Source organism: Thermobia domestica, chromosome 14 (genome assembly GCF_964235325.1).
Source record: "Thermobia domestica chromosome 14, izTheDome1.hap1.1, whole genome shotgun sequence".
Taxonomy (NCBI): Eukaryota; Metazoa; Arthropoda; class Insecta; order Zygentoma; family Lepismatidae; genus Thermobia; species Thermobia domestica.
The window spans coordinates 85371034-85511011 of record NC_137467.1 but is presented as its reverse complement, the minus strand read 5'-3'; the positions used below and the strand labels follow the sequence as shown (position 1 = coordinate 85511011).

The 139978-nt window shown below is 35.5% G+C and overlaps 3 protein-coding genes across 3 annotated transcripts; all 3 read right to left on the bottom strand.

Moving 5' to 3' along the window:
- Positions 1–58254: 58254 nt before the first annotated feature.
- Positions 58255–59802, bottom strand: LOC145669898 (uncharacterized). Its single transcript, XM_081738246.1, has one exon. The coding sequence runs from the start codon at positions 59800–59802 to the stop codon at positions 58255–58257; it is 1548 nt and encodes a 515-aa protein (XP_081594372.1).
- Positions 59803–60191: 389 nt separating this feature from the next.
- On the bottom strand, positions 60192–61019 carry LOC145669897 (uncharacterized). Its single transcript, XM_081738245.1, has one exon. The coding sequence runs from the start codon at positions 61017–61019 to the stop codon at positions 60192–60194; it is 828 nt and encodes a 275-aa protein (XP_081594371.1).
- Positions 61020–68181: 7162 nt separating this feature from the next.
- On the bottom strand, positions 68182–110070 carry LOC145670246 (uncharacterized). The gene is made up of 2 exons (XM_081738658.1): positions 109296–110070; positions 68182–73739 (listed from the first exon to the last, which is right to left on the bottom strand). The coding sequence occupies exons 1-2, from the start codon at positions 109652–109654 to the stop codon at positions 72140–72142; spliced, it is 1959 nt and encodes a 652-aa protein (XP_081594784.1). The 5' UTR covers positions 109655–110070; the 3' UTR covers positions 68182–72139.
- Between the last annotated feature and the right edge of the window lie 29908 nt (positions 110071–139978).

The following is a 139978-nucleotide window of genomic DNA, read 5'->3' as shown; positions in this document are numbered from 1 at the left end:
TGGCTCGTTCTCTGTTTTCACTTCATCTTGAATAGGAACGTTTTCTATTTTCATGCCAATTTTTGAAGCAAAGTTCAAGTAATGAAAAGCCATATCGCCAGCACAAAAACTGTCCATGTTGGAGATTTGCAACCTTTAGCACTCAATGTTAAAGGAAAACAATACAATCTGAAAACAATAAGAAAAAAATTCGTTTTAAGGTGAAATTGACTTAGCGGGTAAAATGTTTTGGGATTTTGGGTTCAGATTAGGGATGTAAAAGGTACCAGAAACCCGTATTTTAAAGTATCCGAAATTTTTCTAGAACTCATACCAAAGTGCCGATATATCTAAAAACCGAAAATACAGAACCATACCGAAATACTGAACAAAATCCGATATCTCCTTCTCTCCCTTCTTAAAACAAAACCTAGAATCTACTTTACGTACAAGTGTCTTATATGCTTATATTTATGTTTCATGCGCATCATTATATTTGTTTTTGTTATACATGAGTGTATTTTATCGAAGTACTATTCTTGCTTTTATGCTTTCGCTTTTAAAGAAAGATAGGAACTCTCAACCTACGATCAGTGTTACATGAGGACAGAAAACGTCAAAACTAAAATTTCCTCTGCTACATGGCTAGCTTATGCATGTAAAACTTAATATGAAGAACAATGATATGCAAACTTTGGACTTAATATTTTCAACACCTACTGCAATATTTGAGAGTCAAATTTTCTTGTTCCCTCCAGAATTTCGACTTTACTTAAATAGTATAGCGCCTGCAATTTCTAGTTAAATTTAATTTGTCCTCTTTGTTGTATGTTTTAGTTTACAGGTATTTTATGTTTTCCAGTATTTAATTCTCACTGGATATTTTTTCTAGTAACTTATGGTATTTCTTGGCTGTATTGAGGTATAGCGTCCATTTTAGTAGCAATGTTATATGAGACATGGATTTACTAGTTAATATTGAATCATAACATTACGAGTTCTAACGAGAAATGATAGAATATATCACAGAAGGTGCTCAGGCGAAACAAAGCGTATCTAGAGAGCTCTTATGTAGGATGTAATAGAGCATATACCTACTTCCTCTTTTAATAATCTATCGCAAAGCTACTTTAAATTAACGAAAGAACGAACGTATTACAAGCATAGGTATAAGATACATTTTACTGAATTGAAGCATTTTCTTTAAAACGATATCCGGTCTCACAGTTATTTTTGTTTTGCGTTTTAATATTTTCGATATTTAAAACATCAAAATAAATTCACGAAATCTTAACACCGAAATGTGCTATCGGCATATATAAGAACGAAAAATTCCATTTCTTTTCAAGCTATAGGAAAGAAAAGTTAAGAGATCCTGGTTACCTTTATACTTAATCAAATTTTTAAGAGTTTTACTAAAACCAAAAAAAAAAAAAAAAAAAAAAAATACCTATTCATATCAATAGTTATATATATATATATATTTACGATTTGAACGTTTAAATTTTCTACCTTACAAATTAACAATATTACATTATTTTCTTTCTGTTTTATAAATATTGGTTTGAATTACGAAGTAAATTTTGGTGTTTTATATAACAGTTACCAGACAAACTCGTCCCAAAATCGTCAGAGAATTTCCTTTCCCTCCGACAGTGAATGTCACCTCTCGGAGCTACGAACTTTCCACAGAGGATATATTTTCTTTTCTATAGTACCCAACTAGTTACACCAGTATTTTCGCAGCATTTTGTTCAATCTCAGAGAGAAATATTTTGAATTCATCATAGCTACAGGAAATTACTCGAATGACATTGGCACTGTCTGTGCTAGTCATGTGTATATACCTAATGGCCGAACATGCGGAGACTTCAATCACGCATAAAAAAAGTCTTCCAAATAAAAATTAACGTTTTCTTTCATATTTGGCAAGAGTTAGCGTTCTTACATTTTACATTATATTTCATATACTGTAATTAGTTACTGTGTGATGTGCAAATAATATTTACTGTTGTGTTGTATCAGATAAGTACGTAGACGTTATCTTACGGGAAAAATAGCGAGGAAATATTTCTTACCTCTAATTTTGAAGTAGGAAGTAGACGAAAATGCCAGAGGTCTTTTTCATGTAGAGTTATTTCACAAATTTCAATGGTCAGGGTCAAATTTACATAGTGAGCAACAGAAATTCCAGCAGCAAAATATTCGTCTTGAATTTTTGGAAATTATATGCGAGGGACTGACTGTACAGAAAAGGGACAGATGCGAGGATTTTTTTTTTTTTTTACAAAATTTATTGTTCGCCGTTGATTCCATATGGCAACATCTTATTGCATGAAGTAAAGTAATTTCTCCAGTGTTATTTTAACAACCAACCTATAATTTCTAAAGTCTAGATAAAATCTAAAAATAATAAGCCACAACGTAGTTATATAATGTAAGATTGCTTTCCTTTGCGATCTTGATGATGTATTGTTTTGGATTTTCCTCGTCTTCAAGATATGTTAGTGTTATGAATTGCACCGTAAACTGAGGCAAAGCTCTTAATCAACATCATCTTTGAAAGAAATAATTATGATCATCTACGCCCAGGACAATGTTTAACTGCAAAGAAATTCTCATCACACGTTAATCTTCCGAATATACCACATGCGTCTCTCTGCTGTTCCCCGCGTTAGTAACTTTTACGAGAACCAAAAACAGAATTACAATAATTAACAAATATTTGAAATAGTGTAGTGTTTCTTTGGTGCTCGTAAAAATAAAATCTCAATAAGTATAAAATAAATTTGTTTATTTAAAAACCAAATACAATTAAGTTAGTATCGATTAAATTGCAGGTTTCATTGATGTAAACTATTTGCGTTATTTATTTATTTATTGTGAAGTGAGTATACGTAAAACATATATATTTTGAAATTTCTATTTACGAGTTGGGTTGAGAATATTTTTATGTTTATCTCGCTCGACCTTGTCACTAAAACATAATTTTTTGTCCAACATTGGGGGCTAACTTTCTGAATTTAATATGAAATTCAAATTTCTGATTTCCCGAGGTTATGAGGGAAATTACTAAAATTGGATCCGGTGACTTACCAAAGTACTTCTTTTGTTTTCCTTCTCTGGCTGACACTAACTAAAGTTAGTTATACTTTTCGGACAGATAATTATTGGTTTCTCTTTGGTTTTGCATTACCCGAAGTCTAACAGGGTTGTCTTCGCTACATGGTAACGTTCACTTCGTGCATTTTCGTACTTCATAGGAAACGGGTACTAACCGTGGATACGTTGTACACAATGATGCCTATCTGAAACATTATGAAATCCCATGTCGAGAGGCAAAAAAATCCCATTTTATATATGAATTTTCCGTTATACTAATTAAAAGTACGCTATAATATTAAAAGTTAAATTTCTCTGTGTTAGCTACTTTTTACAATATCTAAATGAATAAGCTGTAAATTTCGATCTTCTCGAAAAATCCCATACATGCTGCTTTTTATCCCTTTCCAAGAAAATAAGGTCATAAATTCCCATGATATGGTATTTTTCTCACACGTTGGCATTAGTGGTAGTATACTTAGTAAGGAAGGAAAATACCTTGAACCTTGAAGATAGTGAAGGAAGAGGAACGCTGGAGTGGTCGTACCGTCACTTCCAGAAAAAAACTCGAGGCGCCTCTGCACCTATTGAGGAAACACAATTGACAAACATGTACGCACGTGTTTCGCATTGTAGCACTCAAAACGTGAAAGAAATTAATATTTAATGATTACTTCTGATGGCTACCGTGAATTTCTACTCGTGCAGTCTTACTATACGGATCCATAGTATAAGTAGTAGTAACGGGAGTAGGAATACGCGTTGGAAACCCCGGAGGGGTTGGTTGGGTCCTGTTCTGACCTAAAATGGGCATATTAAAGACACAAAATTTTCTGAACATTTTACAATCTGTGGATCCGTATAGTAGAATTGTATCTTTCTGTTTAGCTAAGTAGGATTTTTCCATGTGGCCCAGCGATATTAGGATATAGTATACATGAAGCTGCATCAGTTCCCGAAGGAGCAGGACGCTCATACTTTTAGGGACTATTCATTGAGTATGTACGAAGTTACAAAGGGGGTAACAAAGTGACTTTTATTTACTTATCGACTGATACGAAAATAAAAAAGAACATATCTGTATTTTATATCTGCATGTATAGTGCCCTTGTACTTTATCTAAGACTATGTGTTTGGAGGGGGGGGGGATTTAACGCATATCGCATGTCTTGTGCACATGGATACTTCTTACTATTGCACTACGTAGAAAATTTATGGTATTTCATGTAGAAGTGGTAATAAAACACAGAAGAAACGCAGATCAGAGGGTTCTCATGTATACTATTACCGAAAATTATTCTAGAGGGCAATGAGAAAAAAACCTTTGCGTGAAACACTAACCTGAATTATGAATACATATAAATTCATGTCAGCATATTTTCTCTTCTTCTCCAAAAACACTCTTAGCTAATTAACGAAATAAGAACTTTAGACGTAATTCTGTAAGCAACAAATGTAAGATTGTTTTATGTATATTCTACAAGGAAGATTGCTAAAATTAAAACTAAAATGTCCATGTGTTAATGGTTCATATGGCTGCGTATCATGAACCTAACATGCAACCCTTCATCTTCGCCATATATTTTTCTTTGATATCTTATGATAGTTCAATCACAATGTTGCCAGTAGGTGTTTCAGATAGTACCAGTGTTGCCAACAAGTTGGTATAAAAAGTCGCTAAATAGGAGATGAAATCACTCCAATTTTGGGTGAAAAGTTGCTAAAAAAATTTCGTGGAATTTTCCATCTTTTATGTATGTATATATATATATATATATATATATATATATATATATATATCAGTGGCGTATTTAAGGGGGTGGCTTCCGGGCTTAATCCCCCCGAAATCTTACTTAGTATAGTAAAGTAAATGAAATATCTTGCACAATTTTCACATTTCCAGGCAAAGCCCCCCCGAAAGTTCGCAAAGCCCCTCCCGAAACAAAATCGTAAATACGCCACTGATATATATATATATATATATATATATATATATATATATATATATATATATATATATATATATATATATATATATATATATATATATATATATATATATATATATATGTGTGTGGTTTGTGTAAGATACCTGATCAATTCAAGCCATAATACTATCTACGCTGCTAGAATGTATATGAAAGTCTCATATATAACTAATATTAATTTCACTTCTATATATTTTTAACTTTATGATCAATTTTGCTTGAACGAAATCAAAAATGAGTTTAGAAAAACGAGCAAAATTAAACGTCTAGAAAAAAATCTTACATATTTCACTTCTACTCAGCTCCCTACAGATAATCTGTTTGCTGTTGGTAATGTATTATTTGTGCCTCTAAATGGAAGCTCTGTAAACTAAAGGACATTAAAAGTTGGAGTTGGTCCCCGTTAGAAGGTAAGAGATAACAGTAATCAAAGTTGAAATATAGATGTAAGCGTTATGTACTTTCCCAGCTCGTCAACACCTGCACTGATTCAAATAAGCCTATATCTGAACTGATTCCAGCTAATAGTACTTATTTTAGGACAAATTGTTCTCAGCACAAGAGTCGCTGGATTTGTAAGTAAGTCGCCAAATCGTTATTCCAAAATCACCAAAAGAGTCGCTAATCGGAAAAATTATTTTTTGTCGCTATCCTGGAAGACGAATCCCCTATATTTAGCGACTTTTCCCCAAAATTGGCAACATTGGATAGTACGTATAATAATATAAATGGTAACACACAAAAGTTTAAATCCGTACCATGCATAAGAAGAATCTGAGAAGGCAAGGCAAATCCTGGAATGTATCAATGATGGGAAGATTAAGAAACTAAAACGTAAATTTTATGTTGCGTTGAAGCCCACTGTTACGGAACATGAATAGAATAGAAAAGAATCTTTATTGTCATTGAGCTTTACAAACAATAGATAACGTCGAAATGAGCTATACATATATAGGTCTATACAAAACAAAAGAGAAGAAAATATGTTCATAATATACAAACAATCAGTTACTGGTTAATGGTATAATAAATAACCTTATAATATTTGAAATAGAATGACTTTGGGAATTACGACACAATTTCTACACATTCACTGAACGCTGCAATCGAATAAAATATATTTATTAACCAAACATACAACCAGTGGCGTATTTACGATTTTGTTTCGGGAGGGTCTTTGCTAACTTTCGGGGGGCTTTGGTGAAAATGTGAAAATTCTACACGGTATTTCATATAGTTTACTATAGTAAGTAAGATTTCGGGGGGCATAAGCCTGGAAGCCCCCCCTAAATACGCCACTGCATACAACCATAGAGTAAAAATATAGTATAAAAGGTTTCAGCTGCTCTTCCCGCTGAAACTGTCCAGACCGTGGCGCCACCAATCAAGGAAGTTGGGTACTACGAACTACTAAAAGCAGGAACGAATCAAATCATTCAGAGTCGTGAATTTAGCCAATCATAGACTTAGCTACTGCCAGTAGCAGACGATGCAGTTAGTTACAACTCTAGCCGGTACTGTCACAGAATCACTTCCGTTGCATTGTGGTAAAAAAATTAATTTCAATTTGATATATAGGAAGTGGTTAATCAGTGCATACAACTTTCTTTTAAATATCTTTAATGGTTTATAGCATTTTTATTATGCGTTCCAACAATAATCCTGATAGCTTTCTTTTGCAAAACTAGGACACCATGTGATTGACTACTGTTATCCCAAACCAAAATACCATATCCGATTATACTATGAAAAAATACCAAATATGAGTTTGTTATATATATATATATATATATATATATATATATATATATATATATATATATATCTGAATTTCTTATAGATATGTAAAGGCCAAATAGCTACTCTAATATTTATTTCTAATAAAAAAATAATTAATTTCACTATATTGTGCCACTCAAATTTTTGTTTGTGCTGTTAATCGGAATAAAATAAGAATCACAGTAAAGTTCAATCAAGCTCTTCTTCCATTTAAGTTATTTTAAAACTACTTTACACTTCGTAAATATTTTGTTACATTCATTCTGGGGGACGTTGCATAACATAATTAACAAAAGCCTGCGTAAAATAAGGCCCGTAATTTCATGACAGATTCTGTCAATGAATCTAAAAGATTTCGATAATCTACAAATCAGTTATTATGACATTTCCGATTTCCATGATATCTGTTGCGCAACTCTTCACTCTATATTTTAGGCAACACTAGGTTCAGTTAGGTTAGGTTAGGATATGCAACACCTGTCCTTAACAGCAGAAACCTAAACGACATACTCAAACAAGGATGCAGGAAAGTACGGTGTAGGAAAACTTGGTTTAAGAAAATTCGGTACACGGAATATTTGGTGTACAGAAAATCCAGTGTGGGGAATGCTAGTTGTAAAGGAAGATTCGTTGTAATAGACCGTAGGTTCTAAGAAACTTAAGTTTCATGATATATAATTTCAAACTTTGTGTAGAACATACTTTTACTGTCTACTATAGATAAAAATGGTTACCATGTTTTTTTTTCAATGAGAATACGGGACACCTTCTATCTCTTCTCCCCACCCCCAACCACAAACTTTTCCACATTATCCAATGAACTTTTGTTCTGGTCATGAACTATTTTATAATAGACGAAAATTCCCTAAGCAACAGATACTTTTCCCTCGCCATTCTCTACAATTAATTATACGGAATGAGATATTTACAGTACAATCCAACTACAAAAGAATTTCTTTAAAAACTCAAGATCACGTCTTATTAAAATGCTTTACGGGAAAACAATCTAAAGCAGTGATACAATCTACTTTCAATATTCTTCGTGCACTAAGCAATAATTATTGTCATGGCTATATTTGTCAAAATTGCGTTTGTCAATTTAATCTGATCAAAACTAACCTAATTTTTCTCCTTGCGTCGTGTGTAATTGTCAGTGTCTGATTTACATATTTCTAAATCCTAGACTAAAGCACAATTCTGTAACTCTAGTCTGTGAAAAATATTATGTATAACTCTTGTTAACTTATCTAATGTCTTGCTGCAAAAAGTTACTCATCTTCCCTGTGCTTATAGATGTAGAAGCACTCGAAGCCATTGTTGGAGAGTGTCCGAATTTCCACCAGGTGCAATGGTAAAAGTTCCATTGCACATTTTGCATTTAACTTCATAGTTCAACTTCGTTGCTCTCAGAAACGGGTACTTCTTCAAATTGTAAGAAAACGTGTACGTCAGTTTAGACATTGTTGTTGGTACTAAATTGAAATACTTCACTTGTAATTTGTAATTACAGTATTATCAACGACAGCTCAACTCGTGCACTTTATCAAGGATTGTAGGTCGTCTTGACTGCTGACGGACTACTACAACTACGCTGTGAGTGTATTGGCTTGCTGTCTATTAAATCGGAGAGGTGATGTAATAACTAGCTCGAAGCTATTACATGTTACAGTTTATTGTTCATTCACTAATTACAGGATTCCCAAAAAACGTCAGATTTTTTTTTTAATTTTCACTTTTGAATAAGCTGATAAGTGGGACGGGATTAAAATACGGGAGATTTCCATGTCCGGACTAAATTATGGGGACGCGGGACACTCGGGCACAAAATCGGGACTGTCCCGTTTTTAAAGCGGCGTATGGCAGGCTTAACTATAGGGTCAGTCCGTTCTAAGTGATCAAGCATGTGCCGCTCAACCATCTCCAAAAATCTAATTTTTCATGAATGTTTATACTATATTAGGGTACTTCAAAACCACAATTAATTATTTTTTAAAATATCTCGTAGCGACGCAGCTTCTGCCGCCATTTTGCGTTTCTCGATTTCAGACGTTTACGTTGTGTTGAATATCAGCTTGTATTTGTCCTAGCAAATTGAAAATTACTGGCCGTATGGTGTGTCCAACTTGTGTAGAGCTAAAACTATGTCCTCTTAACATTTTTGTCTGAAACAAATTGAAAGGGATGAAATCAGGCCTACAATAGTAACATTTTTGGACGTTGAAGACATGTTTGGAAAGACGAAGCAACTGACGTAGAAGGCTGAATTTTTGTGTGCATGTAATCCGGAGTCATAAGTTTATACTAAAAATTCTGCAGACCTGTAGCTGCTCCTAAAGGCCTGAAAAATATCGTAAAGTTGGAGAATTGTGCCAATTTGACATATTTCACTGTCCAATATCTCCAATGGTCCTGGATTAAAAAAAAATCTGAAATTTAGGGAATAGTTACTCCTTTGGCGTACCATAACATACAACAAAGCGCGTTTTGTGCTTTTGAGTAGAAGGAGATCAAAGAATTAAGTAATGACGCCATACTCTAGGAGGCGTTTTGTTAACAAGTTCAACTGAAAATTTGTTGTTGCGTAGTAAAATAAAGCAGGATGAATGGTTAGTCGAGTCATAGCTCTCAAGCTAGTTTTTGTCCTCTAGTTGTGGCTCACTGTTTCATCACCCGCAGCAGCACTGGTGAAGACAGCAGAATGCAAGAAAAGTCAGAATGCATGTTTCGCAAAAAAAAAAAAAAAAAAAAAAAAAAAGTCGGTAGATACTGATTTCAATTGCTGCTTGCTATTTCAATGATATTCAATTTTGTTTATTGTTGTTTTAACTGTCAAATCATGCAGGAGACTGTTGTCCTATCGTTAAATGTACATTTCCCCAATCAGTGTTTACAGTGAGTGAGTGTTCACTGACTGGGGAGTGTAGTTTAAACGAAAGGACAACATACTCCTGCATGAGTTGACAGTTAAAACAAGTATAAAAATATTTGAATATCATTGATATAGCAAACAACAATGAGTACCGTCCAATGGGGTGAATAGAAACACATTTTTGGCTATATGAGTGTATATGTCTAGTGATAATTAAGATTTCGCGTATTGGATTATTCCAAAAAACCGGTCTTAATTTGCTGATGAAATTCAGTAAACGTCATATTAATTTATCAACACCACTTTTTCACTTTGATTTTTCTTTATGTTTCTATTCATCCCATGGGTAGGGGTGAATATAAACAATGACGTTATTTTCATTGTTGTTTCTTTTATACTATCGGAAAGGCAAAAAGAAACAGCAAATTTGTTGAAACGAACAATTTATTTGATACCTGCAAGATATAAGTTCAACAAGACCAGTATTACATAAGCTACAAACTTATAAAACAATATAATGCACAAAGTAGGTACAAACGACCATACAGTTTTGATGATATTTGAAAAAGACTTAAAAACACTGAAATCACCAGAGAAACTTATTATATACTTAAAGCGTGCTGACGAACTCCTAATAGGAGCCGACAGTTTTGTCACAATATTCTCATGTAGTAAGAACGATTCTTCAGAAATTTCTGAAAATGTCATTGTTTTTAATGCTCTTATAAAATAGTCCCATATATCAACCATGTTCACATTTTCGCACTTGGGTAGTGAATGGTCTTACCGAGTATTTTAGCTTCCCATAAACCTTTACCACAGCAAATCACCAGCTTTTAGAAAACCATAATCTAGTTTGTCATCATCTGGAATGTCTTCTGGAGTGTTGTCTTTCTCCTTTTCCGATTATACGGGCTAAACTTAAATCTTTGTCACTATTGTGAAGAGAATAATCGTCTAAGCTCTCTGATGACGAGTTGCACGTGTAGCAACTTTCTTGTTCGTAAGAGATCCGTTACGTTGCTGTCGGGATAAGAGGGTACAGGTTGAGTTTCGTTGTGATTTGATGAAGATGTATCATTTTCAGAAAACAAACCGAACCTCTTACCAGAAACAACATCTATTCGTATTTTCTTCTTCTGTAGTTTAATTTTTTTTATCTTCTCTCATGCTCTTGAAAAGATCCATAAAAGAACGGTCTAGAATCTACACTGCCTTTTGCTGTTCTGTTCCTTCTCGTTCAGTGTCTCTTTTTTGGCAGTATCCTCAGTACTTGGTCTCGACAAAGGGGAAAGATTCCACACTTTTTAAATCCAGCCCTGATGTTTTACTCCTTCAGTTTGTCACATTTTTTCTAGAAGAATTGGAAATTTGTCTTTAAAGATGGTTGATTCATTCTTATCAGGTCCTTTTTTTCCGCTCCTCAAGAATTTTCCACTTCTCAAGAAATGTTTCTATTCATCCCACTAATTAAAAATCATAAGAATAACCCAGTAAAGTTAAATTGTAATTAGAAATCATTTTAAAAAGTTAAACTTTTATTATGAATCTCGTTACATAAAGAAACGAACTACAAAATAGGCATATGTTCAAATGCAACAAATATGAAAATTTCATACTTACGAAGAAAGTTTGAGGAGCGCCAAATTACTGTAATACATTAACGCTGCTGCCGTCTACCCCAGTGTTGCCAACTCAGTAAACATTTTGTCTCTGCTCTGAACACTTTAGCCGTATAAAACTATGCTAAGAAATTTCAGTTTTGTTGATTAATTTATCGTACAAATAAATTCAAAACTAATCTGGAAGTTTTGTTTCTATTCACCCCCATGTTTCTATTCACCTCATTTGACGGACTTTCCGACTTTTTGCCAAGTGTGCATTTTGACTTTTCTCGTCTTCTGCTGATAGCGGCATTCTTCACCAGTGCTGCTGTGGGTGATAAGACAGTGAGTCACAACTAGAGGATAGAAACGAGGTAGAGCCTTAACTGGACTAGCCATTCATTCTACGTTATTTTACTTTACAAGAACGAACGTCCAGTTGAATTTAACAAAACACCTGCTATAGTATGACGTCATTACTTAATACTTTGACCCCCTTCTGCTCAAAAATTCAAAACTCGCTTTGTTGTGTGTTATGGTATGCCAAAGGAGTAACTATTCTCAAAATTTCAGATCTTTTGTTATACAAGCCCATTGGAGATATTGGACAGTGAAATATGTCAAATTGGCATAATTCCCCAACTTTACGATATCTTTTGAGGCCTTTAGAAGGAGCTAGAGGTCTGCAAATTTTTTAGTATAAACTTATGACCACGGACTACATGCACACAAAAATTCAGTCCTCTACGTCAGTTGCTTCTTCTTTCTAAATACGTATTCAATGTCCAAAAATGTCACTACTGTAGGCCTTGATTTCAACACTTTCAAGTGGTTTCAGGCAAAAATGTTAAGAGGACAAAGTTTTAGCTCTGCACAAGTTGGACAGGCCCAACAAGTTTCAATTTGCTAGGACAAATACATGCTGAGATATTCAAAACAACGTAAACGCCTGAAATCCAGAAACGCAAAATGGCGGCAGAATCTGCGTCGCTACGAGTTGTTTTAAAAATAATTATTTGCGGTTTTGAAGTACTCTGATATAGTATAAACATTGATGAAAAAATTAGATTTTTTTGAAAAGGTTGAGCGGGAATTTTTCCTTTTTCTTGATCACTTGGTATGGTTTGACCCTATAAGGAATTAAAAAACTGTGTTCGTGAAATAATTTGAATTTTACATTTCGACGGATTTTAATATTTAATGACCCTTACATGACGAGAAATTTGTCTTTCGATATCTGTTCGTGGATTTAGCAAAACGACTATCGCTACCAATCGACATTTAAATTTAAGTGTTTATGCTCTTTTAGAGGATGTCTCTTAGAATTTTGTAATTCAAAAAATAAATGTAAGTTACTGGACGAGTAAAGTTTGTAACTGTACAGCTTATCTCTTTGAATATTAATTTAAAAAAATAACTTTTTAAGTGAACCTCATACAAACGAATTCTAAGAACTTTTCTCTTCACCAGCAAACGAATATGTGTATCTCTGTGTGTGAATTCTACGGAGGCTGGACCCTCTCGCTTTTCCAAAAAAAGGTGTCGAAATATAATGTAGAGAGCGAATTTCCTGTCGGAAAATTCTTATCTATGGCCTGTCATGGTTATTTTTAGTTCTGACATCAATGGGTTGCGTTGCGAGCCTCTCTGCTTGGTAGAAACAGAGGAGAGAAAGCAAGTTAGTCGGATATGAACGGTCAGACGAACAACAGACCAGTTTATGTTTGAAACGCAGTAAAGTATTGTTTGCAGTGCGACGAACGACAGATGCAACAATTAGTACAAAATGTGATCAGTTACGTTAACCACTTGCCTTACATATTTTAGTCACAAAGATTTTACCTATTTTATACATTTTTTATTTGCTTTGGAATATACACTTGATGCCACTAACAACGGTTGAAACAAAATATGTGCTATGACGTAATAAATTCTTTAACAAAAATCTTAACATTATTTTCTCGAGTTAACTCTTTACCAAGTATACTCGGGTTCGCAGAAAAATGCAAACTTTTATTACAGATCCTACAAGTAAACTCATGTTAATAATATATTATACATAACAGGATTCCGAGTATACTCGGGTTAATAAGGCAAGTGGTTAAAGATTAATGAATATACGTAGTGAAAGTTAAAATATAATGACTGATCTTAAAGCGTTATTTGTAAAGTCTTCATACCTTGAAGGAACTAAGAGCGCAATAGAGAATATTCTGCAGATCCAGTACAAAAAGGAAAAATTTAACATCGCATTAAATCGAATATCATAAACAAGGATTTCTGCAAGTAACCACCACACATCATGGACTTGTCAAGAAACCTTCTCTTCCTCTCCCAAATAGTCCAAGAAGTCAACAAATGTGAAACGATTGTAAAGTGACAAAGATGTTCAACCGGTAACTCGCCACTCCGCATCTTCCACAATTGTAATGAAGATTATTGGATCTAGTGTAAAATTGTATTATCATATTAAATACCTGGTATATTAAATCAAAGTGGCAAAGTGTTTGTGAAGGTTCAGTGTTATTAATTAAAATTAAGAAATTACAATAGCACGTATCCTTTCACAATAATTTATAAAAATAATCACCATGATCTAAATTTATGTTTTAGAGAATTTAATTTACTTTTTCTTTCCAGCATAAATAATTAATGCCTATACAACATGATAATATTCATATTATTAAATTGTGTTGGCATTAGAGATGTGATTAGAATCAGTCCTTACGTCAATTTCCCAGAATGTTCTGACCCGAACCTTGTGTTCTGACCTGTACTGTCCAGTGGCAATATGGTCAGCTTTGGCAGAAGCACCGAACCAAAGTAAAGCCTAAAGGGGACGTCCAGGATTCGAACCCAATAACCTTATAAGTTGAAATTGCAGATTTTTGAAATATATTCTTACGATTTTATATAAATATTTAAATCTAAATTCTTCAAAAACGACATAGTTGCTTTATTTATCATATGTTATTCAAAAATGTAAAAATAAATGCCTCAACTAAAGTATCTACGCCTGATTGGAAAAGTCAATAAGGAGCCAATAGGATTGCAGTACTTTTTTACCTTAAGGCAAACAAACTGAAGTGTCTGATTGGAGGAGAAATCAACTACTTGTACCACTAGCCTATTATGTGATAAAACCATCCTGCTCTGTATTGCCCGTCCCACTAAGACTTTTTTGATCAATATAGTTCTGCATCTTATATATGTTCTCTGATGTACTGTGTGGAAGGTGGTTTCAGTTGTTTCTATCACTATTCTTTGAACTTATAGTTGCAATTGTTTTATTTCTGACAAAAAGTGATTGATTCACTGTGTGATAAAAACTAATTATAGTAATACCTCACCAAAGACATGCCAGAGATATCGAACTCAAATACATTTGCTTTTCTTGAAATAGAACATTTTATTCGTTGCATTTTATGGTGTTTTCGTTTTCACAATATGAAGTTTCGTAAGTAATCGTAAGTGGTAATATACAATATGTATTACATCGAATCTAGCTTACACGTAACTTTTCCCACACCGAATTTTCATAGACCCACTTAAACAGCAAAGCCCTACCACAGCCTCCATGCGAAGGATACAGTAGAAGCAGTAGGAATGGATACCGTAAGACGGGGCTATTTTGCACACCTTTGGTAACTTTGCACAAAATATGAAAGATTTGCACAGTCCTCTGTCTTTAAAACGACGAACTGTAAAGAGAAAGTTTGAAATGCCACCATAAGATAGAACATCTGACTATATTTTGGCCATAATGTTGGTGTCTAACATCAGTTCTAATTGCCCTGAGGGTTTGTTGTTGCATAGGTATGGAAAGCAGTCACTCTAAAGGCCGACAAAATTTGAATGATATCACCTACAAGCATATATATTACTGTGGATATGTTTATGGGTGCCATAATTAGCGATATTTTCAGTAAGGGGTCAACATGAATAAACTGACTCATGAGCAGGCCTACTTTATTACTAAAAAATAAATTTGTTGTTGATATGTGATATTGGAGTTCTTTCAGATCAGTTTGCGTATCCTAGAGTTCCGTTGATTATAGAGTTCAGATCAACTAGCTTTAAAAGCATCTATCGATTTTAGTGGCCTTATGCAAAACTTCAGGTTAGGATCAGAACGGGAGTGACGACAGGTAGCAGAGTTGCCAGTACGTCAGGTAGAAAATGTTGTTTATTCTAGTGTGTATGAGCGTGTTCAAACCTTTAGAGCAGGAAGAACAAGCTAGGCGTAAGCAGAAATGAAATGTGGCGGATGGCAAACATTTCATATGCATATTTTTTTGTGTACAGTAGTATAATTTTATATTAGTTCTACATAACATCTTTACTATTTTTTTTTCAATTTCGTCACAATGATCTTTAGATATGTCAAATTATGCTCAAACATTTGAAAGAAGAATAAACAAGACAACTACAACGCCAGTTTTCTTTGTACCAAGTATGAAGTAGCAACGTCACTTTAAGCTTTGAACGACGTCAGTGATTACAAGTTTGAACATTATTTTATATCTGGGATTATGCTTTGTCGACATATCTACAACTTATTTAAGATTATTCCTTATATTTAATTTACGTAGAAGTATTTCTCAACTCCATGTCCTGACATTTGCCAATATGCCGTGCGACCCCAGAGGAACTTGGTTCACATACATCTACTATAGAAACAGAGATAATCTCTGCACCACTTTGACATTTAATTCATAGACAATATACGAGTTATTACGTTGAAAGGAATTCTTCAAGATGTAACTAAAAATAACTATCACAGAAAAACTGATCATGTGATTTGCACTCCACCTTTAATTTTGTCCCAGATAAAATGGAATTGGTTTGAATTACAACCAAATTCCTTAGCCCTGGGATAGCAGATCAAGAAAAGTTTCCTTCTTCCCAAATATATCAACGTGAAGTTTGAATTACGACTAACAAAAAAAAAAAAAATAAATAAAATAAAATAAAATAAAATAAAAATAAAATAAAATAATAAAATAAAATAAAATAAAATATTTTTTTTGTCCGCTAGCAAAAGCTAGCTACTGCCCGAAGAGGGTTATGCCCTCTGTAGGGGAAGAGATTCAGAAATATTATGGCAGTCAGAACAAACATACAGATGGGATATGGGTGGTTAAAGGAAATACTTTATTGATAATCAATTAATAGGTCATTATGGCCTTTAACCATAATCACTGTTAAGGTGCAATAGGTACAGATAGAGGAGAAGCATCAAGTTTGGATGAAAGATGAAATGAAGTGCAGATCACATCACAACACAGAGGTTCGGTTAGTAAGACGAATGTGTGTTATCTTCTCGCCTAGGGGCGACGCTAGGCATTAATGAAGACAGGGGTGCCCTGTTAAAACAGTAGGTGCTACGGTGCATATGATGGCCAGATATGAGGGAGATGAGCATCTGAAGAGTATGGTGCGTAATATCGGCTGTCAGGATGGTCAGGAGGAATGGTGTAACGGTACAGAGTAAGCAGTAATGAAAGCGGAGGAATGAGAGTAGCAGAAGGGGAGAGCTTACGGGCGTGTTCTTCAAATGTTTGCTGGAGAAGTGGATGATTCGATTGCAGACGGCGGGTAATATATTTGGTGCGAAGTGTTTCCAGATGGTATAAGATATGCGGAAATGTGAGTCGAGCATAGAGGTCCCGGGTTGGACTGGGCAGCTTAATGCGAAAAACTATACGCAAGGAATGTCGTTCAAGAACGCGTAGTTTCTCATAATATGATAGTGGTGCAGATAACCAGGCTGTTAGACCGTAGACAAGTATAGGGCGCAGAAAAACTTTATAGGTATTCAGGATAGTAGTCGCAGAGAGTCCCCAGGTTGTTCCAGCAAGACTTTTCAACAGATTTAGACGACCATACGCCTTTTCTGAAATATCTTGTAGATGTGCCGACCAGTTAAGGCGGTGATCGAAAGTAAGGCCAAGATATTTAACAGTACGAGAAGGCTTGAGTGGTACATCTTGAACAGTGAGATTTAAGAGCCTGGGGTTACGGTGTATACGGGAACGACACGTTGGAGATTGGAATACAATAGCTTGAGTTTTCGTCGGATTTATTTTCAAGCGCCAGTGAGAGCACCAATCGACAAAAGTATTGATTGCTTCTTGTAAAGCCAAATTGAGTTGGTGGATAGTGTTACCAGTGGCGAATAAAGCAGTGTCGTCTGCATATTGAAATAGCTGTACTGTGGCTGGAACAGCAGGAAAGTCGGCAACATATAGAATGTACAGTAATGGTGACAAAGCCGATCCTTGTGGAACCCCAGAATGTAGAAAAATTGGAAATTAGGAGTTGCAATTTATGTAGACGTAAGTCAGGCGACAGGTGAGAAAATTGAAAATGGAGCGAAGATATGGAAGAGGTAATCTGAGCTGTTTGAGTTTATATAGAAGAGCAGGATGCCAAACCTTGTCAAATGCCTTTTCTAAATCAAACAGAACCAAGCAAGAGGGATATCCTGTATTAAAATGATTGTAGATGGAATTTGTAATGCGTAATAATTGGTCGTTGATGCTGAAGGAGGGTCTGAAACCAGCTTGTGCGAGAGGAAGGCTGTTGTGAAGTGCCAGATAGCAATGAAGACGCTTGACAAGGATACGCTCCAAAATTTTGCAGAAAGTTGATGTTAGCTGAATAGGCCGGTAAGAGCTGACATTGTGGGCCGGTTTGCCTGGTTTGAGAAACATAAGGGTTTTGGACGTCTTCCAGTCAGCTGGGATATAGCCGGTGCGAAGAATAAATATATAGATGAGAGAGAGCAAATATAAAACAGTGTAGGGACTTTCTTGAACGTGCCTATATGTGATAGAGTCCTTACCTGGAGCAGTGTTGCGCCTATGAGAAACGACAGAAGTGATGTCAGAAATTTGAACTGGCTCAGTAAGAGGATTGTTCTCAGGAAGAGTGTGTTGAATATTTGGTTGTAAATGCGGAGATTCAAGGTTTAGTTTGTCGACGGGATGACGACAAGGAGGCAAATCAGGTGTGAGTGGTGTAAATATGCCTTCAAGATAGTGTGCAAAAGCATTTGCCTTATCAGTATCGGTATGAAGAGGCGTATTGTTGTCTATCAGAGGGTAAGTTGTTCGTGTAGTTTAACCAGTGAGTTGCCGGAAACGCTTCCAATACTGCGTTGGATGAGAAAGAGAACCAAGATTGTTGCAAGTTTTTATCCAGCATCGTAGTTTGTAAGCTCTAAGGTAGTTATGAATGGTACGTTGTAGTTGTCGGTGATGATGCAAGGAGTCTAGGTTGCTAGTAGCAACGAAATCCCTATAAAACTGACGAGAACGTCTAATCAGCGGGAGATATTGAGGAGGCAAGGATGGCCGAAGTATAGAAGCAGTAGATTTAGGAACATATTTGTCGGTAGCGTTTTGCATGACAGTAACCAGAGAGTCGAGAGAATGGTAACGTTCTGACTCAGCAGTAGGTGGCGATAGATCAGAAAGATGGTTCGTGAGATGCGATCTATATGCAGTCCAATTTGCTTTATCATAGCGATAGCGGTAAGTAGGTCGGTTATGTGTATCCTGAGAATTATTGGCTGAGCGAGTTGTAATAAGTAGTTTGATGGGAGCATGATCACTACCAATGAGATCAAGAACCTCAACACTGCTACGATGATATATGTTATTCGACACAATAACGATATCCGGGGTAGTCTAACTAGAAAGCCTGGTATGTTTTGGTAGTGGCAGAGTCACGCCAGTAGTATGGCTAGTAATGTAATTAAGGAACTGATCTCGCTGATTGACTGGTCGGCTATGTAAATTCACGTCTGCCATGATTATGTATGTGCGAAAGTTATCCGAGATGTATTGGAAGAAATTTAGAGGGATATCATGGCCAGGACGGATATACACAGTAGCAACGGTCACGTAAAGTTCCTTATAGTATAAAGATGTGACAAGATGTTCAGGAAGATTTGGAAAAGCTGGAGAATGACTGCGAAATGGAATGGAAGGTGAAAATCCAATCGCTACTCCCCCGTTAGCTCGCCTAGCTGCTATAGTGCTATCCTGTCGCAGCAATTGAAATCGAGGTATGCGGCATGTCAGTTTGTGTGTGAGATGAGTCTGTTTTAGAAGAAATGCATGGATCTTTTCTTCAAGCAGAAGCGCTTCAAAAAGCGGCTTGTGTTGTGGTAGAGAACGTATGTTCAAAAACAAGAAAGAGAGCGCCATAGTGCAATGAAGAAAGATAAGATGGCTTTCAAACTTCGGTTTCCAATACATTTGAATGATAGTAGACATTATTACCAGAATATGTAGGACAGATGTTGGCGTGGAAAATTGCCTTGGCTGCATACTGAATTTGTTGAGCGATGTGGTTACGTAAGAACGGATGAATATTTTGTAAAGATAGAGTGAGAAATGTTAAGAGCTGATGAATAGTTACAGGCTGTTGAAGTGCTGGATTTGTTCAGGTATGCGCAGTGGCACTACTGTTTCTGGTTTTGATGGCTCAGGAGCTGGTTTGGATCGGCATTTGTAACTATATGTCGGATGTGAATTTTCTTGACATATGGAACACGTCGGAGGTGATTTTAAATTTGTACAACTGCGTGTAGGGTGTGGACCTGAACAGTAGCCACACTTAAATGGGTTTTTGCACTGAGAAGTAGAATGCTGACCATAAACCTGACAGCGCTCACAGCGAAGAGGTAATGGGGAAGAGGTGCGAGACGGTTCTACACGATGGCGCTGTTTGTAGATATAGGCACCGCGAGTAAGCAAGTCATCAATAGTCTGCTGTGAATTAGTAAGGACGCGCACCATGTATGTCGGACCATGATCGCCTCTGATCCTGATACATTTGATGATAGTGTAGCCTTCTAACTTGAGTTCTTCAAGGACCTCATCGTCAGTATAACTCGGATCTACACCACGAATAACAAAGATAGAGTGGGCGATTTTTTCGGTGGTGGTGGCTGTTTGGTGCGTTGGTCACTCAGCTTGGTCATGGTAGATTTTACTCCGAAAATTTCGAAACTGAATTTGTTCCGGATTGTACGGAGAAATTCCGGATCCGGTGTTTTGATTATCATCCCGTTCCTGGTCTTTATAATCTGATTGATATTGGCACGAGGCATGTACTTAGTGATCTGAAAAAAAAAGAAGTTTCGTATTAAGGAATTTCGGATCAAAGTTTTGAAGTAAATATGAATAAAGAGCTGGTCGACCCGGTGGAGGTAAATTGGGAAATTGGTTATTGTCGTGAATGTCAATATTCATTGAAGATTCGGAACTAGCGTCACTGATCTTATGTTGTCTTTTAGCAGGCGGAAGTTTTGTTGATGCCACTGGGGACGGGAGCGTGCTGAAGAACCCTGGTTGGCAGAAATCCGCTCCAATGAATGACATCTCCGTCTTACCGATGTCCCGGAAGAGCAGGAGGGTAGCTGTACAACTGGTGGTAAACCAGAGTGTTGGCCACTCACGGCCAGAGTGTTGAGATGCCATAAGGCACGTCTGAGCTCGTGATAATCTCCGTCCTGTACTAAGTTGAAGTGAAAATGATGATGATGAAGAAGAAGAAATGATGTATGAATGATGAACTATGCTATGCAATTAGATGTGTAAGAGATAAGATTAATGTAAAAACAGCTAAGTGTATATATTACTCAAATTTTCATTCTACAATAAAATATGGCTTGATGTTCTTGGGAAATTCACCTAAAAGTATTGCTATCTTTAGGCTACAGAAGAAAGTAGTAAGAATACTTGCAGGAGTAAAATGGAACTCTTCTTGCAGAAATATTTTTAAGGAACTTGGAATAATGACTCTTCCCTCAATGTATTTGTTCGAAATATTAATGTATTTGAAAAAACATAGTAGTGAATTTATTGTTAACAAAGACATTCACAGTTATAACACAAGAAGTAAAGACGACATTCACTTGCATGCACATAGGACAAATATATACAATAAATCAGTTACGCACAAAGGTACTCTATTATACAATCTACTTCCATCATGTATAAAAAATCAGGTCTCGGTCAATAGCTTTAGATCCAAACTTAAAAGGTACTTGATAGAACATTGCTTTTACTCGGTTGAAGAATATGTAGAAAATAATTCGTATACGTAAAATTAAATGTATAGTAAGTAAATTAGTAAAACCATAAGAATCTATATGTAATAATAGTATGTATGTTTATGTATACTGGTATATATATAAATGACATGTCCAATTTCGTTGTATGACGATGAACGGATGCAATAAATTATGATTATGATTATGAAGCTAAGCTTCCAAAAATCTTGTACACTGGTGTGCACGGTAAGGTAGTCTCCACTTGGGTGAAACCCTTAGTCTCTCTCACTCTCTCGTCCGTAACTAAGACTTGCCGTGCTTGCGTCCACAAGCACGTAATAATCCTAGCCTAGACTTGACACTGCAAGCAATGCCTCCAGTGAGAAAGCTGGATACTAGAGATGAAAATAGAAAAAAAAGAAAGAAAGAAAAAATAAAGAAAAGAAACCTCACAAACAACCGTGAGAGTTTCAATTTTATGGATATTATTATTATTATTATTATTATTATTATTATTATTATTATTATTATTATTATTATTATTATTATTATTATTATAGAGCTTCTATAGCATTGGCTGTTGGGCAATTAAGTTCGTGCGGCACAAATACTTTTGATAAATGTATAGTAAATAATGGGAACGTTTCCGGTGTAAATGGATTTCATATGGTACCATGGACGCAGATATGTTTATCAACATTGGTGAGACGGGCAAGGGCGTTCGCATAATCTACTTTTTTCTTTAAAAAAGCGGTGTTAAGATATTTATAAAGTTGAAAAACAATGTTTTGGAGGATCAGAGGAGCAGGACTGTCTTCAACATTTGTATTTCATTTTCTGAAATATGTGGAATAAAAAGAAATATTTGGTGTTTAGCTCTTAAATAACATATACAAATACATGGTGTGAAATATATGTCTTTTTAGTGGTATATATATATTTCACAAACGAAAGAAAGCAACCCCATACCCAGTACTAGACAATGCTAAGCACAAGTTCTCGAAAAATATTAGTGCATGAATATGAGATGTACAATTTTCACATTTCAAGGAATAAAGTTAGCGAAGACCCCTGAAACAAAACCGTAAATATTCCAGTGTCCTAGTAAGGCAATCTCTGATGAATCCCAGAACACCATTTTGGCCGAATTCTAAGGAGAATAGTCACGCACTGGCAACCGTTCATTGAACGAAGGGTAGGCATGGTAGGGGTGGGTGTCAGTGTTGTCGGATTTCGCGTGTTGCTGTGTGTGATGTATGGCTTTTGAACATTAACCTTAATGCATGCACGCACCCTTTGCGGAAATACAACAATGACCGGAGACGTTGCCACGGGTTGTCAATGCACTTTGACATTTTCGTGTCTTTGTAATTATCGAGCGGTGGTATAACATGTATAGAAAAGACGAACTCTCTACTTTAGTAAAAATTCAGCGCGCTATAAATAAAGATAGTGACCTAAAGAAGATTTGTATTTCTACTCTTCGAAGATTTATCATTGATATGGGGTTTAAATTTATAAAACGTGGCCGCAAATCGTTGTTGGTTGATAAAGAAGACATAATAGCATGGAGGCATAGGTATCTGAGACAAATAAAAAAGCTATAGAGCTGACGGAAGAACTATTGTTAATACAGATGAATCGTAGGCGAATTCCGGAATAACCAATCAAAAGCTTGGAAAGACACATCAATTAAAACGGCAGAACAAACGTAGAAGAAGGCGCTTACTTCAGGTCTCAAACCGCCGTCGGGGAAGGGAGGAAGTGTGATCATAATGAATGCAATGTCGGAAAATGGCCTAATTTCTGGCGCTGCCAAATTGTTCCACGGCAAAAAAAAAAAAAAAAAAAAATCAGGCGACTACCACGGCGAATTGGATGCTGCTGCGTACAAAAAGTAATTCAAAGAAAAGTTATTGCCTAAATTGTCCCTAATTCTGTTATTGTAATGGATAATGCACCAACGCATTCCGTAAAAGTTGAAAAAGTTCCTACAAAAACATTTTCAAAAAAAGTAATCGTCCAGTGGTTAGAAAGTAGAGGAATTGTGTGTGATGCGACCTGGAACAAATTTCAAATAATTGAAGAACTAAATATGACATTGTAAAACATAGAGGTACCGTATAAAATTGACACTTTAGAAAAGGAAGCTGGTCACGAAGTGCTACGGCTGCCCTCTTATCACTGCGATCTTTCCGCCATAGAGATGGTTTGTAGCAAAATTAAAGGATACGTAGCAGGGGAAAATCAAAATCATGGTAGTGTAAGTGTTATAGAGACATTACTCAGGGAGGGAATAAAAAGGGTTACAGCTGAAGATTGCAGAAATTACGTAAAACACATAAAAAATGTCGAAAAGGAAATGTGGGAATCAGACGGTCTTATCAAAATAATTACACGACAAGATATTAATAAATCTCGAGAGTGTCACGTCTACTAGTTTTGAAGAGGAGGATGAAGCGATTTAAAACGTGCAATATTGCGTTTATAAAGTTAGCGAAGCACATAGATTTTCCAATAAAGTAACTGTCCGCATGAACGGATACAGCAGCGCTACTATTATCATCCTACAGATCTAAACATTTACGACGACTGGGGAAAATCGGAAGGTGGAATAATAACAATAATAATAATAATAATAATAATAATAATAATAATAATAATAATAATAATAATAATAATAATAATAATAACTTTATTTTCAGTGCTGTGAACAGCTCATTGGCAAAAATACAGCACTATGTTAGAACTATTATACAATCATTTAAAACAGACCAGAAAATTTGTGATATAGAATGAATATTAGTAGGTTAAGACCCTTGTCAGAAGTTTAATATATTCACATTACAAGATTAAAGCTGATTATAAAATAAGATTAAAATAGATACAGTCAATATCATAAAATACTATTAACAGAACTATGGAAATTAAAGTTTCATTTAACTATCGTTAAAATAATGAGTCAACTTTGCTTAAAATTTCGTATCTTCTATGTAAAAGATCCTGGTTACCTATTGTCACATTTCCACATAAAATATTGGTTATTTGAATAAAATGTTATAAATAAAGAATCTAAAGATATATAATAATAATAAAATGAAGGCCCTTGTCGTGAAGTTAAAACAAATTAATCTTTGGAAAAAATATAATAAAATAAAATAATTGCTCTATTGTTTCTCCCAATAAATGTTCATTTTAAACTGTTATAAGACACTGTCATTCTTCTCAATATTTCGAGTTTTGAATTTAGTGCTACCAATGTTGACTGACTTCTTACACTATAACACGGCACTCTTATTCCTATATTTTCCAAGCAGTAATCGCTACTATATTTATTATCCAATACCATTTGAATAAAGTATTTATCCATAAAATTTCTTCTTTCTGCTAGAGATTGAAGTCCCCAAAAAGTTAACCAATATTCATACTCGTTTGAATAGTAGTCCTTTTTCATTTTATAACATAGTAGTCGTATAAAACATTTCTGTACTGCTTCAAGTTTGTTAATAAGTATATTAGACAAGCTGTTCCAAACGACTGAACCAAATTCAAGTTTGGATCTAACAAGTGTCTTATATAAGTACACATAAGAACTACCATTTAAAAAATCAGGCCATTGATTAAAGATAAAACCTATGGTTTTTCTCGTTGATTGTACTAAATCATTTATGTGATTACTAAATTTCAATTGTCTGTCATAAGTAATACCAAGATCTTTAATTTGCTCTACTTTGTTTATTCTTACTCCATGAATATTATATTTACTGACAAAGTATTGAGTTTTATTAGTAAATGCCATATATCTAGTTTTTCCAGAGTTAATAGTTAATAAATTATTCTCGCGCCAATGGTTTACTGCATCTAAGTCTTTCTGCAGGAGATAATTATCATACTCATTATTAACTATTCTAAAGAGCTTTATGTCGTCTGCGTATAATAGTATTTTTGAATACCTTACTTTTCCTGGTAGGTCATTGATGAATAGAGAAAAAAGAAGCGGACCCAGGGGAGACCCTTGAGGTATTCCCTTCCCTATATGACCTTGAGTAGATGTTACCTTGCCAATTTTTACCTTAAAAGTTCTATTTGATAAGTAACTTTCAAACCATTTAATATAAGACGGAGATAGGCCAATGTTTGATAATTTATTCAGAAGTAATTTATGATCAATAGAGTCAAAGGCCTTTGACATATCAATATATATAACATCAACCTGTAAATTACTTTTTAGTGCAAAGTACGTAAAATCTGTAAAATGAATGAGATTCGTTGCAATCGATCTACCTTTATAAAAACCATGTTGCGTATCACTTAAAACATTCTTTACATTAAAATATAAATGTTGGTGTACGATTAATTCAAAAATCTTAGAGAATGCACTTACCAAACTAATAGGCCTATAATTTTTAACATCATATCTATCACCAGACTTGTATATTGGCACAACATATATTTGCTTCCATTTTGAAGGAAATACTCCAGTCTTTAACGATGTGTTACATATAATAGCTAAATTTGACGCTCTGCTTTTTTCTTAGCATAAAAATTGCTAGCAGTTACAGTCCCTGTTTTCCAGTCAATTCCTCCAGCATTAAAATCACCTAATATTATAAAATTACTTTTTATTGTCAATAAGTAGGAACACAACCAATCACAGTAGTCTATAAAATTCTTTAACGGTAGTGTAGGTGGAAAATAGTGCAAACATAGTAAAAGTGGTTTATTGTCAGGGATTAAAATTTTTAATACTATTACGTCCAACCTATCGTCAGGAACTTGTATCATTGTATACGAGTATTTATTGTTTATTAAAATCATACACCCACCTCCCTTAGATTTAATATATAATAATAATAGTAATAGATAATAATAATAATAATAATAGTGGTAGTCTTAGTAGCAGTAGTGGGGAAAATTAAAATAATAACATGTTTTACATGTTTAAAATTTAAGACCTAAAAGTAACGCGCTACTTGCGTTACTTTCAAAGTAGGGTAACAGTTACTTTTCTAGAGCAAATAACGCGTTAGTAACACGTTACAGTTTAAAGGAAAGTAAAGTAACTTGTAACGTGTTACATTTTCACAAGTAACTTCCCAACATTGCCTTGTGGTTAGAAAGTACGGAATCTACTATTAACGCCAACTCCAGGCCATTGTGTCAAAGTAATTACGGTATACTTTGGAGTGAACATATGCGAAATCAACTTTAACAGTGTAGATTGTTTTACACTTTACCTCACTTACAAGTGAATTAGATCATACTAAAATGATACCCGTCAAAGCAGCAATACTTCCAAAAGAAAAAGTAAACGTTTAAAAGATAAAGATACCATATTGCAGGAAATTGAAAGTAATGATAGTTTTCAATATTTTTAATCGAGAGAATGAGTTAAACCACTTTTTTATAATTGACTGAATTTAATTCCCTGTTAGGGGATTGGAGGTAAGCTTGAAATATAATGTACACCATGTATAAAATTTAATAAGATCTACGAAAATTGTAGTGACTAAAATTGTAGTGACGAAGGCCGTGTCTAAAAGATACGAGTGCGCACACGAAGTACGTTTATTTCCGGAACTGACGTCACTTAGTGTGCGTCAAAAGGTCCAAGTTCACAAGTTGTTAGTGCATTGCATAGTGCGTAGTGTGGGAGGATGTACACTACGTTAGTATACTTGTGTGCTTAGCATGGCGATATCTCGTAAAATGACTTTAAAAAATTAAAAGCAATATTCTTAATATTTTTGTTGAGGTGAATATATTTGCGGGCTCATCTAATAATAATTTCTTTCATAAATATACAAATTAATGATTTTACAAGTGAAATGTGAAAATTTTATGCAAATAACAATCGTATTTACTTTATGCTCTTTAAGTATGCGATGGAATTTAAAATAGTGTAGAAAAAGCAACCAAATAGTTTCTTTAATAATGCTATAATGATATTTGTGCTTAAATATTACATGGTTTATGTACTGTAGCTTAATTGAAAATATTACACAATGGGTAATGCAGTTGTTAGCACGTAAATGACAAATTTAAATAGCGTATTAATTAAAATATTAAGCTCTAGCATAGAATAATGAATACCTACATTATTCATTTCTACATAGCTACAGCTACAGTTGCAGCTGAAAATGTTAATTCGTAGCTAGATAGGCCTAATTTTCTAGTTTTGATTCTGAACGAATTCCTTTCAAAGCTACCAAATTTCCTTGCACTTGAGAGAGACCAGTGGCGGAGCCAAGGGTGGGCCTGGAGGGGCCAGGCCCCTTTGCTCAAAATCTTGGTCCCCTAGCGCCCCCCCCCCCACACAGAGTGATACTGCTATAGGTCGACAAACGGTGAGTTCGTAGTGGACACAAGTAAAACTACTACAGAAACATATCTCGATAACAAAGTTACCAACTGCAGAATATTGTATGTTGCAATAGTCCGCGTTGCGAGCAAAAATCTTCAGGCTCCTTTTTGTTTGTAGTACAGCAAGATCTAATTCATCGAAATCTGTAAGGTGCATGCATTGACCTCAGCATCTGAACGTTTCTTTTAACTTCTGTCTCTTATCTGGTTGTATTGTTTGTTTTCGACAAAGAACAAAAAAGAAAAGAAGAAGAAGAAGAAGCAAAATCAGTCTGCATTCTGATTTGCTTCAATGTTGAAAGTCATACTAAAATTTGTTGAAAGTCATACAAATAGCATCATGCACTGCAGTAAAACTTTACACTCGTGTTGGACGAAAGAAGTCTTCGTACACTAAGTAATTAATTTCCATCGATTATGGCGACATAGAACAAATGCATAGCATCCATTAAATAATTTGGTATTATTATTATCATCAAATAATATCGAGAGGTCTTGTTTAATATACAGTAAAAGAAGAGAGCAGAAGTTTTTTTTTTTTTATTAATTCTGTCATTCTCTCTGTTGTTCGTATCCCAATCGTTCGAGAAAATTAAGATACTAAATACTGTCAACACCTACTATTTGCTACTGGTACTGGTTCTCCTTCTCGACTACCTCCTGGTCTTGTCTCTAGTACGTCTAATTTCCTAACGCTCTTGGCCGTGGCAACTAAGTACAAACCTTCTGCTGCGATGTTAATAAGCGATACTCAATGTATATAGAGTATTACAGGTAGCACATTTTCTGCTATCGAGAGAAAAAAATACCCAGAATTCTTGCGCGACATGACGTCACGTGGAAGAGAGCACGAAACAAACACATTGTAGGGAATACAGTAAGCGGTGTCGATGAGTGAAATTTATAAGAATGGGTAATTATTGAGACAAAAATGAATAAAAATAACTTTGTTGTTGCTCAATGTCCGAATTGAGAAAGGAAGACTCTATGTATAACATAGCACCCCTTTGTTAAAATGTTGTTGGTCCAACGACAGTAAGTTTCTCGGTCTAAACGCGCAGACAGAATCGATGTAAACAATGGTTATATTTATTCTATTCATTTCTTACCGAAAGATTATGAGACAGACTTACAACACGAACTTCATAAGCTACATGTAAGAAAAAAAAAGTTCCGCCCTCATGCAATTTCTTCTCTGCATATATCGAATTGGCATGGAATTGTTAAGAACGAACAGAAGTAAAAGGTTGAGAAAATAATTTATTTTTCAAACATATGAAGTTGAAGAACTTGAAAGAAATTTAAATAACTAGAGTCATGGATGCAGATCCTGTAGGACGAGCAAAACTGTTAGAAAAGAGGATTTTCCCATTTTGTCCCCATAACTCGGTGAAGCAAAAAAAAAAAAAAAAAAAAAAAAAAATCGAGACAAACCTGATTGGCTGCTCTCTTTTCCGCCAGTAATGCTCGCTCAAAACTAGGTTTTCCGTATGCCAACATGTAGTGTTCAATGCGTTTATTCTTATTTAAATATTCACTTTAACGTTTAAAATGGTTACATGTGCAGCTTATGGATTCGTGTTCGTTACCTTCAATGGGGCTCGCGTTCTTATTGCCGTTGAGGCTCGTGCTCACTTGGGCTAGGACTCATCCTCCAATAAGGATCACACTCAGGGTAGGATCCAGGATTTTCTGAGCGGGGGTGCACCAATAATTACCAAACTAACCAATCACACTGAAACTCTTCAAAGTGACATGTGACAATATTCTTTACCCTTGACAACGCTGACACATAGAACGAGGAGGGGGAGAGCGGTTATTTTAAAGAAGGTCGCATGTTTTTTGTCCTACTTGACAAATGTTATATTGTTTTACTTGGTGAATCCTTTCCCTTCAACCTTCAGAAAATCGACTTAATGTATTTCTTTTGCAAAGCTCTGCTTTCTCTTAAGCCCCAAACGGAAAAATAATGCCAGAAAGTTTTAGTAAGTGTTGCTATTTTTACTGCTAACTTCTCATTTTAGATAGTGTATATTACAACGAAGGGGTGAACATGCACCGGTGCCCCGCTCTAAATCCGGCCCTGATCACACATTAGACTGCTGGGACTGGGAGCTCGTGCTCACTAATTTCATTTAGCGCGGAGGCGCGGTGGCTCAGTGATAGAGCGTTCACCTCCGGTTCGATCCCAGCTCGCGCCGTGCTCGTGGGTTTCTCGGGGTTCTCCCGGTTATCCCACTTTCTTCATTCCACCATTTCATTCATTTCTTATAATCACGTCTCCTTTAGCCTAACCGGCATAACCGTGGGACGTAAAATTTAAAGATTTCAGTTCATTTCATTTTCATTTTAATTTCATTGGGGTACACGTTTATTGGGTTTGGGCTCACTACACTCAATAAAGCTCGGGCTTACTAATCTGAACTAGAGTAAGGGTCACTACCATTAATGACCTCGTGCTCAATGACGTCAATGGGGCTTGCAATGAGTTTATTACTTTCAGTGGGGAAAGCGTTCACTATTCTCGTTAAGGCTCGCTCTTACCCAAGCTCGGGCTCATATCCTTGAATGAGGCTCGCGTTTACTCGGTCTCGGTCTCACATCTTCCAGTGAGGCTCACTCTCACTAGGCTCCTTGTAGATCGCGCACCCTGATTATTTCGAGCGAGCACGCGATTAGTTAGGTTCGGAGTCACTAATCTTAATTAGACTCTTGCTCACTCGCGCGTGCTATCTTCCGTGAACTGGGCTCGAGCTCACTCATCAATGGGGCTCAAACTCACTGACACCAGTGTGTATTAATGTGGGCTCGGGTTCCATATTTTCAGTGGGGTTCGCGTTATTTATTCTCGTTGAGACTTGAACTTTCTTGGTCTAGGACTACATTCTTTAATGAGGTTCGAACACATTAGGCTCCTTGGAACTCGCGCTCTCTAGTCTCCTTCGGTCACGCACTTGCTTGGATTCGGGTACACTAATCTGGATTGGACTCGTGCTCACTTTTGTTGGCTCACTTCCGTCAGCTGGGCTCGATCTCAGTACCATCAATATAACTCGAGCTCACTGATACCAGCGCGGTTTTCACTAATGTGGGCTCGGGTTCATTACCTTTAGTGTGCTTGTGCTCATTATTCTCGTTGAAGCTCGTGCTTATTTGGCCCCGGGCTAATATCTTTCAATGAGGCTTGCACTAACTATAAGAGATTTCAGATGATAAGCGGCATGGCCTTGAGTTGGCTTCACGCGGCGTCCAATTGGCTTTGAGCGGTGTTGACAATTCGCGACAAGCAGTCCGGACGCTGACTTCTCGCGCTACTGCGAATCTTGACAATACCAGAGGCGCTTATTAGAAATATTGTATTAGCACATCAGCTGCTCACTTTACGAAGTAGAGAAAAGAATTACGAACACATACGTGAAAACTACATCTTTTTATGTCAACTGGTTGTTATGATACACGCTTTTAAAGGTTTCCATATAAAACAATTAGTAAAACGAGCGATGAGTCCCGCGTCTAATTTCCAGTGGATTTTTCTTCAATTTGGAAATAGAACTCAACTTTTATTACAGAATAATCATGGGTGTAACCTGCAGGTTGTTCTAGGGGAACATTACTTTCAGGGGGAGGAAAGCTTTTTACACATTTAAAAGAGAACAAATGATCTCTTTCAGAATATGAAAGCATTTTAACTCACCATACATACTATACACATGTTATATTTTCACGATGCTACCTTATCAAAAGACGGATGTTGACAGTACTGAGTTGAAAACCGGATTGTAGATGAATCAATAACCTATTCATAAGAAAACAAATGCTGTTTATAGCAGTCTGTTTATCTGACTTTGTATTTATATGGGTTAAAACAGTAAAGGAAAAAAAAAAACTCAAAAAAATATCAACTCAGATATTATTATGCAATAATCTAATAGAGAGTTCATACGGTGTGCTCCCAGTTAGGGAAATGAGAATATAAAGCATATGGTTAATTTTAGTTGTTTTAATTAGGTACAGAAACCGCATTGATGATGTTTGATTTTTTTTTTAAAAAATTCATATTTTATTATAAACGTCCCTCATTTGCATTAACTATTAAATAAGTTTATTAAACATACCACGAACCTCATTTTGGAGTTGGAAATAGTTTGGAATGACAGGGCCCACTTTTCCCCCGTGGCTACACGCCTTTGGAATCTGATTCGTTTATATATATATATAATATGCCTAACATCGTAAGAACAAAGTATGGGAAGTTCGTAATATTGTTTTGAAATTTACTTCGGGATACATTCTTCTTTACTCGACAGAAAAAACGCAGTATGTTTTTTTTTGTTCACGTTTCACTACCTTACATATATGCGACCACTTACTCCCTCTTTCCTCCTCCAGCAGGGATTCAAAAGCACCAGGCGTCTGAGTGGTGTCGTAAATTATCGTAACCCAAAACAAACTCGATCATTAAGGAATCAGACGGATTGTTTTTGTGTGACTTAGACCAAGTCCAAGAAAGTTATTTGTTATGAAAACTGAGAAGGAAACAAAGGTGTTAGTTGTGTTGGAACGTAAGTTCTCTTCTAGCATAAACAGATTTCATCAGTGTCTGGGTTACTTTCTTTCGTGGTAGTTCGTTTCTTCTCCAAAATTATAGTTGTCAATGTCTTTAAGCAAACCGAGTACAAGTGCTGAGCCTTCTTAAAAATAAATAAATAAATAAATAAATAAATAAAAATAAAAAATAAAGTGCTACGAAATCAGTCTCGAAGAATTATTTTTTGTGTTTACATTTTTTTAGCCCATGATAATAAATTTACAAGACTCAGATTCAGACAATGACGAAATATTAACTGACATAGACGATAGTGAAAGTAGTGTTGAAGACGAGTGTTTAGCATATCCACTGGAAAAGTTAATAGGTAAGTAATTTAATTGCTATATATACTTCTAGGATGCACAGTCAAAATTCTTGAGTTTGCTGAAATAGTATATTTACATTGCGAATAATGTTGCAAATGTATGTGTCATAACCTCAACTGGAGGAAGAGCGAGAAGGGAAAGGGAAGTCCATGATCCGGCAACACCGCGCGGAATATCGCGCACCATTGGCTATTGCCCGTGATGCTTTACATCTGAAATACACTATAGAACAATTTCGAGAAACATCAAATTTTTTTCTAAATAAGAATCAGCTTGAATTAGTTCGTACTAAAGGTAATTATTCCTTTGATCTTGTTGATTCTAAGGAAAAGTTAGAAGAGCCTGTTCCATTAGCTCCAGACAAATTTACAAACAGATTAACAGGAGAAAAAATGAGTCCTGAGCGTCATAAGCATCATGTACGAGTTTGTAAAGAGTTTGATTTAAAAACAATAAAAGAATATACTCATTTTTATAATAAGACAGATGTTTTTCAACTAACAGATATTATTGAAAATTTCAGAGATACAGCTCTTAAAACATATAAATTAGATCCAGCATGGTATCTTACTGGTCCTGGGTTTTTCTGGGATGTAATGTTAAAGATGACGAAACAAAAATTAGAATTATTGACTGACTATGACAAATTACTATTTATAGAGAAACGTATAAGAGGTGGATTTTCTCAATGTTCAAACTGATATGCAGTTGCTAATAATAAATACTTTGATAAGAAGAAAATAAGCTCTTATATAACCTACATGGATGCAAATAACGAGTATGGTTGGACGATGAATCATCACATGCCGTATGGAGATTTTCAATGGATATACGTTAATAAGTATAATGAGAAACACTTAGCAAAAACAATACTAAAAACAAAAGATGATTCTGAAAATGGTTACATTTTAGAAGTCGACTTAGAATACCCAAAGAAACTCCATAATAAACATTCAGATTTTCCCTTAGCTCCAGAAAAATATATTAATAACAAAAAGTTTTCAAAGTTATTGACAACTCTATATGATAAAGAGCATTATATACTACACTATCAAAATCTTAAATTCTATTTGTCACAAGGAATGAAACTTAAAAACATACATAAGATAATAACATTTAAACAATCAGCCTGGTTAAAGAAATATATAGATCTAAATACTAATATACGATCACAAGCAAAGAATGAATTTGAGAAGGATTTTTATAAGTTGGCTAATAATGCTGTCTTTGGTAAAACCATGGAAAATATAAGAAAAAGAATAAATGTAAGATTAGTACATAATGAAAATTTATTAGAGGATTTAGTAGCTAAACTAGTTTCAAAGATAGAACGATATTCTCTGAGAATTTAGCTGCTATTCATATGTATAAATCTAAAATTATATTTAACAAGCCTATGTATGTAGGAATGGCAGTACTAGATATTTCTAAAATATGTTTCTATGATTTTTACTACAATGTTTTGAAAAAGAGATATGGAGACAATGTAAAATTGTTAATGACTGATACTGATTCTGTTATAGCACATATAGAAACAGAAGACTTCTACAAAGATATGAGAGATATGTATAAATATTTGGATGCCTCTGATTATAAAGAAAACAATGAATATGGATTGAAATTAGTTAAGAAAATGGTATTAGGAAAATTTAAAGATGAATTGAAAGGTGTTGTAATAGAGAAGTTTGTAGGTCTAAAATCAAAAATGTATGCTATTAAAAAGAAAGGGGTAGATCAGGATGAACCGATTAGAAAAACAAAGGGTATAAAGAAGAGTGTAGTTATAAAAGATATATCATTTTAGGATTTGAAAACTGTGTTTTAGAAAAGAAAGAGATATATAAAATACAAAATCATATTCGTAGTAAAAAGCATAATGTATACTCAGTAGAAGAAAACAAGTTAGCTTTAAGTGTTTATGACGATAAGAGATATATATTGAATGATGGTATACATACTCTAGCTTGGGGTGATTATAAGATAGAATTAAGGAAAGAAGATTTGATTCCCAAGTTAAAAGAGTTATATGATCAATGTACTAAGAGTAGACGAGAAAGAGAATAGAAGAGCTAAAATAGATTTAAGTAGTTTTATGATTTTAAATGTCATAAAACATTAATTTAATTATCTTTACTCCCAATTTGAATAAGGCATCATCATTACCCTCCATTTCAAAAATGCATTTATAGTCACTCCACTTGTTATTATTAATATGATTGATAAAGATATGATAGTTCTTAAAATTGAAATAGTAGTCTAAATTCTTGTAGGGCAAAGCATTATTCCACAGCTCATTTATTTTATTAAGATGATATTTTGCTCTTTCATCAAGTTGAACTTTTCCATTCTTATAGTCGATGTAAAATTCTAAAAACATTAGTTTGATATAATTCAGTTCGTTTTGTAAGTCTATAAATTCTTTTTCAGATAATTGTTCAGGATTTACAACATTATAAGTAAACGCATCCATTTTTTCTGTTTCATCATTTTGTTTGCTCATTTTATTCCGGCATGCTTTACACTCATCATGTCTTGTATTTCCATTTCAAGCAAATTCTTGGTATTGCTTTAATTCTCCACAAATCACACAATTTTTCATTATTTATTAAATATAAAATATCCAAAATAGTTATTTAATTTTTTGTTATAACTAGATAGATTTCACGATTCGATTTGCATGTGATAAAAGCCAATGCGCAGAGACACTACCCGATCTACTTTGGAGTTGCAATTATGTAATTATTTTGGGCTATTTTTCTGTTCTAGTCAAAAATATGGAGATAGGGGTGCGCTAGGACTGGTATCAATGACACTACTTTTATAACATTCAACAAATTAATATGTTTATAATATCAGTCGTAGAGTCAAGCTTAGAAAATCCACTTACATATAAATTTCAACTTTTTAGCGGTGTAAAAGTATATGGACTTACTATATGATTTTTTCATATATTTACTCCATAGAACATATTGTAAATAAATATTCATTTATGCAAGCTCTCTAAGTATAATAAAATTTTAATAAAATAACATAACACCGTTCAGAATATTGTAAAATTTCTTGGGTAGAGCAATGAAATGTACTCGGGATTTGGATTTTTCCCTTCACCTTTTTATTATAAAAAGTTTATGTACACAACTTATAATAAGAAATTCCACTAATGTTTATGTAAGATTAGATAGGAGCCCGGTGACCAAGCGTCGTGGGCTTTGAGGTGAGGTACTCTCGGTGACCAAGCGTCGTGAGAAGGGTGTAGATTAGGTATCTCTCTCTCGGTGACCGTGCGCCGTGAGAAAGAGGATAGGAACCCGGTGACCAAGCGTCGTGGGTATAAGGATGGGTACTTCTCGTTGACCAAGCGTTGTGAGAGGGGTTTTAGGTGTTTCGATCAATCCGGGAAGATGGATGTTGGTCGAGGCGTGCAGGTCGTTTTTTATCTTGTATTGTCGGCTTCCTTCGTTGATTCTCGTCCTTCCGACTGTTGGCGATGGTGATAGACTCCTCTTTGGGACCGTCGTCTGTTTGTTTTTATTTATTACTAACACATGTAGTTCACACGTGGTTATTGCATGACGTGTAGACATCCGGAACTTTACACCCCCGGGGCGTAGGAAAAAATAAGTCACTGGATTATTTTTTTGTGTTTGTGCCAGCATGTGGAATATGCATATTGGGCACAGTATACACTGGAAATCACTATAACAGTGAAACACAAAATCAAATTTAAAAGCACTGGTCACTGGTATCACTGTGTGAGAAACTATCACATAAGGAAAGTTTAAAATGAAAGTGGAAGTTGGAGCACTGACAGTTTGTCCTCTTAATCTAAGCAGGATCAATATAATGCGTCATCTCCCTCAAAGGAGAGGCTGTCGAAGCTCTGGTGAGTACAGTTAATAGTTATAACTACGTCACTGATGATAATGTCCGTAGTATATGTTATGAAATTCGCACGTCATATGGTGCTATTTTATAAAGAGTTTCTAATAGTGGGCTAGGTCTTACTAGGCACAGCAAATGGATGACAGAACACAGTTAAAGAACGGTTATAGTCCTTACTTGGATAAATGTAGTCACGCCGGAAAAAAGTTTGCCAATCAAAAGTCCTGATTTTCCTAACTCTCTGTATATGTAGGTCAATATGTTAGTGACAGTTATTTGATACGCAGCAGGAAAGCGAAAATAAAAATGTTGTAGCTGGCCTTTTGAAGTTTGTTCGCTCGAAGTCGAAAGAAAATGCTGGCTTGCAATTTTGTTCGCTGAAGGAAATTGTATGTATGGATGCTTATGGCAGAATGCAGGTTGGTTAGGAATTATAAGAGTAAAAAAAAGACAAGGGATTGCTAGCGATTTGAATATTAAGGTAGATACTAGATTTGGTCACTTCAAATAGTTAGCTGTATCACATGGTTTATCTTGTTCTTGTTTCTATTCCATGTTTTATGTCTTGCCTCACCTTTTTTTGTCTGCCGCTGAAACATGAAGAGTGCGCTTCGCATGTCGCCCCTTTATATGTATTGGGATTATGTTAGTCTTGGTTTTCTCTCTTCTTATCTTCTCTTTCCATCTTCCTAGCTGGTGCGTGTGTCATCATTATCATTGTATATATATTCTTCGGCGGCGCAAAATGGCTTAATCCTGTCGATGGAGATATTCTGTTCTCTGTCCCTGAAATTATGGGGCATACGAACGCGATAAAGATTATTGTTTAGTTTTGAGATTATTGTAGCCGGTCCACAGTATTTATCGGTCCATTGTGATGATTCTCCAATTCTTCGAAAGGGAAAGAAAATGAGTACTTTATCTTCTGTGTAAAGTTTGTTGTTTATGTATTTTATCAGAATACTTCTTTCGTTGTTCGTAAGCCTACAGTAAGTTATGTCGTGTCTTTTCTCGAAGTTTTACGAGCTGGTCCCGTTCAAGCTATAGCTGAGGGGTAATCTGTAGTTTGCAATCGCTGATTGCCCTGGGTTCGTATCCAAACATGAGAAAGAAGCTGGATTTCTTCGTCCCTAATTGAGCGAAACTATTTAAACCAAAAGTAATATGAAGTAATAATTTTGGCCATGTTTCGTGATTTTGCTGGATGAAAAATTTTAAGGAATTCTGCAGTGTTTTGTTCATGACTTCGACTAATCCTATGTCTTGATGGTTGAAAACAGGGCAGAACTTAAATTCAAAGATATATATCTCTGCTAATTTTTGAAGTTTCTTTGCTCTGTGCACAGGATGTCTGTCCAGATGAAGGAAACGAAAGGCGCCGAATTTTAGAATTATTTCTTCCAATAAGAACTGTTCAATTGTGTGTGCTGTAATTCCATTAACAGCCTTTGTCACTTTATAAAGTGTACTTGTTTCGATGGCGACTAAAACATATTTTGGTTTCCCTTCTTCGTGAGGATAGGGTCCTAAACCGCCAAACATCCATCGTTCTCCTATATGGCCTATCGGGTTGTGAAGGAGTTCTCCCTGTGGTTTTTCTGGGTAGTTTTTTCAAGAGTTGGCACTCATTACAGTTTTTGATTCTGAATGCCAAGTATAATTTCATGTTTGGCATGTAGTATTTGTTAAGGACAGTTTTATATGTCTTTGAAAACCCAAAATGGGGCGCTGATGGGTCTTTATGAATAGACTTGAACCAATGCACTGCCAAGCTTTTCGGGATGCACAAAAGATGAAGTAGCCCAAGTTCTGGATGTTTTTGTGTACGATACAATATGTTGTCTTTTAATCGAAAATACTTAGCTGCTCTCATGGTAGAATATTTTGCTTGTTTTCCCCCTTCTAAAACTGTTATAATATCAGCGTATGCGTCATCCTCACGCTGCTCTTCTTGTAAGTTCTTCAAAGATCCTAAGTATTTTATTTGGAGAATGGGTTCCTCTAGAGAATTGGATCTGTATGCCTGTAGATCTTCGATTGCCTGTTGTGGGTCCATGGGTTCTGAAATATCACTGCTATTCTGCTCTAAGCGGCTGATGATATCAGCCGGATGTTTCTTCGATGTGGCAGATATCGAAATTATAGTCAGCTAAGAAAAGTCTATAGCGAGTGTATTTTCCTACCCTGTCCGGGTGAGTACGTAAAGAAGTTAGACATTTTGCGTCTGTAAACAATTTAAATTTACGGTTAAGTAAGAAATATCTAAATTTGCGTAAAGCATATACAGTAGCGTATAGTTCTTTTTGCCAGACTGAGCTCTTGGTCTCAGTTTTTTGTGATACCTCTGCTACAATAGGAAACAATTCTTTCTTCGTTAGTTTTGGGGTCATAACAGGCTAATAGCACTCCGATCTGGTGAGAGGATGCATCTGTGTACACCCTTATCTCTAGCTTTTCGTCGAAATGATAGAGAGAAGGGGCATTCAAAATGTCTTCTTTCAACTTCTCAAATAATTCGTCATGTTTTTCGGTCCATTTAAATTTGGCATTTTTAGTAAAAAGCTGCTGAAAAGGTTCTATCTTGGTCGTGAAGTCCTTGATAAGACTTCGTAAATAAGAACATAGGCCAATAAAGCTTTTAAGTATGCGTTTGGTAGTCGGCTTTTTAAAATTCTTGATCTTCTTTTTCTATTTTTGGTGAGATGCTTATCTTCTCTCCTGATACAAGGAATCCTAGTACTGGGAGTTCTCTATATAACAGTTGCGTCTTCTTGGGGTTGACTCGGAAGTCGTGTTTCTTTAATTTTTGGAATAAAAGCTCCAAATCTGAGAGTTGTTGTTTCCATGTATAAGAACCCATCACGATGTCATCTGCAAAATTGGTTATGGGTTTTGGTAAGCCGTCTAATAGCATTTCTATGACTTTGGTTAAAGATTGGGAAGAGGAACAATGGCTCATTACGCATCGAAGAAATTTATAGCTTTTGCGTGTATGATTTACCTCACAAGTCATGTATGCTTTTTGGATGCAATTTTATCTGAAAATACGATTGCGAAATGTCCAAGGTTGAAATTAGCTTTCTCCCTTTTAAAACCTGCAAAACGTCCTCTGTATTTTGAAATGGCATGGTTAAATATTTAGTATAGCTATTAAATGCCTGTAGATTCAGCACAAGCCTGAAATCTGAACTGTTTGGCTTTTTGATCGCAATTACAGGCGAGGAGAAATTACTAGTCTGTGTCTCCGTTATGATTTTGGCATCTAAAGCTGTTGTATCTACTTATCAATTTGATCTCTCATCCCTAATGGAATTGCTGGGGAACGGTGATGGAATGACGCACTTTTATCTATACGTATTTTGTGTTCATATCCTCTAAAATAGCCTATGTCCTCTGGGCTGTATGAAAACACATCCCTGTATTTGTACAATAAGTTGGTTACAGCTATTTGCTGGTATTCCGGTAAATCCGGATTTATATCAAAAATGTCAATGTTAAAGGTTTTAGCGGTTTGTCTTAATCTTTCCTTTATCTCTTCTTGAGTACGAAATTGATGCGCTTTCTTTTCCTCTTGTTCTATTCTAAATGAAAATTCTTCCACGCCCTCATCTGTATACGCCACTGGTGTACCTTTATTTAGCGTTTTTATTCGTGCCGTAGGATTAGAAATTAGTAACGTAAGGTCGTTACTCAGTACTCTCAGGTCATTGCCTGTAAGCCGTATCGGTCTAATAATGATTGTAGTGGAGTAATATAAAATGCAGCGTCATGAATTGTTTCTCTTTAAATCGATACAGGGAAGTAGAAATGTGACTTCGCCGGAATCGTAATTTTACTGGCTGTGATGACGTTTGCATTTCTTTGCAAGTGCAAAGAGTGAGTAGTTTCTTGTGACATTTCTTCCGATTCTTGTTTTTCCATTGGAAACGTAGGTTTCCTAGGTTTTCTATATAATGAAATGGATTTATTCTCCAAACCTATTTGAGAGAAAAGTCTTGTGAGAATGTCATTCCCAAAAATCGGATTAAAGTCAGCATCTATGATGCGGAAGTAATGTGAGAAGGTAGTGGTGCCAATTTTAAATTTAATTAAAGCTATTTCTTTTAAAGTTAGAACTTTGTTGGCAATGCCATTGATACGAGTTTGAAATGGTATTAGCGTACATTTTGGGGGTACGTCCCGCCTTGACCATAGACTAAGACTAGAACCCGCATCTATTATAGCTGGTAGATTGCTTGCATTTACAGTAGTATTGAGTAATAGTTTATTATTTTCTATCTCCAGTTTAACATGTTCTCGGTGTTCATTATAGGTCGTCTGGGTGAGAAAATTGGCGTTCGTATCCTTAATAGTTTCCGCTGTTGCCTGCTCTTCTTGAATGTCATTACATTTTAATTGTGATGGTGTCTGTGTGGTTCGCACCGACTTTTCTGTAATGGCCCGCGAGACTTGACTTTGGCCTGCGAGCCCATTTATGCGTTTTCCTGGTTGGAACTTTTGGATTATTCCAACACGTGGATGCTCCGTGGTTCTTGTAACAAATTGAGCATACTGATATCGCCTTTTACAAAATTGTTCTTTTTTCTACCACCGTTATTTCCTTTATTGGTGTTCTTCGTATCCACTTTTTGCCCGTTTCCTTTACGATTTTTTTCTCCGTTGTTGCGAATATAATTGGTCTTCATGGCATTCTGTGCCACCATTAATGATAACTCGGCCATTTGATTAGCTAATTTAGTGAGGTCCGTGTGAGGACGTTGTGAGGGCGGGTTTTGACTTTGGTGGGGGTGCAGATTCGAAACTTCACGTGCAGATGAAGTTGTCTGTGGAGGGGAAATATTCTGTAATGGAGATGCGGGAGGCAACGATTGGGAAGTTGGTTGTTGCATATAGGTTGGCAAGTATGAATTAGGATTCGTTTGGCTATAATGGTCGTACAAAGGGAGTGATGAGGGGCGGTTAGGAGGAGGAGTGACTGTAACAATTCTACCTAATTCCTCTTCTGTGTGAGAACTTGAGCTTTTTCCAATTCATGGAGTCGATCCTGCAGCCGCTGGATTGTTGGAAAGGATTCTAACGCTATCTTTTGCAGCAAATTTCTTTGTAGTCGTAATGAAAGAAAATGAATTTTCTATTCCTCTGAAGCTTCTGGCATTAGCTGTCTGATGGCCCTTAATTTCCTTAAGAAATATGAATTGGCCGATTGATTTTCGTTCTGTTGTATTTGAAAAATTTCTAATTCCGCCTTATACGCTGGTAAATTTGGGCGGACAGAGAAATTAATTTGGTCTTCAGTTATTCGTAACTTAGTGTGTCGAATTGGTTCTGATTTTGCAATTGTAAGACAAAGTCGAGAGCCGTCCTGCAGATAAATTGGAAGAATTTCTTTCTTCCTTTCGGGGATCCAAGCCTGAAGTAAAGCCAAATGATAGTACACCATAAAAAATCGATCGGGGTCGTCTGTACTGTGACCAGAATATCTAGTTAAGTGATGGATATTAACAGATATACGGGATCCTGATTCTGCCATGTTGTTATCATCATCTATATATGTATTTTTCCCAGATCTACTTGTCGGCATAAATACCTGCCCGCCTGTAACGAATCAATTTATCGTTAAGAGTAATGAGAGTATTTATGACAATACGGATACTATTATTTATATGTTCCTGCTTTTAGTAACACTTACACTGTATTGTTAAAAAGTTTCTAAGTACGTTCTTTCGTTAATAAAAAGAGCGTCCCATAGAAAAGTCCTTTTAATGTCTGTAATAGACGCCGACGCATCTACCATGTAAAATTTCTTGGGTAGAGCAATGAAATGTACTCGGGATTTGGACTTTTCCCTTCACCTTTTTATTATAAAAAGTTTATGTACACAAATTATAATAACAAATTCCACTAATATTTAGGTAAGATTAGATAGGAGCCCGGTGACCAAGCATCGTGCGCTTTGAGGTGAAGAACTCTCGGTGACCAAGCGTCGTGAGAGGGGTATAGATTAGGTGACCGTGCGTCGTGATAAAGAGGATAGGAACCCGGTGACCAAGCGTCGTGGGTATAAGAATGGGTACCTCTCGTTGACCAAGCGTCGTGAGAGGGGTTTTAGGTGTTTCGATCAATCCGGGAAGATTGATGTTGGTCGAGGCGTGTAGGTCGTTTTTTATCTTGTATTGTCGGCTTCCTTCGTTGATTCTCGTCCTTCCGACTGTTGGCGATGGTGATCGACTCCTCTTCGGGACCGTCGTCTGTTTGTTTTTATTTATTACTAACACATGTAGTTCACACGTGGTTATTGCATGACGTGTAGACATGCGGAACCTTACAGTATACATTTTAAAGAATCCTCTGGACATAACAGTAATAATATACAGTGATAAGAAACGAACTTACCTTTGACATGATAATATAGTAGTAGAATTCAATTTTCTTTTGTTTGTATATAAATTCCCGGAATATTCCCTTTTTGGGAATCTTCCCTGGAATTTTCCCGAAAAATATCTTCCCGAGAATTTACCTATCACTAACAGAAATCCAAAATTCCATATCTATAATAATCTTTATATTTATGACGTCATCAAAAATATAATTCCTTATAGCTCCGTTAATTTTTTAGATGTTGGCATGTAGTTTTCAGTATTCGACAGCTGATTGTATTGTTTAAGGTTAATGAATGAAATTGAGAAAATAAGTAATATTTTCTTAGAAACTGTAGTGGGGTTCTCACTTAATCCTGAGGGGTACCAGCATATTTTGCTACATAACACCAATTAGACTGTCTATTAAGTGCCATATATCAATTTTATGTGAAATTTCTCATTCTTTTAGCAGAAACCAAAAAGTCCATATCCATAACAATTTCTATATTTATAACGTCATCGAAAATATAATTCCTTATAGCTCGCTTCCTTTGGTAGGTGTTGACATATAGTTTTCAGCACTCGACACAACTGATTGTATTGTTTAAGGCCATTGGATGAAATTGAGGAAGATAGTAATATTTTTGTATAAACTATTGTGCGGTTCTCACTTAACCCTAAGGGATACCATCATATTTTACTACAGAACGTCCAGTAGATTGTCTATTAAGGTATATATAAATTATTTCTGTAAAATTTCACCTCCTTCTAGCAGAAACCCAAAAATCTATCTCCATTACAATCTATATATTTATGAAGTCAACAAAAATATAATTCGTAATAGCTCCATTACGTTTTTAGACGTTGACATGTAGTTTTCAGCTTTCGACACAGAAAGGAATATTGTTTTAGGAGCCTGAGTGAAATTGAGAAAGGAGGTAATATTTTTGTACGATCTATAGTGGGTTTTTCACTTAACACTGGTAGGTACCATCATATTTTGCTACAAAACGTTCATTAAACTCTCCAGTACTGAACATCTATTACTTTTGTGAAATTTCTCCTTCTTCTATGAGAAACCCAAAAATCCATATCCATACAATCTCTATATTTATGACGTTATCAAAAATGTAATTCCTAAGCAGGGGCGTCATTTCAGACTTCGCTTGGGGGGGGGGGGCAAGAGCACTACCGACATAAGACTTTCACGTTTTGTACTAGTATATTAGTAGACAATCGATTAAAGTAAAGAGATTCCTCAAACTCTTGGGGGGGCAATTGCCCCCTCCTGCTCTCCTTAGATGACGCCCCTGTTCCTAAGAGCTCCGTTACTTTTTAGTTTGGTATGTAGTTTTCAGTATACGACACAGCTGATTGTATTATTTAAGGTGCATGGATGAAATTGAAAAAATCTTTAGGATTTACGTCCCACGGTTATGCCGGTTAGGCTAAAGGAGACGGTAATAATGAGTAATGAATGAAATGGTGGAATGAAGAAAGTGGGAGGAAACGGAAGAACCCCAAGAAAACCCACGCACACGGTGTTTGTCCACCATAAAGTTCACTTGGCGGGGGCTGGGATCGAACCCGGGACCCCAAGCACCAGAGGTGAACGCTCTACCACTGAGCCACCGCGGCCCCCCTGGATGAAATTGAGAAAGGAAGTAATATTTTTGTATAAGCTATAGTGGAGTTCTCACTTAACCCTAAGGGGTACCATCATATTTTACTAAAGAACGTCCATTTGACTGTCTATTAAGGAACATATATATTAGTTTTGTGAAATTTCTCCTACTTCAAGCAGAAACCCAAAAGTCCATATCCGTAGTAATTTGTATATTTATGACGTCATCAAAAATATGTCCTTGTAGTTCCTTTACTTTTTTAGTTGTTGACATCCAGTTTTGAGCGTTCGACACAGTTGATTCTATTGTTTAAGGTGCCTAAATGGAATTTCGAAACGGAGTAATATTTTTGTAGAAACTAGGGTCTATAGGGAAGATGGCGTCAGTGGAAGTTGGTCAGTGTACTTCGTCTCGTAATGATTGTGCTAAAGTCAATGGTAAATGCTCTGTGATAATAAACCCACAAGCAAAGAGTGTAGGATCAATAATAATCTCACCATGTGTAACCTGGCTAAAGAAAATAGTTCGAATGGAAAACAACAAGTATTTAGTAAAAGTGCAGCGGAAGAAACAAATGAGCATCGAGAACTACCAAGACAAGTTACAAATAATTGTGAATATTCTCTAGTAGATTCCATGTTGCAAGAAATTGGAAACCCTCGTAATGAAGTCGAAAATCTTCACAGAATCATTGAAGTTCTGCATGAAGACGTGCGCTCTTTTGAGAACAGTGATATTAATAGTAAGCTGACACTTTCCAGTGCGGGGGGCGCGGTGGCTCAGTGGTAGAGCGTTCACCTCTGGTGCTTGGGGTCCCGGGTTCGATCCCAGCCCCCGCCAAGTGAACTTTGTGGTGGACAAACACCGTGCTCGTGGGTTTTCTCGGGGTTCTCCCGTTTCCTCCCACATTCTTCATTCCACCATTTCACTCATCTCTCATCATCACCGTCTCCTTTAGCCTAACCGGCATAACCGTGGGACGTAAAACTCAAAGATTTCATTTCATTTTTTTTTACTTTCCAGTGCTCAAAATGCAATTAAACAACAGTGTGCATGGAGTGAAATTGTCAAGTGCAACAGTGGTCCAGTAAACAATTATACTACAAATCAATCCAGTGATTATTGTGTACCATCACGAACCGCGTTACCAAGAAATCAAAGCAGAGTAAAAAATAGCCGTGCACTACCTTAGTACAAGGCAGATCACATGTTAATAGACAGACTGGTAAAACTAACACTAATGGGAACGAGATGTGCGATGTGAAAGTAACGAGAAATCCTAAGAACAGAAAACATAATCTACCTCCAAAAAAACAGGATATTGAAATCTCGAATAGGTATTTGCCATTAGCAACAAACGAGACGGATAAAGCGGTAGTTGAAAGCGAACGTACGAAATGTGACCATAAACTTGTTCAGCAAAAACCTACAATTAAGATCGAGGCAGACAGCAACATTTTAATAGTGGCAGACAGCCACGGTCGTGGTATTGCGAAAGAATAAAAGAAAGAAAGAAAAACCAAAATGTGTTTGGTATTGTGAAGCCTGGTGCCAGTGTCAGTGAAGTAATAAAACCAGCCCTTGTAAATGCTCTGCTTAATAAAGACACTGATAGTATAATTGGGGAATCAAATGACGTCGCGAGAAACGAGGGGAGGAACTTAACGTTCGCAGTAAGAACCACCTTACCAACTCTCACACATACAAATGTAGTAGTTGCCACGTTGCCGCATCGCCATGATCTCATAGACGCTTCCATAGTAAACAGAGAAGTACGTGAAACTAACATTAAAATTTAGATTATCTGCAAACGATTTAGAAATGTGAAGATTTTCGATATAAGTAGATACCTAAGACAGTATCACACGAGACAGGGTCTGCATCTAAATGGTAGCGGCACAAACTTCCTCGCCGACGACCTGACCGAACCCCTGTCAACACTGGAACCCATGAATGCTGCTCCTATAGCATTACCGTTTAGTAAACATACTTTTGAAAGGAATCAAGTGGGTGAAATCACTCTCAGGAACGATAATTGTAGGTATGTAGCAGCAGCGTAGCGTAAGGGAACGCCGGTATGCCCGGCATCCCCTGTTAATAAGAAAAAAATACGTATTTCATAATATATAAATTGTTTGCTTGTTATTATCACAATTATTCCCACTGCAATCTTCTGGAAGCGCTCTCTCACCGTCTCGCCTTACTGTGACAAGCGGAATCTACGCATGTGCGTCACTCAGATGCACATTTTCTATTTTTCCTCTTGTCGGATGCTATGTTCCTTGGGCTTCCAGGCCTACTGCAAGCAACGGGGTTTTCGTCTGCTTTCTGTCGAATGCGCATGTCCACCTACTTCCTTTCACATCCCTGCAACTCTACATTTTGCTTCAGATATACGCTGGCATATTCAAGTATTTCCAACTCTATCTATTTTGAACTAAGCTATAGTTTCTGTACAGAATTTACGAGCGCTATCAAGGAGATAGAACAAAAAAAGATATGGTTAGTTCAATGTCTTTTTGAAGCATGCCGGTTATGTAAATAATAGTATAAGAATAGTTATGCTTTAATCGTAATTAAATGCATCGTAATTGTAATCGTAATTAAATACAAACTATTAATTTTCATCATAAATATACAGTATGTCCACTGGCGTTACCAGAAACTCTTTGAGGCAGCTCACACACACAAGCATAAACATAAAGCATTCTGTAGAATCAATGTCACCGATCTGATAGGTCAAGAGAGCCAGCACTCCCCGCCTCTCCCAAAGATTGCTTGGGCCCTTCAGTCACTGGCACATATCCCGGGGAAATAAGGGGGGCATGTCCCTTCCAATCTTGGAACAGGGGGATCACAAATAATCCGACTTCAAATTGTGACATTTGTATCCGACTGCCACAAAGGAAAGTGAGATGAAATTGATGTACCTTGACTTGTTTGATTTTTTAAAAATCATATTCTTTAATATTTCATTGTCATTAATTATTGTTAGTCTTTTTGTAACTATTTGTCTAATTCCTGTATTGTGATCATCATAATTTTGCTCAAATAAGGGTATTGTTGCGCCGTACATAGTTTATTTTCTTCCATACTTTTGGGGAAGTCGTAGATGCATAAGCAGAAACTATCAATTATACATATGCATGTATTCAGATTACAGAATGTGTTCACTGCACTGATTTGTAATACTGATATGTACTACAATTTCATCTACATCGCCTGTTATATAATATACAACAGGTTCACCTCAGAAATCATATTCATCTACCGTAATTTGAGTCTCATCTCTCCTCCCCCCAGAATAAGCCTCAGATATGCCCTCCTCCCTCAAATTTACCCTTCTCCCAATGTCGAAGACAACTCTGCTCCCCTGACCCTCCACAGCATTGCTTTTCAACTTCATAAATAGTTTGAACATCGCTTTTAAAAATATATATGGGAACGGTCTTACCCGTCCCCGAACGTTGAAGACATATTTGCTCCCCTGCCTTCAGTAGGGCCTATCTGGATACCTGACAACGAAATACATAGGCAGAAACAGGCCCCCAGAGTTGTTTTAAGTACGTTATATTTGCATCTTCAAATGATATACGTATACACTCAGGCCCATATTCACGAATGGGGACCTGAGTTCCGGACCCAAGATGACAAATTTTAGGGGCGACTTTTTCAAGAACGAGATTGAAGTATGGTATGGGGAGAAAGAAGCTGCCCAAGGGAACTATGCTGGAAACAGTATTTATACAACAGTGGGGTCGAGTTTTCTCGTCACAGCGGTAGTGGCAAGAAGAAGCTGAGACAATTGCTTATTGGCTTCTAACGTAATCCACGCATTTGCTTTTGTATGTCCCACTAGGTCACCAATTAAGCGGGCCTCCCTTCTAAATTTTTTATAACCCTATATTTCCCCTCGAACAGCTATGTATTACTGATTGCAATAGTATTGTATCGCGGAAGTGACTAACTTTGGCATCCCCACTTCGGAATACCACGCTACGTTAATGGTATGTAGTAAGTAACAGTAACAGTAATGACAGTGATAATCAAACAATACTTCGAAGTGAACGTAGTGTTTTACCTGCTAAAAACGCAGTACGCAAAGAGTACAAGGATGAAATAATAGTTCCAATAGACAAGGAAAACCCCAAGATCACCGGCTTAGAAACAAGTGACCACACTCAAAAGGGTGTCATTGTTTATGGTAAGGTCTCGGGGTTGAAACGAGTGCTGTGGAAAATCAAAAAACGACAAACGTTGAGAATGAAATTAAAAAAAATGTTTAAGTGATAATGATGAATTAAATTTAAAAACTAGAAAATAGTCTAGGTGTAAGAAGCCAAATATCTTTAACGACGATTTTTTTATGGTAAATAAAAAACCGGGTGAGTTAGTGATATTCCACCAGAATGTTCAAGGGCTCACAATTGATAAAAGAAATATGTGAGAAGTGTTAATAAGTGATACAGATGATAATGTAAATTAAATATGTTTAACTGAGCACTTGTTGAACACAGATGAGCTGGGTTCCCGGTTTTAACCTAATTGCTAGTTATACTAGATCTGTTAACAATAGAGGGGGTCATGTATTTATGTCGAAACAGATTTAGAGAGTAAGGCCGTAACTAATTTTAACAATCTAAATATCGAAAAGCATTTTGGATCATATGTAGTAGAAGTACCAGGTATGAAGCTAATTATTTTGTGTGTATATAGGACCCCAGACAGTGAGATTAATATTTTCGTGCAAAATGTAGAAATTATCCTTGACTTTTATATAAAAACGGGTAAGCAGGTTGTAATAGTAGGTGACATAAATGCCGCCTTTTTAGAACCCAAAATAAATAACCAACTTGAGATTTTGATGCAAGCATATAATTTAACTGCAGCAGTCAGAGAGCCAAGTAAGTTCTCAACGAATAAAAACAGTGCATTAGATCAAATTTTGCTTAATATCGATCGTCTTACTTGTAATGTTCAAGTACTAAACAGTGGATTCTCAGATCACGAGGCACAGATTTTTAGAGTAATGTTAAAAGGTAACGAGATTACAAACGGTAATGTACATAATCCAGGTACTAGATTAGTAGCGAATAGGTATTTTAATGATTCTGGCATAGAACACCCAAATTTTCGTTTGCTCAACGAAGCTTGGGAGCAGATATATACGGCTAACAACCTGAACAATGCATGGGATGGGTTTCACAATGTATTTGTCTATTATTTCAACGAAGCATTTCCAAAAAAAAAAAAGAAAAGAAAAAAAGAAAAAGAAAAAAAAGAAAAAGAAAAGAAAAAAGTACACCGTTCCTACTTCTACGTGTAATAAGAAAACATGGGTAACAACCGGTATTAAAACATCAAGACACTAAGGTCTCTAAATGTGGCGTATAAAAACGGGAAGTTATCTCAAGAAATGCAAGAATATTATCAACACTACAAAAGCATTTATAGAAAGCTATTAAATTTGCCAAGAAATCTCATTACTCAAATTTTATAGACAATAGGGAAAACAAACCCTCAGCTAAGTGGAAAGTAATAAACTTAGAGTTAAAACATAACACCAAAACGAAAAATGAAATTACTGAAGTAAATGTTAACGGGGAAAAATCCCAAACCCAGACCATATTTTAAACGCCTTCAATAACTATTACACAGGTTCACATAACAAGCATTTTCCTAATGATATATCACATTCAAACATTTGCAAATTTAATACAACTATCACTACCATGTTTTTACAGCCCACTTCGGCAAGTGAAGAATATAATATAATAATGGCTATGAAATCAATATGATCTTCCGGTCTGGATGAAATACCAATGGCCATTATCAAAAAATGCAGCATTCATATCTCGGAACTTTTGTCCTACCTCATTAATATGTCCTTTCAGATATGCACATTTCCTGAGAAGTTAAAATACTCCAAAGTCAAACTGTTATATAAAAAAAGGGGCCAAAACAAAAAATCGAAAATTACAGAGCTATTTCCTTGTTGTCCTCCTTTTCAAAAATCATAGAGATAGCTATTCTCAATCAAATTGTACCATTCTTATCTAAGCACAACGTAATTTCGCCGACACAGTTTGGTTTTCAAAGACAAAAATCAACTGAAATTGCTTTATATAATTACGTGAATGAGGTTACAGAAGCTCTGGACAAAAGCAAAAAATGCGTGGGAATGTTTCTAGATTTATCTAAAGCGTATGGCTCTGTCCCTCATAACATTCTTATCCATAAACTTAACAGTTTCGGTTTAAGAGAAGTTGTTAACTCGTGGATTAAATCTTATTTGCAGAATCGTGCTCAAGCTGTTGAACTATCATTTATGTCCAATACAGCTGAATCAGCAACTCTTAAATCTAAATTTAAAACCATTTCTACCGGTGTTCCTCAGGGATCGATATTAGGACCCATATTATTTCTACTATATGTAAATGATTTGCCAAATGACGTAATATTAGCTAATACAACTATGTACGCTGATGACACGAGTCTAACTATAACAGGTACAAGTCATGATATTATCTGTGATAAAATTGCCAAGACAACCCGTAGTGTAGAAAACTGGTTTGCCCAAAACAAACTAAAATTAAACACAGACAAATCTATAGCACTAAATTTTCATCACATTCAAAATAAGCATTGTCTATAAACTGATATAATGTTAAATAATCAAAAAATAATGTGTTCAAACTCAAATAAATTTCTGGGTCTTTGGCTAAACCACAATCTTTCCTGGGAAGCACACATACTTTCAGTAGCACAAAAGCTCACTAAATGCTCTATGCATTAAAAATTAATCAAACATGTATTAACACGAGATACGATTCGTAACTTGTATTTCGGACTCTTTCAGTCTTTACTTTCATATGGTATAATCTTCTGGGGAAACTTCCAAAAAAGTAATATGTTGTTCGTTATTCAAATAATGGTTATAAGAACTATGGCTGGGGCCAAACTAAAAGACTCATATAGACCAATATTTAAGAAACTTGCAATATTGCATTCACCCTCGCTATACGTATTTCGTATGTTACTGTTTGTTAAAAACAACATTGAGGTATTTAACGCACCAGCAACCCATAAATACGATACCAGGCGTAAGGATAAAATCCCTAGCAAACAGAACTGCACTAAATTGTACGAAAGAAATCCAATGTATATGGGTACCATACTATATAAGAAGCTGCCTCTATATCTTCGAAAGACAGAACAAAGAGGAGAATTTAAGCGATTATTGAAAACCTACCTATTACAGCACTGCTTTTATTCCGTTAATGATTTCCTAGGTGTGTAAATGAATTTGATTATTGGTAGTATTTAAAATGTATATTTTTTGTTTCATTTATATAGCAGACGTAGCGTAGTATTTTAATTAATTCGTATGTATATGCTAGAACTATGTATATTTATGTATTTTTGTACCCTGACGAGTCTTATTCATACGCACGAATTCGTGCAATATGTATGGTCATAAAGACGAAATAAAATGAATATGAATGTAAATATAGTGTGGTTCTGACTTAAACCAGAGGGGTACTATAATATTTTACTACAGAACGGGCATTAGAGTGTCTATTAGGGTATATATGTATATTAGTTTTGTGAGATTCTCCGCCTTCTAAAAGAAACCCAAAAGTCCGTGTCCATAATAATCTCTATATTTGTGACGTTATCAAAAATATAACTCCTTATAGCTCGGTTGTGTTTTTAAATATTCACATGAAGATTTCAGCATTCGACACAGATGATTGTGTTGTCTAAGCTCCCTGAATCAAATTGAGAAAGTAGGTAACATTTTTGTAGAAACTATAGCGGAGTTCTTACTTAACCCTGAGGGATACAATCATATTTTACTACAGAACGTCCATTAAGGTACATATTTTAATTTTTGTGAAATTTCTCCTCCTTCTAGTAGAAACCCAAAAGTCAATATCCATTACAATATCTATATTTATGATGTCATCGAAAATATAATTCCTTATAGCTCGGTTACGTATCTAGATGTTGACATGCAGTTTCAGTGTTCGACACACATAAGTGTATTGTTTAAGGTGCCTGAATGTAATTGGGAAAGGAAGTAATAGTTTTGTAGAAACTATAGTGGGGTTCTCACGTAACCCAAAAGGGTACCATCATATTTTACTAGAGAAAGTCCAGTAGACTGTCTGTTAAGGTACATATGTGTAGTTTTGTGTAATTTTTCCTCCTACCAGAAACACGAAAGTCCGTATTCATAACAATCTCAATATTTATGATGTCATCAAAAATATAATTCGTAATAGATTGGTTACTTTTTTAGATGTTGACATCCAGATTTAAGCGTTCGACACAGCTAAGTGTATTGTTTAAGGTACCTGAATGAAATTGAAAAAGGAAGTAATATTTTTTTAGAAACTATAGTGGGGTTCTCCCGTAACCAGAAGGGTTCCATCATATTTTACTACGGAATGTCCATCAGTCTCTCTATTAGGGTACATATATATCAGTTTTGTGAAATTTCTCCTCCTTCTAGCAGAAACGGAAAAGTCCAAATCCATGAGAATCTCTATATTTAAGACTGCTATACTGCTGAAACTTATACACGCTATACTGCTATTACTTTTACTATTAAAACAACTACTTCCAAACTAAGGCACTCTTTATTTACGGACACGGGTACATGCACACAAACTTCAAAAGTACTTTACTAAATTTTATCCCCATGCTACTAAATAATATTCTTCACGGTACTTCTAACAAGCCCACTTGCATACTCCAACTTCATTCTTGCTCCCACGAACTCTTTGACTCATGCCAAAGCCGGCCATCCTCATACTCATCACAGACTATTGACAGTAGTGTCACACTCTTCACAGACTACTTGCTATACCACATTCTCCACAGATTACTCACTATTTAACTCTTCCACATTCTTCACAGATTATTTCCTATTACACTCTTCCACATTCTTCACAGACTATTCACTATTACACTCTCACATTCTTCACAGATTATTCACTATTACACTCTTCCCCCGTTGTTTTTTTTTTTTTTTACAATGACAATCTATTAGGTGGTCTCCTGATCCTTCCGGATCTTCTTGGTAGCTGCCAATCTTGCTGCTCTGCTGATGTTCTGCCATCTTCTGGGTGTTGTCTTGGTAGGTGTTGATCTTGCTCTCTGACTGATGTTCTGTCACTTTCTGAGTTTATGTTTGGACTTCTAGGTAGTTGTACGTGTTGTATATCTTCCACTGCTGCGTTTGTGAGCGGGTTTTTCCAGCAAAGAAACCATATATCCTCCTGACATTTTCTTGGCATGTTATCTTCTTGGTCTCCCTTTGCTTGCGGAAAAATTATTTGATGTCGATGGCACTTCCGTATTTTTCCTTGTATTCTTACCAAAAACACGACTGGGCTCATCTGCCTGACCAGTTCACCTTTGATAAACTTAGGAAAACGATCGCGATAGTTCTTCACCCAGACCACTTCATTCTTTGCTTATTGCTCCACTTCTTTCCTGTCTTCCTTGCCGCGTTCAAACACTCCCTTCTGTACAACATTAAACATTGTGCGTGGTTAAAAATTTAACATCAATTCCGCTGGTGGTTTCCCTGTTGCCTTACTCGGTGTGAAACGAAGCATGTATAATATTTCTTTCAGCTTATGCTCTCCTAATCTACGGTTCCATGTATATTTATTGTCTAAAAACTGTTTTCTTAAAAGCTGCTTTACTGTCTGCACGGCTTTTTCAGCGATTCCATTGCTTTCTGGTTTGTATGGTGGGGTTAGCACTGCCTTGATATCTCTTTCCTTTAGGTATGTCGTGAACTCAAATGATGTGAAAGGAGGTCCGTTATCTGTTACTAAAGTCTTTGGATACCCGAAAATTTGAAAAAACTCGTCTAACTTTTGTTTAGTTTCAGATGCTGTCGTTGAATTTACATTCCACACTTGGATCCATTTTGAATAACTGTCCACTAACAGCAAAAATTTAGATCCCACACAATCAAAGTGATCTACATGCACTCTTCCCATCGGTTGTGCTTCTGCTTTCCAACTACTATATTGCTTTTTCGAGTTATTCCTATGCATGCTATTACACGTTTCACAAAATTCGCTCATTTTTTTGATATCACGGTCTAAACCTGGCCACCAAACTGCTTCCTTAGCTACAGCCAGCATTCTCCAAGCACCTAGGTGATTCCTGTGTAGCTGTTCCAGATATTTCTTCCTTAGCTTATGTGGGAGTACAATTTTGCCTTCCATAATCACACATTTGTTCACAACTGAAAGTCTTTGCTTGTTGTTAAAGAATGTTCTTAATTCTGTAGTATTATGTTCTTCCTTCAACTTCCTGGGCCAGCCTTTTATTATCCATTCTCTCACCTGACATAATAGTCGGTCTTCTTCCGATGCCTCCATGACTTCTTGGAACGTTAATGGTGCCAACATTATTTGACTTATGAACTCTTTTTCGTCTATTTTTACATCCACTGGTGCCTCATTAATCGGTAGTCTGGATAGGAAATCTGCTACTTCCACTTGCTTACTATAAAGGATTTTGAAGTCGTACGAAGACAAGAACAGCATCCATCGTTGGAGTCTTGGTGAAGCTGCGTCTGGAATAGCCTTTTCTCCGAATATGATCTTGACTGGCATAGAATCTGTAATAATTGTAAAACGTCTACCGAACAAATATTTATGAAATTTCTTTACTCCGTGTATTATCGCTAATGCTTCTCTTTCGAACTGGGCATAGTTACGTTCTGCATTGCTCAATGTTGCTGACGTACACGCTACCGTCTTCAACTTGTTATTCACTTTGTTACACAGCATAGCGCCGATTCCGTCCTGTGATGCATCCGTAACGAGTACTACCTCTTCCTTCTCATCAAATGGGTGTAGTATTTCCGCCTTCTTCAGCAGTTCTTTTGCTTGTATAAATTCTTGTGCATGTCGTTCATCCCAACACCATATGGCTCCTTTTCTTAGTAATGTATACAACGACGGAATTTTTGACGCTAAGCCAGGTAGTTGTCTATGGTAAAATGAAAGCATGCCTAGGAAGGCCTTCAGTTGCGTTACATTCGTCGGTTCGGGACATTTCATGATCGCTTCCACCTTATCTTCCATTGGTTTAATTCCTTCTGGACTAATATGATGTCCCAAATACTCTATTTCCTGTTTGAAGAAAACACACTTGTCTCCCCGCAGTCTGATATTCAGATCCTTGAATTTTTGTAGGAGTATCCGTGTCTTTTCGTAACAATCATACGTATCTTTTCCCCATATTATCACATCATCCAAGAAACAAGCAGCCCACGGCAAATCTTGCAACACTGACTCCATAAACTTTTGAAAAATTTGTGCTGCACAGCTCAACCCAAATGCTAGTCTTTTGTGTTGGTATAAGCCCCAAGGTGTGTTCAGCGTCATGTATTTTAATGAATTTTCATGGATCAACAATTGTTGGTACGCCTGCTTTAAATCACACAATACGAAACAATTGGCACCCTTCAACTTGTTCATTAAGTCTTCAATGCGTGGTAGTGGGTACGATACTTTTTCCAGAACTTTGTTTACCGTCACGCGAAAGTCCCAGCATAACCTGATGCTTCCATTTTTTTTCTCGCTAATACCAGTGGCGTTGCCCAATCAGAATAATCCACTTGCGTCAAAATTCCTTGTTGCACTAACTTGTCTAACTCATCTTTCACTTGTGGTTTCAAACTTACCGGTATTTCGTATGCCTTCTTGAAAATTGGTACCGCTTCTTCTTTCACTGGTAATACCACTTTGTACCCTTTAACTGGTGTGTTTAAGTCTCCCTCAAACGCTTCTTTGAACTCATCTTTGATTTTACTTGCTAAGTTATCAGCTACAGTTGCGTCATCTGTTCCTATCGAAGCAATATTACTACTAAACTGTTCTTTCCAACAAGGCCAAAGTATATTGATCCATGAACGTCCCACAATTGGTTGGTTTAGTTTAGCATCCAGTACATATAATGGTGACTGCCACTTACTACTTTTCCACTGCACTTCCACCATTATTTTACCTTTAGTGTCTAACGGTCTACCATCGGCATTGCATAATTTAATGGTATCCGATACCACTTGTTTGTTGGGGAAATGTTCGTTGCATGCATCTCTACTGATTACTGACACTGCGGTACCGGTATCTAGTTCAAAAAACACTGTCTTACCGTCACATTTTAGCGGTATGTTACATAAGTCCTTGCGTTTACCGTCTGGTACGTCCATTGCCAATAATTCAACGATCTTATCTAAGTTTTCTTCCTGCATTACTGACGTTTCTGGGGTGGTCACTTTAATTTCTTTCACTTTTTCTGTTACGTCCTCTGCGTCAATAGTCCCTTGTACTTCATGTCTTTTAAAACACATTTTCTGAAAATGGCCTTGCACACCACAAAAATTACACTTCACATATTTCGCAGGACAGGAGTATTTGTTATGTTGTTTCCCGCACTTACCACACAAAAATTTACCCTTGTGCCGTTCTACTTTATTACTATTTCCACTGTTACTGCTTTACCTTACCTGTGTTTGATTTTGCTTATTTGGCTTACCTTGACAATGACTCAACACATTCACCTGACCAACCTCTTCGAATTCTTTCTTTCTCATGATTGCCATGTCGTTACCAATAGTTTCCGCTTGCACTGCCATTTGAACAGCTACTGTGAAGGTCATATTGTCTTCTGCTAACAATCTCTTACGCACATTATCGTCGTTGATGCTATATATAAACTGATCCCGTAATGCTTCTTCTAAAAATGTGCCGAATTTACACAATGCTGCTTGCTGTCTCAACGTGGCTACAAATTCGGTAACGGACTGACCTTGTGACTGTTGAATAAATCTGAATTTGTACCGTTCTGAAATTGTGTTGAGTTTTGGTCGGAAGTGTAACACTAACTTGTCTTTGATTTTTGCGTAGGTCAGATCTTGAATCTTTTCCGGTTCACAAATGTCTCTCAATAGCTTATGTTCTTAAATGTGCGCCATTTACTTTACTGGTAACGGACTGTCTTCTAAAAATGGAAACTTCCAATATTTGCGTTAGTTTTTATTGTACCTTACTAATCGCTGGTTTTCAACTAACACTTAAAATAAACCACAAAGTACATATAATAACTTCACTGTGTTCATTGCACTTAAATAACAAACTTAACTTTAAAATTCTGGAAGAAATGTTCGTGCCTCGTGCCTTATGCACCGTCTCTCTTCAACACTTTCCATCTTGAATAACAAATGAAATCTAAATTTCGTAGAAACATTGTTTCCAGTTCTTAAAAATTATTAAAACATAATATAAGACTTAACATGCCGCCCGCCAAAAAAGGGCTAGTGACCTTTTTTTTTTAAAGAAAAGAAAACAAACTTTACATAACAACAAATAAAATAGACTAAAACAGGAAATAAATATACTTTAACATGAATGACATTACGATTCATCATTATTTGGTCAAACACAAAGTCCTCTAATTGAGCGTTTATATAAACCATTGGAAGTTTTAACAGTAGCCACTCGAACCAAACCGTCAGGTCCAGAATGCACTTCAGTGATGACTCCCAATTTCCACGATAGAGGAGGTTGCTTATCTTCTTTGAGAACCACCAATTGACCTGGCTGTATGTTGGCACAGCTTCTCTTCCACTTATTTCTTCCTTGTAGTTGTGACAAATATTCTATATACCATCTTCTCCAAAACTATTGAAATTGTTGTTGGATCCTTTGCCATCTTTGAATTGAACTAATCCTCTCCTGATGTAAGTCACGTTCTGGTAGCGCTGTCAATGGTTGACCAATAAGAAAATGACCAGGAGTTAGTGCTACTGGATCATTAGGATCATTGGATAATGCTACAAGAGGTCTCGAATTTAAGCAAGCTTCTATTTGTGTGATTAATGTTGTTAATTCTTCAAACGTGAGATATGACATTCCCATGACTCTTCTTAAGTGGTATTTAAAGGACTTAACTGCAGCCTCCCAAAGACCACCAAAGTTGGGCGAATATGGCGGAATAAAATGCCATTGGATTCCTTCAGAAGTTGCAAAATTCTTAATCCTTTCTTGATGGTCAGCTGTATGCAATAACTTTGCGACTTCTTGAAGTTCCTTGTTGGCACCAATGAACGTAGTTCCATTGTCGCTATAGATATGCTTGCATCTACCTCGACGAGATATGAATCTTCTCAAAGCAGCTAAAAATGCCTGACTAGTAAGATCACTCACAACTTCGAGATGGATAGCCTTTGTTGCTAAACACACAAACACTGCAATGTAGCACTTCACCTTTGTTTTTGATCTTCTGGTACCAGTTTTAATGTAAATAGGACCGGCAAAGTCAATTCCAGAATTTGTGAAAGGTCTTGTTAGTTCTACTCTATGTTTTGGTAGTTGTCCCATTAATTGTTCTGGTCCAGACGCCTTTAATCTTTGACATGTAATACACCTTCTAATAACTTTCTTGATGGCATTTTTACCATTAGGTATCCAATACCTTTGCCTTAGTGATGCTAACATTAACTGACATCCAGAATGTAGCAATCGCCTGTGTTCATGTTCTATAATTAGACTTGTTAGGTGATGATCTGGTGGTAGAATAATTTGATGTTTAGCGTCAAATTCAAGTTCAGACATTTTTAATCTTCCACCAACTCTTAGTAATTGTTGATCACATATGAAAGGATTGAGAGACAAGAGTTTGCTCTTATTGCTAACTCTTCCACTTTCTTTAAGATCAGCTATTTCCTTAGCATAAACTGAACTTTGAACTTCTCGTATTAGTCTGATTAAAACTTCTTCAATTTCTTCCAAAATAAGAGCGTCTACATTTCTTCTCGATGCTTCTACTTTAGCATTCTTGTAAAACCGCATGCAATAAGCCAAGACTCTCTGAAGTTTGTTCAAAGTAGAGAATCTTTCGATCATACTATTGTCTTGAGTTGTCACTAAGTAACTTGATTTTAATTTCTTCTGTTCAGGAATCTCTCTGAGTGGGGCAGGATCCGTCTTAGGCCAATCAATTGAAGAACACTGTAACCACTGAGGACCGTTCCACCACAAATTATTATGTATTAACTTGTCAGGACTTGTTCCCCTTGATATAATATCTGCAGGAATGTCACTTGAAGCGACGTGTCTCCATTCTCCTTCCACTTCTTGTACCTCAGCAACTCGATTGCCAACAAATGTTTTCCATCTATTTGGACTTGCTCTTAACCATGCTAAGACCACCATAGAATCTGTCCACATATACCTGGGATATTCGTTGTTTTAATGCCTTAGTTACTTTCTTGACAAGTTTTGCTGATAACACTGCTGCACATAACTCTAAGCGAGGCAGGGAAATCTTCTTTATGGGCGCCACTTTGGACTTAGCACATAATAACTTCGAAGTAACTTGACCATCCTTGCTGACGGATCTTAAATACACACATGTCCCATAAGCCTTTTCTGAAGCGTCTGAGAAAGCGTGAACTTGAATGTCTATCAAGGTACCCGACTGAAGAACCATTCTGTCTACACTGATATCTGATAATGAAGGAATGAATTCAAGTACTGTCTTGCATCTTTGCTGTAGTTCATTAGAAAGTGTTTCATCCCACTCCAATCCTGCTTGCCACAAATCTTGAAGAATTATCTTACAATACGATTGTTATTGGACTAACAATTCCCAAAGGATCAAAGATTGAAGCAATAATACCCAACATCTTGCGTTTTGTTAAATTATTATTCGACCTTTGATTTAGAGTGAATCCATTCATCACTTGAAGTTGATCAGTTGCTGGATGCCAAAGTAATCCTAATGTTTTGACTTGACCCTTATCATCTAAGCGTAATGGAAGTTGTGTTTCTCTCAATTCTTCAGAGATGGATTCCAATAACTCAGTACTGTTGGAACACCACTTTCTTAGCAAAAAACCACCCTTTTGTAGCATTTGTATTAATTCGTTCTTTATCTTTAAAGCTTCCTCCACACTTTCAGCCCCTGAAATACAATCGTCAATATAGAAGTCATTCTTGAGAATTTGAGCTGCCTTCGGATATTCACAAGCTTCTTCTGCACTTAATTGCTGGAGACACCGAGTAGCAAGGAAAGGCGCTGATGCTGTTCCGTATGTGACAGTCTTTAATTCATATACCTTAATGGGTTCTTCTTCTGATCTTCTCCACAAGATCTTCTGGAATTTACAGTCACGCTCATCCATCAAAATCTGTCGATACATCTTCTCTATATCTGCAGTAAAAGCTATAGGGTAGGTGCGAAACCTTAATATAATTGACTGTAAATCGTCTTGCACAGTTGGACCAACTTTGAGAATATCGTTCAGTGAAATGCCACTAGTTGAGCATGCGGATGCATCAAATACTACTCTAGTCTTCGTCGTAGTACTAGCTTCCTTAATAACTGGATGATGAGGCAAGTAATATCCTTGAGTAATATTAGAGTTGCCTTCCACTTCCTTCATATGTTCCAAAGCTTCATACTCTTCAAGGAATGCCACATAATCTGTGCGTAACTTGGGGCATCTATTTAACCTTTATTCTAGTTGTTGTAAACGCTGAACAGCTGTCTTATAAGAATCACCTAACTGGGTCACTTCTTGTTTGAATGGCAATCTCACTATAAAGCGTCCTGTTGAATGTCTTCTAGTGTTTGCGATAAAATGTTTTTCGCACTCCCTTTCTTCTTTGGATAGAGGAGTTTCTTGAATATCTTCTATTTTCCAAAACTTCTGCAGCTGATGGCTTAAATCATCGTTGTTGTGCAAAAAGAATGTTCGATGTTCTGGCGTGAAGTTGTTGTGCTTAGGCATCTGATATTGTCCTGAAACTATCCATCCTAACTCTGTATTTTGGAGAACTGGAAATGCTCCTGGACGCACCTGTTGTCCTGCTTTGAGTAGACTAAAGAAAATTCCAGCACCTAACAACAAATCAATCTTACCAGACTTGTTGAAATTAGGATCCGCTAACTGTAAATTCGGTGGAAAGTTCCATTCTTTAATGTCAATATCAGCATCAGGTAAATTTCCCGCTATTTTGGGCAATACAAATCACTCAACATCTACACTAAAATCACTTACAGCAGAGAATACTTGTAACTTACTTCCGTATTTAACGTTGCAACTTACATTATTAATACCTTGTACAGGAACATTGATAGGATATTTCTTTAATTTTAACCTCTGAATGAGAGGTTCTGTTGCAAAATGAGATTGGGAACAACTATCAAGCAAAGCCCTAACCATATGTAATTTACCATTGCAATCTTTAACTTGAACAACTGCAGTTGAAAGTAAAACACGCACATTACTTTTAGGCTTCACAGAGCAATAAGTACTAGTATTAACAACTTCCTGCCCTTGAGACATTGACTTTTCCCCTATAGGTTCCGTAACAGAATCATTTTCAACACTGGCAGCATGATTAGGCTGTGATTTCTTAAAATCACTATGCAATAACGTGTGATGCTTGAGATTACATATTTTGCATGCACTTAGCGAACAATCTTTCGCTATATGGTTGACAACTTTCAAACAATCAAAACAAAGTTTGTTTTGTTTCGCAAAACTTAATCTTTTGGATACACTTAATTTCTGAAACTCATTACACTTGTGTAACGCATGACTTTGTTGACAAAACGAACACAAAACATTAGTACTCACATAAGATTGTCTAGCATTTTTTACATCCTTAACAACATTAGATTTACTGAGATGCGACTTTGATTGCGTAGACTTTATCAATTCTAAGGCCTGGCATTTATTTTCTAAAAAGACATGAAGTTCTTCTAAACTAGCAAACTGTTCCCTATTTGTTTGATTTTCAAAGTCTACGTGTTTGTTCATCTAGCTTTTCCAAAACTAGGTGCGATAACAATATATCCTCCAAAGGAGTATCTAACAGTAACGCCTTAAGTGCATTTACGTTACTTATAGTTTGATTTAATAATGTCCTTAAGTCCGCCACTGAATCTTTACTGACAGTCGGTAATGAAAACAATGCCTTTACATGAGCAGTTGCTATTAGCTTTGGATTATTATACCTTTTGCATATCATTTCCCAAGCAAGTTTGAAATTTTCACCTGTTACTGGTATATTCTCAACTAATTTGCTTGCTTCACCTGATAATGAGGACAACAAATAATGAAATCTTTGAATATAATCTAAACTCTGATTGTTTACAACCAAACTACTGAAAGTATCATGAAAATGTCTGAAATCTGTAACTTGACCTTTAAATGTTGGTAGTTTTATGACTGGTAATTTTAGACACCCTGTATTCGCGGTTGAATCACCTGACGAACTTCTATTGCTACTACTAGCCTTCTCAGCTGTTTCAACAATTGACGTCATTTTTGCAAGAGTATCGTAGTAAGTAGCTTCAAACAGCTCTCTATCCTGTGTATATTCATCGTTTCCGTCCTTTAATTCAAGCTGTTTTTGCACTTCATCATATTCTTTGAATATATTGGGTAAACGTGCACACCTAACTTTAATTTGCATTACATCACCGTCTGCTCCAAATTGTTCAACAAATGTTTTCATTCTTGTAAGGGAAGCTTTTACTAGGCCTCTTGCCTTTATAAGAGAATTTGTATTTGCATCCATTGCTTGTGATATTTCTAACTGAAGTCCTTATAACAACAGACCTTTACACAAGTAAAAGAAACAAAAAAATATACTTAGCTACGTGACTGCTACATTGCGCCTTTGTTTTTCTTCAGATTGCAATGCACAGCTGAATGCGTAGGCGCGTACGTGATAAGTCCACTAGGTCAATTTTGCTACTGATTCGTAACACTCACTGTCTTTACACACACATAGTCAATATGAATGTTTGAATGATTCACTTATTCTTTTTCTTGGCACAACACTTCCTCCATTCGGCACTGGAGGTCCAAAAAAACTGTTTATGCTTATGTTCTTAAATGTGCGCCATTTACTTTACTGGTAATGGACTGTCTTCTAAAAATGGAAACTTCCAATATTTGCTTTAGTTTTTATTGTACCTTACTAATCGCTGGTTTTCAACTAACACTTAAAATAAACCACAAAGTACTTCACTGTGTTCATTGCACTTAAATAACAAACTTTAAAATTCTGGAAGAAATGTTCGTGCCTCGTGCCTTATGCACCGTCTCTCTTCAACACTTTCCATCTTGAATAACAAATGAAATCTAAATTTCGTAGAAACAGTGTTTCCAGTTCTTAAAAATTATTAATACAAAAGATAATTCCTTATAATTCGGTTACGTTTTAAGATGTTGACATCTAGTTTTCTTCCATGTTAACTTCCATTAATAAGACAGTCACGAAAGAGATAGAGAATTTAAGTTCTGATTTGGAGGAAAAATTGCAAATTGAATTAGGTATGGTGAAACGTTTATGCGAAGAGAATGTTGCAAAGTACACAGAACAAGTAGAATTTGAAATCAATAGATGTAATGAAGAATTAGAGTCTGTTGTCGAAAAGTTCAATGTTACGAAAAGCAAGACGAAGAGTTTTCAAAATGGATGAATACTTTTGAGGGCACTTTACTCGCGTTTAATCAGAGGCAAAATAAGTGTGAAATAAGAAGAGGTACGCTCAATAGTCAGGTAGAATCCTTAGAAAGTCATGTAGATCGTGTGCATAGTGAATTAGTAGAAAGAACGGATAAATGTGAAAATTGGATGTCAAAATTGCAGGATGTATTTGAGTCTAGTATCACTGCATGTGAAACTACTATCATGTCACAAAAATCAGTGGAAGGAACACAGGTCGATAGTAATAGCAAAGTTGAAACTATAGTTAACGATGTAGAACAAATAAAACAATTCAATGCAGACAGCCAGGTATTAAAAAAACTTCCCACATTCTAATTACATTTCTTCGAATATTCAGGTCTAAAAAGAAGAGATAGACGATCACCCTATCCAAGATATGAATAGAAATATTTCAGTGTATTCTGATTCTAGTAGTAGTACTCTTGAATCTATTAGTTTCAAGGTAAATCACGTTCTTTCCAAAACCGTCGTAAAAGAAAAAATAGTATCGGATAGGAAAGTTTCTGTGAATCTTAGAAATTTAGAAGAATTGGAAAAATTTTCAGGGCATGAGAATGAACTTACCGCAACTACATTCTTGAAAAATTCAAAGATCAGGCTTCAATCATGAATATTCAAAGTAGCAATTAAACTTACGGGAAGTTTTTACTCACGGGTTGCGCGTACAATTGGTACATTAATAATTGCTCTTTTTTTAATACATTCAAACAGTTCGAGAAGAAATTTAAGGCTCAATTCGAAAATGAACAGGTGCAAGCAAGTAGGTTAATGGTACTTCAAAATAAACCGTATGACCCCAAAACAGGTGAAAGCGTGTACAATTTTGTCTCCTATAGATGTAACAAAATACTGGAAATCAATCATGATATTAGAAAACCACTTGCTATCAGTATGGTGTTGAATTTAATTCCGCCTTATTTCAGACGTCGACTTACTACTACTCTTACCAATTTGACTTTGTCGACTGTGTTACAAGTCATTCAGAAACTAGAAGCCATTCCTAGGCAAAATCAGAGGCAGTCTGATTGTTTAGTCTTTCTTTCTTCCTTAAGCTCAAGATGTAGAAATCCATTGGTATCAGTTCTGGAGATATCAAAAAGTGAAAACAGCCATTACGGAGAATTAATCTCTAATGAGGAGGGGCTTTGTTCTTTTGAAGCAACGTGGAGAAATTGTCAATTTTATTTATCATGCTTTGGAATATGTCAAGATATGTATTTTTTTTTTACTGCAATTTAGTTAAGTATTCGTGTATATTCAGATAAAACGTCCAATGGATATAAATCATAACGGCTGAAGATAAAATGACGACACAAATAATGAAATGAAATGTAATCTTTCAGTTTAACGATAATAACTTTAATTATTACATCACAGTCTCATTCTTTTTAAATCCTCATATGTCGTTATAAATAATAATTAAATAAGACGCGTATACTTTTCACAGGCAAGTGAATGATTATGGAACAATCAGTGGAATGAGAACGTAGGAGTAAACGAAAGTACCTTGAGAAAATCTATTGACAGGATGTTATCCACCACGGACTTATTTACGGGATCGAACCACAGACCTCATGTACTAGAAGTAAGCACTCCATCACTTTTTTAAAATTCACCCGAAGTGGGGTATTATTCACCAGTGGCACCTCACGACCTTTCGACGTATTCCAAACACGACAGACACATGAACACATATATTGAGGACAGTTAAAATTCCGACCTTGTTTTTCAGAGAGATTCGAACTCGGAATAGGCTTCATATCATAATCATCAGCCTAATGCCTCGTACCGCTCGACTATACTCGCCGGCTTCAAATGAAATGACATCTTTGAGTTCAACGTCCCACGATTATGCCTTTTAGGCAAAAAGAGATGAGGATTACAGCAAGTGATGGAAGAATTGATTGAATGAGAAAATGGGAGGGAATGGAAATATTTCGACAAAACCTACGGCCACGATGATGTCCACAACAAACACTTGGCCGGGTATCGAACCCAGTAACCGTGCTATCACTGAGCTACCGCGAACGCCGTATGACAGAAAGCGAGATAGGAAATTGTCAGACGAGTCTTTCGAGTTGAATTCTCTGCTTATCCCTCACCTGTCACCTGAAAATTTAAATATAGTAAGGCATGACACTTTTTTCTCTTTGAGATGAGCAGAAAAAATCAGGCAGTTCCAGGCTGTGACGACATCTTTGTGGGTCAAGTGCAAGATAATTTATATTAAAATGCTATAAAAATCGAATTTATTTATTGATACAGAATTTTGTTTTATTTATTATCTTTTTATACGAACAAAAAATCCTAGTCTGAATCTTGATAAAGACAACGTAAACAAGAGATGAAACATTAATTAACTATAATGTTTGACATCAACTATGAAGTCTGATCATGACAGGTTCATTTTAACACAACTTCACTTCCATATATAGTTATATTTTCAATTCAATAACTTACCAAAACTAAACCTGCAACAATTAAATAAAAATTTAGCCTTCAAATAGGAAAGGTGTAGTTAGTTTATTAATTATTTTGAATTTCACTTATCAGCAATTTTTTTTCTTTAGTTTACAGGATCATAGGCACCAGTACAGGACGAATTCCAATTATGCTTTGTATAAAAGAGCCATCGAACTTATTTCAAAAGATTCTGTCATACAAGAGGAACATTGTAATATCAATAAAAGTTTTCAGTGAGAATAAAAATAAAGAGCGCAGCGTTTATTTCTGAAAACATCGAGTTATGTGTGCATAAGTATATTATTGAAAAAAAAATCATTTTTTATATACTTCGGTACTTATGTGATATGAAAATGCGCTGTTGATGTTTAAGTATGAATCTTTGAGGAAAGAGGAAGTTCCCATTGAAAGTTTTGGTAATTTCTATGTGATACATGTTTATTACTTCAAGTGGTATAGTGTTGTTTTTTAAGAACTATGCCCATATTGCGTTTTCATATATGCATTCTCATCTAAAGAAACGAGGAAAAGAAAATGGTCAGGAGAATATGCAGAAACACAGAAGCGATAGCGATCTCCGCCTGCATAGCAATAAATAATGGAATAGGAAGTGAAGTATTCATTATCTAGTTAAATTTACACTCATTGGCTCATTCAGACTTCTGGAACAGAGTACAAACTTGTCATAGAAATAAATAAATAAAAATAAGTTGCCACTTAAATTCTTTACATGCTTGCCTATATACAATTTTTTGGGTTGATATGGAGTGTATTGTTGTTTTCAATGGTGAGGCTATATGAGACCTAGACCTACAAGCTAACGTGAGATCCGAACCACATAAGCTTCCAGAAAGTGGCCATTCTTTCTGAACAATGATGAAAACGGGCGCACATTAAACTGTGTGATGCATACTCGGTTTCCACTGCCCTTATTTCTTGCTTTGTATACTGGTGTTCATCTTCTCAAAAATAAGTTCTTAATTGGGTGACACTTTCCATTCATTATTTGAGTGACGAAATAAGAACGGATTGTGCGAGGAAATGTCGACATTGGTGGTATTCTGTTTCGAGTTTGTTAGTGTATTTGTGTTTAGTAGGCTAGCTCTGTGCATTCTTGAATTGAGAAGGGAAACATATCGAAATGATACTAAAAAAGTTTTGCATATATGATACGGAAAACAATGAGGCAAAATATATTCCATATATATTTAACAAATGTTTTCTAATATGTTATTTGCAATATTTTCTATTTTTACGAGAAAACATATTAAATATTATAAAAACAGGTAAAAGAAAACATATTAAAAATGAACAGAAAATGTTTTCCGTTGTCTTTTGGAAAATATTTTGTTTTTAGTGAACATTTACTGATATATTACAAAAATATTTCTACATTATTTTCAGTACATAGGCTACTCTTTCCTTACTGGAGAAAATATATTCCTTCTTATATCTGAGAAGTATCCCAAATATTCATCGGAAATATTTTTTTAGAAAATGTTTCAAAAATATTTTATGAAGTACAGGAAGTATGTTTTTTAGAACGTTAGAAGGAAAACAATGTAATGAAGATTTTCACAAATTGTACTAGAAATATTGTGTTGAATGTAATGTAATACGTATGTTTTCAATGTTGAGATACAAAATGTTTTCGTAGTAATACTAAAAATGTTTTACATACATGATATAGAAAACAGAATAGGAAATGTATTCCATATACTTTACAAATATTTCCCAACGTATTACTTGCTATATTTACTATTGTTACGAGAAAACGTATGAAATATAATTTTTAAAATGTTTCGAATATTTTAAAAATAAATTCGTTCGTAATATAAGAAATATTTTCCAGAAACATTTTTAAAAAACCTATTAATTTTGCATGGAAATGTTTTTGTTACCTTCTTCTGCAAGTTAAATGAAATACTTTCATACAATATTTTAGAATTATTTTCAAAATATTTTAAGTAATGTTTAATTTTAAAAGAATAAAAGCGGTATTAAAAATGAATAGAAACTTTTTACCATCGTGTTTATGAAATATATTTTGTGTTTTTAGCTACTAACATTTTCTGATATATCAAAGAAATACCTTTACATTATTCGCATATTATATGCTTCAGTTGCAATAAAAGTACATATTCCTTGTTATATCTAAAATTAATTTTACCGGAAATATTTCTAAAACATTATTCTAATTTAAATTGCATGTCCTTAGATAATATTTTGGAGATTATATATATATTAGTGCACTGCACGGGTCGAATTTGGCGGTCAAGCTCTGCTGTTTCCTTAGCAGAGGCCGGGATTGGGCTGCCCGGCGCTTCAGGTAGGGCCGTGTTCGAGTCGATGTTTTGCAGCTCTTTATTAGTTATTGAATTTAGTGAAATGATTATTGCAATAAAACCATTGTGGAGTGAATGGAATTCAAGGCAATGCAGTGTTTACAGTTAGTGTTTCTTAGCGCCTCCACTTTTGCTATATTGAGAATGAATTGTTTTACCCGAGTGACCGGCACGAGCCAGGCTTGTGCGAATTGGCTCCTTTATTAATTTGGGTCGGGCCGGATTTGGGACAAAAACCTCGAGAATTTCTGGTCCTGGGTTGGGCTGGGACGGGCCTAGCTGCATTCGGGCCGTCGTAGGCTCGAGCCGAAAAATTTGGCCCTTGCAGTTCTCTAATGTATATTATATATATATATATATATATATATATATATATATATATATATATCTATATAGGGTGTTGGAGACCACTGTTTACAGTGTTTCAGGTGAATCTACTCATCGAAACATGAAAAGAAATTTATGAACATATGGTCAAAAGCAGGGATGCCACACTTAGTAATTTCGTACTAGATTTAGTGATTTTACTATTGAACTATTGCGTACTTCATGTAAATCTGAACATTCTAGTGATTTTTGGCGTTTCCGTTCTGATGCAGACAAATGCAAAATGGTTCTCAAGATAAGAAATATATTGGAGTTCGAACGAATATAGAAACTTCCAATTATTCTTTTCTTTTCCTCTGAATGAATGAAACCTGTGCTGTTTAAATACCTTTGGTAAACAGCCCCTATCTTTCTTCAAGTACCTCATTTTGTTAGCAAATATTAGATAGAGTAAAATTGTAGCTTTTCTTTCTTTATTTTTTTTAAGGAAGTGAAGAAATAATTATTCGGTACATTTGTATTTTGTCACACATACAGGCACAGTCTTTACTTGATTCCCAATGAATTTGAGGAAGATGAAATAAATAAAACATAAATACCAGAAAATAAAGCAACACAAAGATTTTCATCTGTGACACATTTGTTGATAACTATAGTTAGGTGTGACATGCAATCAATCTAAAGATGTTAAATCCTTTAATTTTAACCGTGTAACGATTTCTGATTTCAGGAGAAAATTTCCATTAGTTACGGCATATGAAATTCTATACTCCTGTACTTCGTTTATGTAGGTGAGAGCAGCTGAGAAACCAAGAAAACATACTTATAGGTTTTCTTCCAGATAATTTTTTACAGGGGCACAATCTAAATATGAAGGTGTTGGACTGGGACTTTAGTTGCGTCCCTTCTACAAAACTACCAATGGCAATTTTTATTTATCTTAGTTCTTGGGGGATGGAAGCGAACCCTCGGAAGGATCTCTGAGAAAAAAAGGCAACTGAATTTTAACCGCCACTGTTTGTTATATTACACAAAATAAGGTTGTAGTTATATATAATAATATTACGTTTTCATCAGGGCTTTCATTCCGCAGGAGAGGGGAATGGTAATGCCTTGAGAATATTTTCTATTATCAGAATATTACAGGTGATTGCATTTCCTCCATTGTATCTTGGCCAAGCTAGTTGCATTATATGTAAGGATTTACATAGCCTAAAAGGCTTAAATTTTTTATGGCTGTTTTACTCGTTTTACTCTGTACCCATGTTTCTCAGTTTTCGGTCTACCAAACTCTGTATTCGAAATCTTCGACGGCTCCCAAGTAAGAACATAAGTGCACTAAAGGCATATACATTATATATGTGCTTATTTGAGACATGGATCTACAGTTGAAACAGGTATAACAACTTCATGAGCTCCCAGCGGAAATTGAATAATGGTCTCTCGCGCTCAAGAAGTGTGCTAACCATACAGACGCGACGAAATTCACTAAGGCAGACACACACATACATATATCGTCATGTTGATTTTAACGCCCCTTTCAGCAGCGAGGTGTGGACCTACTGATTTATGTGGAATCCGAACTAAATGAGCGGGTAGAATAACTGAAAAATTAATATATATATATATTAAAGGCATCGAGTGGGTTCGAACCCGGTTCCAAATTTTGCACCAACACAAAAAATAGACTACTTAACGCGCATAGCTATCGGAATTAGAGAACGCTCCATGGGTTGCATTGATAGAGAATCAACTCTACTTGCTTTTATGATCTTTCTTTTTCTTCGAGAAGTGTGTGTTTTCTTTTAAAAAAGGAAAAAAATGTTTGCTGCATTAGTGCTAAGGTACTGCTTAAATGAGAAGTATCGTTATTTGAAGTAACAATGGAGAAACTGAGGATTTCAAACAGCATACTCTGTTGAGAAGTCTTGTTTCTTTTTTCGTTCCTTTTCTTCCTCTAGCTCAGAATACTTTGTTGGCAAACTTACAATATTAAAAGAGTTTAAAAAAATCAGGCGTGCAATTATATTTTGGAGGTGTACATAAATTCCCGGAAAATTTTACTTTTTGGTGACCTTCTCGAAAAATATCTTCCCGGGAATTTACCCCTCACTAATGTTAACATGTTTGTTGTAAGGTGTGAACGTTGACTAAATCCTATTCCGTATTCTTGGCACGTATGAGGATTTTCTCTTGTATGGATAGCGACATATGTGTAGCGAAACCTGAAAGTAGACTAAGTCCCTTTCAACATCCACCGTATCCGTGGTTTTCGTGCAGCGAGTAGTAACATGTCTGCAGCCAAATTTGACTATACACTAAATTCCTTTCCACACTGTTGGCATGTGTGAGAATTTTCTCCTGTGTAGACTAACATGTGTGTATTAAAGTTTGAGCGTATACAAAACCGCTTAAAACATTCTTAGATTTTGTGAGCATTTTCTCCTGTGTGGATAAGCGTGTGTGTGTTCAAGTTTGAACTTACACTAAACCCTTTCCCACACTCACCACAATGTTGAATTTCTCAGCTTTCTTAGTCAACATGTGTCTTCCTCTGGATGAACGTCTAGTAAATATGTTTTTACATTCTCGGCATGCGTGCATGGATTAACATGTGCGTAGCTAATTTGGAACATTTATTACTCCATTTTCCATACTCTCTGCAGAAGTGTTTTTTTACGTGTATCACCGTATGTTTTGCAACGTCATGACAATGACTAAATCCCCTTCCACATTCTTGGCACGTATGTTTTTCTTGTATGAATTAACATATGTTTAGCCAAAGTTAAGCGTCGACTAAATCCCTTTCCATACTCTTGGCACGTGTGACATCTTTCCCCTGTGTGGATTAACATGTGTGCAGCGAAATGAGGACGTTGATTAAAGCCCTTTCCAGACTGCTAGCATGTGTGAAGTTTTTCCCCTGCGTGTATTAACATATGTGTAGCCAAAGTTGAACGTCGACTAAATCCCTTTCCACACTCTTGGCATGTGTTCGGTTTATCTCCTGTATGGATTAACATGTGTCTAGCCAAACTTGGACGTTGATTAAATGCCTTTCCACACGTTTCGCATGTGTGAGGTTTATCTCCTGTATGGATTAGCATGTGTCTAGCCAAATGAGAACGTTGATTAAATCTCTTTCCACACTCATCGCATATGTTTGGTTTTTCCCCTGTGTGGATTAACGTGTGTGCAATCAAATTTGAACGTTGTCGAAATGCCTTACCACACTCTTCACATGTGTGAGATTTTTCTCCTGTGTGGATTGACATATGTTTAGTCAAATATGAACGTACACTGAACCCTTTACCACACTCTCTGCAAATGTGTGTTTTTTTACATGTATGTATCATCGTGTGGTTTCGAAGGACAGAACGATGACTAAATCCCTTTCCACATTCTTGGCACGTATGAGGCATTTCCCGTGTGTGGATTAACATGTGTGAAGCCAAATGAGAACGTTGATTAAATCCCTTTCCACACTCGTCGCATGTATGAGGTTTTTCCCCTGTGTGGATTAACATATGTGCAACCAAATGAGAACGTTGATTAAATCCCTTTCCACATTCTTCGCATGTGTGAGATTTTTTTCCTGTATGGATTGATATATGTGTAGCCAAAGTTGAACGTTGACGAAATGCCCTACCACACTCTTCACATGTATGAGATTTTTCTCCTGTGTGAATTAACGTGTGTTTAGCCAAATTTGAACGTTGTCGAAATGCCTTACCACACTCTTCACATGTGTGAGATTTTTCTCCTGTATGGATTAACATGTGTGTAGCCAAACTTGGACGTTGATTAAATGCCTTTCCACACGTTTCGCATGTGTGAGGTTTATCTCCTGTATGGATTAGCATGTGTCTATCCAAATGAGAACGATGAATAAACCCCTTTCCACATTCATGGCATATGTTTGGTTTTTCTCCTGTGTGGATGAACGTGTGGGCAATCAAATTTGAACGTTGTCGAAATGCCTTACCACACTCTTCACATATGTGAGATTTTTCTCCTGTGTGGATTGACATGTGTGTAGCCAAATGAGATCGTCGACTAAATCCCTTTCCACACTCTTGGCATTTATGATTTTTTTCTCCTGTATGGATTAACATGTGTCTAGCCAAACTTAAACGTTGATGAAATGCCCGACCACACTCTTCACAGGTGAGAGGTTTTTCTTTTGTGTGGGTTAACATGTGTGTAACAAAACTTGAACGTACACTAAATAACATTCCACACTCTCCGCAGATGTGGGACTCCTCACCTGTATGTATTAACTTTTCGCTTGACATTGTTGATCGTTTACTATATCGTTTAACACTCTTTCGGTACGTGAGATGACTTTCACTTTTATGTGTTAGCATATGTCTTGACAAAGGTGATCGATTAAATCCATTGCGAGACAGCCTTGGAGATTTCTCATCGGAATAAGAAAAGATTTCCCTTAACCCAATAAAGGTATTCGCTTCTCTGTGAAGAGCAAATTCGTTATAGCGCCTGTAACAAATTCAATAAACAAGGAAGTGTAAATGACGGTAATTAATAAGTAACAACAAAGAAATGAAATCATTCTTTGAATTTTGTATTTCTGTTCCATTAACATGAAATTTTGTAGGAATATGTAACCGACAACTCTCGAGGAGATTCCATATGTATCCATTCAAAAAATAAGAACACATAGTTTGCTTTTAATATGTCAATTTGTACAATTATTTGTCTATACGATATCAGAGCTAACTCAAGTAACTACAAACATACCTATTTTGTGCTATGTTGAATAAACATTTTATTGTTATAAATAAAAATAATAACAGTGGAGTAATAACAGTTTAGTAACAATGGAGATCCGTTTTACTAAAATTATTTATATGTCATCAAATTTTGTCAGATATTTAACAATCGCAGGAACTTGTCTCAGTAGCAGCTACAAAAAACTGTTACTATGACGACAAAGAAACAAAGGAAGAGTATAACCATTTAAATTTTTCAAAAAAAAAAAAAAAAAGTCATTATAATCCGTATAAAATCTCTAGCTGTGTTTCTATTATAGTCTGATACTCTAACAAAGTAAATTTTAATAGATACCACAATCTTTGCGTCTATTGATATACAGCTGCGTGGTTACATCTGATACATATTTAAGCCCAATTATGAAATAAATACATTTGAGAAGCAGAGACTTTTCAATTATTTGTAATCTTTATTTATTTTTTTGAAATACATGATAGCATGACTCCTGAATTTCACGTTAAGGATTGTGGACAAATATTTGCATCTTCGTCACCGTTAGATTATTACTAGTGCCTGTACGTTTCTGCTCAAAACAAAGAATTTAAATTTCTTATAACCTGGTGCAATGCTAATCGGAGAAATCAAAATTCTCTAGTGGGTTTGGAATCTAGCTGTTACAGGATTTTTTCTAAACAGTGTTCCTCGAGTATTATTAGCAATGTGAAACACTTTAGTCATTATTGTTTTCTTACGTTAAAAGCAAAAAGGGGCGTGTGAAGATAAATGCTAAAATCTGAATACCGAAAAATGGAAGAAATATGATATCCATCACATTATAAGAGACAGGAAGCTGAACTGTTTGAAATATTTTTTTTAATATGTTGAGTGTCTAGAATTAAGTGGCATTTTAACATGGTAAATTCATTGTAATGGGTATCATAAGGGCGGATAAAGGATTAAATTTGTACGTCAAAAATTTTAATCTGACGAATCTTTCTCGTTAGAGAGAGTACAGTTGCACACTAGCGCTTTACTTTTAAAAAACTGTTGCGTGCATCAGTGTTTTGGGAAATACAACATTCACGAGGGAAAATATGAACAATCTGCATATTATATCTCAGTACACAAACTTGACATCCAGCTAATCTGGTATTAGCTAAGGAAATGGGTGAACTGAGTGAAGTTACATTTTACAGTGAAACTAGCACCTGTATCTCAGCCAGAAAACTTCTTTCCTTCTTTTTTACGTTACTGTCAATAGAATGAAGATCCTACGAGTAAGAGAAAAGATTTAAATTTTACGGGAAAATCAGAGTATCTGACGAGTGGATTATGTAAGGGAGGTGAAATTTGTCCTATAAAATCTTTACTCTATACCAGCGAGTAAGTAACCTACCCCTTACGAGATCAAAACGGGCAATTTCCGTAAATTTCTGAATATATAAATTTACCATAATATAAAGTTAATATATAATATATAGATCTCCATCACGCATTGTCTGATGCAGTTAAGTGATCACATTTTTGCTAGCATATTTTAAGAAAACTACGTTTCAAGCGGATGTTGTGAAATAAGCTGTAAACCCAATAACTTCAAATCCACTTATATACTTCTTTAGATGTTTTAACACGTGCAACGTCAAAAAGAGTAAGAAAGCTTGTAGTGTACGACTTGAGAATTATTTACTGGGAAACAAATTATTTTCCTAATTTCTCTTTCAAATAACGCCTTTATCCTTTCCAAACGTGCTTCCTTACTGATATGGAGCATTATACACCTTGGAAAAAAACATCGAAGAATCGCTATTTCTTCCTCAATAATTCATATTTATATTACCCGTTTCATTCAAGCGTTACTACAATACAATACTCACGGACAAAACTTATGGATACTCTTCACTAAGTATGTTTACGTAGATTGAGGGCGTTATACATATTATCACTTTTTTAAACACAAATTTGACGGAATCAATATTACGTAAGACTATATGCCTAATGTTGTCAAGAACACTGGACATTTATAAACCCTTACAACGTAAAAACTGCAAGAAGATAATTTACAATTAAAATAAAGTTTTTAAGAAAAACTTTTCCCGACTTCAAAAACACTTTCCGAAGAAAGTATACATTTTATTTACATTGTCTGTGAAAGTGCAATTTTATATGCAGAAATGCGTCTTGAAACCGGTTCACATCTCATTAAAGTAAGAATTAAAATCACGATCCTGCACAAATTTTGAACCAGGGACAATAAGCATAAGTTTGCTCAGGGTTTTATTTACTGTGTGATCTGTGAAATTTCAAAATTGAACCTGAAGCCATAAATTTAAATTTTCAACAGGAGATCATCCTGCATTAAACCATGTTAACTTGGATTATCATCACCTATTCTTAGAGTATCTTACTCTAAAATATTATCTTATCGTTTTTGACATAACAACGTTTCACAAGAATTTTACAGTTCCCATTCGTATTACTAACGCAAGCGACGTGACCCTCCTATCGTAGAAATATCGGTTTCATTCTCTAAAAATATATGATGTCTTACTATTGTTAATGTTAACTATACATATAAGGACGTAAACTTTTTTTTCTTCCTCTCTCGATAAGTAAGTTATTAAAAATTTAGCAGTCCTTTTCCTGCGTGTTAGTAACATTCTTTAACCCTTTCAGCCCTCACCTACACAAATGTGCAGGTAGATAAAATCACTAATATATGCAATATCGGCCGAACATGCACAATTGTGCAGGTTAATTTTTCCGAAAGCTACTATTTAAAAAAACCTAGATCATATTTATGAGGATTGGTAGATCATAATAGATTAGAAAAACACGCTTATTGTTTGTTTCCTTTTGAATATTTTTAAAGAAATAGTCCGGGTGGAAAGGGATATAAATCGATACCCTGGACTTGTAACAATTAACTTTAATTGAAGGTGAGATAGACAAGAAAATTTTCCTTTTCTCAATTTGTTCTTTCTTGAAAATTATTTACATTTGAGATGACATTTTTAAATCTGGTCAACTGATATTTTCTCCCTCCTGATCGATTGCAAGTAAAACTGTAGCTGCGTGATAGGTCTATTCTTAAAACAACATTTATTCTATTGATTACAGCAACAACTAATAATTGCACAATTATTATACATCCAAACAAATTTCTCCTATAACGTGATATTACTAGTATTGACCTTCAGAATTTTACAAACTAGTAAACTTCGGAGACACACATATCAATTAAAGTTAAATCTACAGGATGAAACTTTATTGACATACTTATTCATGCAATAAGAAATATATCATTATATACCAAAAAGCTGACACAAACGGGAATAAAACTCATGAACTTACGCTTTTGTTGTAGGTCCTGGGCTTTACCAGAGAACTAATATCTTCAGCTTTCCTTTATAAGCAGTTAGTACAGGGAAAGAAGCGGGCAAAGTATTGCACACAAATGGAAATAAGGAAATAAGAAAGTGTTCAAAAATCTCACAGAAACATTTTGCTTACACTAAGACAGCTATCATCATCAAATTCAAAATGTTACAAAATTTCTAAAATATTTTTGATTATGAACAAATGTTACGGTCTTACCGGAATGTGTGAAATAACCAACGTAAATGTCGGAATGGTAAAAATTGTCATGGCTAAAACATACATCATTGGCTGAAAGACGAACAAAATAACAGCATCCCTGTGTACTAGGATAGTATTTCAAATCAGGACAAAGGTTTAAAATGATGGCAGTGAAAGACAAAGTCTGAAGACTGCATATTTTCTTTAACCATTCACATAACTTATGCCAAATATCTGTTACATAGTTACTACTCTTTTATGTATGACTAACAGTATGAACCTGATGAGGTGTATTAAACGTGTTATACAATACCAAAGTTTAAAAAAAGTTATATCGTTTCACAGTGTGAAACTAAGACTTCCAAAATATGCGAATTCAATGCTCAAACTTGAAGTAGTACATCTGTAACAACGGGTTTCAATAGAGTAACAAAATCAAAGATAGAATCTGTTCCTTGTACACTGGACCCATCTCTCAAAAAGCTATTACTAGTTATCCATTTCTCTCTGAAGTCTATAGAGATAAATGTTGAGAAAGTAGTTAATGTGCAGCACTTCCAATTTGAACAGAATGTTAAGGTAGGAGATAGCACGTATTGTTGGGACGCTGATCACAGAAGAGCTTATAAATATCGTATACAGTTTTTCTTTATGAAAATCAGATAACAGATGGACTAATCATTTCCGAAACAACATCCCCTCGATACTACGGTTTCGCTCATCTTAGACACACCAATTTCTTCATTCAGTAACCCCCACAGGACCTGCTCAGTTCCTCACCACGGTCAACACAGCCTTGCACTGTATTAGCTACAGGATCGGAACATACAATACCTCTCTTCGGGTATTACATACAATACCACTCAAATGAATCTGCTCAATGCAGTCAACCTAACCGTCTATTATGCAGTTTCGGGAGGTAGTATCTGTTAGACAATCTAAAATGTAATATGGAGATCAGGTGAAATTAACATCTAGTCCCTTATACTGGTCACAATGAATGTCATGCACTTACATCACGTTAACATGATTTTCTGAAAATGCACTAATGGTTTGCACTAACACATAGACAACTTTCGTGAACATTCCATATTCTTCAGTTTTCCTTTTCTTTCTTTTCTTCTACCAATGTTTCCTTTCGTACCAATAGGTGGCAGCATAATCGGAGAACGGCACACACAGGGCGAACGAAATGAATTTGGAATATCACCACTAATGAGCACCAAGCGCAAAATATGCGTTTGAGTAAAAAATGAAATTAGGCGTTAATTTGGATGTTACATTGGCGATCGAAAGAAATGTACGTGCACCATTAAAGAATTGTAGAGGTTCAAGATCCCTATACCGTGATTTCTCTTCAACTGAAAGCATCATTTCAAAGCCAATTCACCAGTTCACTGGGAATTTTGTAAGTATTTTGCTGGGCGACCACTTCATCAGATGAAAGTGTCTTATTTCAATGTAGAAAAATAACGAATTACGGGACACTTATATACATATAAAACGAACTCATGGGAAATTTATATGTAAAGTCTTTCTTCACTTGCAGTTCATTCTTTTAGGTACTGTTACTAGGATAAACAATATCATGTGCATGACTTATATTTTGATACATAAATGAATATCATGATATGTTTTTATGATATGCGATTTTACTACCAACAATAATACCAGTAAATTATGAAAAGCTTAATATATATTAGATGAAAAACATATTAATATTACATATTTTATATTAACATTATCACGTTTATAATTTCTTTTTTTTTCGCATTTCTAGAAAATTTTTCAGAGTTACATTCATTGAATCATCGTAAATTCATGTTAACTTTACAAAAGAACAAAACATTTATCTATTACTTTGCATCAAAACATAGTTTACGGAAATGAAATATAGTTATAATAACTTTTTCTACAAGTAAATGCAACTTCTTGAAAATACAGATATAAAATTCACATGATATTACGAATCGTTGGTTTTATCACGCAAATAGATGAAACATACATTAATTAAAACAATGGTAATTTAATATTCAACAAAAGAAACTAAGTGAACATACTATATATATATACACTACACTTAAAATTGTATATACATAAGAAAATATTTACAACCTACTTATACCGTTCTAACGCAAAAAAATAATTATAAATGAGTACTATAGGTTACACATTATTATCATACAATACACATATAAAATAAATTACTTACCACTCTTTCGTACTGTTACGATAAGAATGAGGCCGCATAGAAGTAAGTCTGCTATACTTTTACATTATTCACCGTCTATTCACTTAAATTTACAAGTCTACCTTCCCCCACCATACATTTAAAGTATCGTCTCAACCCTTTGGAATGGCAAGAAGACCTTCTAGTGAGGTAGGAATAAAAAAAAAAAAAAAACAATACGGAAAATGAGCCCTAAGGTTAAAATCAAAATAGAAGGGAGTTGCCATTCATAACAGAATACTCGTCTAATAGTATTTTCAGTAACACAGAAAAACTTTTTTCATTCTAGTAAACTCAGAGTGTACATTAGTTTACACCAACAATATTACATAAACGCTAGGCGACTCACCTCGTACTGAGGTAGTTTAAGATCTTACTACCAGTTACAATAACTTGTCGCATAAGCATCAACGAGGAAATATGGCCACTCAGATAAATGAGAGTTTTCAGCTCATATCTCTTTTATGTAATATAACATTACTAGACAATTATTTGACATAGAATGTTCTTTAACATATAAGCCGCGTTCGTGACTTTTCTTACATGTCACGTCTATTCAACTTTGGATTTAGCAAATGATTTAAAGTCAATATGAAAGTGAGTCTTTGACACTCGAACTTAACATTCAACTATTGTAAATACAAGTCACATTTCAATAGCTCTTTCAGCAGTAGCTGGACATTAAACTTGTTACTTTCGCTTGCATTAAATACAAACTAACTTTAGTCACATTCGAAAAATTTATATTTACCGGAGTTTCAGGATCACAAGAATCTACTTTTTTTTTTTCCAGAATCAAATTATTTTTCACGAAGGTGCTTCTTAGCTAATTTTAAAAATGTTTTTATTTTTTTGAGTGCATCTCCACACTCTCATACGATCAACAGAATGTACGCTACAAGATTTCCCACTGAAAGGATCTTAAAATTCAAAAACTTTATCTGAGATCCGAATTTTCTATAACAAGGACCTTCATAGAGCATGAAGAATTTACTTATCTTTTTATTTACAGCTGAGCTCAAACGTGATTGCAACAAAAACACTAAATCATTTTCGTTTATTTTATATTTTCCTTCCTGAGTTGCGTTGTATTTTTTATTTCTTTTTCTCACCTCATTCCTACCGTAGGCAGCTATTATGAGTTTATTCTCCCAATATACAGGTTTGTTTTCGTCAACTTTCATTTGTTACAATGGCAAAATGCTTCAATAGAGAATAATTAGGTTTTGCGTTCAAGTGAATACTTGCAGGGCTGACACCTAAACTACTACATACAGAATAATTCAGCAAAACTACAATTTGGGGTATGTACCTATCCCAAGAAGTATGGTCAAAATTACACAACAGTTCAAACATTTTTGTTCCTCTATGAATTCGCTCCACACTAGAGCTCTTCGGATGGTAAGGAGTTTTGAATTGTAATACCATATTCTTCAATTTTAGACTTAAATTTAGCTGATATAAAATATGCACCATTGTTTACCAACATAGATTTCGGAATTTTCATGGTTACAAAGTAGTGATATTCTAAGCATCTTAAAATACAAATGGTGGTGGCATTTCTAATGGGAAACATCGTATCATATCTACCAAATACATCTAAAATTGACAACGCAAATTTATTTCTATTATGAGAAGATGGGTAAGGGCCTAATAAAAAAATGAAACCATTCAATTACTGTACATTCTTTACGGCAACAGTTTGCAGAGGTGTGGCTGGTAGTGAAGTTTCAAACTTCGTAGGTTTACAAATAGTACAATCACGTAAATAGTTGCTAATATCTGTGCGCGTAGATTTCAATTACAGGAGTCACTTATGAAACCTAAAATCTTATCAAAACCACAATGCCCTTGTTCAAGATAATTTCGAATTACATCACTCACAAGTGATGTAAGGATAAAAGTTTTCCAATAGTCAGGAAAATGGTAACTACGATTTAACAAAATATCATTTTCAATTTTGTAAAATTCAGCAATGCTGCGATTTTTAACTTTAACATAAGAATCGTTGGGGTATCTAAATATTGCATGGTATTTTCGTACTGTGGGTGTCTTTTTCTTAACTTGGTTATCTTTCAGTTTCTGGAGACAAAATGATACGTGGTAATGCGTGGCTAGCTTGATTATCATGGACCTTGATATACAGAATTTGTATGTCAAATTTCTGAATTTGTATACTCCAACGAGCAAGTCTAGAAATCCACTGTCTCGTTTTATGCAAATATACCAAAAAGCTATGATCTGTATATGGTGCCTTCCATTTTAATTCAGGCAGAGCATGGACCATCACCGTCTCAGATATTGTTGAAACTTTTTTATAGCAACTAGACTTGCCTTTAAGAGACCCATATTTTTTTTTGTCGAAAAAAATTTTCCCGCCAAGTTATGGGCCATCAAAGACGGGGAGTACAATTTATGAATTGTAGAAGACATGGAAAATGGTCAACTTCGGAGCCTCACCATTCGGCTATGGAGTCAGGTAGAGTTATAATTCTTGTTGTGGTAAGTACATAGGGATATAAATAAACTATATTTTATTATAGTTTGGTTTGCGCATGTGTATCTTTTTGTACATAAATTAACAAATGAACGTAAATTTATCTGAAAAGTCGAAGTTTGCGAATTTTTTTCGAGCACTTTCGGTTCGAATTTTAAAATTCTGTTTTCACGGTTAGTAAGATCTGGTTACCCGCTTTCCGAAAAATTTTTTGTATCGCTTCTGTGTGCAACCGTTTTGTCGCAAAAAATTCTAGAAATTGTAAAATTTTCAAAAATTGCCATTTTTGGGCGCCATTTTCTCGAAAACACCATCTTTTAAAATTATGAAATTTTGTCAGATGGTTCAACTGTACATGAATAATAAACACGCTAAATACCATTCTCGACCAATGCTTCATGAATTAACTGCATCCTTTTAAATTTAGCGAAGTCTCGTTAACATTGATGTCACAGTTAGCAACACTGGGAACAATAAAAAGTGCAATGATTTGATTATGTTTGTGGTTCACATTCATTAAATGAAGAATAAAAGGTTTTCTTGACTCTTTTTTTCATTATTTTGATCAAGAAGGCTCCCTGAAATAGTAAAATGAGCCTCCCAATCTCCTCCGTTTTCTTAAACCAAAATAATCTGAGACGGAAATTACGATTACGAAACACACAAATTTAAAGTTTACTTGAAATGGCCATCAAATAAATTCTGATGATCTACAAAAAGCCTGAAGTATTACCTCAGTGATGATTTGGAATGCTCCAGACAAAGTCTCAATTAAGTGCGATGTCATTACAGTGATCGAAAACGGATAAAAAGTTAAAAAAAATCCAAACATTTTCTTACGCGTTCCATCAAATAAATTTACGGACTTTCTTTTAAACAGAACAATCTCAGCATAAGAATGGGTCACTCGGAATTTTATAGTATTCGACTAAAGTGGGTCAGTCCGCAATCTGCGAGGGAAGTGTGTGTGTGTGTGTGTATTGTGTAAATTTTAACCCACAAACGCCCCTTGTGCCACCAGTGATCCACTTTATTTTTCACTACGTTACACGGACTATATCATTCATTTAGCCAAACCACCGTTGTTCCACTTCAGGCACACTACCCGTTCTCTTGTTGTACGAATTTCGTTCAGTTTTCTTCTCAGGTTTTCGATGTAACACGGTATTGTTCAAGGCAGTTGCTAACGAATAAAACTGGTCTTGGGCGTTTGTGGAAGATCTGCTACTGCGATGCTACAAATCAAAGGTGCAGCCTGTATTGAAGCTGTCATGAGTGACGTATTTCCTTTAGTAGTATGATCCGTAGAAAATGGCTACTGTCTTCTTCAAGAATGTGGTGAATGTCCTGGAGTGGAAGTAATAAGTGTGAAATCTTTAATTATTGATCCTGATGAAAATGAAAGTGTTATGTATGCCATATGGGAAAACAATAATCTCGTTAAAAAACTGTGCCACTTTCTGTTTTCGTATCGTACATTGCTGGTTTAACTGTAAGAATTGTAACTCATGCCTACATCAAGAAAATCCAAAGATAATTAATTGCTACCGAAAAGCACCGTATAAAATTTCAAGATACAAATTCTATTTTACTTCATGTGGACTTCGCTGAAAACTGGACTGTTATTCTGCAAAGTGAAATTCAGAGTTATCACCGGAATATGAAATAACTGACAGTTTTGTTGTAATAAACGACGATAAAACACACGATTTCGCTCATGGACTCATAGCCATAGACAAGAATCTAAAAATACTCGAAGAAAAGCGAAAATATATTTTATAGAAAAAGGTTTGAATACGAGATTATAAGTGTCTACAATTTCCCAAACCGTGTCAGTGATTTCTGATGGTGCTGCATCCCACTTTAAAAATCGCTTTTAGATGTTCGAGATGCAGACAGGTCCGATAAAGCAGTGAAACCGGCCATGCAAGGGTTTCTGCGACGGTATTGAGGGAGGAGGTGTAAAGAATGTGGCAACGCGGCATAACCTTAAGCAAAAACAGACACACAGTATTAAAACCACCGAAGAAAAAAATGAAATGAAATCTTTAAGTTTTACGTCCTACGCATATGCCAGTTAGGCTAAAGAAGACGGTGATTATGAGAAATGAATGAAATGGTGGAATGCAGAAAGTGGGAGGAAACGGGATAACCCTGAGAAAACCCACGAGCACGGTGTTTGTCCACTACAAAGCCCACACGGCGCGAGCTAGGATCGAACCAGGGACCCCAAGCACCGGAGGTGAACGCTCTACCACTGAGCCACCGCGCCCCCACTAAAACTGCAGAAGAATTCGTGAGTATAGTGCAAGTACAAACTCCGGGTAATACTCTCGTTTTGTTGCCTGGAACTGAATTCGACGACTTCCGGAATAAAAAAAGGGAAAGTATGCGACCGGTAACTGGTATTCAACGAAGTCATCTTTAGCTTTCGGAAAATGGCGAAGTTTTTATGGCAGTAACGGGTCACCATGAACTAACTTCATGCTTCCCGCAAAATCGAACTTCTGCAATTCAAAGAGTAGATTTAAGAAATCTGTAAAAAGGAACTTTTGTTACATACATATATGTATGATAACCAGTGGTGCGTAGCAGAAATATTATGAATAAATCATGAATTACGTGAAGTTGAAGTGCTGTTTATGCTTCCACATGGACCTTCAGCATTTGTGACTATCGATGTGCTACGCAGAGGCGGAACCAGGACGGACTTCTGGAAGGGGGAGGGGTAATACTGCTACTTAGAGCTACTTTTAAGAGCTCCAAACTCTAAGATCGGTTTTATTTATATATAAAATAAAAAAGTTTCTTCCCCCTAGATACACTCCTGGACGAATTGTGAGTGAGCCAACACCTATTGGAGCACCTGCACGGTTACATGCTATTAGCGAAGACGACACCAACCAAGCAAATGATTGGTCCATGTAAAAAAAATAAAATAAAATAAAATAAAATAAAAAAATAAATAAAAATAGATCAGTGAAATTTGTTTCCGAAGACCATTTTAAGTAAGTGAACTTGAAATTTGTGCGTTTCGTAATCGTAATTTCCATCTCAGATTATTTCGGTTTAAGAAAACGGAGGAGTAGGGGGAGGCTTATTTTACTATTTTAGAGAGCCTTCTTGATCAAAATAATGAAAAAAAGAGTCAAGAAAACCTTTTATTCTTCATTTAATGAATGTGAACCACAAACATAATCAAATCATTGCACTTTTATTGTTCCCAGTGTTGCTAACTGTCACATCAATATTAACGAAACTTCGTTAATTTTAAAAGGCTGCAGATAATTCGTGAAGCATTGGTCGAGAATGGTATTTGGTGTGTTTATTACTCATGTACAGTTGAACCATCTGACAAAATTTCAAAATTTTAAAAGATGGTGTTTCTAAGAAAATGGCGCCCAAAAATGGCGATTTTTGAAAATTTTACAATTTCTAGAATTTTTTGCGACAAAACGGTTGCACACAGAAGCGATACAAAAAATTTTTCGGAAAGCGGGTAACCAGGTCTTACCAACCGTGAAAACAGAATTTTAAAATTCGAACCGAAAGTGCTCGAAAAAAATTCGCAAACTTCGACTTTTCAGATAAATTTACGTTCATTTGTTAATTTATGTACAAAAAGATACACATGCGCACACCAAACTATAATAAAATATAGTTTATATCCCTATGTACATACCACAACAAGAATTATAACTCTACCTGTCTCCATAGCCGAATGGTGAGGCTCCGAAGTTGACCATTTTCCATGTCTTCTACAATTCATAAATTGTACTCCCCGTCTTTGATGGCCCACAACTTGGCGGGAAAATTTTTTTCGACAGAACAAAAAAATATTGGTCTCTTAAAAACATGTCTAGTTGCTATAAAAAAGTTTCAACAATATCTGAGATGGTGATGGTACAATTTTATATTTTTTTGCCTGAGTTGAAATGGAAGGCACCATATACTTTTACAAGTCTTCCGTACAACAATTGAGTCAACGTTCAAGAGCAACTACAATTAAAAGGATTCATAGTCAATAATGGTGTAATTTGAGCATCAAGTGCAAAATATGCGTTTTAGTGAAAAATGAAATTAGGCGTAAATTTGGAGCATTTACAATATAAGTTATCATCTTCGTTTTATAGCGATAAATGTTGAAGCCGGAGACGGATAATTTTAACCACTTCCGACTTGAACAGAGCTTCAACGTGAAAGATAGATCGTTTCCTAAGCAAGCTGACTCGATTGTAGAAACACAGATTTCAATATCTCTTACCATTTTCGCTTTACGGAAATCAGTACTGAAATCGGTAGTAATAGTAAATTTGAAGCACTTGCGGTTCTGATGTAGTGCTGTGAACAGTAGAGATATGTTAAAACGTTTAAGATGCTAGAACGTTTGCACAAAATGCTTCTCACTATCTATGGCCGTTTTGTTTTGTAATGGTTCATCTTTGAATTGAATTTGAATGCAGAATCGATTACACGAAACTGCATCCTGATAGATTTTATCATTCTTCTTCTAATAAGTGCTGAAATTGGATGTAATAGTAAACTTAAACTACTTCCGTATTTGACACTGTCAAGAATAGTCATTATATATTGTATTGAGACGCTCATTTGATTGCAGAAAACTGATTCCGGTTATATGATATCTTTCTTATTCTATGGCAATAAAAGTTAAAAAAATATATTGAAAGCGGATGTAATAGTAAATTTGAACCATGTTCGTTTCTGGTAGAGTTCTGTGGGTAATCACGATATGAACAATTTAAACATTGAATTGGTTACATAAATCCACCTTTAGCTATCTGTTACCTTTTCCGTTCTATATGGATAATTGTTGAAACCGGAAATGGCTAAGGAGAAATGCTTACAGTTTTAATCGAGGGTGACGGAAAAGATGGTCCTATTCTTGAGAAGCTGAATCAATTGTACGAAGCCGTATCTCGATATCTCTTACTGTCCTCACTCTACACAAATCAGTATTGAAATTAAATGTTTAGAAAATTTCAACAACTTCCGATTTTGGTAAAGTGCTGTGGCTTGTGATATATTCACTCCAGACCCTCAATCGATTGTACAAACTGTTTGTTAATGTCTGTTACGGTTTCCGTCCTATGATAACAAATATTAACACCAGAAATGGTTAATTTTAATCGATCTGCTTTGAATACGGGTTAGCAGAAAATGTGCAACCTTATCTTGGAATGCTCAGTTGATTGTAAAAACGCACCTCTATGACTCTTACCACGATTGCCATATAGAAATAGGTATTGAAATCTAAGTTTATATTAAATTTAAGCCACTTGCAGTTTTGGTAGAGCCTTGCCAAGAGTTGTTTGTTGAAAGAAGTCTTCTTCCTGTTTTCGTTCTCTGGTGATAAAAGTTCAAACCGAAGTGGCTAGTATTAACCAGGTATGGTTAAACAAGATTCTGATACAGAAGATGGAGTCTATGCTTGAGATGCTTCATCCAATGCAAAAAGTAGCTTCATGATACCTTTTAGTGTTCATTCTATGGAAATAAATTTTGAAACCGGAAGTACTAGTAATATGCAGCATAGTAATGGTATGTTGTTTTGAGACGCTCAATTCTTGGCAGCAAACCGCTTCTCCTTCTCTGTCTCCGTTATCGTTCTACAGTAATAAACGTCGAAACTGGTATTCAAAATGGCAATAGTAGAGAATTTGAAAACAGCCCATTTTGGCAGAACGTTTCGGACAGTGATTACGTCTTGTGTATTGCCAGAGGATCATTTTCAAATAATCACTTCTCGTTATCCGTTAACGTTTCGTTCTCTGGTTTTGTTAGTTAAGTCTGAAACTAATTGCTAGTCTGAAGAAATTTCCGTTTGAGTATAGGGTTAAAGGGCGAAATTGAATCTATTCGAGGAACGCTGAAATATTTATAATAAGCAGCATCATTGAAGTGTTTACTGTTTATTCAATATGGAAATCACTTTCGAAACTGGATGGATTAGTAAATTTGAACTATCTTCGGTGTTGGTAAAGTACATTTGATAGTCGTGAAAGTTGTGTTAAGACGCTGAGAAGTATTGGAAATAAACACTTCTTGCTATATTACAATATTCATTCTATAGCAATAAACGTTGAAGTTGGAAATGGCTAATTTGAATCAATTCAGGTTTCAATAGAGAGTTAAGTAAGAAGTTGGAACCTATTCTTTGAGGGCTGAACCAATTGCAACAAAACGTTTCTCAATATTTTTTTAACCATTTTGCTCTGATACCTGTTCACAGACGGACGGAGGAGCAAATCCGTTCTAGAGGACTGCCGTCACTTAAACACAGCATAGTTTTAGTCTAAAAACCTGCGTTTGTACTTATGTACGTTATGAACAATAGCACACCACTGAGATTTACATATATGTTAAAAAATTAGTCGTCATATTACGCCAGATTCGAAACCAGTTTTGGTATGCCTGTTCTAAGATGTAGTGTAAAAGTGTGTGTGTGTACCAATAAAACGAATACAATTTTAACACAGATAATTTCTTTTATATCAGGATGAAAATCCATAAATCATTTTTAAACGAGTGCTGACACATAATGAGTGGCCAAATACGTGATTTGACAGAGCGAGTATTTCCAGAAAACTGAGGCTTCAGCACCAACACTGAGTAAAAGGATTAGCTGCATAGCACACACTGGCAGTAACTTCCTGAGTAAAGGAAGAATAAAGCATTGATGTAAAAAAAAAAAAAAAAAAAAAAAAAAAAAAAAAAAGTGCTATGGCATCGTCCCTATATTTTCTGCGAACACATCCTTACCTAATCACTGCTAATCCACGACCACTAAGTTTGAAATAAATAAATAATTATTAATAAATATCAACACGTAGAAATCCATTTTGAAGGAAAGATACGGAAGTATAATCATATATAACGAAATCTGATTTAACCTACCCTAATCCATGAACAGATATCTAAGATAACATACGAGAAATGCAGGAAAAGAGATAATAATATACATATAGAGACATGTTTAAAAAGAAAAATGTTTCACCTGACACGACTTGAACCCGCGACCATTTATTCCAGACAACAGGTTAACCATCTGACCACCGAGTCAACCTTGCAAGTATTGGTTTGTCCATTTTATTTACTGTGCAAAGAGGCAAAATAAAATTAAGATGTAAATTAGTACGTAAAAAGTATCCGTAGTATACATGACATAGCCCCACGAAGACCGCATTCCGGGCACAGAAATAATCCACGCAGTCAAAGGAAAGAAAGCGAAGTGTGAAGATATTTGACCAAACCTAGCATCTACTAATCCCTGGTCAATAAAATTGAAGATAATCCATAAGAAATGCAAATATATATATATATATATATATATATATATATATATATATATATATATATATATATATATATATATATATATATTAAGAGATTAAGAGAAGAATGTGGTTTGAGAGTAAAAAATAACTTGTACAGCGGGGGACACTTCTAAATGGTACAGCCATATGGAGATTTACGGCTAAGGTGTACCATTTAGAAGTGACCCCGCTGTACCAGCCGATATTTGAACGCGAGTTTTTTTATAGGATAACACGACACCGTATCGTCGTATTCATGTGAAAGCTTGCAATTAGTATTTTCGAAGTTTCATTTTCACTGCCCGTATATTACCTAACAAAGCTACGAGATGTCATTCACGCACGGACTACTAGTAACAACACATCCTTCAAGAGCTAGGGCTGGCCTCATAGATTTATGAAATCACTTTTTTAATCCTCCTTAAAGAACTAGTGCTCATATCGCAAATTTAGGAAACCACACTTTAAATCTTCGATTCCTTCATGTTCACCCCAACCATAGGTTGGTGGGCATCATGGAAATTTTGAAACTTTTCACTCTCTTGGGAGATCAGATTTATACCTTGATAAGGTCTCTTCTTCGTAACCGTCTATATATTGAATTCTTGTTCTTCCTCCTTCTGCTATTCCTATTACATTTCCCTATCCAATCGGAATACCGAATAAGATAGCCAAGCACGCTGATTCTTCTTTTTCCTATTGTTATTATGATATATCGTCCTTCATTAGTTTAATTTAGTCCTTATTCATTTTTTTCCCTTTCGGTCCAGCATTGTGGGCCAATACATTTTTAAATGCTTCCAGCTTGGATATTTGAGCTTTTCTCAATACAAATCCTCGATTAGTTCCACATATATGTAGCTGCAACAGTAATTTGCGAAGATTGTGGATTAACCTTTGCCTGATCTTGATCTATAGATCAAATGCTTTTCTCTGAAGCCAAATGTCAACCTATAGACGTCTAAAGACCGTGAATAAAATTCAAACTTCAGATGGAACCGGGGCAACTTTATGGCAGTGTGGAGTTTCATGGCTTATTTAAACAGACGCCTTAGATTGTGCACCTACGGGGACAGCGTGTGAGACTCATAACAAATGTTCTGCGTTCGATTCAACGTCTGGTATAAGAGTTTGTTTTTGAGGGAACTAAGCATTGTAAATTATGTTCCCTACTGCTACTAAAAGAGATTTATTCCATAAGGATAAAGAAAACCCAAGACAGAAACATGAGGCAGGAGGGAAACGCATTGTTTATGCTCATGACTTAAAATTTCGTTGTTCTGTACATGTTTTTTCTGTCTCTGCATGATGAATATTATTATATTCATTTTCTTTGCATTTATTTTCATCTCTTAGAACTCAACGTGAATGCAATTTATCCTTTCTATCTAGTGGTTCTCCAGGCGATGCCGAAATATTCATTCTTTTTTGTTCCAATTGGAGAAATAACCTGGCATGTAATGTCTTGGGGCATGAAGGTATTGTCATGTTCGGTGTCCAGCTATCAGACATACACTGAAATAATTCAACTGGAGGACGGAGGCCAACCTCCATAAACTTTAGTGATTGGCTGACTACAAGTGATAAAAAATTGGGTTAAAAAGTAATTAGCGAATATTTCTGAAATATTTGGAAAAATTCCGATTAGTAATGTAGCTAAACGCAATCATCGAAAGAAAACGCATAACATGATAAAAGTTAAGCAAAAAGCGGAAATTGGAATAATACACTCGGACAATTAAAATTAGGAAAAGGAAAAGAGATTTAAACAACGAAAGCATGGACATTGTTAAAAATCATGGTTCCTTTAATTATTATACTAAAAGATTAAATATCGAATATGATTAACCATGTTACTGCGTGGTACACAAACGCCGGGAGAATTCAGCGTTGGACCAACCTAACGGCCCACGGTTTACGCTCCCTACAAGCAACAGCTTTGGGTCAAATATAGTGAAGTGTCACAAGATCGTTTTTCTGAAGTTTGAATCGACAGAGATAAATAATCTATGTATGTGTCTACTCTATTTTTGTGGGACATAATACTCAAAGATTTTATTTCATTTTTTCTAGTTTTGTGATTGTAATATATTCAACATTTAATTTGGATTTCAGGCCCAAATTTCCTCATGCTTAGGTATTTGGTTTTCTAGCGATATTCTGCACATTTGAAGTTAGTAGCACTGTTATCCCGAATGTGTAGGCTTTAATCAGAAATATTCGATTAAACAATTATTTTCAAACGTAAAATTTATAAAATGACCTTTTGTCAATTTTGATGAATTAATACGGTACCTCTTTCAACAAATTTGCAAACCTGGTAGATTATTGTGGAATAGCTAATAATTCGCTGCGTTCATTGCGTTTTGTTTTGGAAGAAGAAGGTAAGAAGAATACTGTTCAGAAGTTGTATCGTTTAAAAGCTGTAAATAGTAGTTACCAACCTTAACTTGCTTTCAAGTTTTGTGTTTATAAGATTCCTGACAGGAATGGTTTCATGTTGAAATTCAAGGTCAAAACGTAATAGTCTGAAGAAAGGTAAAATCATTAGATCGTTTCATTAAGTTTATGCTTTCAAGTTAATTAAAGTTGGATTCTGCGCTTAAATACAGTTTTATTGGTGCTAATACAGTTACCATTTCTCCAGACACTCCTAACTGGGTATATACTATTCACATCATTTCGTTTGCTTGTTTTGAAATAGTTCCGCTGGTGTAAGTTCGTTTCGTTAATGATTACACTAGGGAAATAGTATACGAACAACAATTCTCGGTCGAACCACAACTCATCTTTCAAGTGTAAACCAAGTAGTGATTCGAGGTGTCCCTTTAAGCGAAAGTATTCTCCGTGATAACCTTGGTAATTCATAAGGATGTTAAGCCTAAACATACGAAATGAAACCAAATTATATATTTCTACTTGAATTAATGCCTATTGTTTTATAAAAAAGCCAAGCTTGCTTAAATATATTGATAGAAATTGGCAAAATTTATCAACTGCCTACGTAGCTTCCAACATCAACTTGGATTTGACTTTGTTTTAATTTTATTGAATGATATCTACATACGAAATTTGTAATTTAATATGTCAATTTTAGAATAGTGATTATGATACGTTGACCTTTAAATTTTAAATACAAATACATTTAAAGTAATAACAGGATTTTCCAACAGGCTAAGGCGGGAGTTTCCCGATTTATATATAATTTTGTATAATGTTTTTACTTGTGCAACTGTTTATCTTTTTGTCCTTCTCAAATGACTCTTGACAATTATATTAAGAATTAGGCCTATGTAAAGATCAGTACAACATATTTTTATCAGGAGTCCTTCGTGAGTGAGTCGGCAATCGCATTTGTGAACAATTATTCCCGGTTTCGTGTCCAAATGGACAATATCTCTTGGATGCAAGTCGAGAAGCGGTTTGGATTCCGCTTTAAGCTTGTGACCCCTTCCAGCATAATCTTGTTGTTGCATAATAACACCAAGGCGAAATAAACTAATTTCTGTCCATATCTAATATAAATACATAGAGTAAATTATTTAAACCAAAAAATCCTGGTTTAAACCAAAAACCCTGGTTTTTTCAATAAAAACCATGGTTTTTGCCAACCCTGCCCACAGTACTTGGATACAAAAATTAAAAAATTTATGTTGCATCCGTTTGTGAGTTAAAGTTCCGAAACTGCGTTGTTCATCACGGAGAAATTCCCTTTGGGACATTTCACAATAGGCAATAAGATAACAGTGGTTTAGCAAAAGGAATGTCGTTGTAAGCCACGAAGTGCGTAAGAGATTGGGTTTCGAGCGGAGCGGTAGTTGTAGGGTAGTGGGGAGATGGAGGAGGAGGTGCCGAAGACACCAGGAGGACCTATGCGTTTCGCTGTGATCACCCATATAAACTGTGCCCACCTTTCCTTGCGATTGTGCAAAAATCTTCTTTCAATAGAATGTAACCGTGTGATTTGAATTGGCATCTCATGAAATCGTAGGGAATAGAGAAGAGGAAAATTTCAAATTGTGTGTTTTCAATGGTGTCTTTCACAAATTTAATCAGAATAATACTAACTGGTTTTGGAAAGAAGAAAATCTTTATTACGAGTTGGTGTGTTTCGATCCAAGGCTGATTTTGAATTTAAAAGACGAACTAATCACAAATGCAATGAACAAAATCTGTTAGCCCCAGTATAGATAAAAGGAAACTTACCGAAAAACTAAAATTATTTTTAGAGGTTTGTTCGAAGACATCGCACGGAGATGCTGTGAGTGAATAGGATAGTGAATAATTAAGTAGTGAGAATGAAGAGGAAACATGGTGACACGATATTGAACCAGCGTTGTAGGAAATAAACATAAAGCTTGCAAGTCTTGCCTCACGTATGCGTTCAAAATTATATATGAATATCGCATGTATGCCTTATGTTATACATAGCTCTTTAAAGTGTACAAATTCCTTCATACGATCACTCTTACACAAGTAAGTTGTGAACGAGAGTTTTCCAAACTCAAGATTATTAAATCTAGATTAAGGGCGAATCTCGGTCAAGATAATCTTGAATCGTTTCTATTAATGCAGTATGAAAGGGATATACTAAATAAAGTGAATAAATGTGTCATAATTAACAAACTCTGTCATGATAGTGCACAAATGAAAAGATTTTTGATAGGTAAGTAAGAATGACCTTGTTTCTTGTCATGTAAACAGTTCAAAGTAATAAAAGTTAAAGGCTGAATATATATATATATATATATATATATATATATATATATATATATATATATATATATATATATATGTGTGTGTGTGTGTGTGTGTGTGTGTACGTATGTATAATGTGACATTGTATCAATAGTAATTAAGCTGTCTGAAACCAAAGTGAACTCTCATAACTGCATTTTCGAGCTGTCAACAAGTACGAGTAAAACTCAGAATGTCAGTTACCACAAAAATAGTAATTGCCACATTTTTACATCACATTTGCATGTGAGTTTATCTACCACTGTTTCCAAAAGTACTAGTTTATCACAAATCATGAAAAACTACACAGTTCATTCTCCTTACTGATAGTTCGAAAGTGCATTTAGTGCACTGTTATCAGACAGCTCAATTGAGGCCCCCATAATAAAAGGGATCTAAGTTATACATGACTTTTCCAACAAGGTTTATTTATATTCTGAGGAGTATTCTCCGCAGCAGAATATGCAAACTAGAAGAACCACATCGCAGTCCACTCGAGGGTCTACCAATGAATGAGTTGCGTCGTGGTTCTTCTTTCAGTTTATATATTTTACTATGGAGAATCCATTTCCTGGGCATAAATAAATTTACTCCGAAAGTCAGTTACTGCCCTTGACTTCTAAGGTCCTCAGTTTATGTTTGATGTAGTTGGTTTATTGAGTGTAACGGAATAAAATTATGTGGTTTCGAAACTTTCATTTTGAGCGCTTAAACGGTATGCAACGATATTTTTGTAATAGGACTTTATATACTACAGTTGATCAGCCAGTTAAACAGAAAATGCGAATGTGTAATAATCCTAGAGATAGTGCGCTCTCCTAATGATTTCAGGTCTGTGCCCACAACAGCTTCTCATTCTCATGCTTGTAAAAATGAGAACACAATTGGTATTAGAAAAAAACTAGTCAAGGGGCATGGGATAACATCATACGGTAAAATATAAAATTAAATCAGTTTCAGAACTTAGCTAAACATGTAACCAAGAATATGTCGAGAAAGAAAAACACAATGAAAACAAGAGAAAAGCAATACATTACTTTAACAAAAATTATAAATCTTTTTAAATGAAGACGTGAAAAACTGTTATAAACAAAATTAACTTTTCTGGAAATAACCTGGGACAGGTAAACATCACTTTCTTTTTGTTAATGTAAGTTATAACATATGTGTGTGATTCGAGATATTTGTGATTAGTTTGCCAACAAATCAAATGGAAAAGAAGAAACCAGAACAAAATAATATTTGGAGCAATATAAAGAAAGCTAAGAGCAAACTTTTACATGATATCCCTGTTGATTTCTAGCAGTATCTTCTCGTTTAAATTCCATTCTAACTCGCACTCTATCCTATCCATTTTAAGACGATGCTAATGGGAATTAATAGCGAAGGATTCGTCCAAAATATAACATTATTTTTAACTGAAGACAAAGAAAAGAAGTAGTTTTCTGATTCACTCCCAGTTTTTTTTAGGATTTTAATGTTTCTAAGGTATATGCTTTTAGAATATTTTTTTTAAATTCCTAACATAACGTACAATATAGAAGAAAACTAAGGAGAACAGCATTGACTTCAAATTTAAGAGACCATCCAACATTTAAAATGCATACTCGTAACCTGGTGAGTTATAACTAACCAAAAAAGGGACGCAAAGGAAATAGGCAATTACAAAGAAGAAAAAGGCATGGGACAAATGCCGTAGATAAGACTAAGAAATCGAACAAAAAGGGGGAATGCAGCATATAACCTTAAAAGGAAATAATAGTACAAATTAAATAAATCCGTGTTTGGAGATGGAAATTCTTGCAACTGGTGATGCATAAACTTAAACGAGAAACCCAAACCAGTACCCTACGTGCTTTGAACCACCTGCAAATCGAACAAATGTCAAGTATGCAATATTTTGTTGGTAAATTATGAATATTTTGGGACCCTGTAATTTCAAAACTGACTTCGAAAACAACCTCAGCTTTCCACTATTTTTCGCCAACTGATAATACTATTTGAAATGTAAAACCTGACTGTAATTTTTAAGGGTTCACCTGTCAATTGTCTGACTTTATATGAAATAGCTCAGCGTTCTCATCTACAAGTGCACAAAGTGTGGACCAGTGCAAAATGGCAGTATGAAGTACGGTAAATGCTACAAATACACGACAGTACTGTCGAGATGATAGAAAACTCATATCTTGGCAGAATACAATTGAAAATAGTGTGAAAAATATATTAAGTCAAGAAAAGGTGCACATTAAAGAAAGGGAAAGATACGTGGAAACATAAAATATATTCAAAAACTGATATACAACTATGAACTATTGACTCCATAATCTTCTCGTTCGTCTTACTTCCTTGTACTCTCATGCTCCTGCACTTTCGATTGGATCATGGAATATATTTCCCTGTGCAAGAAATCTAATAAAATTGGACAATAGTTTTACTTAAAGAAGTTTACATCTTTTCTCTCATAAAACCTTGGATTCATAGTCATCATTGTGCTTTCCTAATGTAATCCTGCATTCAAGAAAGATATGCCGCTTAGAAGATATATTTTTCTATGCTACTAAGAACCTTTTGTTCGAAAGGCGGGATATACTTAATAATTTCATATCTACGATTATATTTTTAATCTGGAAAGTCGAGGGTTAATTTATAAATAAATAAATAACACTTCGCTGGCACTTTGTGAGTACATATCAGTACCCCACAATCAAAAATTGAGTTAACATCGCTCTGAAATGAATTTAAATAATAATGACGATGTCAGCCTACAGCAGTTCTATATAGAAGAACGAAAAGTCGTTTATAAAATACCCTTTTTAAACGTACTACGAGAATATTATCTGAGAAAATGCTGCTGCCCCTTAACAAAAATTGAGACTAATGCTGCTCAGAAATCAATTTGTACTCAGAAAGACAATCTCAGTTTAAAAGAAACCCCAGAGAAGAAATTAACTTCGGGCACACTTTTTAAAGGTATTAAAATTCTATATTGTCAAAAAAGATACTTTGCGTAATTATTTTGTATTAATAAATCTATTCTCAATCTATTATTCTAAAGCTATTGTTAAATGGAAAATACAATACGGGACTTGTGCCCTAGGCTATTCTCATATCTATCTAAAATCTAAAGGCAAAGTAACTAAATTTATTTCACTCATCTAGTAAGAAAGACCTGATCTCACTTTACATCCTCTACAGTTAAAAGCAAAATAACTGGCAATAGCTGTTAATGTTCGAAACATGTTCCAAATAGAACGGTTGGGAAATGTTTCATGGTTTATACCTACATATATTGTTACATTCCTTTATATTTTCAAATAAGATCTCAATTCATTTCACACGCGAAAAGGAATGAAACGATCTCAAATTATACTATCCGCAGTTAAAAGCAGAGTACGAGCCGTTCTGATCACCAAGTTTAATGCAACGGTCGAATTTTTTTTCATTGTCAGTACGAAAATCAATACTTCTTTCATCATTCTAAAAAGACAGCGATTTATTTTCTTCTACTGGAGATAGCATGATGTCAAGTACATATTTCTACGACAGGTTCAGAGCAACTTAAATAGAAAGCTCCAATCGAAAAGCGCTTGAAATAGAACGAAATGAAACTTTCCTTGTAGCTTACAGCTAGAAATATTCTTACAAATTTTTAAATTCTACAAAGCGCAAAACTCCTAATTTGTTACAGTTAACTAATAAAAATGAAAGGAAATAAATTATTCGTTCCGTAAAGTTGGTTGTAGAATAGTTGCAACTAAAGGTACAGGTTAGGAAAATATCTCCAATCCTTATTCTTGAAATATTACCGAACTTGTGGTTGGTAATGATAGTTATTCCGCTTTTCAACGAAAGGGATATCATTTGAAATTTTCATATACGTATTAACTAAGGGAAACACATTATTTGCTTATATGATACAATATAAAGGATAAAAGTATGTCCGTAGATAACAGAAACTAAAATTATCCATTTCTCTCATATTTTACCTACTCTAAATTTTGACCTCTCATTTACGCGCGCTGGGGAACTAAGGTGGAAGTGTTATACTTCAAATCAATTTATCGGTATTTGATAAGTGAAATAATTACTTATTACTTTCTACAATCTAAGAAAGGATAAAATATCCTAAGTATGAACTATAAATTTTTTTCCTATCGTTTTATTTGTAACATATTTTGAATATGGATCTATTAATGGCGAACGTTCTGGTTTTAACCATAGTGGTTTCAATTTGAAATCACGCCCTTTTATAAGACAAGTGAAATGACTTAAAATTTTCTAGGATCTTAAGGAAAGAATGGACCTAGATATGAGTAACAATCTATTTCTCACCTTTTGTTTATTTGAGACATCTTTCCAAACTGTAGGGATTATTGAAGCCACTTTCAATTTCAGAGTGGTGAATGTTGTAAAGATTGTTATATATATATTATACATCACAGGAATCAGTATGCTGTGTCCTCGATTACTCAATAGATTATGATTATTAATATTGATTTTGCAGTTATATTTCTTGTACGCTTTGTTAAAGAAGTGATTTATAATAAGATTATTTTGTAGAAGTTTAGCTAAAAATTATTATTATAATATTGTACAAACTTGTATTGTAAAATTATTTTATCACTAGTTTCAGGAAAAAAGAATGGTTACAAAAACATTTTGAAATCAAAAACTGATGAGAATAAATAGGAAGAGCAACGTTCTTTCGATTTCCACGTCTATTGCCGGTACAATTGCCATTCCTAATCATAACAATAATAATAATTATCATTATAAAAATTACAAATGAGCAACACCTAACGTGCAGAATGGATTAGATAGTGATAACGGCCCTCTTTGATTATTTTCCCATCTCTACTCTTACAAATATTCTGGAGTATTTCACCTCTATAGTAATTTTCTCCATACTGTTAGTCATAATTGTATGTGAACTTGCTGTTATAAATTAGTATACGAACCGAGATTCATCCTTCTAACTTGAGGACACAGAGAGAGCGAGCGAGAGAGAGAGAGAGAGAGAGAGAGAGGAGCAGAGAGAGTAAATTTTTAACATCTTCTTTAACACTTCCTTTTCCCCAGTTAAGGTAAACTAAATAATGATATATAGCCTACAGTTTCTTAGAAACTATGATGTCTTGAATAAACTACTGTGAAGTATACAAGCTCTACGGTGTGAATTTGTAAACAAGATCAATTAATATGTAAACATTAACTGGTCGCGAGTTACTGTAAAATTTACAAGACAAATTCGTAATATTATTTTAAATAATACCGTAGTGTGTAAGTTATGCATCGATTCGCACACAAAGTAGCTAGTAACCATTGTAAGCGAAAGGAAGTATCAAAATTCAATGTGCTATATCCTGACACGGAGCTAGAAAAATGTTTGGGAGTGAAGGAATCCACATAGTTAAGAATTTTAAGTTCCCAATATATTGTTACTTTGGAACCGGGATTGGCTGGTTAAAAATAGCTGCTTAAAAAGTTATGGTATCGAGACGAGACTCTGCACAGTCTCGGTCTCGTCTCCGTTGCTAAATAGCGGTATCGGTCTTCTCGAGGGCTAAGTCTCGGACTCGTCTCGGTGTCGTCCCGAGTCTCGAAATAAATTGTGAAACTATTATTATCGTTCGGTCTCTTGTTTCCGCTTTTTTTTTTTTTTTGTTTCATTTCTAACTTAGAATTATAATATGATGTACCTCATCATAACTAATTTGCTAGCGCTAATGCTTTCCGTGCGTGTGTTCCAGATTCAATCATCAGTGAGTATATCATAATTGGGATAAAACCCTAATACTAACCCATATCTCATTTTCAGCAATAGACTTTGTCTCATATAGCCTCGGTACTGCCTATACAATTAAACTGTATTGAATTAATTCCAGTACTATACAGTAGTTTATTTTCTTCCTTTGAATAAAAATTGTTCAATACCTTCTAACGGATAACTCAACACATAACAGCACGAATGTATTTAATTGTATCGAAATTGAAATTTCACAAATTCTCACTTATTATCCAATGCATTCTGCTTTGACTGTCATTTTAAAAACAGAATGTAACCTTCATTATCTTAACATATAGGATAAATAATTACTACAATATATTTTCTTTCAAATTGATCAAATGATTTATTGCCGTTTCACATCTCCGTGTTTAATTGACACTTAATAACACTAACTTCCTGAACCTTGTGGTGGGAGCTACGGCACTCATCTTTGCTATGTGTGGTCTCGGGTTGGATCATTAAACAAGTTAGATTCAAAGTCCGATGTTGGGAATAGTTCGCGTCTCATTTTAAGAATATAGTTTCTTATATAAGTTCATAAAGTCGTAATGTATTACATAAGTATACATCCAGTGCCCTGACATAGATTAACCTTATCCCTGAGCTCTCAGCGATGCGATCTTTATTCAAGAAAACTAATCGTGAGTTCACTAAGCTGAAATTTTATATTGATTGAAAATTACTTCCGAAACATGGACATACATATTATATACATTCGAGCTATCTGTATCTATTTTCTCTCTCTCGCCAAAACAAGTAATTCTTCTTAAATTTCTAGTTTTCTTTTGTATTAATTGTCGTATTTGGTCTAGGAATTAATTCGTGCGGTTGGTACGCACACATTGAAGCTGTAGTACAAACACAAAATACATAAATACCTTAAGAAAAATATTATCCATCGCTAGCCACCACTTTCGCCCATCTGTCAGGCAATGTACGGATTCCGTGGCGAAAGAAGTCCTCATCCTTGGAAGCGATCCAGTCAGAGACCCATGTTTCGATATCTTCTGAAGAAGTAAACCGCTGTCCATTCAAATCGTTGTTCATGCAATCGAACAAGTAGTAGTCCGAAGGAGCAACGTCTGGTGAATACGGCGGGTGGGGTAAAACTTCCCATCCGACATTTTCTAAATAGGTTTTGACCGGTTTTGCGACATGTGGGCGAGCGTTATCATGTTGAACAATAAGTTTATCATGTCTGTTCTCCCATTCTGGTCGTGTTCTGGCCAGAGCTTGCTTCAAACGCATTAATTGTCGTCGATAACGTTCTCCATTCATAGTTTCACCCGGTTGCAGCAGCTCATAGTACACCACACCTTTCATATCCCACCATATGCACAGCATAACCTTTGCACAGTGAATATCTCGTTTTGGTTGTGATGGACCTGGTTCACCTGGTTTCACCCAGGCCTTTTTTCGTTTAGGGTTCTCGTAATGGATCCACTTCTCATCACCCGTAATAATTCGATGCAGAAACCCCTTTCTGCTCTGTCGTTGAAGCAGCAATTCGCAAATGGTTTTTCGTCTTTCAACGTCTCTGTCTTTCAATTCATGTGGAACCCAATGTGACATCTTTTGAATCATTCCCATGGCTTTCAAGCGTTTGGAGACTGTTGTTTGATCAACGCCTAATGCTGCTGCAAGTTGTTTCTGCGTTTGACACGAATCCTGCTCGAGCAATGCTGTCAATTCTTCGTCTTGAAATTTTTTTGGCTGTCCAGCTCGCTCTTGGTCTGCCAAGCCGAAATCACCACTTCTAAACCGTGCAAACCACTTCTGACACGTTCGCTCAGCTAGAGCATGGTCACCATACACTTCCACTAAAATACGATGACTTTCAGTCGCACTTTTCTGCATGTTAAATTAATGCAGCAGGACACCCCGCAAAAACACTTTATCAGGCACAAATTGCGCCATGTTCACTTAACTACAAACTGGTGTTGTTGACGCTTTAATCCACTACCTATACTACGAACGATACGCGATGACAGGGGTTTGCAACACATGTGTGGATACACGGAACTGTGGGACGCTCCGTTCGTTGCGCCATCTCTTGTCCACCCGCACAAATTAATTCCTAGACCAAATAGTTTTGTTGCAACATAAAGGATTGAAGAATTTTTTCGCTGTACAGCTTTCCTTAACTTTTGAATCTATTTTTACCCTACCTTACCTAGTATATATATATATATATATATGCACTTTAGGGGTACACGATTCTAAGTCACTTTTTCGTCGAAATTGAGTTAAGAATACTTCTGTAATGGAGTATGTTCTTTCTGGTGGTTTAATAGTATGAGTCTGAAAGCATCCTACTACTTTGTAACTACATAGTACAGTTTAAAAAACAAAACTATAGGTCTTACTTGAGGAAACGGTTTTCACTTCTGTAAAATTACGAAATTATGACTTGGTTTAGTTTATCACTGAGATCCAGATATAAAATCACCATCGTCGTTATCGACTATTATCAATCCACTGCTGGATGAAGGGCTTTCCACGACTTCTTCACTACTCTCCTGCTGTGAAATTCTTTCCCAGGTTACTCCACAGAGGCAACAGCGCCGACTTCCCAAATATATGTGGGCACATATGGCGGGATGTGTTAGCTTGTAAATTTTCAGGAAACTCGATATTTTATTGATTTAATTTTAGTAAAAACCTTTACATGAACACTGTCATAAAGGGCTCTGCTGTGAAAAGTAAAATATAACGGTACTATAAGGATAAGTTAGCGCTGCTCTAGCTCAATCGGTAACATGGCTGACTTAAACATAAGAGAAACGGGTTCAAGCCCATGTCCGAACTAAAAATCTTCTGGGTTCGCCGCACCTACAAGATTATCTGTGTGGGTGCTGGTGTCCCAGAGCACCCACGTAGTCTGCGCTCATGCCCAGAGGTCTTCATTTCATCACACCTTGTAGGCGGAAGTTTCCGAAGCTCTTTTGTCTCGTGGTACGCAGTCTAGAATTGTTTTCGTCCATTGATCATAATTTCTTCTCGCAATATGTCCAACACATTTTCCAGTCCATAATAAAATTATTTCATTTGTACCAGTCATTAGTTACCAAATAATTCATTTCTATATGTTTGGGTTACAAATAGTTTATATTACTACTTCTGGAGCACAGACACGCTACTTTCTGATCGTCGGAAATGGCAACGCTGACTCAATGATTTCAATCAACACAATGTGAGGACCCCCATTTGGTCTAGCGGTTAGCACGCTTGACTTCGGTTCGCGTGGTCTCTAGTTCGATTTCCGGTTGGGGGGCAGTTGAACGACTTAAATGGTTCGCGTTCCACTATCATCAGTGTTTCCACGTCTCCTTTAGCTGTTCTATCATAATCGTTGGACGTTACACTAAAACAAACGAAACCAAAAATCAAAACAATGTGTATAACTAACTGGAACTTGAATAATTGCATACAGCTATATGGTACGGATCGAGTTAAGTTGATTTTAAGTTTAACGCCCGTTCAACAGCGAGGCGATATGAGACGTGGACCTATTGATTAACGTGGAATCCGAACCACATGAGCTCCCACCATGGTACGGATCGAGTTTGAAGGATCGGTGATCAAACTAAAGCAAGCAAAATGCAATTATGGTGTAATTAGAACTTCTAATTAAGCACGTTTATAATCTAAAGTGTACACCATCCCTAAGTCTTTGGAGGTACAACTAGTTAGTGAAAATTTTTCAGCTACCTTTAATTTCAATTACAATTTGCAATTACACGTATTGCTGGAAGGAAAACTTTGACATTAACATTATAAGTAGCCCAAATACAATGAGAAACGTCGTGTTTTGAAATCATTCTTTCATCATAAAAGAAATTACGCGTAATTTTAAATATTTTTTTTTTTTTTTACAGTTTAGCTACGTTATTTGCCCTATATCTAGAATATTGCTTAGCAATTTATTTAAGTGGGCAATAGTGCTTAAAATAATGTAACTGAGACTTGTAATTAAAAACACCAAAAATGATGTTGTAATGCCATAGAAGCAAAGGAAAGCAACAATCATTATAAAAATTTAACACAAATACGTCATTTTAAGCAGTGTAACCATCATTAACCATATGTTTTGTACATCTGAAACGTTTTGAAATAGCAATTGTTGTAAATGGCATTACGATCATTTAAGTCTTTCGCAAGCATCTACATGATGAAATGTGATATGTCAGCACGTTTTCGAAGTCTTTAGGAAAAGTTAAATTTGTCATTTCTTCTATGCACATGCGCATTCCACCGTCCATACCATTTCAGTTATTAGAGATTTCCAAAATGTTGTTAGTGATACTGTATTATCCTTTGTTACACAGAATAAATGTCAATTGTGTTGCGCTGTTATTTCGTATCTAAATTAGAAATATGTAAAATTTTACATAGTGCAATTTGAGAAAATACAACTTTAGGCTATGTTAGTAGCACTACTTGTTTATCTAGTAGTATTGCAGAGTATCAAGAAGAATTTCCCCTTCAATATTTCACACAACTTTGTACATAATTTCAGCATCCTATATATATGTATATATTGCGGATCCAAAGAGAGGGCTATAGCCTACTTGACGCTCTAGTATACGCTGCATACACTGGATAAAATAGGCTTCAATACTACTTTCTTTACACTGGATAAAGCGGCAAATTATGGTATAGCCTCTCCCTAGTTCATAACCTTCATCCGCAGATATATATATATATATATATGGAGTTTCAAAACAACACCGACATCGTTTGGGAGGTGATTCTTGACACCGAGATAAGAAATAAACTATAGACCAACTTGAATGCACAAATGCCTCCTTTCGGAGTTATAGGCTGCCGAAAACATGAAAAAGTGAACTTCAAAAGCCCATAGCTCCAAAACTATGGGACCTACCGTAGTCGGGTCAACCACTTATTAGGAACTAGTATGTGCCCTATCCAAATATCCAAGTCTCAGAATCTTGCGGTACTTCAGCAACAGTTTGTATGAAAGTAGTTGGTGAGTACTTCCAATTAAATGACCGTAACCAAACTCCCTCTATAAAAATTGTTACGTGAGCACCTTAGGATTCTGAAACATTTATTTTTGGGTAGGGCATATATTAGTTTTTACGTGAAATGTTCACTTTTCATGTTTTCGCAGCCTATAACTCCTAAAGGAAATATTTAGGCTTAAGCTGGTCTATAATTTTTGTCTTATCTTGGTGTCAGGAATCACCTCCCAAACGTTGTCGGTGTTATTTTGAAACACCCTATATATATATATGAGGGAGGGAGAATGCTATATATATCAGCAGTGGACTTTCTTTCGAGAGAGGCTTGAGGACCGAATAAGAAACATTTGTATTGTACGAGCAATGCGAAAAAATGGTCACATATATATCTCAGAAGGGGTTTGAGCCCGATATCTACTTATAAATACGCCACTGTATATCAGTCAACCGTTCCCATATTATCTAACAGAAACAAATTTTGAGTAAAGATAATTTTAATACCTATCAATATCAATATTCGAGACGAGACCGAGTCTTTCCTGTCTCGTCTCGATTTATAGACGTCTGTCTCGATCTCGTCTCGGTGTATAAAAGTCCGTCTCGGTATATAGAAGTCCGTCTCGGTGCCATCCCTAGCTTAAAAAAATGGTTTAAACCAAAAAAAAAATGTTCGTAAAAGTATGTGATAGTAAAAACGATGGGCAGTGGGAATATTCCCGGTGGGAAGGAATTTAAAACAATGGGAATATTCCCGGATTTTTTCCCTGGGCTCTAAATTTCCGGGAAGGAATTTATTTCCATTTATTTACTTTATCTTCAAATAATTACTTTATTTTAATACATTATGATTTACTTCCAGGTTTTCAAGAATTTGAAGGTTAAAAAGTTTTAAAATTCTTTGACTGTACATTACATAGCTAATAACACAATTTTTTAGGTTCAATTTCCATTTGCACTAAAATGTAAGGTAATTGTTTAGCATTGGGGGGCCAAAACTAGCAAAAAGTAGGATGATTTATGGAAGAAATGAGTTGATAGTGGTATTCAAGTAGTCAAGAAAGTATCGAACACAATTTTTTAGGGCAGTAGGGGATTGTACAAACCGTAAAGGTAAGTGGAAGTTACGTGAAAAAAGAAAGTGAATTGTTGGTAACGAAGATAGAAAACAACGTTCCATGCTGGGCTCTAACCCGCCTTCACTCGCTAACGCTTGCTCTGCAATGCTGTGTGAATTTAATGCTGGTAACATAATTTAACGTATTAAACCATACAAAAACCGCATCGGAACAGAATATCGCAAAAAAGTAGGTACAAAATCTGGTCCCCCAATGCTAAACAATAGCCAGAAGTGGCAAAGTACTAATTTACAAATGATGAAAAGGAACCATTTAGTAATGTAGAGTTATGTAGAAATACAAATGAAGTACTATTAATAAACTCTGAACCACCGTAATATACGTCGGTCTGTCTCCTCTCTCTGATTTGGATTTCTGATGAGGTACTCGGACTTCTCTTACATGTCAATTAACGCATGAAATTTCGAGAAATGGGCAGGAAGAAAGGTCGTGTGTGGCAATGTTACATGCAAAATTAGAGAGATAAGAAAGTATCTTGCAAATATTGTGAAAATACATATTTATGCGCAAATGTTGACAAAATTGTTTATAACATTTCAAAATTTAATATGTTTATCATTTAATATATATATGTATGTTGTGTGAGTAGAAGAGTCAAGTTCAGAAAAGCCACTTGCATGTAAATTTAAACTTTTTAGTGGTTTAAAAGTATGTGGACTTACTATATCATTTTTGAAACATATTTACTTTCATAGGACATATTGTAAATAAATATCAATTTATGCGCACTCTCTAAATATAATAATATATTAATAAAATAACAAAACATTTTTCAGAATATACATTTTAAAGATTCCTCTGGGGACAACAGTAATAACATACTGTGATATAAAAACGAATTTTTCTTTGAAATCATAATATAGCAATAGAATGCAATATTCCTTGTGATGGTACATAAGTTCCCGAAAAATTCCCATTTTTGGGAATCTTCCTGGGAATATTCCTGAAAAATATCTTTCAGAGAATTTACCCTGCTCTAGTTCGTGAAATCTTGACGAAGACACATTTGTCAGTTATCACGTTTCACTCCCGTATATGGTTCGTAGTATAATCAGAACTAAATTCCCCATTCATTACTCAAAGAGATTAATCTTCTTTTTTTTATAACTTTATGAATGTCTCTTTTGTGATATTGTTATGCATAGCAAGCAAAGAAAATTCTAAATATTGTATCGTTTTAATAATGTTTACAATTGATAAAGTACATCGAAATACCAACCTTTCTTTTGGGAGGAGGAATACAAACCCCACGAGAGGAATTTCTTGAAAAATGAAATGAAATCTGTGAGTTTTACGTCCCACGGTTATGCCGGTTAGGCTAAAGGAGACGGTGATGATGAGTAATGAATGAAACGGTGGAATGAAAAAAGTGGGAGGAAACGGGAGAACCCCGAGGAAACCCACGCACACGGTGTTTGTCCACCACAAAGTTAACTTGGCGGGGGCTGGGATCGAACCCAGGACCCCAAGCACCAGAGGTGAACGCTCTACCATTGAGCCACCGCGGCCCCCAGGAATTTCTTGAAATCGTAAGTATATTTGGTATCTATTTATGTAGGAATGTGTCAGAGCCAAGGTGGACTCAATTCACTTTTATCACTGATATGCATATTAAGTCGTTGTATTTCTTTAACATCGACTAATATAAGTCGTAGTGAACTAACTTGGACTAAATTAGTTCTGTACTTTGCAGTACTTTGAAATTGTCCATATGCAACTCTCTATAATGTTTCACGTGTGCTATTGTTTATCTTTTTGTCCTTCTGAAATCACATTTGACAATTATATAAACAAGTATGTAAAGATCAGAACAAAGTATTTTTATCAGGCGTCCTTTGTTGGGTTGGTTTGGATTCCGCTTTAAGCTCATGTGACCCCTTCCAGCATAACCCGGTTGTTGCATAATAACAGCAAAGCGAAACAAACTTATTTCTGTACATATGTGATATAAATACCTAGAACAAATTATTTAAACCAAAAACCCTGGTTTAAACAAACAAACAAAAAAAAAAAGGATTTAAAACAAACAAATTAGTTTTGTTGTTGTTGTTTTTCAATAAATCAATGAAACCATTTCAGAAAGTTACCAATAAAATATTCAGGAACGTACAAATACATATTCAACACGTAAGATATGCAAGTCTACGCTATATGCAGTGTTTTGCCCTATCCTCGTTTACGTATAGGCCTGTATTTATCTTCGGTGACCCGCTTTATCCTATCCGACGCATCCCTTTGTTTCCAGTTGGACCAACATCCTGCACCCTTCTCTAATTACATAGCAATCTTACTCTTTCACCGGCCATCTAGCACATTTCGTTTGTACAATAATCCTTGTATCGTGTACGTGTTCTAAGCACAAAAGTAAACCTGTGTGGAGAAATGGAAGTCCATACCCTAAAAATGATTGCTGAAAATACAAAACGACTACTCCTTAAAAAGGAATGAGTATGAAATGAAATATGTATGGACCTGTATAATTACTGAACATCCATTGTTGGTTAGAATTCTTTTTTATCTTGTATTTTGTTAATATCTTCCGAAGCCCTCCGGAAAAGTGAGGCTAGACTCATTCAATCTACATCCTGAGTAAAACCACAAAAACGTCCATAGTTTTTGTTTCAGTATAACAGATTTCACGTTTAAATTTTCAAAATTTTGGGGTAAATTTCATTTTCCCGATTTTTTTCTTTGCAAAAGCCTCTATATAAATAAAACACTATCGTGCGGCACCCATATTGTAAATATATACAAAAATTGGTGAGAAATGTGTAATCAATAATAAAGTAGTCATTATTTCATCAAGAACCGAACTACTTAAGATTTGTATGGATGTTATCGATATTATTATTATTATTATTTCGTAGGCCCCTATACGCCACAGCTCGTCTATGGGTGCCATTCGGTTTCCAAATTGAAGATTATTAATTTATATCTCCCATACCTAAATATTTGTCATGAAGTATTGCTTTTAATCTATAACTTTCCGAACCATATTATCAATCTGAGCCAATTACTTTATGAAAAGTTGAGCATTACCTTTCTGGCCGAACTGAACTTTTTGATGTTAATTGTTGGGAGTCCTTAGAGTACGACGAGCAAGTCTCTTGAACCACTATTTTTCTTGGCGTTTCTATATTACTTTCAAATGCAGGATGATGATGTACTGCAGATTCTGATTTCACCATACCAACGTTTAGTTTCGCATCCAAAGAAAACATAGCTGCATCCTTCTCCATTGTTTGCTCTCCTTCCGTTGTAGATAATATTAATTCTTTGTTGTCAGTCATCAGTTCGTATGTCCACCCTTTCCCCTCGAGTGGATCTTCCTGAGGTAAGTCATAATCAATTTCTTCTTTGAACATCAATTCCAACTTACCAGACGCCAGGCTAGCCATTATGACTTTAAATTTAATAAGAATTCGACCCTGTTCTTATACTTCCCTTATATTTTATGCTGCCAGTGTTAATGAAATGATTTACAAGAACGTTCACAGAAGCAACTTTATACTTCCAATCAAAAAAACGATCAGGTTTTAATAACGTACTGTTCGGTATACAACTAATTTTTGAAAATAATAGTTCTTCTTCCTCTCCAGTTTAATGCTTCAGGTAACAAAGACAATTGGGTAGATATTAAAAGTATTAATCGTATAATAAATTAATAAAGGCATATTACATAACAAAGAGTTTTTACGAATAGAGTAGATAAGTGTAGGATGAGAAGTTTTTACCAACTTCCACGCAGTGAGTCCAGTGACTCGAATCAGAAATACTTCAACACTTGGTTGGTTGCTTCTACGAGCAGACAAGATGTGTGCTATAAGCAGGGTTGGAAACATAGTTAGTGTTTAGAACTATTTTTTTTTCTAATTTACGATATTTTTGTTTCCGATTTCATGAACATTTGTTGGAATAGATGTAGTTGAAGATTGTAGCTAGGTAGATAGATAAATAATATTTACAGATGTTATCGGGCTATAGATAACGTATTGTTTATATACTAATATCCTCTATTTAACAAATTTCGGTTCAGTTCTACAATACGCATCCGTAGCAGGGATGAATTCAGGTTGTAGTTCCGGGGGGAATATCCCCTCGGAGAAAATTCATTTCCCCCGGAGAAACAAAATTTCAATCGCAATATGTAGAAATTGCTTCACCTAATTATTTGACTTCATATCTGCACGTGCTGATGAAAACCAATCTCTCAAGAAGACACAGGCTAATCTTATATAAATATTAAAAATGTAACACCTAAGATAAAATACCAACTAGTCAATAAAACCTGTTTCTTAACACTATGAGCGAGTTCGGCAGAACATGAAATTGTCAAGTGGTGATGAAATTTTGGTATTTTAATAAGGTACTATAATCTCGCCCTACATTATATGGGAGCAGGAAAATTCGGTGTAGAAAAATCCGGTGTAAGAAAACTCGGTGTAGGAAAATTCGGTGTACGGTATACTCGGTGTAGGGAACGTTGGGTGTGAAGAAAGATTCGTTGTAGTAGACCGTAGGATTTATTAAAAGCTCAACTTTAAGGATAAATGAGCGAATTAATTTTAAGTTCAAACTTTCTGTAGGACATGCTTTTACTGTCTACTATACCAAGTTTTAAAACATTATGATTGTGAAAAAATTTGAATTCTAGGGGCCTTACGCAGAGTCGTTTTGACGTATGATTAGCGTCATACTAAAAGCTTAACTACAGCAGGAAACATATGTTAATCGAACTCTTTAGTATGGCACTAATAACGCGTCAAAACAACTCTGCATAAGGCCCTAGATTTCGACGGATTTTAACATTTCATGGCCTTTACATCACGAAAAATTTGTTTTTCGATGTCCATTCGTATGATTTAGCGAAGCGATCATCGCTACCAATCAACATTTAATTTAAAACTTAAGTTTTTATGCTGTTTTCGAGGATGTCTCCAAGAATTTTCTACTTCCAAAAAAATGTAGGTTACTGGACGGGTAAAGTTGAAAATTGTAGATTTTTCAAAAATGTTCTGACGATTTTATGTCTATTTTTTAAATAAATATTTTAATCTAAATTCTTCAAAAACGACATAGCTTATTTATGTTACTCAAAGGTGTAAAAATAAATGCGTCAACTAAAATATATACGTCTGATTGGAGGAGAATTCAATAGAGTTGCAGTACTTGTTTACCTTAACTTAAAGCAAACAAACCAAAGTGTCTGATTGGAGTAGAAGTCAACTATTTGTACAAATATTATCTGATAAAACCATCCTGCTTAACATTGCCCTTTCCACTAAGACTTTTTTGATAAATATATTTTTGCATCTTATATATGTATATACAGAGTGGTTATTTCAAAACTCACGGATTTCATTTGGGTCTAGATTTTTTAACTGAAGTCCCGTTTTCATGCGGTTTCTTGCAAATCATCAAGGGAGGATGGGAGTTTTATGGGACTATGTTTACTGGTTAAAATTCATCCGGGGTAGGCCGCATGAAAAACAGCAAATATTCGCCATTGTACGTTACAGTTCGAATGAGATATTGGATATTTGAAGCGAAATTACATGTTGAATAGAGATTTCTTAGGTGACTTAAAGAGTCGGTAACTGACATCTTCCAAAACATCCGCCAGCGGGGTCCGATGCTCCCCTGCCTTACTCAGAAGCAACCCTGTTTCCTGCAATTCATTTACTAACGACCATATTATGTTCCTGTCTGGGGCAGAACGTGAGGCAAAGTTGCGTGTAACTGCCCTTTGCGTAGCAGCAACAGATCCCGGTCTCCAAAAATTTTTAACGATAAAATCACGTTGCTCCAAAGGGTACATTATCGTAAAACAGATCTAATTTGTAATTTCTAAAAGGAAAACAAAATAAATCAGAAAGAGTACAAAGGAAATAATCAAGAAACGCGATTATTCTAAATTTAATTTTCCATTGCATAGAAACGATTTCTTTTCGTGTCTCATGTAATTAGCTTTCAATAGTTCAACATTAGCCGGAAGCAAACATGCAGATAGAGCAGAAGAGAAAAAAAAACATACAATGAAACTGCAGACATAAGATGGAAACACATTGAAGAGAACGTTCTCATCACAAGCAATTGATTTGCTGAGATAGGGACGCCAGATCCTTCGAACAACGCCAAGCGAAGTTACAAACAGAAGCAACAACTTGTAACACTAAGCTTTTTATCTCGATATTTCAACCGCACAACATCTCTGTGTGCGAGATACTCCGATTTGTCTTATTTTGTTATTAAAGCATATACGAATATAAAGAAGAAAATACCCAAAATGAGAAAAGGACTGTCATAGACTTTTAGGGTATTTCAGAACCTTAGGAGACACCCTCGTGGTCCTCCAAAAAGAGGGAAAATCGCCGAAAACTTCGCCCATACCGAAAAGAAGGAAGAGATGGTTGCCTTGCAGTCGACGAAGCTGGAGTCCAGATTCCTAATTGGTCGCCACCTAGAGTTGATCTCCAAGCAATGTAGATGTTTAATGGACTAGAGGCCTTCCCACCGCCTTCTTCGAACTAAGACAAGTGTCAATGAACAACCTTCAAGAACTGTGTATTAGTGAAGTGTTAGTGTGAGTGTTAATACAGACTACAACGAACTGGAATGGATGGAGCTAAACCCGTAAGTAGTACTCATTTATTGGCAAATCCGAGTCAGTTGCAGTTTCTATTACATATACTCACCGTTCTGCTCTCATATCTGAATGTTTCCTTTTAGGCTGTGTTGTTTCCAATCCAACACTAACCCAAAATTTTATCGGAAATTAAATTTCAAATTACATTCGTTTTAGGAAACAAAGGCACTCGCATTAAAGCCTCACACACTGCCTTTGCTGTGAATGAATGTTTCCTTTATACTCGCACATTTCCTCCTCGAAAACTGTGTACCTTTCATTCACCCAAAATGCTCTCCCTAATAACATAAAAATGAAGATACGTTCTAGGTTTGCAGGTACGGAAACTTCATCTAGACAAGAACGTTCAATGTGCGCTGTGCCCTGAGACCAGGTAAGACTCAGGAGCATATGCACACAACCTGGTGCCGAAACCCTCTCTTCTAACGCTAGGAATTGAACCAGTGGTCCTTCACATACAACGTGGTGCCGAAACCTGCTCGTACACTTGTGGCCACAGGCTCACAACGAAATTCGCTCTTCCCGTAGTGGTCCTGCGGACACACCACGTGATAACGAAACCCGATTTACACGAAACGTGATAACGAAACCCGCTTCTGGAATCGAACACAGACATTTATGCGTAGCATTTGTGATGGTATCCCTTACTGTTTAACTCATTCTACATGTGTTTTGTAATCACATTGTGATTATTGTACGAGATCTTACTGACCTACTCGCCTCATACACTGTAATCGGCTGACTTCCTTCCTTGTTGTTATTAGTGGCACGACTACGAAGATACGCATTGTATGCCAGTCTCTTGATGGGTCATTGTCCGCATGTCGGCAGACTCCAAGCAATCCCTCGGTGGTTTACTGGATGATATCCACTTGCTAGCGATAAGAAATCGTAAGCAAATTAAGAAAAACGCCAAGGAGCTTAGAGAGGCATTTGCTCTTCGTTTGCGCACTAGAACAATTTGTAGGCAGCCTTTTTCTTCCTCATCGTCATCCGACATGGCAGACCAAAATAATGGTGTAAATACTGGAAACGTGTTGAACCAGAATGTGGTTCCCCCAAGTAATCAACACACCCCACCAAACCCACCACCACCGGTCGTACATGTTCACAATGCAGCTTTTCGCTACCCGACTTTTGATGCGGATAACGATAATATTCAGGAATTTTTTTAAAGAAATGGACGATGTTATTTTACTTAATAACATTCCCCGTGACCAGGCAAAACATGTAGTAGTGTCTTGTTTTACAGGTAAAGATAGACGTCAACTTCGCGTTCTCCTTAAGCGCAATAACTTGGAAAACGCTACCTATACTGACTTCAAAGATGCTGTCATGGATGCATGTGTCCTGATCATATTGGTGCAGTAGCACAGCATAATTCTCAATACAACAGCCCAGTTTCCTGTTTCTTATTGACCGTCGCGAGGTTGTCATTTAACGAAGAATCTCAAATCTCCACACCGCACCTCGCCTAATTCCAATTCGGTACAGTGGCGAATATTTGCTGCTTTTCTAGAGGCGTGGCCGATATTACCCCAAATTAATTTAAACCAGTAAACATAGTTCCATTAATCTCCCAACTTTCCTTGATCATTTGCCACAAACAGCATGAAAATCGGACTTCAGTCAGAAATTCTACACCCAAATGAAATCCGTGAGTCATAAAAGAATCACCTTGTATATGTTCTATGATGTACTATATAGAAAAGGTGTTTTTAGTTGTTCCTATAACTATTCTCTGAACTTATAGTTGTAATTGTTTTATTTCTGACTAAAAGTGTCAGCTCCATTGTGTGACGAAAAGTAGTTTATAGTAATACCCCGCAAAAGACATGCAAGTGGTATTGGACTCAAGGCAAAAAAAAAAAAAAATGCTTTTCTTGAAATAGGTAATAACATTTTATTTGTTACATTATATGGTTTTCGTTTTCACAATATGAAGTGTCGTAAATTATCGTAAGTGGTAATATTCAATATGTATTACACCGAATCTACCTTACACCTAAATTTCCCCACACCGAGTTTTCCGTACATCGAATTTTCCTACACCGAGTTTTCTTACACCAAATTTTCTTACACCGAATTTTCCTACACCGAATTTTCCTAGACCCATATTATATATTAGTACATATTGAGATAAGAAAGGGAAGATCCTTCGATCATTCCATATGATTTATGACATCAAGAGACTACAGTTCTTGAAAATGAACAGTTCTTGCATTATTTGAAACAGGGCGACTTAAATCCCACTTTTTGCATCGGAAGAAACAGACGATAGTGTGTTTTAGAATTATTGTTAAAGTAAGCACAACTTTCTTTAACAAACTTGAAGTCAGTTAGAGAGACAGATTCAGAGGGCGTCCTTAGAGGTATCAGGCAGAAACAGTTGTCCCTCCTGGGTTTGAGATTTATATAGATTTTATCAATAGTATAGTAGTATATTAATGAAAGATGGCTATTCAAGGTGACCAAGATCTTACTGAAGATTTTGTGAACAAAGTTATTGATGTGTATGGAGCGAAGAAGCCAAGGTGAATATGCTCTATTTAGAATGAGAAGTTAGAGAAAGAATCTGAATCTTTTATTAAAATTTTTCTATGCATGTTTGTTTTAGGATAATTAAATTATTGAGTTATTTTAAACCTTTTACCAAACCTCCACATTAATATCAAACAGTAACTACTGTAAAAAAGGAAATAATAACAATAATAAGTACAGTAAATAGTAACTAAAGTTTAGCCTAAAATAATTTGCCAGTCTTTATAATTATTAAATGTTTTAGATAAAAAATGACGATTGCTTTTTTATTGTAATTTTACTTTAGATATTTATCCTCTATTAGTCTCAGAATTAGGTAAAATGTGCATCTGAATTGAATTATTAGATATGCTGCTTTCTTGTAAAAATACAGAAAAAACATCTCACTCTCCCGAAGAGTTTACGTTCCCCCGTGTAAAAATGTCTGAATTCAACACTGCTCCATAGCATAAGTAGTAGTAGTAGTAGTAGTAGAAACCGGTTAGCAGTACCAGAGGAATTCGTTGGGTTCTGTTCTCGACCTAAAATAGGAAAATTAAAAGCTTCCTCAAATTTTTCCGTACATTTTACAATCAGTGCATCCGTATAGTAAAACTGTACAAAGATCTCTTTACATTTCGAAATGCACTATATTGAATACCTTATGCGAAAAAAAATGTAATATTTTTTTCTTTTAAATTGTCGAGTGATTCTGTGCGCAAAATTTTTGGTAGTAAACAATTTCTTGCTAGTATACATTCCCACACACCAAAGAATATTTTCTTCACCAAAAGAAAATATTTTCCTTGGTTTCCAAAAGGCTTTTCTTCTCTAGAGATTTCCATGCTAGTTTTCCCAATATATTCCGAATATTTCCCGAAAATATTTTCCCAAAAATGTTTGGAAAACATTTTAGAAAATAAAGAAAGTACATTTGGGAATGGTCGCCGGAAAGTAAATCCAGGAAAATATTCATAAAATGTATTAGAAATATTGTATTGGATGCAATGTAATATCACTTTGCTGTTGAGAAGGGAAATATTCTCTAAATGATTCTAAAAATGTTTTCCATATATGATATTGAAAACAATGTGTTACGACCAATAAATTTCTCTTTTTTCCGGCCGAAAGAATATAATAACAGCAATAATAATAATAATAATAATAATAATAATAATAATAATAATAATAATAATAATAATAATAATAATAATAATAATAATAATTCCAAAGTAGAAATAAATTAAAACATTAAACAATTATGACTGAAAAAAATGGAAAATATATTTTGATGTAAAAATAACTGATTTTACACTATTCATTATTTTGAAAGAAATCTACTGTACTGACATTAAGCAAAATCTCGCTTATTGATCAGAAGTCACCAGGATCTTGTCCTAAGGAGCAATTCCATCAGTGAAATTAAATCTTTATTCCTTTCTCATAACCAAAATCTTGTATTGTAGGTTAGTAACTAAATTGAGAAATTTGTAACTGCGCTTAAATTGAAATGAAAAATAACCTGTTCAATATGTTTATTGACTCAGAAATAACAAAGAAACATCCATCATCGCATAAACATGACAGTTGCCTAGACAGTGAGTTTGGCCTCAACACAGCAGCTCGTATCTTCATCTATCCATTACTGTCTACCTAATACATATAAATAAGGCCTGCTAGCGCCTGCTACGAAACTGGGATATTATACATCAGGGTTGTCTTGCAGTACCAAAAAAAAAATGATTAGATTAAAGGTCATCTTACACTATAATTACTTATTCTGACGAATATTACAAAGTTTATATCAGCCATGCCATCACACGAACATTAAATAACACATACATTATTACTACTAATAATAAATTATTTATCGTGAGTTAAGAAAGAGCAGAGCAGTGGATTTATGACATTGGCGATACAATATACCAATATTTCCAGCTCTATTTACTTCTCCGAAAAATTCTATAATTATTCAACAATGAAAAAATTAATGAGGAATGATATATTTACATGAAGAAAACATATATGGAATGTGAGGCATTGACTTGAACTTAAAAAAAATCGTTCATTACTGCATTATACTAGAAGCTGATTATAGATAAATCCCAATTTCCAGCATGGCACCACTAACCAGACAATATGATAATAACAATATTATCTGTATTTCTTAATTTGGTTCATTTCTAAATATTGCATGAATCGTAAGGTTTTCTGAGGTTTTCTGAGGCAGGCAACTGTGAATGATTGGTACGTCGAAGTTCATTTCGTACGTTAGCATTCATTAATTACAAAATTTAATAATCAACTAAAGAATTTAGAATATTATGAAAATCGAGAATTTATATTTGTCACGTGATTACAGCTATAAGATATTCCCACTATGAACCTGAAGTGCATGATGCTACCGATAATTAACTACGAATCATCATCACACTGTTCAAGTACACACGAAAAAAAATAAAACTTATAGAAATTTCTTTATCACTGATTAGTTTTAATTTTCACTGCCGCTAGTGCCACTACTAAGAACTAGACAAAAAAAACTTTGTATTTAAACCTATTGCAAAATTTATCGTATTAATCAGTCATACTGGGATTCCCACTGCAGCTATCCGAACTCATGTGAAGTAAATAATTGATTAGGGATTACCTTATAAAACAGATACCATCCAGCACCGTTCGAGTCCCAAATAAACTTCCTCGTTGTGCCTGCAGTATATTCCCATGACTGATAGAGATTATCTGACGGTGTCAGAACACCACATTATAGTATTACAAACGAATCATCATCTTCGTGTAAAGTCCATAGTCTACACTGAAATTCACGTACGAAGTCCTACTCAGGTTACTTCATTGCTTCTACTGTCATTATCAAAAGTTCTAATCAATAATTTTGCATAGGAAAAATGGCCCAAAATGTAAATTTGATAACTTAAAACGAATAATAGCAGCACTCGTCCCGACGCATAAACCGATTATGGTTTTTCAAAATTATATTCATACATCACACCTAACAACTAATGCCGAGCTATGAACAAACTAGAATTTATCTCTGTAATAACATTATTGCCTTGAATCATATTTAACATTCAAAATTTACTCCCGTAATTCCTAAACAAATGTTGATACTAAATTTTTTCATCCAAAAATGTATAAAATATCTATTTTACACAGCACTATTTCTTTACTTCCTCTTTGAATTTCGCTCGTCCGTTGTTTGGTTGCTATTAATTTCAACTGCCCGTACTCATAAATGGCAAGCACCGATTAAGAGAAGCAATTACAGCCATCAACCTTCATGCACTGTTCGACATCATTTGCAATATTAATAGTTTAATATTCGTAATAATTAATTTCTTTGTGTGGAAAATAGACTAAGTTTAAAATATAAATAATTACATATAATCAGAATGCACTATACTGATAAAAAAAATTTTAGCTTGCACATTTGTTACTGTAGCTAAATTTTGATTAAAAGTTTATAAATGTTGGAACTTAAAAATATATCTAATCATGTATAGTCCTTAAGCAATATATATAATTTAAATTTACCTTTAATTTATCTTATTTATAAATTAAATTATTTAACTGAGAACTACAACCTAATGAACGGGTGAGTACCCGGTACAGCTTGAGAATACGGTTGTACACTATAGAAAATTAATAAATTCATATCCAGACAAACGCAAATCATTTTTTTTTTCATCGTGGAATACCAACAAAATACACTATCGATAACTGTAAGAATCAATGTCACGGATTCAGAAGGATCCGTTACAAATGAAACGAAATATGTTCCATATATTTAAAAAATGTTTCGCAATACGATATTTAAAATATTTTCTATTTTTACGAGAAAACATATTGAATATATATATTTTTAAATGTATAGAATATTTTAAAAATAAATTATTTTATAATATAAGAAATATTTTTCAGAAATATTTTTAAAAATCTTACTTAATTTTTACAAAACTATTTTAGTAATTTTCTCTTATAACTTAAATGAAATATTTTCATGCAATATTTCAGTATTATTTCCAAAATATTTTATCCAATTTTGATTATAAAACTTTAAAAAAAGGAAAAGAAAAGTTATTAAAATGAATAGAAAAGGCTTTCCGTTGTGTTTTGGAAAATATTTTGTATTTTTAGTGAACAACATTTCCTGATATATTAGAGAAAGATTTTTACATTGTTTTCAGAATATACTATTCCGTTACTGGAGGAAACATTTTCCTTATTATATCTGAGAATTATCCGAAATATTTACCAGAAATATTTTTAAAAATATGTTTGGAAAACCTTTTATGGCGTACAGGAAGTGCATTTTTTTAGAACGCCATGAAAAAAAGAATGTAAGGAAAATTTTCACAAATTGTACCAGAAATATTGTGCTGAATGTAACGTAATATGTTTTTAACGTTGAGAGAGAAAATGTTTTCGATGTAACACTAAAAATGTTTTATGTACATGAAAAAGAAACAGAATTGGAAATGAATTCTACATATTTTACAAATGGTTTCAAACATGTTACTTGTAAAGTTTTCTATTGTTACGAGAAAGCATATGAAATATATTTTTTAAAATGTTTCAAATATTTTAAAAATAAATTCGTTCCTAATATAAGAAATATTTTTTAAACAACTACTAATTTTGTATGGAAATGCTTTTGTTACCTTCTCCTGTAATTTGAATGAAATATTTTCATACAACATTTTAGAATTATATCCAGAATATTTTATCAAACGTTGAAATAAAAATTTTAAAACAGATATTAAAAATGAATGGAAACTCCTTACCATCGTGTTTATGAAATATACTCTGTGCATTTGGCTAATAATATTTTCTGATATATTAAAGAAATATTTTTACAATATTCTCATAATATATTCTTCAGTTACAATAAAAGTGCAAAATACCTATAATGAGCTTTACCGGAAATTTTTCTGTAAGATTGTACTAATTTAAATAGCATATCCTTAGATAATATTTTGGAGATTTTTTAATGTTTTTTTTCGGAATATATATATATATATATATATATATATATATATATATATATATATATATACCGTTTTATGGCAGGGAAGTGCTAAAATAACGGCCAGAATCATTTTGGTTAATACCAGTATGTCAAAATCAAACTTATAGGGCCTTATGCAGAGTCGTTTTGACGCGTTATTAGTGCCATACTAAAGAGTTCGACTAACATAAGTTTCCTGCAGTACTCAAGTCTTTAGTATGACGCTAATCTTACGTCAAAACGACTGTGCATAAGGCGGATAGTGTCTGGCGTTGTACGTTAAGAATAGTTTTATACAAAATATTTCGAAGGTATATTTGAACACCGTTTCTCCCATTAGGATATGTGTTTGATTGAAATTAAATTGTAAAAAACCAGTTCGGTCCAAAAGCTGAAGTGCTCGGTGTTGCGTTTCTCTAATGATCTTTTCTAACAACTGTACCGGGGATCTGTTTTGGGATTTGAAACGGTTAGTGTTTTCGAAACCAGAATTGCTTTTGGAATCGAAACATTAATGACTCGAAAATATTTTGTAATCCGAAATGTTAGAAATCGAACTGTTAATGGAATCAGAACTGTGTTAAAAATCGGAGGCTTTATACAGAGTCATTTTGTGAATTATTAGCGTCATACTAATGGTTTGACTAGTGAAGGAAACGTATTTTAGTCGAACTCTTTAGTATGCCACTAATCACGCGTCAGAACGACTCTGCGTAAGGCCACGGAACTTTAACGGAATCGGAACTTAACGGATTTCAGACCGTACCTATTTTGGAAAGCGGAACTGCTTAATGATTTATTGATTGATTTTGAGTTTTACGTCCCGTTCAGCAGTGAGGCTATATGAGACGTGGACCTACTGATTAACGTGGAATCCGAACCACATGAGCTCCCGCCGGCAATCGAACCCGGGTCTCCAGCGCCAAAGGCGTGTATGCTGACCGCTTAGCCACGGAGGAGCTCCGAACTGCTTAATGAATCGGAACGGTTGGGGGATCCGGACCTCATCTTTCTCTACCTCATGGCAATGAGGGCTGAACTTGGATCAAAAGGCTATACACCTCAGCGACTTCGATGGATTCGACGCAAATATTGGTCATATACAGTGGCGCCAACTTTGGGGGACCTCGTTCATTTAATGTAACTAGAATTCAGATAAGTGTATAACCTTGGCCGTGTGCAAAAGATGCAAGTGCGCATTCGAACTACACTTCTCTCCGGAACTGACGTCACTTAGTGTGCGTCAAAATGTCCAAGTTCAAAAGTCTGCGAGTGCATAGTGCGTAGTGTGCGAGAATGTACACTACGTTAGTATACTTGTGCATCAGCGCAAATCTGTCTCCAACATTGGGGGGGGGGGTAACACTGTTCCCATATTATATATATATATATATATATATATATATATATATATATATATATATATATATATATATATATATAGATAGATAGATAGATAGATAGATAGATAGATAAGCGATGTTCAAAATTATTATGAAGTTGAAAAACAATGCTGTGAAGGATCAGGGGAGCAGAATTATCTTCAGTGGCGTATATAGGGGGCTATCGGACTGGGCTCAAGCTCCCCCCGAAATAAATTTGTTAGTTTTTCGCATTCCGCGCTCAACAATAATCCTTCTTACCATTTCTAAGAATGTCATTGACTTTCCATTTTCTTATGATCTTTGTTCAGAAATAATACTGTATTTGTCGAATTTCATTCCATGTAAGAACTGCGTCTTTTGTTCTTTCTTTCGTCCTTTTTACTTTTCTGTTTCTTTTTCTTGATGTTACTTTCTTTCATTTCGCTTATCATACTTTATCAACCGTAGTCAGTTGATACAAGTCGGCCGTCATCAGTAACACCAAAACTAAGAGTTGATAAGCGAAACTGGTGTTCCACACCTACTTGCGCGGATATCAACATGACAGGACTTTGGTTATTATAACAAAGGAAAAATTATATCTGTTAGTTATTTTAGAAAACAAGGAAATGTTTGAATTAAAGAAAATCAAAACGGGGAATAATTAGCCTGGGAAATTAGGAAGGCCAAGAGGATGCTTCCTTTTTCTTGTATGAATAGAATAAAAGGTTAGATTCACTCCTAAATTTTTGTATCATGTCATATTAAATTTATCGGTCTGCAATTCTTGCCATTATAACTTCAATTTATGCATAAATTAAAATATGTTTAATTCTGAAATTCAGGCGGGCAATTGCCCACTTCATTCCTTGTGTTGGACATAGCTTCTCGAAACAAAATCCTAAATACGCCATTCGTTGTCTTCAACATTGGGTGGTGGGCAGATTTAAGGCTTATTCTATAGAAGGGAAATGCAAATCATATTACGGTAGATGAATCTGATTTCTGAGGGGAACCTGTTGTAGAGTATATTATATATTAGGCGATGTAAATGAAGTAGTAGTACATACCAGTATTACAAATCACTGCTGTGAACACATTCTGAAATCTGAATACATGCATATTTATAATTGGTATGTTTCTAATTAGGCATCCACAAAGATCAACGTTAAAATTGTTTTATAATAATATAATAATATAAATAATGACTTCCCCAAAACTATGAAGAATATCAATTATGTATGAAGCAACAATACTCGTATTTGAGCAAAATGATGATAATCTCAATAACATTACAGGAATCGTTACAGAAAACTGACGCATGTCATATACTCTTTATTTAACAGATGAAACCTTAAGATTATGGAGAAAAATATTCCAGCAATTGAATTCTTTTCTTTGCTTACGCAGCATCCACTCTCAAAAGAAAAATTGGAACACGCGGAAATACGTAGGAACAAACCATGGTTCGAACTAGCAGAGAAGAGAAAACAGGCAAAATTACGTTTGCTACAAAATCCGAATAAAATAACCACGTAAAATTTCATAGACATCAGGCGGGAAACTTTCGAAACTTTTACAACAAAGAAACGCGATTGTTTGAAAGCTAAAATTAAGGAACTTGAAGATAATAGTAAAAATAAAATCATTCGGGACATGTATAAATGGATCAACGAATTTAAGAATGGCTATCAACCTCGTGCTTATATTAAAGAAAGCTGATGGAACAGTTCTCACTGATACAGATAGCATTTTAAATAGATAGAAAGATTTTTTTGACGATTTGCTTAACACGCAGCCAAAAACTAATGTGCGGGAAGAAAGAGAGATACACACCGCAGAACCGTATATTCCAGAACCCAACCGAATAGAAGTAGAAATCGCTATAAAGAAATTAAAGGAACAAATCTCCGTGTGTAAACGAAATTCCGGCTGAGTTAATTTTAGCTGGAGGCGAAAAATTGTGGAACAAGATACACAAACTCATCCTTCTTATCTACAACAAGGAAAAATTGCCACAAGAGTGGAAAGAATCAATCATTGTTCCAATCCACAAGAAAGGCGACAAAACTGACTGTAATAATTATCGAGGCATCTCTCTTCTGTCAACATCCTACAAAATCCTTTCAAACATTCTATTAGCAAGATTGGCCCCATACGCAGATGAAATTATTGGAGATTATCAGTGCGGATTTAGACGAAATCGATCAACTATCGACCAAATATTTACCATCTGCCAAATACTCGAAAAGAAGTGGGAATAAAGTAGCCGAATACAGAAACTATTTACTGATTTTAGAAAGGCTTACGACTCGGTTAGGAGAGAAATATTGTACAACATTCTTACAGAATTTGGAATACCGAAATTCTAATTAGACCCCCTAGATTAATTAAGGCATTTTTAAATGAATCTCAAAGTAAAGTCCGGATAGGAAAATTTTTGGCCACGAGCTTTCACGTCGAGAATGGCCTGAAACAAGGAGATGCGTTGTCGCCATTATTATTCAACTTTGTCCTGGAATACGCTATAAGGAAAATCAAAGATAGCAACCAGGGCCTAGAGTTGGACGATGTTCACCAGATTATGCGAACGCTGATGATGTAAATTTAATAGCGGATGCTATGAGAACAATAGAAAGAAATGCAGAGAAAACTAAATACATGGAAGTGCGTCGGGACCGTAACACGACAAGTTATGAATGCGTTAAAACATTAAATAATACTTTTGATAAAGTGGATACTTTCAAAAATCTAGGATCAATATTAACAGACGAAACTCATATTCACGAAGAAATTAAATATCGACTAAAACAGGGAATTCATGTTATTATTCAGTTCAAAATCTCTTGTGTGCGTCGCGAATTCTGTCGAGGAATTTGAAGCTTAAAATATATAAAACGATAATCATGCCTGTTGTTCTGTATGGTTTCGAAACATGGTAGCTTACTCTGAGGGAAGAACATGGACTGAAAGTATTTGAGAACAAAATCCTCAGACGAATATTAGGATCCAAGAGGAACAGGAATGGGGAATGGCGAAAACTTCATAACGAGGAACTACATAAATTATACGGCTTACCATACATTGTTAGGGTCATCAAGTCTAGGAGGCTTAGGTGGGCAGGACATATAGCCAGGGTGGAAGAAAGTATGAACACTTTCAAAGTGTTAGCGGTAAGACCAGTCGGAAAACGACCATTAGGAAGACGTAGGCGCAAATGGGAAGACAATATTAAGATGGATGTCGCAAAAGTAGGAATACAAAGTAGAAACTGCATCCATTTGGCTAAGGATAGAAGTCAATGGAGAGCTTTTGTGAACGCGGCATTGAACCTCCGGGTTCCATAGGCTATAGAGTTAGTTAGCTTACGAAGCATGAGTAGATGCCTAGGCTGATACTACAAATAGATTAAATGCGCATTTACTGAAAAGATGGGTTCTACTGACATTGGGTAGTCTATATACTCTTCGTGTTCTAGGGCCTAGGGGAGAGGAGGAGATAAGATTTCACATCAGGTTACGTCACACACAGTCGCACACCATTTTCATTAAAAATGAAAAAAAAAGCAAGAGAAACCAATTTCATCTAGGGATGCATTCGAGTCGAGTCGAGTCGAGATTTAAGCCTGTCTCGACTCGTCTCGAGAAAATGTTGTCTCGACTCGTGTCTCGACTCGAAAATATGTTTCTGTCTCGACTCGTGTCTCAACTCGACAGTCTCTGTCTCGACTCGACTCGAATTCGAGTCGAGACGTCTCGAAATTCGAGTCGAGACAAAATGTACGAGTTAAAATATACGCACACATCAGCCAGACCATCATGACTACCTACTTAATTGTCAGTATGTCGACTTTGGCATGGATAAAAACGGCGACACGTCTTGGCATACACGCAATGATCCTTGAAAGGTCGCTGGAGAGAGCTGGCACCACATGTGCTCACACATCTCACCTAATTCCCGTAAATTCCGGGAAGGGGGGCGATGTGTTCTGACGTGACGTTCAATCACATCCCACAAGGGACATCACTCAAATGTCCGGCTCCAATTTCAATGAAACTTTTTTTGCTGATAGAAGGCATGTATGCATCATTACTTGTGATGACAAATTTTTGCCATGGTGCATGTTTTCTATTTTTTTAAAAATAACTTTTAAGAGTTGTGATGTGGTTATTAGAGATTACCACAGAAGTCCCTTACTACCCTTTGTAAACGGAGCGTTAATGAAGAAAAGTGAAGAAAAACCATGTGGATACATATAAGTCCTGGGGGGAAGTCGTATGGTAAGCCTAGATATGACCTTGATGGCAGCCATCTTGAAATCCGCCATTTTGAATTAAGGTCAAGTTTTCAAAATGGGAATAGGGTAATATGATACATAATTTCGGGCTAGAATTTAATTAGAAAAATAATGGTGAGGTTAGTTTTAAGATACACCCATTTGGGGGAAAGTTACAGGCATATTAATTGTTTTTACTTACTGTGTGCGTAAGTCCCTTCTTACTTTCGTCTCGAGACCTGTAAATCGATCGCAACGGCAGAGCCCGGTTTCGCACTAGTGTTTAGAAATCTTTAAACTCACTTGAGGCAATATTTGAGGATTATTGTATTGTATTTTGCCTTTAATTAAATTTGAACCCACTTCATGATCTTGTGTAAAGTATCACTAAAAGAGAATTTCTGTTTTTATGGAGAACGTAAGCATAGCAATTATAAAAGGTGAGTAAGGTGCGTATGTATTTATAAGAAAGTTTATTTTACGAGTCTTTTGTGGTTCCGCCAACCTATTCTTTAGTTGTTTTTTTTTTTTCAAAATACTCATATCTCATAAATAAAAGAGCTATTATAAAATCTCTTACCACTATTCTTTAATACTTATAAAATTTTATTTATTGTAAAAGCACTGGCGAGATATTTCTTATCGCCCACTAAAATTATGGTGGAGCTCCTTCGTGGCTAACGGTTAGCATACTTGCCTTTGGCGTGGGAAACCTGGGCTTGATTCCCGGTGGGAGTTCATGTGGTTCGGATTCCACGTTAATCAGTAGGTCCACGTCTCGCATAGCCTCGCTGCTGAACGGGACGTTAAACTCAGAATCAATTCAACTCAAAATTATGGTTTTGACTTTATTATGATGTCATTAGTTTAAACGCCCAACTGCCCAGTAATTATAAACATTGACTACATTATAAAATTGTAATTTGTGACGACTAAAATATCAGAAATTAAAGATTATTCTTTGGGTTTTGGAACATTTTGAAAAACGTGAAAAACTGGTACTGCACCGATACAACACACCTTTTGGATTTGTCATTGTGTAAAGTGATACAAACTAAAGAAGAATTACAACTTTATGAAGTTGTATTAGGACTTATTATTTAGAAATAAACACCAAATAAGTGTAATAGTTCATATCCGTATCAAATACCAAGTTTATGATGAATCAACTACACAAATTAGGATCCAAAAACGCTCATTGCAATTTGTTCCATCGTTCAGTCGAACCAGGACCTGAAACATAAAGAGTGACATTTTCTTTTTAAAGATACTTTGTCCAGCTAAGTATTGTGAAGGTTTATGTCAGTAGAAGGAATTGCATTCCATTATACAAGCGCAATTTCACAACTTTATGTACACATTACTAATTATCGAACACTCTTGTCCATATGATTAGCGTACGCGTCTTTGGTGCGGGAGACCTAGGTTCGATTTCCGATGGGAACTCCTGTGGTTCTGAACCCATGTTAATTTGTAAGTTCATGTCTCATATAGCCTTGATGCTGAAAGGGACACTAAACTCTAATCTAATACTAAATACAAATATTTAAAGAAAAATGATGACGCACCAAGATGACGTGAATTTGGCTATCAAATCCATTTTGTGTTTTCAGTTATTTTCTAGTAGTATTTTTTCTAGGCATCCTTTCAAAAGACAGTGATGCAAATTTCGTAACTGCGAATTCCTGTTAGAAGCCATGAAATTATCCGATTAGATGCAAAATTTCCCGTCCACTAAAATAGATACCGTAAATTTACAATATCTAACAATAAATAATTTTGAAACATATCGCTTTCGAGGGAAAAAATGAAGTGAAATCTTTGAGTTTTACGTCCCACGTTTATGACGGTTAGGCTAAAGGAGAAGGGTGATGATGAGAAATTAGTGAAATCGCGGAATGAAGAAAGTGGGAGAAACGGAAGAACCCCGAGGAAACCCACGCACACGGTGTTTGTCCACCACAAAGTTCACTTGGTGCGAGCTGGGATCGGACCAGGGTTCCCAAGCACCAGAGGTGTACGATCTACCACTGAGCCACCGCGGCCCCGCTTTAGAGGGGCCATGACGTATAGTTGAACTCATTCTCGTAGTATGAAAGGCATTATTTATAATTATGCATGATAGGATCACAAACAAAATTTAAAAATATTATGTGCACTTTCTTTTAACAAACATTATATTGTCTTTTATGGTGTGGAAGGGAATGTTATGTTCGAAAAAAAAGTCCTTAACACGATTCTTGTTGCTACACACTGCATGTTCCTAGCCACAAAAAAGATGCAGCGATAGGTAGGCTATTTTTCAATTGCTTTACATTAGCTTGATCTTTCAAGTCTTTTGTGTGTTTCTGAAGTTCACTTTTACCACAAAAGAGCTCAATATTAACATGTCTTACATAGCTTTGGTTCGATTCTCAACACGGACTGCAACTACCCGTTAAATTGTGCATCCGAAAGGCACTCTTTGTTAAACCTCGCTTATCACCGCTCATCTTAATAATATATATAACTTCACCGCGAAGCAAATGTTGCATTTTTCTCTTTCATCCTAACACAAAACAAAACTAACCACAGCTGTGACACGAAGGAGCTATTTCGAAAAGAAACAAGCTGTGCTTCATAGAGATGTGTACAAAATGATAGAAGTATAAAGTATTGTTTTCTTTCCTGTTTATTGATATCAGTTGGTGTTCTTAATGAGTTTACTCATTAGTTTAGAAAGAGTATATATGGAATTTAAACATATGTTGTACGTATTCTCCTGAGAAATTGATGAGATCAGAAAAATTATAAGGACAGATGGAATAGGTTTAAGCGCATCTACGTGACTTTATCAAATATTTATCCTCCATAATGATACCACGCGGAAAACTTGGTATAGGCCTACTTTTATCTTTGCCTCCCTCTGTTAGCTGTTTTGTATCATATATATCGGATGGTTTTAATATTTCTTCTGATCATTAAAACAACAATGGTACCTGTGTGCGTGCAGAAATGCAAAAGCACAAGGTAACTTCCTATTTGTTTTGGAAACAACAAACCCATTTCACGTGTGCGAGAGAAATTGAGCACAGCGAGATCGGGTGTTTACTCACGGTCAGTTCGCAGGAGGAGTCCATGGTAAAAGATTTGACTATCTCGAAAACACTCGCAAAACCTTACAAATACAAAAGACTGCGCTTCAAAGAAAGTTTAGACACAGATGTTTCAATTTTCTTTTAGCATCTTTCTTCAGCAAAAGAGTCGGTTCATTGTATTCGAAAAAGGGAAGGGAGAAAGGGTGAATTTATATTTTATGTGGGGGGTAACGTTGTAAGTAGTATAAACAATACATACCGCAATACGACATACTGAAGCACTTCCTTTAGCGGTATATCACTAGATCTATTCTGACCCTCATCCCACCTCAAGTTGTAAAGTAGAAAGGGACAGAAGTATTCAATATGACTGCGCACTTGAGTTTCAGTTCACAATACTAAAACCAGTGAGCAAGTAAACAGTCTTTTGTAGGATCGTGTTTTACTTCTTGAATTTATTTTTGAACATTTCTGTGAATTCAACAACAGAACACAGTAGAAATACGGACTAGTTTTTACTCCAACCATTACTTTCGCTCCAACCCAGGGATGCCACATTTATGATTTCGTACTAGATTTAGTGATTTTACTATTGAACTAGTGATCTAGTACGTACTTTGGGTAAATAGGCACATTCTAGTGATTTTTTTTGCATTTTTTTCTGATGCAGACAAATGACAAGGAAATGGTTCTTAAAATAAAAGGAAGAAGTATATTGCACTTCAAAACAAATGTAGAAACCTTAAATTATTTTTTCTTTTCCCTCTGACTGAATGAAACCCCTGCTGTGTAACGACCTTAGGTAAACAACGGCTATCTTTGGTCCGCTACCTCCGTTTGTTAGCCGACATGAGATGGGTTACTTTCTTTTTCTGGAAGAAAGTGAAGAAATAATTATCCAGTACATTTACGTTTTGTCAGGCACACAGGCGCAGTCTGTACTTGTTTCCTAATGAATTTTAGCAACATAACATAAATGAAACATATGTACCAGAAAATAGAGGCAGTACAAACGGAAATTTTCATCTGTGACACATTTGATGAGAAATATAGTTAGATGTCACGTGCAAGCACTCTAAACATGTCCTATCCTGTAATTCTATTCGTATGTTTATATAGGTGAGACTGAGAAATCAAGAAACAATAATAACTGGTTTTCTTCCAGGGGAAAAATCTAAATGTGAAGGGGTGTTACACTGGGACTTTAATTGCGTCCTTTGTACAAGATTAACAAGTAATAGCAATGTTTTAATTTATTTTAGTTCTTAGGGAGAGGAAGATGGAAGCGAACCCTCGTAAGGACCTCTGCAAGGAAACATGAATACTATCCGCCACTGTTTGTTACATTACACAAAATAGTTTTATATATATATATATATATATATATATATATATATATATATATATATATATATTGAGTTTTAGTCAGGGTTTTCATTCTGCAGGAGAGGAAGGGATAGAAATACCTGACGAACATTTTCTATTCTCAGAGTGTTGCAATGATAGCATTTCCTCCATTATAACTTGGCCAAGCTAGTTGCATTATACAAGGATTAAGTTAGCCTAAAAAGCTTAAATTTCTATGGCTGTTTTACTCTGTAGCCATGTTTCTCATTTTCGGTCTACGGGACTGTGTGTCCGGAAATTTTCCATGGCTTCCAAGTCGGAAAATAAGTGTATCAAAGGCATATATATTATATCTATGGTTATATGAGGCATGGATCTACAGTTTAAAGTGGGATACCGGTAACAACTTCATGAGCTTCCACCGTAAATCGAACCAGAGTCTCCCGCGATCAAGGCGTATGTGTTAACCATACAGCCACGAGGAAATTCACATAAGCACACACACATATATATTGTTGAGTTGATTTTGACTTTACCGTCTCTTTCAGCAGCGAGGATATATGAAATGTAGACCTACTGATTAACGTGGAATCCGAACTACATGAGCTCGCGCCGGGAATTGAACCCGAGTCTTCCACGGCAAAGACGCGTACACACACACAGAATCAGAGTCCTCACACACCAAGGGTGAGAGCTGTGCCACTGAGTCACAGCGGCCACGGGGCTAGGTCGAGTCCACTTTACGTTCATAGTTTCTTAGTACATAAATGTTACGATTATGAAATAGATTTTCCTTAATGAGCTGCATAAAAACAAAAGCTTTCGAAATGCATTAAACAATTAGCTCGATTTGAGTGTGAACTTAAAGTTATATCAGAGTGTAAATACGGATACGCACCAAAGCTCGAAAACTTAATACTCTATTTCTCCTATATAGTCAGCATGTATCAAGCAATCGTTCAGCTTTCATTTGAGAGGATGGAAATCGAAGGCCCCTGAACAACTATGTTACTAATGTGCGGAACGTATTTATCTTACAGTGAACTGCTTTGATGCCAAGTGGCCTAACTCCAAAATTGAAATTTTCCAAGAGTGAAAGTTGAAGTTCAATATCTCATGAACAATCCATATTTCTTTTATGTTGGGAACCGAAACCATAACTACTGTATGTAGTTCATTGTTTTATAACTTAGTGTTTACAAAAATCCTTTTAAAAAATACCTATTCATAGAAGTGAATGGTACTTATCTGTACTAGTTCTTGGCATCCAAGCAGTCCATTTATTGTAATACTAGCTTAATATACCCATTCATCGCATGGGGGCTGTATTTGGAAGTCAACACCTGTGGAAGTATCACCATTCATTTCAGTGACCGCGAAAACTATGGATTTGACACTAGTATCAATCAATATGGGCTATTTATACATGTCTCGGTATTCCTCACCCGCTGACACCCGGCCCGCGTACAGTAGTAGCTGAATTTGCAAGTCATCGCTGATGGAAGTGTCACCATTGATCTCAGCGACCGTGAAAACTATGGATTTGACACTAATGTCGATCAATTTGGATTACTTTTACTACATGTCTCGCTAAACGCCACCCTGAGACCCCCTGGTTCCAATTTTAAAAAAAACGCTTCGTCTTGATCTGGGGCCTGGACTAAGGTACCCGTGACCAAATTTTGGGAACTCTCGGTCCACTCGTCTGGTCCCCAGGTCGCACACAGACAGACAGACAGACACAGAAACAAACTCTTTATTTTATTTATATTAGATAAGATATACTATGGAAAATAGTCTCGTATCATAATATGTGATGTACAACAAATGTTACATTATATATTATCCGTAGCTCGTGATATGCTGCAACATATTAAAGCCTCAGAATAGTTGGGCAAGCGAATAATCCAGAAGTTACGTAACCCTATTGCGTTCATGGGAACGAAAACACAATAATTATAACTATGCTAAATTACTATAGACTACCAACTGCTCATTCAGAGAATTTATGAAGTTCACTTTATCGCAATAGTTTTATACAAACTAGATTTAGACTACGGATAATAGTTTTATACAAACTAGGTAATCAATTATTATTATTATTATTATCATTATATTTGCAGTACTACGAAATACAACGACATTAACTATTAGTTCTAATTAACTGAATTGAGCTGAAAATTAAATCTTGATCTTTAAAGATTAACTATTAATTTTATGCGTTCTGTAGCTTTCTGAAGGAATAAAAGCTGGAATTGCTTTCAAGGCTGTTTCTGAGTGAATACTTTCTTCAAAATAATATTAAAAATTGTAGAAAGGTTTTCGAGACATTCGAGTCGAGTCGAGATTTTTAAGAGCCGTCTCGACTCGACTCGTGTCTCGACTCGAAAATTCGAGTCGAGAAATACGTTTGTCTCGACTCGTCTCGAATTTTACAAAGTGTGTCTCGACTCGAATCTCGACTCGAATTCGAGTCGAGATTCGAGACATGTCTCGACTCGAGCGCATCCCTAATTTCATCTCACTTTCTTTTGTGGCAGTCGGACACAAATCATCACTGTTATCTGCAAAAAGCACTTTTCAAATCGAATTATTGGGAGAGCCTGCAGTTCCAATGTTGGGGGGGGGGACATGTCTCCCCATTTCCTTGGAATTTGTGCCCGTACCTACAGCTGAGACAACTTTCCAACATGATGAGAGGGGCATATACTGCATTTATTGCAATTTGTGTCCAAGTAGTGGAAGTGGAATTAATACATATTGATGAGACTACTAAACGCACTACACCACGAAGTTCAGTTTGAAATATTACAGAATACAATCCTTTTTAAAAGAAATGGAAAGGCCAAGAGAAATCAATTTCATCTCACATTCCTTTGTGGCAGTCGGACACAAATCATCACACTTATCCCATTCCCAAAAAGCACTTTTTAAGTCAGATTATTGGGGGACAGTCCCCCCAAGTCCAAGATTGGGGGGACATGTCCCCCTCGTCCCCCCGGGATTTGCGCCAGTGTACTTGTGTCCTTAACATGGCGTTTTCTCCTAAAATGACCTAATAAAATTTTAAAATTCATATTCTTAATATTTTTGTTGAGGTGAATATATTAGTGGGCTGATGTAATAATAATTTACTTGATAAATATATAAAATAGTGATTTTACAAGCGGAATGTAAAAATGTTTAGCAAATAACAAACGTATTTATGTTGTTCTTTGAGTATGCAATGGAATTTAAAATACTACAGGGAAAGCAACCAAATAGTTTCTTTAATAATGCTAGAAAGATATTTGTTCTTAAATATTACATGGTTTATGTAGCTTTAGCCTAATTGAAATAATTACACTATCGGCAATGCAGGTATCTGCAGGTAGGCCCTAAAGGACACATTTTAATGGCATATGAAGTACAATGTTAAGTTATAGCTACAGCTGCAGCTGCAAATGTTAATTCGTAGGTAGATATGCCTAATTTTCATGTGTTGATTCTAAACAAATTCCTTTCTAAGCTACCACAGTTCTTTGCACTTGAGAGAGACTGAATACGCCAACTACAGTACATTTTGCACTTTTGACAGCTGCCCAAAAGTGAAATACAGATCAAAAATTTCTTTCTCCACATTTAACAAAGATTTCACAAATCCCTCTTGGTAAGTCTTTACTTTGGCCATTTCATTTTTTTTTATTTACTGAGTTTTGTTTCGTTACTGAGGGATTTGTTTCGTTACTGAGTAACCATTTTTGCAGTGGAAAGCAAGTAGGAAGAGCAGCGGGTGTATTTCAAGAGAGATATGGATCGCGGAAAGCGTAGTGAAGTACACGCAAATGTTGAAGTGAATACAATGCACAGAACTCCATTCAAGCAGGCTTATCAGATAGTAATCTTACATTTTTTATTATTTTTACCATATTACTTTAATTAGGGTTATTCACCTTGAGTACATGTGATCCTTATAAATTGGTGTTTCATAGTGACATATAACTTTTTCCTGTAAATTTTGGTCCTCATGTTGTTCATCACCACTTCTTTCTTTGTCATCCTAGTCAGTGTTAACCTTTGGTGTAGATTAAGAATATGGAGACACTATTTCGAAGATTTACGTTTAAATCTATAGATTCACAAAGAAAGAGTAACATCCAATCCGTATACCTGTAACTGAAGCAATACAGTAGAACCACGAAAACTATAGTGTCATTGTTGTGTATCTACCTTACAGGAAGCAATTATACCCAATATGAACTCTCTCTCAAAGTTGTTTTGAGCCATATTATTGTAAATAGCACACCCCTCGGTACCTTCAATGTCCTAACGCTCTTGCAAGTTGCCTACTTTCACTTGCCATGAAATTTCTAAGGTACTTCGCAACAGTGTCGTCAGCGCCCCAGGCCCGTATCCAGGGGGGTCTAGGGGGCGGGACCCCCTACATTTTCGCTGCTCCCCCTAAAATTTTCACGGTAGGTTTGCAAATGCACTATAATATGGTGATGAACTATAAATAGTTGGATCGGGCCCCCCTAACTTCAGCCGGCCCCCCTACATTTTTGTGCTGGCTACCGGCCTGCAACGCCCTAACCACCAGTGCTACTCTTCTTTCGGTCGATTTTATGTTGTTACGAGTTTATTATGTACCTAAGACAACACACATTTTATATATATAAGTATTACTTTTACTCTCCGCTCTTGTTAATCTGAGCGTGAAAGATCCCCAATGACAAATATTTGCATGTACAGCAAAGCTGAAGCTGTTGGCATGCATGAAAGAAACTCTTAAGTCATTTTATGGCTTACCCATATTGTCAATCTGTACGATATATTTAATATAACTGGGAAATCATTCATCTAAAAAAAGCATACTTATTTTTTTCTAGTGCGCGAAATTCTCACTTCTTTTGTTATCAATGTTCCATATTCTACCACGATGAGGCGCTCTGATCAAGTTGCGAATCAAAAGCTAATTTGACGAAGTGTACACTATTTAGTGTGCATTTCATTCGTACACTTCGAGTGTGCATCCTCGAAGTGTGCACTATGTACTTTTCGACACGGCCCTTGTGTGGGGGGATTGTTGCGAGATAGCGAAGTAAAGTTCGAAGAAAAAGTAATAATTGATACCAGGCGCCATGCAAACTTTTCGAAGAAACAGAGCCCCTTGGTCCACCTAGAATCGGCGTCCAGGTCATCTTTCGTATTTTATTTTTAGCCCCTTCTTGCCTCATATCAATAGGGTTGAATTTACAAATGAACGCTATCGGGTGTGTCACAGTTTATTTCAACGACTCCGAAAACTGTGGATTTGACGCAAATTATGGTATTTATGATTATTTTTGTACAGTAAGGGAAATATCTGGATGGTAAACCAATATGGGGATTTACGAATTTGAAGAATTGGACGAATACAAATCAAAATCACAATCAACAACTCTCTCACCAGTAAATTTTGTATGCTTCCCGCAAAAATATCGATTAGATTTGTCAGTGCGAGGCAATGAAGAAAAGTGTGAGTGCGAATGTAATTGTTTATCGGTATATGTAGATAAAAATATTTATGTGTTAAAGAAAGTATTTTAAAGTGGTGCCCTAATTAAGTCTGACTCTGTGAAGGCTGTGTTTATGATTCTGCCAAACAAATGTCTCATCGTTGCCTTTTTATTGACACCGAAACACTGGAAAGTGAGACATTGTGCATTATGGTAAAAGATAGTGTTAGAAATGAATTGTTCAATATATATACGAAATCACCCGAAAAGTGCTATTAGATGTTTATTTGAGGAAATACATTTTAATTTGATAAAAAAACCGAATATTTATCAATTTTAGTAGATATCTTATTAAGAAAAGACAAAGTGTACATATTATTGTAGGGTATATTTGTTTTTATCTTTATATGTAAATATTATTTTGATCTTTATACTTTATATATATATATACAAGGGCGGATCTAAGGGGGGGCTACAAGGCTATAGCCCCCCCTTGACGCTCAGGTTTACACTGGATAAAATGGGCTTCAATTCTGCTTTACACTGGATAAAACGGCAAATTATGGTTTAGCCCCTCCCTTGATCATATCCTGGATCCGCCACTGTATATATATATATATATCCTCACGACATTGCCAAGGCTCTATATTTGTATTTTACATTTAAAATTGCAACTGGGTGTTTCTGGCTTCCGTATGTGGTCGTCCGATCATCACTCTTGTTCTTCGCACTCACAGTCATTCGAAGAACTGAAAACGTACTTTGTACACAAAGGGCGGTATTCAGAGAGAATTCGTTAATCTATGGTTAGTCTCAGACTAGTTAGTATGCATACTACAAATTTACTAAGGGCGGTGCACGTTATGGTATTCAGAGTCTACTTTGAGTACAACTAAAATGATGATTTGGGTATGATTAACTTATATAACCCTAATGCATCGGGTGAGAAAAATAAATGTGGCAACTACGGAGAAGTAGATAAGCGCATGCGTAGTCTGTAAAAATGAAAATATATGAAATACGAAATGTTGTGTCGCGTGGGTAAACCGTGGGTAAAAGATTAGCCTCTGCTCTAGATTAGTCACATGTGATTAACTTCGTCAAATACTACGTCCTAATCAGAGACTCTGAATACAATTTTGATAACCACCCGTTAATCAACCACGTAGTATAGCTTTAATCAAACTTCAAAATGTCACTGCATAAGGCCCAAACAGTTTATGGTTGTAAACTCAGAAAGTCTGGTTCTTCTGCTTGTCAAGGTCAAAAAGTGGGAGAAAAAAGGATGTGTGGAATGTAAAGCGGGTGCAACAGTGACTGATACGTGTAAGAAACATTCATTTGTAGTTTGTGCACATTCCGCCTGTAGCGCTACTGTGGCACAACCGGTGGCGAAGGGTGGTAAGAGGCCCTGGGGCCCGACCTATCCATTTAACTTTCAGAAAATATAATTTATAATTAATTCATTTTCCTTGCACAGAATGCATGATATTTTCTATGTTGAAACAAAATTCTTCGATAAAGAAATCGTGGTTGGCACCACTGCTGGGAGGCTCACCGAGCAGTGTCTCAGGAGACAGAAGAACTACCGCCAAGCTACTCAGAAAATCCCGCGAGAGAACGTGTTGGAAATGATGTTTTCTTCACCAGCGTATAACCTGTGAAAGAGACCGACCTCAGCGCTTATCGACTTTCGTTTCTACCTACTAGTTTCTCTCGAGACCTTCGATTTCGATTCGATATATCAAACAAATAAAGAGCAAGATAACGTGGGCTCCATTCCGTTTCAACTTGGCCTCTCTTGGACTCTAACGCAACGCAAAAACTATAACAAGAAATTTTAAAGGCGCTACTCACATTATCGCAAAATAATGCCCCTTTATTCCGTTGCGTTGGCGCAAACCTGTACGAAATCAGACTCGTTGAATTCATTAGAAAGAGTGTGTGTTTTTGGGATATTATGAGTGATTTTTTTCCTTACATTTGCAAAAGTGAATGAGAGAAAATGTCAGTAAGTGGAGAATATGAATATACGTAATATAATTGCTATTAAAGAACTTTCTATGTCAGTGGTCTTTTGAAAATTAATGTGTTATTAAGGAACGAAGACTAACGCCTGTGTTGAAAATAGAACAGAGGGCAACAGAGTTTTGCATGAATTGGTACTATATATATATATATATATATATATATATATATATATATATATATATATATATATATATATATATATATATATATATATATATATATATATATATATATATATAATGTGTGTGTGTGTGTGTGTAGTTGTTGAAATAAAGATCAGCGTATAGAAATATTTACCAGGTGTGTTAGTTGAAATTTGCCGTTTTTTTCGAGACAGAAAACACTGACTATTCAGGGAATCTCACAATTTCTCTGTTCAAAATAATGACCATTGGATTCTACACACTTTGCCCATCTTTTAGGCAAATCATGGATACCATCCCAAAAAACTTTTTCTCTTTCAAGCCAAACCATTCGACGAGCCATTTTTCGACGTCTTCAAAATTAGCGAAGCGCTGCTCTGCAAGTGAGTGTCCCATCGAGGCGAGGTCTGGAGACTACGGCGGGTGCGGTAATATTTCCCAATTAAGTGTTTTTAATGTGTCCTGCACCAGATTAGCGGTATGAGACGGCGTGTTGTCATGTTGCATGATAACCTTGCCATGTCTTCGGGCTCATTCCGGCCGTTTTTCAATCAACGCATGATTCAAATTAATAATTTGTTGTCTGTAGCGATCCGTATCCACTGTTTCACCAGGTCTTAATAACTCGTCCCACATCACACTGGTCCCACCAAACACAGAGCATTCTCTTACGGCCAAAGCGATTTGGCCTTGCCGTCGATGGGCCGGCTTCACCAGGTGTAAGCCATGATTTTTTTCGCTTCGGGTTCTCAAAATAAATCCATTTTTTGTCCCCCGTGACAATTCGATGCGAAAATGATTTCCTTTCGAACCGTTGAAGCAGGACTTCACACACGGTTTGTCGCTTTTCCATTTGTCTATCCGTCTGGCACCCATTTTCCATACTTCTAGATCTTTCCCATGGCTTTCAAACGTTGGGAAATTGCTCCTCGAGTCACATTTAGTGTTTGTGCTAATGTTGCTTGCGATTGGGTTGGGTCTTCATCTAATAACGCCTGCAATTCCTTGTCTTTGAACTTTTTCGCTGCACCGGGATGTTCCTTGTCTGTCAAATCGAAATCTCCACTTTTAAATTGACGAAATCATGTCTCGCATGTTCTAATCACTGGAGCATGTTCACCGTAGGTTTCTACCAGCAACCGATGAGCTTCAGCTGCTTTTTTCTTTTCATGAAATTAGAACAGCAATGCATGCCGCAAATGCGATTTACTTGGAACGAAACTCGCCATAGTCACTGAGGTAAACAACTCTGACGCTATTCTGTTGGCCGAATGTGACTTATGTATTTTTGAAGGTTAATGTTTACAGAAACAAATGACTTACATGCCGCATCATAGAAATGTATACATATTGCTAGAGACATCTAACGGTAAAACCGGCAAACTTCAACTAACACACCTGGTAAGTCTGATTCTGTTTTTAAACGGGAATTAAGTGACACACAAAAGATCTTGATTGAATGCGTGTCATGTGTTTTTAACAATATAATTAGAGACAAAATTTTACAGGCAGTTTTTGTTTCAGCATATGCTTCTTGTGAAGCGCAGATAATGCGATAATCCATCTTCCCCACCCGATCACGCCAATTAAAGCAATTAAATGGCATTATAGCGAATTAAGATCAGTTATGAGTCACATACGTCAATTTCGTTACGAAAATTGAGATCCGGATCGAGCAAGTGCTGTCGATGAACTAAAATTGCATTAAATTTATGTGAATTCGTCTTCTTGTATTTCTGTAGTAAAATATCTATGTCTAATCTGTTTCATTTTATTATTATTATTATTATTATTATTATTATTATTATTATTATT

Coding starts and splice junctions, on each gene's coding strand:
- LOC145669898 (XM_081738246.1), bottom strand. CDS start 59,802: ATGTGGACAGATTCTATGGTGGTCTTAGCATGGTTAAGAGCAAGTCCA.
- LOC145669897 (XM_081738245.1), bottom strand. CDS start 61,019: ATGAAGGAAGTGGAAGGCAACTCTAATATTACTCAAGGATATTACTTG.
- LOC145670246 (XM_081738658.1), bottom strand. CDS start 109,654: ATGGCTAGCCTGGCGTCTGGTAAGTTGGAATTGATGTTCAAAGAAGAA. Junction 73,740..109,295: donor AGTTCAGTTCGGCCAGAAAG/GTAATGCTCAAC, acceptor AATTTGTTACAG/GCGCTATAACGAATTTGCTC.